Genomic DNA, 140,732 nt, shown 5'->3' on the forward strand with positions numbered 1-140,732 from the left:
AGTGATTGGTGATGGGAGGACAATTACCTAGGGTCTGAGTTGTGGATGATTGTGAAACCTGAGGTTTGAGTCCTGGATGGTGGGGTGGGTAGAGGCATGTGCCTTCATTTTAGTTGGCATGGGAACAGGGTCAGGACTTGGCAAATGTATGGCAGCAAAGGGGCTTGAGTTGTGGCAGCACAACCTGGTCTTTTGCACCCTTTTCTCTGTTTGAGCCCTGTATTTCTCCAGTCAGTCTCAGGTTATTTGCTACTTTGTGGCCAACGAGATAACTTAGGTGGCTCTATGTATGATTCTTCCCAAATAAACTTGAATTTGAATTTGTATGAATGCATAAACATTTACCTTGTCTTTGCTGATTTGAATGATCAACATTTTAGTGCTTGAGTGTGTTGAAATTCTCACCACAATTTGGATTTGTCAATAGCACCTTATTTGATGTATCACCATCACTCTTCCCCCAAAGTCTGAGAATATTTTATTAGGTTGATAACATATTTAAAATATTTCTCTTTGAATTAAGGCTGTTTTCATTATCTAGTGACCTTGCTTCCAAAAGACAATCTTAAAGTCTACGTAAAATATGCCAACTTTTATTTAGTTAGTATTTTCCTGATGTGAATTTCCTTTTTATTCTCTGCACGTCCTAGCACTCCAATTTTTTTAATCATTGCCTTCTATAAGAAAACTGTATGCTACATCATAATTATTTGTGTCCTTGCCTTAATCAGCCATTGTCTCCTTGTCCTTTGAAAGCAGGGGCAGTTTTTGTGATTGCTGTGTCCCTAGCAGTGCTGAGAAAGAATAGTTCTGTTTGGCTCTTTCTTTCACCCAGGTAATTGTCCCCAGGCTCCCCAATATTAGGAAGTAACATTATGCCATGTTCCCAACTGCTTAGCAAGGCCCTGGCACCCAGAATTATCTGCTGTTGGAGGGTTTTGGTGTCAGAGAATTGGTAAGGGAGACATAGGGCTCATCAGAGGTGAGGCTAAAGATCTAATTGCAAATAGAACTTGGTTACAGGTCAGAAAATCTCGTTGTTGCACTTATAAATAATTCATACTAAGGAAAATGTAAATTGAGGTACTTAAGAACTTTATAGTTTATAGGGTCTTCTTTCTGTTCTAAGGGACTAGTTTACATTTGGAACAGCTAGGAAGGTAATATTAGTTAAATAATTACTTTTATGTCAAGAATTGTCCGCATATAAGCCTTACCACACATATAATACTGATTCTGTTTTATAATTGTGGAAACTAAATTTCAGGAAATGGAGGAAGCCATTCCCAAGTTGCAAAGCTGGTAAATGGTAAAATAAGTGATGTTTAGCGCAAGGAAATCTCAATTATAAATTTTAAAAACAACCATTTACTAAGTGATTTTTAAGTTCCAGGCACTGATAAACTCCCTTTCCACGTTTCATTTAAGGTTCACAGTAAACCCATTAGGTAGGTATTACTATTATTGCATTCTAGTCTAAAAATTTTAAGCCCACAAAGATTAATTTGTGACACAGCTTTAAATGGCAAAACATTTATTATTATTTGTTTTAAGATATAAAAATGTCTGATGTACTCCCATGTGCAGATTACTGGATCACTCCCTTTGGTTTTGTGATGTGGGAATATAGCTGAAGAAAAGAATGCAATTATATGACCTCATAGTTATTGAAAAGAGTTTTTTCTCTTATGTACCAATAAATATGCTATCATTGGAGATGATATGTTACTGATATGTAACAGTAACATTTTTCTGCAGGTGTTGACTATAAAAATATCATTATGTGATAAAAATTTAATGAAAATAAGATGTTGTTTTGCTTTCTCAATTATATTTCTCAAAAAATTAAATAATATGTATGAAAAAGTACTTATAACAGTGAGACAAAAAACCATGTACCCACAGCCATGATTAGAGATACAAGAGTGTCACTGATACCTTTGAAAGCTCTCAGGTTATCCTTCCCCAAGCCACCCTCTTTATCAGAGCTCACAATTATGCTGAATTTGGTGTTTATCACTCTCTTCCTTTTCATTGTATTTTGTCTTTCCACATATGTTTATATTTCACACGACAGATTGCTTAGTTTTTGTGTTTTCTAATCATTATTTAGGTAGAATTAATAAGAGTTCTTTTGTGACTTGCTTTCTTTGCTCAACATTAAATGTGTAAAATTCATCTTTGTTGATTTGCTTCAAGTAATTTATTTTTACCAGTATGTGGTCCTCCAGTAGGGAATGTGGTACAATTGATCTGTTCTCTGTCCATGTACATTTGAGGTATTGCAGGCAATCCTGCTCTGGAAACATTTGTACGTGTCGTATGTTGCACATGTGCAAGAATTTCTCTTGCGTATATTAACTAGTGGTGGAATTGTTGGGTTATGAAGTATGTGTATCTTTACTTTTACTAGGGAATAGTTTTTAAAGTGGTTGTCTTCATTTACACTCATACCATCGTGGTAGGAGAGTTCCTTTCATTCCACAATTGCTTAAGAAATTGAGTGCTTTTCATATATTAACCTTTGTTTTCATCTCCTGTGAAATGGCTGTGCATGGCTTTGGACTAAGTTTTCATCAAGTTGTATTTTTCTATTAATGTATAGGAGGATTTTATATATTCTATGTCCCATTATTTTTGTTGGTTATTTGTGTTGCTAAAAGGCTTTGATTTGTAGCTGCTCTCGTCACAGTTATGTAACATTCTTAATAATGACTAAATGGGTTGTATCAGTTCTTACTGGTACTATTCATGTTCTGGGATCTATTTAAGAAATTCTTTACTACCTTGACCTTGTAAAGAAGTCTTCTATCTTTATTTCTAATAATTTTAACATTTCTTCTTTCTTTTGTTTTTTAAATTTTATTTTAGGTTCAGGGGTACATGTGCAGATGTGTTATATAGGTAAGTGGCATGTCATGGGGGTTTGATATATAGGCTACTTTGTCATCCAGGTAATAAGCATAGTACCCAATAGTAGTTTTTTGATCCTCACCCTCCTCCCATCCCCCACCCTCAAGTAGGCCCCAGTGCCTGTTGTTCCCTTCTTTGTGTCCATATGTACTCAATGTTTAGCTCCCACTTATAAGTAAGAACACATGCAGTATTTTCTTTTCAGTTCCTGTGTTAGTTTGCTTAGAATACTGGCCTCCAGCTTCATCAATGTTGCTGCAAAGGACATTATCTCATTCTTTTCTATGGCTATGTAGTATTCCATGGTGTATATGTACCACATTTTCTTTATCCAGTCTACTGTTGATGGGCATTTAGGTTGATTCCACGTTTTTGCTATTGCAAATAGTGCTGCAATGAACATACACGTGCATATGTGTTTATGGTAGAACGATTTATATTCCTTTGGGTATGTACCCAATAATGGGATTGCTGGGTTGAATAGTAATTTTGCTTTGAGTTCTTTGAGAAATTGCCAAACTGCTTTTTTTACAGTGGTAGAACTAATTTACATTCCCCCCAGAAGTGTGTAAGCATTCCCTTTTCTCCACAACTTGGATCTACTATTTTTTGACTTCAAGACAACATTTAAACCTAATTCTGACTTAAAAGCCCAAGACTTTGCACCCTTAAATATATCTCAAGCTTCACACATCCGTACATCATTCAGTTGCCAAGTATTTTTCATCATAACCTAACTTCACTGAAGTAAAAAACTTACTTATTTTTCCTGCCATGTTGTATCCCTCACCTTCACAAATGCACCTATAACCTAAGCTGCTGCCAGCAAATAGAAATAAAAGCCTGTTACTTAGTTTTTTGAGTATGCTGGTTTTTTTTTCTGTATCATAAACAATGTAGGATAATGGGATCTGAAGTTAGGGACCTTGACTCAAATCCTCTTTCTAAATCATACTCCTTTTGTGTTCTCAGAAAAGCTAACCACTTTGAGCTTCAATTTTTATGACTATGACAAAAGACATATGTACCCTGAGGGCTTTCAGGACAAGTGAGATGATACAGGTAAGACCTCTAATACTTAGGAGGTATTCAGCCAGTGAGAGGCAATACTGTATAACGTAGTGGTTCTCAAAGTGTGGTCTGGGATTTCCTGGGGTCCTTGAGACCTTCGTAGGTGCTCTATAAGTTCAAAACTATTTTTATAATAATACTAAGACCTTATTTCTCTTTTCACAAGTTTATAGTGGTATACTCCATAGGCTACAGAACACGAGATATCATAACAGATTGAATGCAAAAGCTGTTAAGAGAATCCAGAGGAAAATAGTCCCTTCCAAACTTTGGTTGGCATGGGAATTAAGACCTTGGATTCTGGAACCAGCTGCCTGTTGATATTATGGCTCTGCCATTGCAAACTTTATGACCTTGAGCAAATTACTTACCCCCTCTGTGCTTCAGTTTCCTTTTCTGTAAAATGGGTATAATAATACAACTCACCTCCTAGGACTTTTGTGAGATTAAATGAGTAACACCTATATAATACTTAGAATGATGCCTGGAATATAGTAGTGGTTCCACCAATATTTGCCCTCATTATTTTTACTATTGTTACTGTTCTAGTTGATCAGCTCTTTAACATCAGTGATCTTGCAGCATTAATGTAGAATTTGTGGGCCAAACCATTCCACCAACCAACTCATCTTTCCACACACCATTGGAATAGGAGCCACTGGGTGGAGTCTCAGTGAAATCAACAGGAGATGTCATCAACCAGAGAAGTTAGATGACTGGGTCACCCCAGGCCTTGGGCTTTGGTTCCTATCTTTGCAACACCACATTGCTGTCCTTTAGTTGAAATAATGCATGACTAACAGAGGTGACAACACCAAGGTGACCATTTGATTTGGGGAGAGGGGCAGATGGCATTGCCAAGAGGCAGAATGTACTTTATCAGTCAAAATGTCCCCAGAACCCCCTCACTTGAGCCACTCCCCTTTGCTTCAACGAGTTCCCAGCATTAAGATTCTATGTGTCCTTTGGCTTTCCCTTACAAGCAGAAGTCATTGCTAAATAATATTTTAACACATCTTTATTCCCACAGTGCTAGTCAACAACATTGTTCACAATCACAATCCTCTGAATGGCACCCCAAAATTGAGAAGGGCAGAGAAATGAATAATTCAATAATGCTGAAAGTCATCAGTGTAATCAAAATTCCCTGTAATAGAAGAAGAAGAAAAAAAATGAAGAGTCATGATGTTGGCACAGTAATGGTTTTCCTGATTATAATGACGTAGTGATGCCCAGATAATAAAAGCTTCCCCACATATCTCAAGTGTATCTGATGCTTAGGAATCAAATCAGTGAAGGATTATGAGAGTAAAAATCTATTTAAGCATAGGATAGCATAGCATAGAATAGGATAGCATAGCATAGAATAGGATAGCATAGCACAGAATAGGATAGCATAGCATAGAATAGGATAGCATAGCATAGAATAGGATAGCATAGCATAGAATAGGATAGCATAGCACAGAATAGGATAGCATAGCATAGCATAGCATAGCATAGCATAGCATAGCATAGCATAGCATAGCATACGATAGCATAGCATAGCATAGCACAGCATAGGATAGCATAGTGTTGCATAGCATAGCATAGCATAGCATAGGATAGCATTGGATAGTATAGCGTAGGATAGCATAGCATAGCATAGCACAGCATAGGATAGCATAGCATTGCATAGCATAGCATAGGATAGCATAGGATAGCATAGCATAGCATAGGATAGCATAGCATAGCATAGCATGGGATAGCATAGCATAGCATAGCATAGCATAGCATAGCATAGCATAGCATAGCATAGGATAGCATAGCATAGCATAGCATAGCATAGCATAGCATAGCATAGCATAGGATAGCATAGCATAGCATAGCATAGCATAGCATAGCATAGCATAGGATAGCATAGCATAGCATAGCATAGCATAGCATAGGATAGCATAGCATAGCATAGCATAGCATAGCATAGCATAGCATAGCATAGCATAGCATAGCATAGGATAGCATAGCATAGCATAGGATAGCATAGCATAGCATAGCATAGCATAGCATAGCATAGCATAGGATAGCATAGCATAGCATAGCATAGCATAGCATAGCATAGCATAGCATAGCATAGCATAGGATAGCATAGCATAGCATAGCATAGCATAGCATAGGATAGCATAGCATAGCATAGCATAGCATAGCATAGCATAGCATAGCATAGGATAGCATAGCATAGCATAGGATAGCATAGCATAGCATAGCATAGCATAGCATAGCATAGGATAGCATAGCATAGCATAGCATAGCATAGCATAGCATAGGATAGCATAGCATAGCATAGCATAGCATAGCATAGGATAGCATAGCATAGCATAGCATAGCATAGCATAGCATAGCATAGCATAGGATAGCATAGGATAGCATAGGATAGCTAGCATAGCATAGCATAGCATAGCATAGCATAGGATAGCATAGCATAGCATAGCATAGCATAGCATAGCATAGCATAGGATAGCATAGCATAGCATAGCATAGCATAGCATAGGATAGCATAGCATGGCATAGCATAGCATAGCACAGTATAGCATAGCATAGCATAGCATAGCATAGCATAGCATAGCATAGCATAGCATAGCATAGCATGGGATAGCATAGCATAGCATAGCATAGCATAGCATAGCATAGCATAGCATGGGATAGCATAGCATAGCATGGGATAGCATAGCATAGCATAGGATAGCATAGCATAGCATAGCATAGCATAGCATAGCATAGCATAGCATAGCATAGCATAGGATAGCATAGGATAGCATAGGATAGCTAGCATAGCATAGGATAGCATAGCATAGCATAGCATAGCATAGCATAGCATAGCATAGCATAGCATAGCATAGGATAGCATAGGATAGCATAGGATAGCTAGCATAGCATAGGATAGCATAGCATAGCATAGCATAGCATAGCATAGCATAGCATAGCATAGCATAGGATAGCATAGGCTAGCATAGGATAGCATAGCATATCATAGGAGAGCATAGCATAGCATAGCATGGGATAGCATAGCATAGGATAGCATAGCATAGCATAGGATAGCATAGGATAGCTAGCATAGCATAGGATAGCTAGCATAGCATAGGATAGCTAGCGTAGCATAGGATAGGATAGCATAGCATAGGATAGGATAGCATAGCATAGGATAGCTAGCATAGCATAGGATAGCATAGCATAGCATAGGATAGCTAGCGTAGCATAGGATAGCATAGCATAGCATAGGATAGGATAGCATAGCATAACAGCATAGCATAGCATAGCATAGCATAGCATAGCATAGCATAGCATAGCATAGCACAGCATGGGATAGCATAGCATAGCATAGCATAGCATATTATCTTTTTAGAGAAAGGCATATAAAATAATACATTTTTGATTTATATATGTAGGAAATAGTTCATTTTATAAATGCATAAAATGCAAAGAAATGCATATATAAAAGGTGGTCTAATGAAGGGGAAAGAAAGAAGGTGAAGAAACAGGAAAAAGAATTAAAAATATAAAAGAAAAAGAGGGAAAAAAGAAAACTATTGGCTCAATAAAAGAGAAAGCGAAAGAGACATAAGAAGCATAGGCTAGTAGTTCCACCGTTTTTTTGGTTTCTTTTTTGTCTTTTTTTTTTTTTTTTTTTTTGAGACGGAGTTTCACTCTTATCAGCCAGGCTGGAGTACAATGGCAGGATGTTGGCTCACTGCAACCTCCAACTCCCAGGTTCAAGCGATTCTCCTGCCTCAGCCTCCCGAGTAGCTGGGATTACAGGTGCCCACCACCAAACCCGGCTAGTTTTTGTATTTTTAGTAGAGACGGGGTTTCACCATGTTGGCAGCGCTGAACTCCTGACCTCAGGTGATCCGCCCACCTCGGCCTCCCAAAGTGCTGGGATTACAGGCATGAGCCACCATGGTCCAGCCCCACCTGTGTTTTTTTCAATCACGGTGAAAGACCTTCAAAATATTTTGTATTTTGGCAACTATGAGCACAAATAGAGATACACATCTTGTCAGTAGCCCAGAGGCTGCACACCTGCACTTACCAGTTAAAGTTTGCAGTCTTCTGAGAGCTTTACTTTATACTTAGGTTGTAAAGGTTAATATGGCTAACATCCTCTCCTAAAGCCTTATTTGTCTACTATATTTTAACTATAGATTGAACAGCTATTTTAGAGCCACATGGTTTTTAATGGCTACATAATATTTCATGGTGTAGTTTGTCATCATTCGTTTATTCTTTTGTGACAGGAACTGATTGATTTCCTCTTTTTTTTCTGTGTTTTTTTGTTTGTTTGTTTTACCCCTCTGAACAATGCTGCAATAGCATTGTTGTACATATACCCTTACATATAAGTGGTTCAATTGCTGTAGAGATAGACATCTGGGTTAAAAGGTCTGTTTATCATTCAGGTAGGTAAATGTTGTATCCTTGCTTCCCAAAATGGCAGTGACATTGCACACTTCTACTCCCGATATACAAGAACGTTGTTTTCACCAGTGATAAGTACCAGCCATAAATTATAACTCATTAATTTTTGCCAGTCTAGTGATGTAAATATTAGTTCATTGTTAAATTAATTGACATTTCCCTATTAGTGAATTGGAGCATTATTGTATGTTTGGCCATTATAGTTTCCTTTTTGTAAATTCCTTCCTCATATTCTTTATCTTTTAAAAAGAAAATTTTTTCTTGACTTCTTGTCAGTTATATGCACTCTGTATATAAACACATGAAAATGTTGCTGTTATCTGCTTTAAAACTATATTTTCCATTTTTAACTATATCAAAGTTTATATATAAAGAAGTGTATTTTGGCCGGTTGCGCCAGCTCATGCCTGTAATCCTAGCACTTTGGGAGGCCGAGGCTGGTGGATTGCCTGAGCTCAGGAGTTTGAGACCAGCCTGGGCAACATGGTGAAACCCCATCTTTACTAAAATACAAAAAATTAGCTGGGCATGGCAGCATGAGCCTGTAATCTCAGCTACTTGGGAGGCTGAGACAGGAGAATCACTTGAACCTGGGAGATGGAGGTTGCAGTAAGCCGAGATCACGTCACTGCACTCCAGCCTGGGCAACAGAGTGAGACTTCATCTCAAAAAAAAAAAAAAAAAAAAGAAGAAATGTCTTTTATCTCTTTTTCTTTCCACATCAAGATATATCACATTTTTATCACCCCAGTAGGTTCTCTTGTGTCCCTTCCCAATCAGTCCTCCCACCCTATTGAGAGTCAGCCACCCTTCTGATTTCTAGCATCATGTGTTAAATTTGCCTGTTTATTTTTCATCTGAAATTGTTTGCCGCAGTATAATAAATTGAAATTCATTCATGCTCCGCTGTGTGTCAGTAGGTTGTTCTTTTATATTGCTGAGAATGATTCTATTATTTGAATAATTACCTTTTTTTTTAGCCATTTTGTTGTTGATAGAAATTTGAATTCCTTATCAGTTTAACTATAATGAGTAGGACTGCTATAAACATTTTTGTATATATCATGAGACATAAAGTAGGTGAATGATTAGCTTTTTTAAAAACCACCAAATGGTTTTCCGAGGTGGTTGAACCATTTTCCATTTCCCATTTCCACCAAAAGGGTATGAGAGTTCCAGTTGCTTCACATTCCTTCCAACACCCGGTATTGGCGGTCCTTTTAATTAAAATGATTCTGGTGTGTGTGGAGTAGTGTCTTATTGTGATTTTAATTTGTATTTATCTGATGATTAATAATGTTGAGCACGTTCTCACATGCTCACTAGCCATTTATCTATCTTTCTTTGTGAAGTACTTGCTCAAGTCTTACTCTTTTTTTGGCCTTTTATTATTGATTTTCAGGAGTGCTTAATATATTCTGGATGTGGGTCTTTTGTGAGAGAGAGAGATATATATAGAGAGAGGAAATTTTCTCCCTTTCTGTGCTTTCTAGTCCATTTTATTTTATTTTTCCCCTATGGTTAGTCCCTTTTATGTTTTATCTAAGAAAACTTTGTCTACTCCCACGGTCGTGAAGATATTCTCTTAAGTTCCCTGCAGCCCACCCCCTCAAGCTTTATAGTTTAGGATTTCACATATTTCACATTTAGGTGTATCTCTGATTGATGTTTGAATGTGAAATCAATTGTGTACTTCTGGTATCCACTGACTTGGCCACGGTATATTATCATATATTATGCTGAATTTGATTTTTTAAATATTTTATTTCATATTTCTTCACAAAGTTTACAAGATAGACTTACCCACAATTTTTAAATATTTTATAATGTCCTTATCATGTTTTCATGTCAAATTTGTGACAGCCTCACACGAATACTTGTGAGTTGGGAAGTGAACTGAAAGTATTCAGTTTGGTGTTGTTTCTTTTCTAAATGTTTGGAAGAATTAGTCTGCTCCTGCAAGGCTTTGCTTTTTCTTTTATGAGAGAAAGTTTTAAGTTATGTATTTGATTTTTATTAGATATAAGACCAATCAGATATATACATTTTTTCCTGTGTTAGTCATGGCAGGTGGTTTTGCATAGTTTTGGCAGGTAGGTTTTATAAGGAATTTGTCAATTTCATCTAACGCATCAAATAATTTTTATGTTAAGAATTTCCTCATATATTCTTGGCTATTGTATTTATAGTGATACACCTTCATTTCTGATAATGATAGTTTGTGTTTTCTCTTTTTTCTTTTTAAATATCTAGGGGTTTACCAATTTTACTAGTTTTTCAAACATCCATATTTTAGCTTTATTTTATCTTATCTATTGTTTGTGTTGTATTTCATTAGTTTTTATCTCTATTCTTTGTTATGTCTCTTATAGATAGAATACTGTATCTCAATTCTTTCATTTTCTTTAAATTTAATTTTTTAATCTAATTTCTTTGTATGAATATTTAGATAATTTATTTTTTAGTCTATTTTATTTCCCGATACTTGCCTTTGAGGTCATAAAGTTTCCTCTAAGCACACTTTAGTTGTAATCGATTTATATAAATATTTCTATTATTTTGTTTTTAATATTTTTATGTGTATTGTAAATTCTTTGAGCCTTGTATAACTTAGAATTTCAAAACAGTTTTGGGGATTTTTTTTTTTGCCTTTTTTAAATTGACATTTAATTCAATTCCATTGTTTTCAGAGAATATACCGTGTATGATTTTAATCCTTTGAATTTTGTTGAGGCTTGTAGGCTCAGCACATGGCTAATTGTTGTGCAGCGCACCAGCATGGCACATGTATACATATGTAACTAACCTGCACATTGCACACATGTACCCTAAAACCTAAAGTATAATAATAATAAATAAATAAATAAATAAAAGAAAATGCTCTAAGTGAAATCTCTCAATTTTGTCAGTTGTTTTTATTTCACTTTCATTGTGTTTTTGTTGTTGTTGTTTTTGAGACGGAGTCTTGCTCTGTTGCCCAGGCTGGAGTGCAGTGGTGCAGTCCCGGCTCACTTCAACCTCCGCCTCCCAGGTTCAAGTGATTCTCCTGCCTTAGCTTCCCAAGTAGCTGGGATTAAAGCTGCCCACCACCACGCCCTGCTAATTTTTGTATTTTTAGTAGAGACGGTGTTTCACCATGTTGGCCAGCCTGGTCTCAAACTCCTGACCTCAAGTGATCCGCCCCCCTTGGCCTCCCAAAGTCCTGGGATTACAGGCCTGAGCCACCGCGCCTGGCTATTTCACTTTCATTTTTGAAGAACATTTTCACCAGGCCTAGAATTCTGGGTTGGCATTATTTTGTTTGAGCACTTTAAAGATGTAATTCTATTGTCTTTTCACTTCTGTCAGTTAGTTAGATAGGAGGAATAAGTTCAAGAGATCTGTTGTACAGCGGGGTGCCCATAGTTAATGACAGTATATTGTATTCTTTTTTTATTATTATTTTACTTTAAGTTCTGGGGTACATGTGCAGGACGTGCAGGTTACACAGGTATACATGTGCCATGGTGGTTTGCTGCACTTATCAACCTGTCATCTAGGTTTTAAGCCCCACATGCATTAGGTATTTGTTCTAATACTCTCCCTCCCCTTGTCCCACTAACCCCCAACAGGCCCTGGTGTGTGATATTCCCTTTCCTTTGTCCATGTCTTCTCATTGTTCAACTCTCACTTATGAGTGAGAATGTGAGGTGTTTGGTTTTCTGTTCCTGTGTTAGTTTGCTGAGAATGATGGCTATTGTATTCTTAAAAGTGCAAAGATAGTGAATGTTAAGTGTTCTCACTGCAAAAGTGATAACTATGGGAGGTAATGCCTTTGTCAATTAGCTAGATTTAAACATTCCACAATGCATATATATACTTCAAAATATGTTATACATGATAAATACATATGATTTTATCTGTCAATTAAAAATGTCAGTTGACAGTATTATAATTGTAGTTATTTGGTGTAGTGTTTGTTCTATATATGACATTTAGGTCAATTTTATCAATTGTATTCAAAATTCTATAATTTTATGGTCTGTCTACATATTCTTTCAGTTGCTGAGAAATGTGTGCTAAAATTTCTCATGATGATTTTAGCTTTCTGTACTCATTCAACTGAGTTAGTTTGCCTTTCGGCTTTGAGTTGTTATTAGGAGCATTCAGACCTAGAAATGTAATATTTCTCTTGTGGATCGACCCTTTTATTATAGAAAGCCCCCTATTATACGTTTAGCAATGCTTCTTGCCTTAAATCTATTTGTTTGTTACTAGTGTAGCTGTTTCTTGTAAACAGAATGCAGTTGTGTTTTGTTTTTTAAACTCTTATTTACTGGGACCATCTTTTTTAAAAATTTTAAATTTTTTGATTTTCTATTTTTATGGGTACATAATAGTTTTACACAGAAAATCTTCTAGTTCACTTTCTTTTATTTTATATTCCCTGAGGTATTTTAAAGTTTATCATTTATTTCTTAAAACATGATAAATATTGTGGTTTTAAAATCTCTTCTAATACACTTAGTATCAGAAATTTTTGGGTGATATTGTTTTTGCTATATTCTGTTTCTATTAGTTGTTATTTGCATTGTCTTATTTCTTTTTATGCCTCTTTTGAGTGCTTACTGTTAATTTTCAATGGAAAATTTGATGGGAATTTATTAAGATTAATGAATGTTTTTCTCCTAGATAGACTTCGGTTTTGCTTCTGCCGGGTACCGGGGCACCACATACCAAGACCAAATTCAGGTAAAGCATTCTTGCCTCATCCAGTTTATGCCTAGCAAAGGTCAGTGGGGATTGGGGCATGCAAGGAGGTTGTCAAGGGGTTTGGCCTGTGGCCACACTTCTCAAATACTTTTTCTTTTTAAACTTTGTTCAGCGACTCTTTTGCTATTTTGGGGCAGAGTACTTTGTATATCTTTTTGCCCTTACCTGAAGAGCGTAGTAGCCTATCAAAGACCTAGTTTAATATGGAGAAAATCTCTCTTAAGTCTTTATACCTTGAGTGGACGTGAAACCTTGACTTCTTTCTCTTTCAGTCCACATGGGGCAGGGATTGGATTCCAAATAAGCATCACTGGCAAATGATGCTTATGGTCTGAAGGCATAAGTGGCTTTCATGCTCTTCAGAATTCCACTTGTAAATTTCAAGTTGCAGGCTTTCATCTAAAAATTGATCTAGTAGTTCCGGCTGACCTTTCAGCTTTTTAATGCCTTTAAGATTGTTTTGTTTTTTAATAAAAGAAACTTCTGTTTTCAGAGAAGAGTTGATCCACATAGCCATACTTAACCATTACCAAAATCAGTCTCCCTATTTTCTGCTCTTCAGTTCTGCTTTCTGTGGACCTGGGGCATTCAACTGTTAAGTATTTCTTAGGCTCTGCCATAGGAAATATCTTCTAATATGACCCCCACTTTGCCTTAGATGGTGGGTTTTCAATTTCCTCAGCAATTTTTGTGTGTGTTTGATAACTCTCTTTTTCTCTCCATGTGGATCAAACCTTTTACATTCTTTTACACTAATCTTAGTGGTATTTTGGAAGCAGCTAAAATAAATGCCCCTTTTCAATCTTTTCATGTTTTGTCAGAAGTTCAGCCTGTTAAAACCAAATCAAGAACTGTAAAAACACGCCACTGTGATTCTAATGTACATATAGGGCTATAAACTACAGCTATACTGCTGTACCTTTATTTTTTTAGATTTATATTTGTATCATACTGATTTTTGTATATGTTTTATCTCTTGTGCTCCTGTGAATTCCTAAAGGTGGGAGTTATAATGTGTTTATTTTTCTCTTCCACAATGCCTGGTGTAATGTCTATCAAATATTATGGATTTCATAAATGTTTGTCAGTAAAAGAAAATACATGTGTATCCACAACATGATCTGAATGGTGCTGATTGAGTGCTAATAAATATTTTCTATTAAGCCCTTTACTCATCACTCTATAAATGCAACATACTTACCAAGAACAGGACAGTAACAGCCTTACACTGACTATTTTGGTGAGAATAACCACAAATGTAGTTTTGATCTAGGATGAAACCAAATGTGAGGAGAATGATTCCAGCTATTGCTCCCAGGGCACTAAGAAAATTCATTATTCGGCTCAATATTATCTGAAATAGAATAAGAACATAACAATGTGACTGGGGTCCAGCCTGTACTACAAACAAAGCAATGAATGTGGAGAATGGGGAGCAGGATTTTAGTGGCAGCATCTTAATGCCACGAGGCAGCTCTGTGATCCTATGCGAATCGCTTCACATTTTTGGGCTTCAGGCCTTCATCTACACAATGAGAGGATCTTGTGAACTTTCAGTAACCTTTCCATTCCCCATATTCTATGCCTAAGTTAACTCTCATTCAGTTGGGAGGAAGGGTGTGCCTGTAAAAATTGCATTTTGATTCTCTGGTAAAAGTCATGGTCTATTTACATTTTTGTTTTAAGACTCCCATGTTTAAATAAATGCTGCACTTCTCTGCCATTTTTAATTTCTCCCTAAAATGACAAACTAAGGATTTTCAGTCCTTTGCTAAAATCTTTTTTTGGCATAGTAATATCTTATGTCTTCAATTCTTTGAGTAAAGTAAAAATATTCTACTTATAATTTATCTATAACTTTACATTCAGTAGCACTGTATTCTTTATTTTGAGATCCTGTTTATGGCTTAGTTGGATTGTCTACAGTTTGCCTTTCATATGAGTCAAAATAGTGCCTGTCAAAGTGCCTGGTATGCCATAGATACCCAGAAAACAAAAAAGAATGAATAAGTAACTGGAATATTGAAATAATTCCACCGTTAATTGGCTGGGAATTTGGACAAGCTATTTAACGATTGTAAGCCTCAGTGTCTTCATACATAAAATAAGGGCTAAACTAGATGACCTAGAGAAACTCTCCTCTGGCATAGTGGGTTATAATTCTAGGAAAACAGGAAGCAAATGCTGTTTACTGGTATCAGTACTTGATAGTTTGTGGAATTATGGTGACCTAATGATTTTACAAATTTGTTTCAAGGCCAGGATAAATTATTTGAAAGTTATATATTTTTAATAAAGTGGAAATAGTGAAAATGTAACTCATTACTTTTTTTTTTTTTTTTTTTTTTTTTTTTTTTGAGATGGAGTCTTGTTCCGTTGCCCAGGCTGGAGTGCAGTGGCCTGATCTCGGCTCATTGCAACCTCCACCTCCCAGGTACAAGCAATTCTCCTGCCTCAGCCTCCTGAGTAGCTGGGACTACAGGTGCACACCACCACACCTGGCTAATTTTGTATTTTTAGTAGAGATGGAGATTCACCATGTTGGCCAGGCTGGTCTTGAATTCCTGACCTCATGATCCACCCGCCTTGGCCTCCCAAAATGCTGGGATTACAGGTATGAGCCACCATGACTGGCTACAAAATATATTTTTAATAAAGTAGGTATATAACTCACCAGAGTTTCTGTGGTTTTTCTTTTCAGTGCAATTAGGAAGGCTCCAGAATTAATGAACTGTTAAGAGGAATAAATATGTTAATGATGACCATGTTTAGCTGATGTTGAGTTCTTACAGAATAGACCTCTGTGCATTTCTTTTTTTTTTTTTTTATGTTTTTCTTCCTCTTTATTTTCAAGGGGAAGTAACGTTGCAATTGCTCACCCTATGGAAACTGGAATTGCTTCCTTTGGGTTACAGACACACCCTTATCTCTACAGGTCCAGCTGTGTGTCTCTGTCCTTTACTCCATTTTACTCAGCTATGTAATGTGGCATCAGTGCCGGTCAAAAACGGAGCATTTTTTCTTCCTTACTTCTTTCTTTCTCTTTTTCCTGTCTCCCTATCATCTTTCCCTGTCCTCCCACTTTCCTTTCCATGCTCCCTTTCCCCCTTCTCTTTCTCTGTCTCTGCTTCTACTTTCATTTTATTTCTTTTTTTTTTATTTATTATACTTTAAGTTTTAGGGTACATGTGCACAATGTGCAGGTTAGTTACATATGTATACATGTGCCATGCTGGTGTGCTGCACCCATTAACTCGCCATTTAGCATTAGGTATATCTCCTAATGCTATCCCTCCCCCCTCCCCCAACCCCACAACAGTCCCCAGAGTGTGATGTTCCCCTTCCTGTGTCCATGTGTTTTCATTGTTCAATTCCCATCTATGAGTGAGAACATGTGGTGTTTGGTTTTTTGTCCTTGCGATAGTTTACTAAGAATGATGATTTCCAATTTCATCCATGTCCCTACAAAGGACATGAACTCATCATTTTTTATGGCTGCATAGTATTCCATGGTGTATATGTGCCACATTTTCTTAATCCAGTCTATCATTGTTGGACATTTTGGTTGGTTCCAAGTCTTTGCTATTGTGAATAGTGCCACAATAAACATATGCGTGCGTGTGTCTTTATAGCAGCATGATTTATAGTCCTTTGGGTATATACCCAGTTCAACCATTGTGGAAGTCAGTGTGGCGATTCCTCAGGGATCTAGAACTAGAAATACCTTTTGACTCTATGCATTTCTTTTACAGGCCCGCCTTCTAAGTTCGCACACTCCTCAGGGCAGTGAGAAGGGTGAGTTGCTTTATATGACTTTCCACAAATGGAATAGTGGACAAAACACTGATCTGGAAATCTCCTTTAGCCCTAACTATTTATTTGAACATGAACTTTCTTTTTTTAACCATACAGGGCTTTGGTTTACTCATCCATGTTCTTTTTATAGCTATTGTGGACTCAGCTTTGATCTCATGACAAAGGGATGTCAAGTCAGTTTATAATCATTAAGATTGGATTCCATCTTACTGCAATCCAATGTGTTCTCTTGGATGGGAACATAAGGTGGGGTTGCAGTGAATGTGCTGGTAGTTCTTAAAAATCTCCAAGATTTTTCTTGGAAGTGGGTCACACGTGGTAGCATTTTTGTCTAGTGGAAATTTCTAATCTGATTACAGCACATCCATGTTTAAATTTCCAGCCCCTTCATGGGTATTTTCCAGCCTCATCTCTCCACCTTCACTCCCTGTGCTGAACTCTTATAGTTCACATAATAGAAAATGCTCTCCCATACCTTCAGCCTTTGCTCATATTTCTCTCTTGGCATGCAACAAGACATCCCTAATCCTTACACTTGGGTATCCCAACTCCCATCTTCTGTGTGTGTGTCCTCACCTGATTAACCATTCACCCTTTAAAACTTGGTCAAGCTGGAAATGTCTCTGGGCGTTGTCCCCTCTGTTTTGTTGATGCCTTTCCTATGGAGGCAGCCCCTGTGTTTATTCTCTCTCATCACACCCTGTGTTAATTGTCTGACTCCTCACTCAGCTGAGACCTTGGGCTCAGGCACTGCTTTCTTTTCCCTGAAGCCATTGCTCTGCCCATTCTCTGGCACTAAATTAGGTCCTAAGTTAATGTTTATTGATTGTGACTACATTGGGTTTAATAAACACCTCTCTGCAGCTCAAAAGTTATATCTGAGAAACACTTCCCACTTCACTTCTGTAAAGAATAAATTCCTCCTTCATCTCTGCTTACATAAGCATTTCCTGCACCTCTGTGATAACATTTATCACACTGCCTTGAAGTGATCTCTTTACATGTTTTCTTGCTAGACTGAGAGGTCTTTGGGGGAGAGGCTCATTGCCTTTCTCTGTGTATCTGGCTTATAATAAATAGTAACTAATTTCAAATGAATGAATAGCCAAATAAACAACTGCAAGCCTCAAAAGAAATATTCCCAAAGGAACTTCAAGACCTAATGATGGAATATCAGTGACTGTGATGAACTAATGGGGAAATAATTTCAACAAGGTTAGTTTTTTGCACTTTTGAAAGCATGTCATACAACTGGATCTAGCTTATTTCATTGCGAAGAATTCCCTAACATCCTGGTTGGCATGGCTTCAAATTGAACTTGATTGACTATACTCACCAAAACAGAGCCCCAGAATGGATATCCTGAAAGAAATATAAAGGGAAACCTTGGATATGGTTTTAACAAGGTGAAAAGGAAGATAACTCCAAAAGAAAAGGTCATAATTCCAAACAGGATCTGGATAGTCTGCAAATAGAGGAAAAAGTCATGGTGAGGAAAAGCAAAGTGATAGTTTCCCTTCTGTTTAGAAGATCTTCTTTTGGTCAAAAGGATTTGTCAATTACTCTCTTTGGTAATTAGGGGAAGAATAATAGAAGTCCCTTTATGATGCTCCTGGGTACTTTCTTAATTCCTCTATCTGGTATTTGGTGATAGGTAAAATGATCTAAATCAGTGCTCCTGAAAATGTGGTCCATGGATTGGCAACATCAGGATCACTTGGGAGCTAGAAATGCGAGCTATCAGACCCTATCCCATACTTACTGAACAGTCTCCAGGTGAGGCTGGGAAACCTGTATCTTCATAAGTTCTTCAGCTCTTTAGCCCATAAATGTGAATGTTTGAGAAACACTGAATTCTAAATGAGTATACCAGGCTGGCCTCAAGCAGAATTGGACTGTGAGGAGCCCCACCTGGAGATGGCCAATTCTCTGAGCCTGTTGAGGTATTGTCACACTCTCAGGCCCAGAAGACTCCCCATCTCTTCGGGGTTTTTTTTTTTTCTCTCCATCTCTGAGCCACTCATGTGATGCACTGTGACACCAAGCAGTGGTTTGACAAGTGCTGGGGAAGACTAATGAGGACAATATACAAAAATGGAAGATATACAATATACAAAAACGTGTGAGTCTATGTGCTCTGCTCTCTTCTTCTCAGTCCACCTTCTCAGTCTGAGTAATCTCATTTACTGCCATAGCAACTATCACTTTTTAAGTAGGTGAGTCCTAAATGATAGCATTTTTTGTCAAGTCCAGACCCACATGATTCATTCTTGTCAAACATCCTCTCTCAAATGTCCCACCAACACTCTATATTCACATTGTCTTAAAGAAGAATTGGAATAGGCTCCTACCTTCAAACATGTGCCAACAGATAATTTCCCTAGCCTTTCCCCTGCCTCAGTAGAATATACATAGGGGCAAGTCTTACTTACCCCTAAGATTTTCATTTTTGTAGCAAATAATTTTTGCAAGGGGCTTTGAGTTGAAAAGGTCGTGGTTGAAAGTTCTGTGGACTCATATTCTGAAGCAGTGATTTCTGGAGGAAATACCAGAAACACCGGACTGTGTGCGGTGCTTGAATCCATGATGGTGTCGGTGATAATTTGAAAGGAGATGATTTAGTTGGTACTTCAGTCTAGACCATGTTCTTTGCTTGTGCTGAGGCTGCCTGGAGCACTGGAATTTTTTGCTTTGTCTTGGAATTATAGGACCATAGAGTCATAGAGTCATAGAATCTCAGGACTGCTCAAGATCCCAAGATGGCTATAAGTAAAATGCCTGGGACTAGGGATCGGAGAACCGGACAAGTAGTCCTGGTTTAGTTAGGAGTTTACTGTGACTTTTGGCAAGTCACATCCCCCTCTCCTGGTTTCTGATTCCTCATATATACATTGACCAAATTGGACTAGATGATCTGCATATAAAGACATTTTAGGGACCGCGCATGGTGGCTCACGCCTGTAATCCCAGCACTTTGGGAGGCTGAGGCGGGCGGATCACCTGAGGTCAGGAGTTAGAGACCAGCCTGGCCAACATGGTGAAACCCCATCTCTACTAAAAATATAAAAAATTAGCTGGGTGTGGTGGCACATGCCTGTAGTCCCAGCTACTCGGGAGGCTGAGGCATGAGAATCGCTTGAACCCAGGAGGCAGAGGTTTCCTTGAGCTGAAATTGCACCACTGCACTCCAGCCTGGGCAACAGAGCAAGACTCTGTCTCAAAAAAAAGGACATTTTAGTTACCAAATGGCAACTAGATGCACATTTATTCCAGTTCCATATCTTCAGACACAGGTAGAACGCAAAATCTCTCAGGCCACGGAACAAATTAACCACTTCTTGAAGTATAGATAACATCCATTTTTCCTGTCACTTTGTGGTTTTGCCACCTGATTTAAGTAGCTTTAGCTGTGTAACAAATCCCTCAAAATGTAGTTACTTCCAGCAACCACCATTGGCTTTTGTTTACACATCTATGGGTCCTGTGTGTGGTCTGTCTCATCTGAGGCTGCTCAGCACTTCTCTGCCAGGCTCTCTCATGCAACTGTGGTCACCTGGTGGAGTGTCCAATTACATGAATTAGGATGGCCTGAGTCATGTCTCTGGAAATGGGCAGACTCTTGGTTCTCTTCCAATTCACAAATACTTTTCAAACCTCTGCTGAGTCATGTGTGCTAATGTCATATTGGCCAATCAAATTTCATAGACAACCCAGATTCGAGGGGTAAGAAAATAGGCCCCCTAATGTCTTCATGGGAGGATCTGTACTTTCATCTTGAAAGGACAAGAATGAAGGGAAGGGAACCATTTGTGTCTATTTTTAACTGTACCTTGTCATTTTCTGGTGTTTCCTGTTGAGATCAGGTCTTCCTTAATTGAACCTCATGATGTGACAGCCTCTAGCCACTTGCCACTTGCCAGTTAGAATATTTTAAAAGGCCACCCCCCCTCACAATTTCTTTTCTCTGAACGTATCCATCTCTTGTTCAATTTTCTATGGACGTTGAATCATAATGGTGATTATCCTTCATGAACATCATCTGATGTTGTGTTAGCATTCCCTAAGCTAAGCACACTATGTTGCAACATAGTTTTATAAAACACCATTTCACCCTAATTACTCGGGTTTTAACTTTGCTCTATACCTTCCCCAGTTTTTGTTTTTTCTCCCTCTAAGCATGATGACTAGCACAGTGTTATAATAGCTATCTGACAAATGGCAGAAATATAACTTTAATTTTTTATTATTCTTTATTTTTTATTATTATTTATTTTTTATTATTCTTTAATTCATGCAATCTGGCGATGCAATGGAAGACTTACTCTTTGGAGAAGAGAAACCTAGAATGAACCCCAAGCCCTTTTATTTACTATTTATGGGGTCTAGGCTAAGTTATCTATTAATTTACATATTTATTAAAACATTACATTTCTTTTATGAGAATAAAAATTGTTATTCAGTTATGTTTAGTGAATTTTAAAGTACCTGGAGTGTAATAGATGCTAAGTAAATTGTAGTAGTAATAAAAATAAGAGTAATAAGTATTATTTCTCTTATTATTGCCATTTTTAGCATGGTGAGCAGATACTTTGTCTTGCTTTATGTTTGCACTCTTTCCAAAGTTCATTTTTTGTTGATTCTTTATAGGTTAAATGTATTTCTATGAGCTTAGCTATAATACTGGAAATGTCACACTGAATCAGTGCAGACGTTATTTTATTTTATTTTTTGAGACGGAGTCTTGCTCTGTTGCCCAGGCTGGAGTGCAGTGGCATGATCTCGGGTCACTGAAAGTTCTGCCTCCTGGGTTCATGCCATTCCCCTGCCTCAGCCTCCTGAGTAGCTGGGATTACAGGCGCCCGCCACCATGCCTGGCTAATTTTTTTGTATTTTTAGTAGAGACAGGGTTTCACCGTGTTAGCCAGGTTGGTCTCGATCTCCTGACCTTGTGATCCGCCTGCCTCAGCCTCCCAAAGTTGCTGGGATTACAGGCGTGAGCCACCGCGCCCGGCCCCAGTACAGACGTTATTTTACAATTTCTCCATTTCAGGGTGGCTGTGGAACTCCATGGCCTCCTGCTAATAAATGCCCTAGGCCTCTTTATACATTGATGACATGTATCTGTTCACTACTTCAAAAATCTTCCATATCCTCAGATTTCTTCTTATTTTCCAATCTGCCGAAACCTACTCTTTTAATGCAAATTACTCTAGTCTTAAGGTGGTTTATGGAATAATATATAATATGTTTGTATTCATTAATGTTCTGAAATTCAGCCTTAATTTCAAGCTTCTCATTGCTAAGTATTCCAGAGAAGTTATGATGATCTGAGGAATCCAAGTTCTGTGAACCATAGTCAATGGGATTAGGCCTTTCCTCACGGTCTCTCATCTGATTCCCTTGCTGGAAATTTCCAAGAAAAACACTGTGTATTCTTTCTCTCATTCTTCTGTTACTGCAGCTGAAAGTCAATTTTCTTTGTTTTTAAGTTTCTCTTATTTTTCTCTGTTGTTAAAGCCCTCCTTTAAAAAGATCCATATCCATACTCTGGAGAGAACAACTCTGGGAGCAGAATTAGAGCAGTCAACTGTTGTGGCCAGATGTCACCCGCTTAGGAGTCCCCAAATCCTCTAGTTTTCTTTTGTTTTTAAAATTTATAAATAATAATAGTGTCTTTAAATCTTATTCCATGAATGATGGTAAAACCCAGTGTCACTCTGAATGTCTCCAGACATTTCTTGGAAGGAGCAAGTGAATACGAGGGAAGGGGAGCCACTGGGGCTTCTATCGTGTGGAGTGGTCTCAAGCTCTGATTTTCTGCATCTATTGAATTCTTAGTTTTCTCTGCAAGTCTGGGCTTCTGTAAGTGATGACTGTTTTTCTCACTGCACTGTCCTGCTGGTTTTCATCCTAATTCTTCACTCCTCTAAGGTAGTACTAGCACAATCTTGCATATATAGCATACTTTAAAAATAATATTAGAAGATCATTCTACAGAACCTACAAAGGCAGCACCAGGGATTTCCTACTGTATCTTCTGACATAAACACTCTAATTACTAATTTCGGACTTACACATAGGTATTAGGTATTCCCTTTGTGACTACCTAGGAATTTTATGTTTAAAGAACAAAAAGATTCTTTGTTTCATTGTAGTCAGATGGGATTTTTATGCCTTCACTCCCTTTCCCAATTTGCAAGAAGAAAAGGTGTATATTATTCTGCTTAGGGTACTACGGTAAATTACCATGACTGCTTCATTTAAACAGCACAAATTTATTTCTCATACTTTTGGAGGCTGGGAATTCCAAGATCAAAGTGTCAGCTATTTTGGTTCCTTATGAGAGCTCTCTTCTTGGCTTGCAGATGACTGCATTATTTCTGTCCTCACATCGTCTTTCCTCTGTGCGTACACAGGCATGTGAGCACACACACACAAGGACACACACACAGAAAAAGAGCAGGAGACAGAGGCCTGGTGTCTTTTCATATAAGGGCACTAATCCCATCATGAGGGATTCACTCTCATATCCTCATCTAAACCCAACAGCTTCAAAAGCCCATCTCCAAATATCACACTGTGAGCTAGAGCTTCAACAAATGAATTTAGAGTGGGACACAGTTCACTCAATAGCAGGGAGATAATTTGTATAATTCAGAGTAAAGAGAGATATGTTGGTGGCATAAATTAGATCAAGTTTATGCCATAAGAAGTAATACCGACTAGTAAGAGAATTAGTTTTATAGATGTTTTATTATGGACCAAAATTGAGCATCTACTCTGTGACAGGTATTTTAAACACTATACATTCTTTAATCATCCAATCTTCTTGACAACCCTGTGCTGAGTACTACTCCTATTCATATTTTATAGGTGAGGAAACTTAGGCACGGAAATTTTAAGAAACTTTCCCAAAGTATCCCAGCTAGTAATGGTGCTGGGTCAAAATTATGATCCAGTTGCTTTACCTTTAGATTCCATGTACTCAATTTGATACTTCAGAGCTTTGCCTCGAGAACTAAAGCTTTCTCCAGTGATGCATAAAACTTTATGCATCTGGTCTCTGACCAGAAACTCCACATTTGAATCCTAGAGTAGGTCACAGAAGTAAAAAAAATCACAGGGACCACAGGGAAAGAAAGGTGTATGTGTGTATGTGTTAGTGGGGGAAGCAGAGTAAGAGATGAGAATTTCCAAATGTCCAAAGAGTACCTTGTGAACTGATGGAGGATATTATGGCTGAAAAGGAGATCTGCACTTTCCTCAGGACTCTTTGTATCTGTGTGGTTCACTAACAGTAACAGCCTTTTAGAAATGTGATGAACCTACATGCCTTTCTAGGTATGATAACCACAAGTGAGAGGTTGCAAAAATATAGATTATTATTCTCCGGAGAAGATCTCTGGATCCACGTTTTAAAATAATACATTTTTGTTCCTGCTAATGCTATATCTCAGTGAGTACTTGCTTGGTATACATTTGCATCCCAGCAACTCCTCTGATCTGTGCAGGTGATTTCAACTAAGGCTCATTCCAGATTGTGGCCCCAAGACTGTGAGTATAAACAAAATACGATGGTTAACTTTATGTGTCAACTTGACCAGGTCATAGACTGCCCAAATTTTTAATTAAAACATTATTTTGGCTGTGTCTGTGAGGGTGTGTATGGATAAGATTAATATTTGAATCAGACCTATGGTGTGGGTGTGGGCTAGTTGATTATGGTGTTCCTAGAGGTAAAATAGACAGAAATCCTTTTAAATTACTCCTTCAGCTATATAAGCAGAAAAGTTCTAGGTCATGTGAATGAAAGCCTAACCTGAATCATAAAAATAGGGACTCATAGCCCCTCAATCAATTCCCAGACCTGAGCCAGTTTACAGGACCTGCAATAAAATTTACAAACCCAGAAAGAACTCCTTGAATGAAAGGGGAGACCAGGTCTCCTTCACAAAGGACCTGGTGCATTACCAAGAATTTGTACTGTTAATCTTTCTTACAGCCTTCCTCAAAGGGACCTGCAGCCTTTTTCCAGGGTACTGAGCATTGGGGAAAAGGAAATAACCAGACCTCTCAGGGACCACTAGACACTGACTCTGAATTGATACTAATTCCAGGAGACCCAAAACATCACTGTGGCTTACCACTCAGAGTAAGAGCTTTTGGAGGTCTGATGATCCATGGAGTTTTATCTCTGGTTAATCTCACAATGGGTGCAGTGGGCTCCCAAACCCATCCTGCGGTTATTCCCCCAATTCCAGAATGCATAATTAAAATAAATATACTCAGTAGGTGGTAGAATCTCCATATTATTTTCTTACTCTGTGGAGTAAGGACCTTTATGGTGGGGAATACCAAGTAGAAGCCTCTAGTACTGCCTCTGCCTAGGAAAATAGTAAAGCAAAAGCATCACCACATTCCTGATGGTACTGCAGAAATTAATAAATCCATCAGTAACTTAAAAGATGCAGGGTTGGTGACTCCCAACACCTTCCTGGAGGGGCTACAGAGATTAATGACGCCATCAGTAACTTGAAAGTTGCAGGGGTGGTGATTCCCACCACATTCCTATTCAATTTGTATGTTTGGCATGTGCAGAAGACAGATGGATCTTGGAAGATGACAGTGGATTACCAATTGGAGGTGACTCCAATTGCAACTGCCTTACCAAATGTGGTTTCATTACTTGAGGAAATTAACACATCCTCTAGTACCCAGTATAATGTTATTGATCTGATAAATGCTTTTTCTGGATAGCTATTAGTAAAGACCACCAGGAACAGTTTGCTTTCAGACGACAAGGCCAGCTATACACATTCACTGTCGTACCTCGGGGTTATATCAACTTTCTATCTCTATGTCATAATTTAGTTCACAGGGATCTTAATTGCCCTTTCCTTCCACAAGATATCACACTGGTCCATTAGACTGATGACATTATGCTGATTGGACCTGGCGAATAAGACGTAATAACTACTCTAGATTTATTCATAAGATATTTACATGCCAGAGTGTGGAAAATAAATCTGATAAAACCTCAGGGTCTTGTACCTCAGTGAAATTTCTAGGGATCAAGTGGTGTGGGGAATACTGAGAATCTCTTCCAGCATGAGGATAAGTTGTCGCATCTGGCTTCCACAATCAATAGAAGGCACAGCATCTAATGAGTTTCTTTGGATTTTGGAGGCAACATATTCCTCACTTGGGTGTGTTGCTCTGGCCAATTTGCCAGGTGACTTACAAAGCTGCTACTTTTGAGTAGGATCAGAAGAAAAGCTTCACAACAGGCCTCAGCTTCCGTGTAAGCTGACTTCTGTTTGGACCATACCATCAACAGATCCAATGGTGCTTGAAGTGTCAATGGCAGATAGGGATGCTATGTAGAGCCTCTGGTAGGGTAGGCTCCTATAGGTTTATTGCTGAATTTTGGAGCAAAGCCCTTCCATCTTCTTCAGATAACTGAAAGGGGTTACTGTGCTGGAAGGGGTAATTGTTTCTGACGACTAAGGGGAAATTAGACCACTATTCCACAATGGAGATAAGGGAACAGTGTGCTTGGAATATAGGAGATCCCTTCATGCATCTCTTAGTATTACCATGACCTGTGATTAAGGTCAATTAAGAAAACTGCAACAACTCAATCCAGGCAGGACCACTAATTGTCCAGGCTTTTCAGGAATGAAGGTTTGGGTCATTCTACCAGATAAAGAACCATGGCTAGCTGAGGTGCTTGCTGAAGGCAGAGGGACTAAAGAATGGGTAGTAGAGTAAGGTAGTTATAAATACCAGTTATGTCCACATATCCAGTTATAGAAACTACACACACACACACCCACACACACACACACACAATCTGTTCTCTCTCATTCTCTAATCATGTAACATAAGGCATGTTTATATTATAGTATTAAGTATTGTTAACTTTACATCATACAATTTAAATCATAGAAGTTGCTAGACAGTAAGGAGAAGAGTAAACATCATTCACAGACTTTACCCCTTCTTCTAAGAAAAGGTTGGTACATTTCCAGTTGTATACATGAGAGTTGTAACATATTATGAAGAATTATGACCTTTTAGTCTTTATTTGGAGATTAAGTATGGCTTAAGGAGATGCATATGAGTGTCAGGTTGACAAGGGATGGCCTTTTGTTGGTTAAATTATGCATCATCTTGATTGAACAATAGGTGCCAAGGCTTTTGATTAAACTTTATTCTGAGTGTGTCTATGAGGACGTGTCTGGATGAGGTTTTTACGTTGGTAGACTGAATAAAGCAGATTGCCCTCCCCAATATGAGTGGGCCTCATTTAATCTCTCATTCTTCTGTTACTGCAGCTGAAAGTCAATTTTCTTTGTTTTTAAGTTTCTCTTATTTTTCTCTGTTGTTAAAGCCCTGCTTTAAAAAGATCCATATCCATACTCTGGAGAGAACAACTCTTGGAGCAGAGTTACAGCAGTCAACTGTTGTGGCCAGAAGTCACCTACTTAGGAGTATTTAGATCCTCTAGTTTTCTTTTTTGTTTGTTTGTTTTTTAAATTATAAATAATAATAGTGTCTTTAAATCTTATTCCATGAATGGTGGTAAAACCCAGTGTCACTCTCAGTGTCTCCAATGAGGGCCTAAATAAAACCAAAGCCTGAGCATGAGAGAATTTTCTTTCTCTGCCTGTCTTTGAGCTGGGACACTGATCTTCTCCTATCTTCAGACTAACACTTGAACTGGAATTTAAACTCTTGATTCTGAGGCCTTCGGACTTAGACTGGAACCATACCATCAGCTCTCCTGTGTCTCCAGCTTTCAGATCTTGGGACTTCTCAGCCTTATAATCATGTGAGCCAATTCCTCATCTATCTGTCTGCCTATCTATCTATCTATCTATCTATCTATCTATCTATCTATCTGCTCTATATCTATCATCTATATATCTATCTGTATCTGTCTGTCTATCTGTCTAATCCTCTTGGTTCTGTTTTTCTGGAGAACCCTGACTAATACACCACACTAGAAAGAACTGACTATGCCCCTTACTCTTGCTCCAACCTGTGCCTCTTCCTCTGTTTTGTTGATGGTAATGATGTCTCAGCCAGCTAATCGTTTAAGCTAGAGCAGATGGTTTATTCTTCATTTTCCTCAATTCTACACCTCTAGTTCCTGTCCCATCCTGACAATTTAACTCTTGAATTATCATTTTAGTCTCTACTCTTGTATACATCCCTAGATCACTTAGTACCTCTTTCTTCACTATTTCAAGAGTTTCCTAATTGACTCCCTGCCTCCATCTTTCTTTCTCCAGTTCATCCTCCACACTGCAGCCACAGTAATCTCTTTAAAACACCAATTCAGTTAGTTCCTGCTTTAAAAGTCAAACATGTTTCTAAGAAATTAGGAAAACATTAATTTTTAAAATTGTGTGTATTTTTCCACGTGACTATTTATGGGAGTCCATAATCTTTCCTGATTGTGGTTATCTTCAATGAGAAAAGGAACTTTGCACAGAAATTTAAGGTTATTAATCAATTTATCCTAAAACAGGTTATCTTGGATTATTCGAGTAAGTCCAGTATAATAAAAGGACTCCTTAAAACCAGATGCAGGAGAGGGAGTCAGATTTGGGTTTGGGAAGACTTGACACACTGTTACCCAGTTGAAGATGGAAGGGACCACATGAGAAGGAATGCAGGAGCAGTTCCCAGCTGACAGCCAGCAAGGAAATGGGAACCTCAGTCCTGCAGCCATGAGGACTGGATTCTTCCAACAATGGATAAACTTTGAAGAGGAGCCCAACCCCAGAACCACTGCCCTGGCCAGTCCTCTGATTTTAGTCATGTGATATTCTGAACAAATAATTTAACCAAACTTTCCTGGGCTTCTGAACTGAGAGATAATAAGTTTGTTGTTTTAAGCAGCTACCTTTGTGGTAATTTGTTATGCAGCAATAGGTAACTAACACAACGAGATACGAGTAAGAGTCCTGCCATTTTGAGCAAGATTTGACTTTTTTTATGACTTCAAGACTCTATTACTCAGCTTAGACTACCTTCTAGCTAAACGGCTCCATGCATTCCTTGCCCTAATAAGGGTTTTTCTTTCAGATCACAATCCAGTTGAATATTGAAACTGGAAGTAATCTACACCGTGATTTATGGACCAGGCTCCATTCTCTAGAGACTCAGGATCTTGTGGATCCTAGATTCTTTGCATCTGGCCAGTGCATGAGGGAAAAAAATACTGTAGAAATAATGTTGGTGATTTTAGGGGTCAAACTTTACATTCCATTGGCAATAGTTACCATCTCACCTACCTAGATGCAAGGCGGCTGGGAAGTGTAATTTAGCTGTAGGATATTGATTCTAGTAAATGAAAGTGCAATTGCAAGCAGCCAGCTTATTTTTTTTCTACAGTTCTTGGGAACTGAGTGTATAAGGTAGTAGTATCTCAAATCAACTTTTCCCAATTTTACTGCAAATAAGCCTGACATATTCTAGGAAAGACATATTATATTTGGAATAAGACAGTTTTTAATAAAAAAAATTAGGTTGCCTTTAAGCAAATCATAAATTTTCTAGTTTCCCACAGCCTTTTGCATTTTGTCTTTTAAACAGATACTTCAAACATTATTTTTCCTTATGGGTCTTAAACACATTTGATTTTGTCAACTTCAGACCCAAACTCATTGATAGGACAGTATTAGGTGTGTCAGCAAGGGAAAATGCCTTCGAGAAACAGAGAGAAAAGAGAGACTTCTGCAGATTAGAAAGGTTAACTATGGGTTCTGGGGGCTTTGGGAGCTTCTGACTTGCCCCTTAGCATCTCCCTCAGTGGGATGGAAAGACATCAGAAGAAGTGGTTTTTTACTTCTTCCATTCTCACATTGTAAGTCTAACCCATAGGCATTGTATTCTTGCAATTTTGGAAAAATTCCCGTGTTCCAAATGTAGCATAGAAGCAAGAAGTTCACAGGACACATAGGGTATATTTGAACTTGGCCTATAAGTTTCTCAGTGGTAACTGGTGTGGACTAGTCACTGATGATGGAAATTGCCTCTCCAGTGACTTGGCACTATTTAAGATTCCAGGATCCTTGTACATTTCTGCAGAAATGTGTATGTGTGTATGTTGGGTAGATATAGGGATGAATTGGCAAGAGTAACTGTGTGGGCTGGATTCTCAAAGAATTTGATACAAAATTGTATCAAATTTGATACGAGAGAGAGTGATACTCTCTCTCTCTCTCTCTCTCTCTATATATATATACTTCCTAAACACACAAGTTTGTAGACTGAAAGTTAAACTCTTTACATAAGAGTGTCTTATGTAAAGATACTTTGTATCTTTGTATCTTTTGATACAAAAGAGAAAGTGATACACACTCTCTCTCTCTCTCTCTCTCTCTCTATATATATATATATATATATATATATTTCCTAAACACCCAAGTTTGTAGACTGAAAGTTAAACTCTTTACATAAGCACTGTAGAAACATGTGCTAATCTAGCTAAAGCAAAAGGTAGAAATTATTAGTATTATTGAGAGTAAGTTAAATACCAGGTGGTGGTCATTCAGGAACTAAAGGCTAACTCAGATAAGACTCTAGCAACGTCAAGCAATCATATGAAGCTCAGGAAGCTAATATTTTACTACAAAGGCACAGGCAGCAAGGAACATATAGCCAGTCATAGGGAGCTCTGTATCTTATTATATGACTACATATAACTTCTCCGTTCACCTCTAAGCAGAGACTCCAAGCTCCCATTTATGCCCTTAAAAATGTTTTATTGAATGTATTCTTGAATCAAGTCTTTGTGCTGAAATTCTGTAGAAGACACAAACATGACACAGTCTGGATTATTCACAAGAAGGTGAGAGAACTGTAATAGTGCATTGTCATTACAAAAAATGAATAAAGTTGGGGAGAGATCCCTAGAAATACCTATTATTTGAATTTTTGAAATAGGAAGTGCAAAACACAGAAGTTAATGGGGGTGATAAAAATTGAAAGAAAAGGGATCGTTAACCTTTCCAAATGTATCAAAGAGATAAAGGGAAAGAGGATTGAAAAAAACATGATTAGGCTTGGAAGATCGAGGTAACTGATAGCTTTTGATAACACAATTGATGACAGAGGATGAAATTATGTATCATAAGGGTTGAGAAATTAGAATCAGTAAATGCAGGCATAAAGAAGGGAGCTGAAGCTTCACTCAATACAATACAGTACGTCATATTTTCTGTTATGACATCTGCATCTCTGTTCTTCCTTAATTTCTACTTTCCTATCTCTAGATATCTCTTAATCCCTCCCACTCCATCGTCACATTCTGTATTCATTGCCACATTCTACCTCATTAATAATTGAGCAAACTCAGTCCATATATCCTCAACATAAATATGAGGAGGGAGAGTAAATAAGAGGATTGGAAACAGCAAGACAGGGAAATGGGATAAATTTTTGTTCCTTGCTGACTCTTTTGGTTCTTGAACCCTTAGAGAGCCTTCATAGACTTCCCTGTGGTTGATTTTCCGAACTCCTATAATGCCAAAAGGGGGAGACGAAAAATACTAGCATCATACCAAAGTAGGGCCATTAAATATTAAGTTATAAAATGAAATCGTGATTATAAACTGAAGCACTAATTTTGATGACAAGGAGTATACATGTGAATTATTTCTTCACATACATAAAGTGATGATACAGTGTTAACATTTGGTTTGTTGTCATTTTATTTTAAGTAAGAACAAATTGTTTGAGTGCTCAGCATGCCCTTCATTTTTTTGTAAGTTAATGAGGTGGCAACCACAGTTGAGAACACAGATTGGAGGAGGCAATATTGTTTTTTCCCAATTTAATTCCATTAATGGGGGCAGTGTGGTATTGGGTAGATTCTGCATGTTAGTCAGAGTCTTCAGATTGCTGTTGATCTTTTGGATCACATGAAGTAGAAGTTAAATTCACATCTTCTTTATATGAATTTGAGGAAGCTGAAGTGTTTGGTTGCACATCTTGTTCTGAATCTAGATTGGACAAATAGGCTAAACATGTGTCTTGTACTGAGCTTTGGCCAGAAGAAGAATCTGCCTTCACGTCTTCTGATTGCAGGTCCCCTGAGGTTTGCCCTATACATTTCATGTCCCCTGGTTTGATGTCTCTAGTGTACATATCTCCTTTTTGTGTAACTCTGGATTGAAGGTCTTGTTGGTCTCTATCTTGAGCGTCTTGACATTCTAGGTTATGTCGGGCTGTTGTGTGCTGGGTTTGGACTTCTTGGTATAGAGCTTTCTGCTTTAGGGCTTCTTTCTCTAATAGATCCTGTGTTTGCCAGTGCTTCATTTCAAATTGCCATTCTCGTGCTTTATAATCTTTGTTTCTCCAGCCCTGAGTTATCCAGTCAGGGGATTCTTGGCCAAAAGATTGACAGTCCTGGGTTGTCCAGCCTGGAGATTGCCTTTGTGGGAATCGCCAGAATTGGTATTGCTGTATTTGGGATTCTGAATCTTGGCATAACAGTTTTGGCACTTTCTCCACCTGAGCTTGCTGTCCTTCAGCTTGAACATTTTGGAATTGTCCTTTCGGGGATTTCTTCTCTTGGGCCGGCTGGTCTTCAGTTTGCTGATCCTGGGTTTGCTTCTTTGAGTTTTGCTCCTTATCAGTCTGCTGGTCTTTAACTTGTCCATCTTTAAATTGTCCTTCTGGGTATTGTTCCCCTTTGGCTTGCTGATCTTCAGCTTGCTGATCTGGGAGTTGCTCTTTAGTTTGATTAAGTTGAGCTTGCTTATCTATGGAGTGCCTCTTTGGGGATAGCCAGTCTTTGATTTGCTGGTCTAAGGATTTCCGCTTTGGAGATTGCCAGCCTTTGCTTTGCTGATCTAAGGAATGCCTCTTTGAGGATTTCTGGCCTTTGGCTTGCATGTCTAAAGAATGTCTCCTTAAGTATTGCAAGGCTTTGGTTTGCTGGTTTAAGGAATGCCGTCTTGAGGATTTTCTTCTATGGAGTTCCTCCTCAGATTTCCATTCTTTGGTCTCTTCCATAACTTCTGATCTAATATCTTGATATGACATTTGTAAAATTTGCTGGTTTTGAGGTTCAGTGTTTTCTGGTTGAAGATCTGGGGGCTGCTGAAGTAGGTGTTGTATTTCAGGGAACTGCACAATATGGGATGTTGAGGCTTCAGGTAATATGGCATGCGCTGACAGAGCTTGGGATAGCATATCTTGGGAAGGTGTGTCTTGAGGTGGCATGGCGTGGGATGGTGTGTCTTGAGATAGCATATCTAGGGATTGCATGTCTTGGGATGTCATGTCATGAAGCAGCATATCCTGAGATAATGTGTCTTGGGATAGTATGCCTTGAGGGGGCAGGTCATTAGCTGTCAGATTAGAAGACTGTTTGACATGGGATGATGTAGACTTAGATGGCATAGATTGTTCTGACAGGCCTTCTACTGGTAGAGCTTGGGATGGCAAGTCTTCAGGTGATATATCTTCGAGTTTTAGTGCAGAGTGGGATGGAAAAACTTGGAGTGACACAGCTTGATCCTGTAGAAGCTCGGTTTGCATTTGGGAAGGTTGTACAATAGCAGATTGTAGATCTTCATCTTTCATTTGTTTAAATGTAGAGTCTAGCTGAATGGACATATTTTCTGAGGTCTTTTTCTCTAGTGTGGGAGGCAAAGGTTCAATTTCTTCCTCTGAAAATTTGGGAGATGGAAGGATACTTTGCTTTTGTTCATCTGGCACAAATTCCCTACCTTTATTACCTGGTTGGGAGACTAAAGGACTTCTAGAGAGTCTTAACTTGAAGAAAGCATAGCCTCCGAAGAAAACAGAGTGTGCATTTGTTGTTGAATCATCAGTGGAAAACTCTTCTTGAAGCACAAATTGTAATTGATCATTTTCTTCTGGGGCAGGTTGTTCACTATTTTGAGTAACATCCGAAGGCAAGAAAAACAGAACCTGTAAAAGCAAGGATGAGGGTAATTAGTATGACAGAATCATGTCTGATTTTTTGTTTGTTTTCCAAGTTACTTTTCATTTCTGACTTAAGACAGTACATAGGAAATAACATCTAAATGAGAAGGCAGAAAACGAATGCCAGTCCTGCCTTTACCATCAACTTATTGGTATTATTTTAGAAAAGTCATCACCTTTTAGTTTTTCAAATATTGAACAGAGGAATTTGATTAAGATTGCCTCAAAAATTCCTCCCATACTTAATATTATAAAGCTTCTGAGACATTTTATATAATCTAGTCAATATTCATATATTCATGCTTAATCTATAATGGTTTATTGATCACCTAGATGAACTAAATGCTGGGAATCAAAGACAATTAGATGTGGGATTTTCCCTTAAGGTGCTCACAACTATCTGTACATCAACATATAAATAGATAATAGTAATACAGTTCAGCAAATGCAATTACATAAATAGGTACTTAGTGCTTTATGGAAACATAGAAGATGACCTAATTCTGAGACAACCTGGAAATGCTTTACAGAAGCGGCAATATTTAATCTATATCTTAACAGCTGAGTAGGAATTACTCAGGCATAGATGGTAAGATGAAATAAGACAGGAGTCAGAATCCAGGTAGAAGCAGCAGTGGAATAGTGGGTACAAAAACACAAGGTTGTGATATAGCATGGTGTGATGGCAGATGGTAAGCAGTTAGATATTACTGATATTATTAGATGGTGTGCTAGGCTAGGAAATTTGGACTTTCCTTTACAAATAAGAGGAAGCTATTGGAGTTTTTTAAACAGCTAAGTGACCGCATCTGATACAACCTGCAATGCTTCCCATTAGTTCTTATGTTATTATTATAATTTTTAGGAGGTTGTTACTGCAGCACAACCTGCTGCTTTTTGTTCTGACTCCATGAATTACACCTTTCTGAGATAATTCATAGAGTCAGAATAGACTACTTGTTCTATTTGATGAAGTGGATCAGAACTCAGTGATTAAATGAATTAATTATGCTTACCTCGTTGGCTAATAGCAGGCCTAGATTGAGAATCTACACATTCTCTTAGATAATACATTGCATTTCCCACTCTTCTAATTAGTTTTTCACACCTGTATTTTATCCCTATTGAAGGACTATTTATGTGAGTATAAACGGTACTTTGGAAGAGATTTCTATATTTCTAAGAATCCTCAAACTTTTGTTTCATGTGAATTTTAATTTATTTTTCCACTTACAAAGAGGTTTGGAAGAAAGAATTGTAGTTTCTCTGTTTATTAAAGCTCTTAAGTGCTATGATTTTAAATTTCCTCATCCATTAATGAGAACTCAGTGATTACCAGATGCTAGACAATGTTCCAAAGTCATCACAAAAAATTGGTATGACATCCCTATGAAGTTATTATGCTTCTTTTAGAATTGAGGGAATTGAGGTTCAGAGATGTTAAATAACCAGACTAGTATCATAGAGCTGTTTACCTGGGAAGGATTTAAAAATTGTAGTTGAATCTGAGGTCCTGTGCTTTCCTCTCTGATCTATGTTTCTTGTATTAATAACGTCACCTACTTCCTACTTCAGGGTGGCTATGACTAAAGACAATATGAAATAATACTTTCAAGCGCAGAAACTGGCACAGAGAAATTTCTCCGTAAATGTAGAGTTCACTTTCCCTTTCCTTTTCTTGAGATCAAGGTACATATTTTATTATTTTTGAATCCCCTGTTGTACTTTGCACATTACTATGCCATTAGTGGATTAAAGATCTGTATTCACTAAATTCAATTGAAGAGTTATTTAGTGTGAGTAACTTATTTTAGTATTGTTTCTAAAGGGCTTAAAACAGGGTTTGTACTCTCCTCTAGTTGTATAATATACAGATAATACAATAAAGATGAAAGCATGAGATGAAAAATGACAAAAGCCAATACCCATTCATGATTTTAAAAAATCTGCGTAACAGGGTAAATTTACTCTGTAAAAAACCTACAAAAAACATCATATTTAAGGGTAAAATATTGAACATTTTCACCCTAAGATCAAGAACAAGGAAAGATTGACTATTTTCGTCACTTATTTTAAACATTGTATTGGAGACTACGCAGTGTAATAGGGCAAGAAAAATGAGGCATAAAGTTTGGGAGTAAAAATGTTTTTATTAATACTTAAAATGGTTATCTACTAAGAAAATTCTAGAAACTCTATTAAAAAAAAGCTATGGGAACTAATAAGTTAGTTTAGAAAGGTCATAGTAGACCAGTATATGAAAATAAATTGCATTTCTATATGTAGGAATGAACATTTAAAAAATAAAATTAAAAATACCATGTACAATATCAAGAAAAAATGAAATAATTACAGATACATTTAACAAAGTATGCATAAGACTTATACATTGTAAATAATAAAATAATGCTGAGAGAAATGAAATGAGATGTAAGAAAATATAGACATGTTTCATGGACATGGTTCAGAAGACTACATATTACTAAGAAGTAAATTGTTTATAAATTATCTATAGGTTCAGTACAATTCCAACCAAAATCCCAGCAAGATTTTTGTAGGAATCAATAAACTAATTCTAAAACTTATATGGAAATTCATATGACCTAGAACAGCCAAAACAATTTTGAAAAAGAACGAAGTTGGAAGATTTACACTATCTGATTTCAAGAATTACTCTAACATAATTTTAGTGGGGCAGAAGAGAAATCTCCATAGAGAATTGAAAAACAATAGAGAAAATCAACGAACCCAAATGTTGATTCTTTTAAAAGATCAACAAAATTGATAAACCTTTACCTATACTGAAAAGCAAAAAGACAATAAAACAACTAAAACAAGACATAAAAGTGAAGACATTATTACTGACCTTATAGAGAGTAAAAGTATAAAGTATTGTAAAAGAATACTATAAAAACTTATATGCCAAGAAATCAGATACTGTATAAGAAATGGGCAAATTCCTTGCAACACACAAATTACCTAAAATGATTCAAGAAGAAATAGAAAATCTTGACAGATCCATAACAAGTAAAAAGATTCATAATCTAAAAGTTCCCAACAAAGGAAACTTCTGGATCAGATGGCTTCACCAGTGAATTCTACCAAAATTTAAAGAAAAAAAAAATTATTCTCAAACTCTTCTGAAAACTTGAAGAGAAGGGAAAATTGCCTAACTCATTCTATGAGGCCACCATTACCTTGATACCAAAAACAGATAATTATGCTACAAGAAAAGAAAATTACAGATTAATATCCTTTATAAGTGTAGATACAAAAATTTCCAACAAAATATTAGAAAAGGATTATTCATATGATGAAGTGAAATTTATAAGCAAAATACAAGGATGGTACAATAAGAAAATCAATAAATGTAATACATTACATTAATATAATGTTGGAAAACCCCCACACAATCATCTTCCTCAATATGTAAAGTTTATTTATAAAACACCCACAGCTAATATCATACTCAGTGGTGAAAGATTAAAAGCTTTCCCCCTAAGATCAGGAACTATATAAGAATGCTTTCTTTCACTGCTGCTATTAAATATTGTACTAAAAGTTCTTGCTAGAGCTATTAGAAAATAAAAAGAAATAAAATTCATCCAAATTAGAAAAGAAGAGATTAAGGCCATCTCTATTTCCAGATGACATGATCTTCCTATATAGAAAATCCTCCCAAATCCACAAGAAAGCTACTAGACCTAATACAGGATTTCAACAAGGTTCAAGATACAAGAGCAACCCACAAAAAATCATTGTTTTTTCTGTATAACAGCAATAAACAATATAAAAATAACATTTAAAAAGCAATTTCATTTATAATGCCACCTAAAATAATTACATACTTTAGAATAAATCTAACCAAAGGGGTGAAAGACCTCTATGCTAAAAAATACAAATCATTGCTGAAAGTAATTAGAGACCTAAATAAATGAAAAGACATCTTGTGTTCATGTATAAGAAGATTTAAAATTGTTAAGATATCAGTGCTGCTCAAAGCAATATACAGATTCAATACAATTTCTATCAAAATTCCAACAGTCTTTTTCTCATAAATGGAAAAATGGATCCTCAAGTTCATATGGAATTTTAAGAGGCCCTGAATAGCCAAAACAATAATGAAAAAGAATAATAAAGTTTGAGTGATTATACTTTCCAACTTTGAAATGTACTGTAAAGCTACACTAATTAAAACAATACAGGGCCGGGCGCAGTGGCTCACGCCTGTAATCCTAGCACTTTGGGAGGCCGAGGCGGGTGGATCACCTGACGTCAGGAGCTCAAGACCACCCTGGCCAATATGGTGAAACCTCGTCTCTACTAAAAATACAAAAATTAGCCTGGCATGATGGCATGCGCCTATAGTCCCAGCTACTTAGGAGGCCGAGGCAGAAGAATTGCTTGAACCTGGGAGGCAGAGTTTGCAGTGAGCTGAGATCTCACCACTGCACTCCAGCCTGGGTGACAGAGCAAGACTCCATCAAAACAAAAAACAAAACAAAACAAAACAAAAAAAACAAAAAAAAAATATGGTACCTGGCATAAGGGAAGATATATAGACCAATGGAATCATTCAGAAATAAATGCTCACTTATATCACATATATAGTAAATCAATTTTCAACATAGACACCAAGAATATTCAATGGGGAAAGGAATTTTTTCAACATATGATGCTGGCATAACTGAGCATCCACATGTGAAAGAATAGAGTTGGACCCTTACCTTATACCATATACAAACATTAACTCAAAATCAATCAGACACTAAGCCTAAGAGCTAAAACTATACATTTCATGGAAAAAAGTTGGAAGATATCTTCATGACAATTTGGCAATAATTTCATGGATGTGACAAGAAAGGCACAGAAAACAACAACAAAATAATAGATTAATTATACTTCACAAAGAACTTTTGTGCATCAAAAGTCGTCAAGAAAGTGCAAAGACAACCTACAGAATAGGAGAAAATATTTGCAAATCATGTATCTACTGAGGGACTAAGATCCAGAATATATAAAGAACTCTACAATTCAACAACAAAAAACAAACAGCCCAATTAAGAAACAGGCAAGACTATAACAGATATTTCTCTAAAGAAGATGTATACATGGATGCTCAACATCAAATCATTAGGTAAAAGCAAATCAAAAGTATGAGACACCACTTCACACCCATTAAGATGGCCATTATAAAGGCTGGGTGTGGTGACTCATGCCTTTAATCCCAGCAGTTTGGAAGGCCAAGGTGGAAGGATGGCTTAAAGGCAGGAGTTCAAGACCAGCCCTGACAGCATAGCAAGACCTTGTCTCTACAAAAATAAAAATAAAAATAAAAATTTATGTGGGTGTGGTGGCACATGCCTTTCATCCCAGGTACTCAGGAGACTGAAACAGGAGAATCACTTAAGCCCAGGAGTTTGAGACTGCAGTGAGCTATGATCTTGTGCCACTCTAGCCTAAGTGACATAGTCTTTGTACAAAAATTAAAGAAAGAAAGAAAAAGAAAGAAGGAAAGAAGGAAAGAAAGAAAAAAAGAAAGAAAGAAAGAAAGAAAGAAAAAAGATGGCCATGATAAAAACAAATATGATCCAGAAATCCCATTACAGGGTATATATTCAAAGGAAATGAAGACAGTTGGAGAAACATCTGTACTCCCATATTTATTGCAGTGCTATTCACAAGAGCCAAGATAAGGAATCAACCTAAATGCCTATCTACACATAAATGAAGAAAATGTAATATATATATATAAAATATACATTTTATATTATATATATAAAATATACATTTTATATTATATATATAAAATATACATTTTATATTATATATATATAAAATATACATTTTATATTATATATATATAAAATATACATTTTATATTATATATATAAAATATACATTTTATATTATATATATAATGTACACACACACACAAACAATAGAATACTATTCAGCCATAAAACAGAATGTAATTCTGTCATTTGTGGCAACATGAATTAACCTGGAGGACATTATATTAAGTGAAATAAGCCAGGCTGAGAAAGACAAACACTGCATGATCTCACACATATTTGGAATCTAAAAAAGTTGACTTCATAGAAGTGAAGACTAGAATTGTGGTTACCAGAGGCTAGGGAAGGTAGGGAGGATGGGAGGACCGGGAAAGATTGGTCAATGGGTATAAAATTCTAGATGGGAAGAGTAAGTTCTTACTTACTATAGATAGTAAGAATAAGTTCTATACATAGTAGTGTGACTGTAGCAAATTACAACGTAGTGTATATTTCCAGGTGACTAGAAGAGAAAATTTTGAATGTCATCACTACAAAGAAATGATGTTTAAAGTGATGAATGTGGTGATTACCATGATTTGATCATTAGAAAATGTAACATGCATTGAAGCATCACACTGTACCCCATAAATATGTACAATTATCATGTATCAATCATAAATTGAAAATTAAAAATAAATGGAAAATAATTACTCCCCCTTTTCCCCTGTTGGTTGGTATTGATGGAGATGTGGAGAAATTGAAATCCTTGTACACTGCTGGTGGAAATGTAAGATGGTGCAACCAATGTGAAAAACAATTTGGCATTTTCTCAAAACATTAAACGCAGAACTTCCATATGACCCAGCAATTTCGCTCTTAGGTATATATCCAAAAGAATTGAAAACAGGGACTTGAGCAGATATTTTTACACCAATGTTCGTAACAGCATTATTCACAATATGCAAAAGGCAGAAAGATCTGTGTCCATCAACAAATTAATGGCTAAGCAAAATATGGTATATACACAAAATGGAATTTTATTTAGTCAGAAGGAATGAAATTTTGATATATGCTACAACATGGATTAATCTTGAAAATATTATGCTTACTCAAATAAGCCAGTTAGAGAAGGACAAATATTGTAAGATTCCACTTATATGATGTCTCTAGAAAAGGCCAATTCATAATATAGAAAGTAGGATAGAGGGTACAAGGGGCAATCGGGAGGGGAATCGGGCAGTGATTGTTTAGTGGTACAGAGTTTGTGTTGGGGACGATGAAAAATTTTGGGGCATAGATAGTGGTGAGAGTTACTCAACATTATTAATGTATTCAATGATTTGAACAAATGGCTAAAATGATAAATATTATGTTATATATACTTCACCACAACACAAAAGAATTACTCTAAAGATTCAGAAATTAAGACAGTGTAGAATACGTGGAAGGATAGACATAGTGGCCAGAGGGACAAAATAAAGTATCCAAAAGAGACCTACAAATAAATAATAAGTAAACTGATTTTCAACAAAAATACCAAGGTGATGGAGGAAAGCATTGCATTTTCAACAAATGGCATAACAACTGGATATCTCCATGAGGGGGGATGTGCATTAACTTCTAACCTTACCCTACAACTGTACATGAAAGTTAAGTTAAAATAGACCATACATCTAAACACAAAAGCTAAAATTATAAAACTTCTGTAGGAAAAGATAGAAGAAAACCTTCATGATTTGGGGGTAGGGAAAACTTTGTTAAACAGAACACAAAAACTATAACCGTAAAAGCAACAATGATAAGCGGAACTTCATCAAATTTGTTTTTTTGAAAGAAGCTATTAAGAAAATGAAAAGGCAAGTCACAGAGTGAAAAAATATTTGTAAGGGATTTGTATTAAGAATTAATTAGGCTGCTATAAGGCCAATAAGAAGAAGGTAATCCAACAAAATTCAGCTAAATATTTGAACAGACATCTCAAAAGAAGATACACAAATGGATAATAAACATATAGCAAGAGTGTCATCATCATTAGTCATTAAGGAAATGTAAATTAAGACTACAATGAGGTGCCACTACATACCCACTAAAATAGCTAAATTATTAATAAAACTGACAGTTTCAAGTGTTAATGATGTTATGGAGCAACTGTCCCTCTCACACATTGTTGATGAGAATGAAAAGCAATACAGCCACTTTGACAAACTGTTTGGTATTTTCTTATAAAGTTAAACATCTGGTTACCATACGATCTCGCAATCAAATCCTAGATGCAGCACTCCAGGAGAAATGAAAATATGTCCACATAAACATGTGAACTCAAATATTCTTAGTAACTTATTGATAATAGTTCAGAACTTTAAACAATCTAAATACCCATCAAAAGGTAAATGGACTGGGTGCAGTGGTGCACACCTGTAATCCCAGAACTTTGGAAGGTCATGGTGGGTGTATCACTTGAGCCAAGGAGTTTGAGACCAGCCTGGGCAACATGGCAAAACCCTATTTCTACAAAAAAAAATACAAAAAAAATTTAGCTGGGGGTTGTGGCGCATGCTTGCAGTCCCAGCTATTTGGGAGGCAGAGGTGGAAGGGTTGCTTGAGTCCAGGAGATTGAGGCTGCAGTGAGCCGAGACAGTGCCACTGCATTCCAGCCTGGGTGATAGAGTGAGGTCTCAACTTAAAAAAAAAAAAAAAGGTAAATTGATAAACAAATTGTGGTGTACCCATACATAAAGGGAATGAATTCTTGATAGAGACAACAGCATGGATGACTCTCCAAAACATATTTCTGTATGGAAGAAGCCATATAAGCCGTATACAGAGAGTACTTACTTATGATTCCATGAATATGAAATTTTGGAAAGTCAAAACCAATCTAGATGATGAGAACATTGACTACAAAGGGGTTCCAGTGAACCTTCTGGGATGCTAGGAATGCACTATACCTTGATTGTGATGGTAGCTAAACATAGGTACATTTTGTTGTTTATAAATGATACTTCTATAAAGTTGATGTAAAAAAAAGAGAGAGCTAGAGAGAGAAATGAAAACTCCATAAATCACAAGGCCTGTACTGGTATTTGGGACTTAGTGAGCAGGCTCTGGAGACATATCACAGGGGTCAGAATCCTGATGTTATGTGATACTGGAGAGGTTAGTTTAGCCTCTTTGTGCCTTACTTCCTTCATATGTAAAATAAAGATGTTATAATAGTTTTGTTAAGATTAAGTTGGTGCTCAGTGATTATAACAGTGACTGACATAGTCAGAATTCAGTAAATATAATCTATAACAATTATTATAAATACTATGTAGTATCAGTATTAATAGTTTTTTTTCCTATTTCTTTTGTGGTGGTGGAACTGTGTCACACATCTTATGATCCAAGAATACACACCCTGGGTCACAGTAATTTGGGTTCCCATTAAGTCTCATATTACATATTTTTGGCAGGGACATAAGGAGCTATGTCTTAACAGAGATGATTGAGTATAAAGCAGATAGTACAAGAAAGGAAAGCATAGTTGTTTCAGATGGTGGGGTGAGCTTTAATCTTAAGCTTGCCCCTGTCTGACCTTCCTAAATTTAGATGTTTTATTTCAGCATCTGAGCATGCTGTTCTTCCTACTAATAAATCAGACATCATTGTGTGCAGTAGCCCAACAGGAACAGGAACCTGTTCTCTTAATAATATTAAGAGACATCAGAACACACCTCATCTGACTGTGTCCAGCACTTGCTTCTAAAGGATGCAATAGTCACAGAAATGCTGAGCTCTGCTATGCTGATGATCAGTAAGATTGACAAAATTCCCTGCAAATAATGAGGAGAAATAAATGGCATTTGAAATGAGAATTGTTATTTTAAATATATAAGCTGAGAATCCTTATACTCTATCACCAAGTGTGGGAAAACCGTATTTTGGATGGTTCTGTAGCCATCAGACATTGCACAATTTTCATCTTATGTCTTTCTGATAAGGCAGGGATAACAAACTCCAATGTCCATGGGAGCTGGGCAACCACTGTGAACTAAATAGGGAGAGAGTAGAGAGTAATAGTATTCATAGGAGGCATTCATTACTCAATTCCAGCCAATTGTTGTCATGTGGGAACATGGATACCATAATGCCTATTTTGTTTGTTTTTCCTTAAAGAGCCAGATAGAACATAAATGCAGGCTGGATGTAGCCCACAGATTGCCATTTTGCCCATTTTGCTTTAAGGTAGTGTTTATATTGAGAAGTAACATGGTACCTTATGGAGTCTCAAAAGTTTAAACTATGAAGACAGAAAGACCTGAGTTAAAGTGGGTCCAAAGTCGGCCGGGCGCGGTGGCTTACACCTGTAATCCCAGCATTTTGGGAGGCCAAGGCGGGAGGATTAACTGAGGTTGGGAGTTTGCGACCAGCCTGACCAACATGGAGAAACCCCGTCTCTACTAAAAATACAAAATTAGCTGGGCCTGGTGGTGCATGCCTGTAATCCCAGCTACTCAGGAGGCTGAGGCAGGAGAATTGCTTGAACCTAGGAGGCGGATGTTGTGGTGAGCTGAGATCGTGCCATCGCACTCCAGCCTGGGCAACAAGAGCAAAACTCCATCTCAAAAAAAAAAAAAGTGGGTCCAAGGTCCCACTTAACCTTGAACAAATAACTGTGTGTTTCTGAATCTTGGTTTCCATGCAATACACCCAAAATCTTAAATATTCAATATTTGTTGGTAAAACTGAAATGTATGAAGACCCTATTGTATGCAATTTACTGACTTTCTCCGTTGAACAAGATATACCTGGTCTTGGATTTTGCAGAACTTACATCATGGTAAGGGAGGCAGACAATAACAAGTAATTAGATAATTATTTACCTAACTAAATTGTGATAAATGCTGTGAAGAAGGATTGGGAGCTATGCGCTACTATAATGGGGGATCTATGCAGATATGAGCGTAGAGGTGAGGTCAGGAAGAACTTCCTTAAAGAAGTGGTATTTCAGTTGAGATTTAAGTATGAGGATGAGTTAATTGTATAACTGGCCTGGTGACCGTTCAAAGCCGGAAGAAGCTGGTCCTATGATCATCTTGGGGCCGTGGATACTTGACACATTAAGGGATTATAGGAAGTGGCTGGAGTGTGGAGGAGTGAGAAGGATGAAGTCCTAGAATAATGTTGGAAAGGTAGGTAGGATAGGTGTTACAGGGTTTGGTAAGCTGTTAAGATTTGGGTCTTAATCATCATACGTTTTACAGGAAGCCATTAAGTAATGGCTCAGATTTACATTTTTAAATGATTACTCTGGCCACAGTATAGACAATAGATTGGTCTTTAGGACAGGGGTCAGCCCAAGAGACATCTAAAGCCCACTGTTCTGGCTCTTTTAGCTTATGATGTTTGGGTTACAGCAAGAAATTGTTAAGTTATGTAAGTGAGAACTAGGAAGAGATTGTTCATGGTTCTGTATGCAGGTAACTAATCTTGCAATACCCATCCATGGAGAGCAGGAAATAGCAGAATTTCATATATCTGGAGATTTAACCCTTTCAGTATATACAAGTTCTTCCTTGTATATACCAACATAACAAACAGTAGTTGGCTCCTGTCCATTCAGCAATGGCCAAGAATTATAATGTTGTATCGTGTTCTTGGCCCAGTTAGGACAGAGTTTTATTGCTTATGTTGGTTTCTGGCTTTCTTTAGTAATCTATCATGAGTCTAATTTTGGAATTTATCTCAGAACGCATGAGAGAGTCTCTAGGACCATTTTCACTGAGTGATTGTGAGGATTAAATAGACTCTTGTATTCAGGAACTAACTTCTCATTTCTTATTTACTGAGGAAGACCATTTTCTGTGATTCCACTTTATTTCCCTTCTAACAGATTCAAATATTCTTCAAATTATAGAACCCATGCTTCAAGATGTATCTGGTAGGAATAAAATAAAACCCCAGGACTTGCTTAGGGAACTAGAGAGAAAGGCCTATTGGAGTCACTGACATGCTTAAAAATAATGTAATTGATTACTTGTTAGATAAATACTTTAAATTGCACAGACAATTACATTCCCTGGTAAAAGATCTCTCATCTGCTTTAATGAATAAAATTGCCACAATTATGTGAAATAATGTATGTCTTAAGCTTATAAAAATCCTTATCTTATTAAATGACTTCTAAATACCTTCCCCCACTGTATTTTGATCTTAGTGTTATCGAGCAAACTTTTAGATCATTTTGTTCATTAATGCTGAAACAGTAAATTTAATTCAATCTATGGCCATAATAATTGTATTAGCTAAACCTATTGACTATTTAACTGTGCAAGGTACTGTTTTAATTTAAGCAATCCTCACAACAACCCATGAGGTAAGCATTCTTATTATGTTCATTTTCCACTTGAGGAAAACCGAAGCTAAGAGAGAATACAATATTAGGCCAAGGTGACAAGCTTATGTGAACAGGATTCAAGTCCAGAAAATATCGCTCCTTAATCATTGTAACAGTAACCCCACAGTACCCTTCTCAACCGTCAGTTCAAATGCTGACACAACTTCATTTAATAAAATAAAAATCAATGAATCATTACATCATGGACACAGTTCAGATAAGATTTTAGAGATTCATCATGCAAAATAAGACCACTTACAATGAAAAGAGTTCTACCGAAAACACATATTTCTTCAAGGGATGGCGTCTGGCAGTACTTGTCTTGATGTCTGTAGCTAAGAATGGTGAAAGTAATCCCAGTTATCGCAGCCAAGGAACTGATAACATTCATGCCCATGACACCTTGACCCTGAAAGATAGTTTAAAAATGGTAAAATAAATAAAATCAAAACCAAAGCAAAAATATCTTGTAAGAAATTTTTAGTGCTTTTATCTTTCCAGGTACTTCTCAGGGAAGAGTTGTTCCATCAGGTCAGTATGATTGGAAGGCTTAACTAAATTCTAACTCATTAAAGTCAGAAGACAAACCAAGTTTTAGAATGGGCTAAGGATGCTCTATGGCTAATGCTAAAGAAAATGTTCATTTTGTCCCATTTTATCTCATTTTATCCCCACCATCTTTCATAATCTGGAAGCAGTACAGTGTGTTAGCAAATATCTTTGCTTGGAAATGAAACCTCATTTCAAGTCCAAGTTTCACTAGGACCTTAGGCAAGTAACCTAATCTCTTGGAATCTCAATTTCTGCCTTTAAAAATGTGAATGTGTCACCTGACTTTTAGGGTAGTATCCATTTATTCATTTATTTCATAAATAGTTAATGTGCACCAGATACATGTGAGTACTGCATTAGGCCCTGGATACACAAAAATGAACAAAAGAGGTGACATCCTGCAATCATGCAGTTTACAGTCATTCCCTGGGAGAATTCAAGCGATAATCAACAGAATCGTTAAATTTAAAGATGTTAACCTATTTGGACTGGAGTTTAAAGGTGTTCTTTCTTGAACTCAGTGTTCCAATAAAAATATTTCACATTGCCCCATCTAATTCCCTTTATTCATTCCTATTTTTTTGGGGGGGGGGTGCTGCGGGTGGGTGGGGTATGTATATCCGAGTTCCTTTACAGGAAGGGAGTCATCCGATTTGTTCCTTCCTACCCACTCCCAGGACTGATATCACTCTTTTAAAGGAAAAATAAAGAAAAGCTTCACATTTCCATTCATCAGGTATTTGTTGTACCTTTATTGATTGTGTTATGACTACTGTGGTGGAAAATATAATGATGCATTTACACAGCCAGTCCTTTCTGGAACAGTTTATGGCTTGGTGTGGCAAACCTCGGAAGCGTACTTGTGACTTAATGTTTACCTCAATCCCAGATTTTTATTGCAAATAGGCACTTTGGCAGAAAATGCACAGGAACATATAGATAGGCCATCTCTCTCTCGGTCTTTAGTCCCCTTGTTTTCTCAAGGCTCTATTTTGGCTCCCATAGGACATTTTATAGACTAAGGTCTCTAGATAATCAATCCCTCATGTGTATTGGGCTTTACAAAGAACATGCCCAGCCTAGTCTCTTCTGATTCTCTTTATGCTTTTGTGCTGTAAGAAGGACACTTGTTGTTATCCCCATTTTACAGATAAATGGAATTAAGGAAGTAAGTGATTGTGAGCAATCACTTTCACGGTTTGTGGAAGGGCTGTGATGAAAAGCCAGGTCTTCTGATGCCTGGTTCAGCATCCTGCCCCCATCATTCCTGCTCACCTCCATCTGCATAGCTCTCAGTGAGTCAGGAGTAGGTTTTCCTTACCCATAGTCTATTTCTCAGCTCTGGAAGGAAGTCAATACAAGGAGAACAGCATTTGGGGCTTCATCTGCATTGTCTGCATGTATTTCCATAAGCAGGGATGGAAACATTTATCCGCCCTCCCCTCAGAATGTCTCTATGCCTTGTAACTATCCCTAGAGGAAATTGGCAGAGGACCATAAGAACAGAGTTCAACTGACTTTCAGAGATGCCCACATCCCCAGGACCTTAAACAAGATCAGAGTGGTTAGAAAGGAGTATGAACATTTAAGCATCATCTTGCCTTTTATAAGTAATGTCTCATTAAACCCTCAAAATAAGCCTTAGAAGTAGGTACTTTTCCCTTCAGGTTAACACAGAAGTGAGTGATAGCCTTGGTTCAATCCTAGAACAATCCGGCATTGATGCCCAAACTGTTTCTTTCAGACCTTTGGCAGGATCTAAAGAAAAGCCTCGGTTGGTATTAGAGATAGGGCTAGGATTGGGAGGAAGAATTAGTGAGAGCTTAGGATTGGTTTTGGTTAGAGCAAGGTTTCTCAACCTTGGTACTATAAACATTTTTTGTTGGATAATTTTTGTGTAGGTGGGAGGCTGCCTTGTGCATTTTAGATGCTTAGAAATGTCCCTGGCCTCTACTCACTTGTTGCCAATAACACCAGTTGTAATGACCAAAAATGTCTTCAGATGTTGTCCAACATTTCTGGGTCCTGGAGGTGCAGGGCAGGGAATTACCCCTAATTACAAACAATGAATTACAGGGATGCAGAATGGTTTCCAATAAACTCTTTTAGTTTACTTGACCAGGGAAATGGGAACCAGTGTAAGAATGTCTGTTGGGCAAACAGTGGCACTGGCAAATAGGAATGATCTGAACTGCAACTTCGATGCACACAGATTTTCCTGAAAGGTAACTTTATTACTAGAGGCTTTATACATCAAGATGACATAAAACAAATAGAATATTTTAAATTTTATGTAGTTTAGGTGACTTACCAGAATTTTTGATTTCTTATCGGTTACTGTGAGGTATCCTGTAAGAATAAACTGTTAAGAAGACAAGAGACAAAAGTTAACAGGTGATGTGTTTGACCACCTTGCAGTATAATTTCCCTTGGATTCGCAAAATATCTGTTTGTGAATCTCCAAGACCATCCCGTTTTTCCACCTGAGCATCAGGGAGTAGGGAAGGTAGGCATAGGTAGGGTAGGAAGAAACTTTGTGCTGGATTTGCTCAGCACTGAACAAGCGCTCTCTGCCAGGGCCAACTGGGACAAGCAGGCTCCTCTAAGATCCAGAGGACACCACCCAGATGTTTGGTCCAGCTGGGCCTCCAAAAAAAGATTCCTGAGCTCTGGGCCTTGAAGAGAAGAGGAGGAACTGTGCCTGTTCTGAGCAGGTGAAGGGAGACTTTCTCAAGGAAGACCCCTCTAAAGGCTGATATGGGGACTGATATCTAGTGTAGTTATCAGAGTCCCTCATTTCCCATGAGCGTAGAGCCTAGTGCCACCTCAGGAAAATGAGAACTCTGTCACTTCATGTGGAGCCCCTTACTTTTTAATGTTCTAGGGATGGGAACCTTCTCTGTGGGAACTGGCCTTGGACCTTGGGGACATCTGGACCTTAGAGTCCAAGGATCTGCAGCTGACTTGTGGAGATCAGAAAGTTACCTTTGATACCTCCCTCCTCTTCACTCCCCACATTGGACTGCCAAGTCCTGTCACTTCTACCTCCAAGTCACTCTCAAGGCTCTCCATCTCTAGCTCCATTGCTGCCAAGCTAGTTCAGGGAAACTCTTTCCTCATCCGCGTGATTGCAGCCTCCTCTCATTGGATTCTCCTAGGTTTACTGTTATAATTGAATTAATTTCTCACTCGAAGAACACAATGATACTTCATCAAGTCTTCAAATGTCACTATCCTCTTTAAAAATGTTCAGTGGCCTTCCCATGCTTTCACATTGAAGTTCCATGTTCTTAACATGACTATAGGGGTTGGCACGACCTGGTTACACCCTACCTTTATAGCCTCATTTTATGCCATCACGATAGATTCACTGGTCTTCTTTTGGTTACTCTTTCCCACATCAAGCCCTTGGCTCATGCTTTATCTTTGCCAGGAATGCTTTCCTTCCATTTTGCCTAGTGAGTAGCTATGCAGAAAGCACTTCCCTGACCTCCGTGGTCAGGTGAGTCCTCTATTAAACCCTCACGTGGCATCTGGAACTCTTCTCTTAGAGCACTTAGCACAAATGTAGGAACAAATATTTGGAGTTACTTTTGACTTTTTTGTGTCTAGTCTCCCAGTTAGATGACAAACTGTCTAAATCTAAGAACAATTCACCACTTCTCTCAGAGAGGAGCTGTTTTCCAGTATTCTCAGTCTGAGCACCTAGAATGCTATTGAAGATGCGGTATGTGCTCAGTAAATATCTTTTAAGTGAAAAGTAGAGTTTTCAAAAGCAGCAGGCCAGAACCTCATTTTAATTCACACATGCAGATTACACAGAGTCATCACACTGGGACAATTCTGTTGTGAAATGAGAAAGTGAGGGGTTGATCTGTTTGATTTTCTACAGTATGGCATGTATAGTTTGAAAATCATGTTGAATATTACATTATTTGTATTGGGAAAATGAAACCACTGCTGGTTGTTTCTGAAATGCACATTATAGAAAAGGCATGGAATATTTCTGTTTATCAAAAGAGATGGTGGATTTTTAATAGTCAGAGATAGTGGCCTAATTTATTAATTATTTCACCTATTTGTTCATTGATTGATTGATTGATTCATTCATTCATTCATGCACGCTATGCCTCAAGCATGATTCTATGTTCTCAGAATATAACAACTAAAACAGACAGTAATACTGCTGTCTTCTCAGGCGTGTATGTTATAGTAGGAGAAGTTCTAGTGAGTCTGTCCTTAAATATTATGGCACAAAATCAGGAATCCAGGCTGTGGGGATTGGATAGAAATAGCACTGTACTAAGAATAATATTTATGACTATATGATTATCTAGATGAGTGCCACTCATAAAGTTGTCGCTGGGGCTAAGAAGGAGGATGAGCGATAATAATCTTAAAATTCTTTTTAAGTTTTCAGAGTCTGTGATTCCATGAGCGCTAGCTAGGCTAGATATGTTTAAGTTATTCTCTACTTTGAGCTCAGTTTCCTTATTTGCAAAGGAAAAAGTAGGATATTTGTGCATCTAGTTTCCCAGGTTGGTAGTGAGGAGCAAATGTCTTACTGTACACACAAGGGTTTTGGAAACTTTTAAGCACCTGAGAGTAGTTATTATGATGATGATGGTAGTGCAATGACCAAATGGAGTTGCTTCTTTTGCCATGAAGGGAACTGCCTTTTTTGGTCTCCTGGAGGGCCATATTTATGGAATTCATTACCCTAGGATGTGAAGCAGTTCAAATCTATCTTTATAGCAATTTCTCCAAAGCTACTAATCGACAGTACTCACAATAAGTGCTCCCCAAAATGGATATCCTGTGAGGACAACAAGGGGAAATCTTTGGGAGAAACGGATGTAATTAAGTGCAAATATAGTTCCAAAGCCCACAATGATTAGAGCAAGCAGGATCTGGGTAGCCTGTGAGGAAAGAAATGGGTACATGAGGTTACAAGTATCCAAGCCCCTGTGGGCTACCCCACGTCCCTCAGGGTGTGCCTCCATGGCACACCTTTCCCTCCATCCAAGTGCCTTCCTCTCTCATTTGTCAATCATTCTCAGATTGTTAAGGGACTCAGTTCAATATGTTTCCTTCCCACTTTGCTTGCCTGGATCCTTCAGGTTCAAATCCTTCACTTTTATTCTTTATTATTTTCTATCTTCCCTGGTGTTACCAATTAATCTTATATCAGACAGATTTGAGTACATGTCTGACTACCCCCAGATTATAAGGTTCTTGAGCACAGGGACTATAAACTATTCACCTTTACATTTTTTTTTTCTTCTGTCTCACCAGTATCCTATTATTATCCTAACAGCCCCCACCCCCACATTTTCCAGCACTCAGCATAGGCTTTTGGAATTGGGGCTCATCCCAGTTGTCTAAAAGTTTAAAAAGTTTGATGACATAGAGTGGAGAACCTGGGATGAGCTTGCATTTCACCTCCCCTTCATCCATGGACCCAACTAGGGATTAGAATAGCCCAGTGGGCCTATCAGCTTGTAGAAGTCTGCAGGGAAAAGAATAACAGCAGTGGTTCTCAGGGCGCAACTTCTCTAGCAGTCTAGATATTGTCCCCAGGCCACATCTCTGGGCTATGGCACCCCAAGTAATGATTTTTGCTATTGTACAAAGGATGGAGGCTGTGCATACAGCTCTCCCCTGGGTGCATTTGTGATGAAAAACATTTTGCATGCCTTATCATTTGGTTCACTGTGGAGCTTTGAATATGGGTTTTGAAGCACTCCCAATTCCTTTAAGAGCATGAAGGGGAAGTCAAACCTCTCCACTTATGGTTTCTTAGCTTCAAGGGAGGTGCCACCACACCCTGAAGTCACTTCCTTAATGAGATATTTTAAAAAGTTATACTAGTTTCTTGCTTCCCCCTCTGCTGGGATTCAAAGATCAGTACTAATTTCTCATGTAAGGTGAAGGGGGAAAAGTAGAATTAACTCCCTCACTGAAAATAATTGCATATCTCTGCAGACATACATGAATAAATAAACTTCTTTTCTCCCCTTCTGGAAGACCTATTGATTGGAGAGGACTTACCCCCAAGACTCTTGGCTCTCCCTTCAGAAAATCCAGCAGAGAGCTATGAGGTCTGTAGGGAAATGCAGTCAATACAGTTTCGTTTGGTTTTATAGTGATGACGTGAGTTGCCCTTCTGTCCTGGGATGTTGACTCCATGATTCAATGGCAGAACTCTAGTAAGAGAAAGAGTGAGCAAACATTGCTGCCCAAATCATGGTCTACCTCTCCACCAGAGTCACATGGAGCCCTTAGAGATGAGCCCTTAGTGATGACTCTACTCAGTAGTAGAACCTCAGAATCATAGTTGAGTCACAGAGTTTTAGAATTCTAGAGCATGCCCAGCCCCCCATCTTCCTGGTGAAAAGTACTGTATCCAGAAGACTTATTCTCGTCTCAATTTGCTTACAAACATATGGTAAACAAAGAATAGATGGTATATACAAAACAAGTCCTTACACATATGTTCATGAGTTATAAAGGAACTAAAACTTATGGAATATTCCTTATGTTCTGGGAACTGTGTAGAAGTTGTTGACATGCACTAACATTTATTCTTTTAACAGTTCTACAATGCTGAAACTGAGGAACAGCAAGGTTATGTCACCCAAAGACATACGGGACAGGGGAAGGGGCAAACTCAAGTTGACCTGTCTCCAAAATCTATGTTTTTTAAACTCAGCCACGCTTCTGCCCTCCTTCGAAAGGAGTTTCTCACTTTTACTTGATGAATTTTCTAACTTACTGTTTAATCATATTTCTCTGTATTATAAAAATCAGTAGATAACTTTGAATTTCGATTTTTTTTCCATCTTTATTGAGGTATATTTGACAAATAAAAATTATATATATTTAGGGTGTACTACATGTTTTGATATACATATACATTCCAAAATGATTACCACAATCCAGCTAATTAACATATCCATCACCTCACATAGTTATCTTTTTTCTTTTTTTGTAGTGAGAACATTTAAGAACATTTAACAATTCTTTGCATTTTCAAATTAAACAAAAAAAATCAGTAGTAAAGATGCTATAGGACCAGATGGAGTTGCCCCTTTATAATAGAGAATATTTTAGCTTTCATAAAGTTAAGCAAAACTAATGATAGTCAAATCTTTCCTGGTTTGAACTACACAAATACTAATTAAAACAACAGAAACTGCCTTTAGAAATTTTGCTTCCCATATTGATCCTTTATATTCCTAAATTTATTACAATTTTAACTATGAGATCATGAAGGTAAATTGTTTCATAAAACTAAAACCAATGTATACACATAATAACTGGAGTGTTTCCTGGTTGGTAGCGACCATGGATAGCAGAGTATCTCAAAATTAGCACTGATGGCATTTGGACTCAATAATTCTTTGTTGTAGAAAGTTATAAGATATATATTTTTTAAACTATGCTACTCTTCATTTATTTAGGAAACCTCATATGCATAGAGAATGCAAAGTTAAACTGCAGCCACACTGGAATTTCCATAATTGCCCAAGAAATCGAGTTTAATATAGAGGCTCACACAGAACATATTACACAAAGAACAGACAAGATAATTGCAGCAATGACTGGGAAGAAAGAATACGCCCATGTGGTACAAAGTGCAGGGGTGATGATCTGAATTACAAAACTGTGCTATAGATCAAAATAGAGCTAATACCCAAACAAACAAATAGACATTATTCTTTTCAGCATGAGCAACATTTAGCTCCAAGCTAGAAGCAGAAAACATGCCAGTCAGAGATTATCTGTAACTTGTTAAGACTAAGATGTCTTCATTGACTCCTACCCTGAAATGACAGAAGAGAACATAGTTTATGTGCCAATGACTAAATATTCTTTTTTATTTTATTTTATTTTATTCATTTATTTAAAATAAATGAATTAAAAGACTATATATAGTCTATTTTTATTTTTATTTATTTATTTTATTTATTTTGAGATGGAGTTTTGTTCTTGTAGGCCAGGCTGGGGTGCAATGGTGCAGTCTCCGCTCACTGCAACCTCCCCCTCCCAGGTTCAAGTGATTCTTCTGCCTCAGCCTCCCAAGTAGCTGGAACTACAGGTGTGCACCCCCATGCCAGGCTAATTTTTCGTATTTTTAGTAGAGGTGGAGTTTCACCTTATTGGCCAGGCTGGTCTCAAACTCCTGACCTCAGGTGATCCGCCCACCTTGGCCTCCCAAAGTGCTGGGATTACAGGCGTGAGCCACCGCGCCCGGCCAAGAAGGCCGTTTTTAAACAGTAGAATGAGCACCACTGGTTGGTGCCACAGGATTGCAGAGATTTGGGTTTACATGGTAAGATTCATGGGAGGCAGGGACATGCTTGCTGTGTGTTCAGAGGTAATCCTGAGCACTTGAGAAGATCTCTTTGCTGCCTTCCACCTAATGGCTCATGAAAAAGGGCCCAGTAGATCTGTTTCTCAGAGAGTGTCCAGGGCAGAGTAGTTTAATCATACATAGTCTTTAATTTTTAATTAAAGTTTTCTTACAATCCCTAATATGTAATATTTAAGCAATATGAGTGTGAAAATAATACAGAAACAGCCTGCAGAGTCACGCAACTTACCAAATTCACACTAGCATGAGTGCACATTTTCCCTTCTGTGTATCACCTTCTGCTCAGTTTACCCAAAGCAGTTTATAAAGTTTATGACCATTTTGGAAGACTGGCTGATAACATTTTACTGACTTGTGCTTTGAGGAAATTATTTTCAAGAGAAGTTAAATAACGACTCATAGTAAACAAATACAAAACAAAAGTTTTTTTTTTTAAGTTTATTTCACAGTATCTAAAATGGCAGAGACTTCAGGAAAGTCTAATCACACTTGACCATGAGTGTTGGGTTGCTTTTCCTTCCTCTGAGGCCAAGAGTTACTTATATCCAAGACCGTGAAGAACTCTTTTTGACTTGTTGGATGTGATCTTGTGACTGGGTCAAGGAAAGTGAACTCTAGAAAATACATAATTGGTTAGAATTTTTAAACTTTGATTTCGGAGATTAAAAAAAAACCTCATAATACCTTTTCCCCAAGTTTTGTGTAGTACTAGTTCTTCCAACTTTGCCATAATATGTAATTGCAGCAATATTAATTAAAAATAATGCCATTCTCCAGTCTGCAATTATTTTACTATTTTAAATAGGATCATAGTTAAATCATAATTCATCCAAATTCTACAAACATTTCTTTTGTTGTTGTAGCCTTTAGGGGAAATGAAAATATTTTAAAATTGTAACATCAAGAGCTAAGGGGATGTAAGGAAGGGCACAGGGAAGCATAAACAAGACAGAGACATTCTAGTAAAGTCTCATCACATTAACAAGGAAACTTGGCTAGGGAGACTCTCTCGGGAGGCAGGTGGCTGTGTTCCTGATAAGTGAGAGGATACGCGTTCTCATTCTCAGCCCAATAGTCTGTGTCATTCATTTTCTATGTAATTTTATCCAAGCCTTGGTTCTTTCATGAGTGGTTGGGCTATGTGATTTCTAAAGCCAACTAGCTTCATATTAAGCAATTCTCTAACTGGTCTGCTTCCCAGCAGACACCAGCTGATCCCAGATGACCAGAGTGTCCTCCAGAAGGAGCCCATTTATATAAACTCTTTTTTTTTTTTGAGACTGAGTCTCACTCTGTCACCCAGGCTGCAGTGCAGTGGTGTGATCTCAGCTCACTGCAACCTCCACCTCCTGGGTTCAAGCAATTCTTCTGCCTCAGCCTCCCAACTAGCTGGGACTACAGACACGTGCCACTGCACCCGCCTAGTTTTTTGTATTTTTAGTAGAGACGGGGTTTCACTGTTAAACCCATTTTTTTTAATTATAAAAGTGGCCTTCCACATGCACCTCATGAACAATAATTGATTCTTGTTTTTGCCACTTTTTGAGCCTGGATTATTGTAGCCTAGACCTGAGACACAGCAGGTATCACGTGACATGTTAGCATACTCACCCCAGGGTTGTTGGAGTAGAGCTGTTTCCACCAAAAGACAGAACTGTATGCAGCTAATAAGAGCTCCAGCACAGTGAAGACGAGCATCACCACTAGGACACCCTGCAAATCAGGACATGAATGGCTGGTACCCAACACAAGCTAGCCCTTGTGCCTGACTAAGAGGAGACAGGGCGATGAGGCTCCAGCAATGCAGAGAAAAGGAGACAGGGAAAATTGCTTAATCCTCTTTTCTGCTTTCTCTTTCAGATTTCTTAATAGATGAAGGGAAATAAGCAGCAACTGCATCATCTCAGAACTTTGGTATCCCACCTAATGATAGATGAGAGTAATCTGCCACTTATCTCTGGTTGCTTTTATTATTTTCTTTTTGACTATGGTGTTTTTATTGTCATGATGATATTTCTAGGTGTGTATTTGATTCTGTGTATCCTGCAGTGGTCTCAGTGCATTCCTTCAATCTGAAATCTCATGTTTTTATTAAATTCTAAAAAAATTCTAGTTATTTACTTTTGCATACACTCTCTCTTTTATAATCTCTTACTGGGACTCCTATTAGATATGTATCTCCACTTCCCTGCATCCATCATGCCTTTTAGGCTTTCATCCATCTTTTCCAAACACACATAATGTGTTGTGTTCTGTGTGATTTAATCAAATCTAAATTCCATTTTGCTCTTTGTTTCCTTGAATATATTGAATATGCTGTTTAACTGATTTGCTCAGTTTTTAATTTCAAAGACAATTTTCATTTCCAATTATGTGATTTCATTTTTTTCTCAAATGCGCAATCTTTTTTTTCCTTTACTGTCCTTTTTTTTTTCCGTTTTGATTTCTATTACTTTTTTTTTTTTTTTTTTTAGACAGGGTCTCATTCTGTCACCCAGTCTGGAGTGCAATGGTGTGATCTCAGCTCACTGCAACCTCTGCCTCCCCAGTTCAAGCGATTCCCCTGCCTCAGCCTCCCAAGTAGCTAGGATTACAGGCATGTACCACCCTCCCTGGCAAATTTTTCTTTTATTAGTAGAGACGGCATTTCACCATGTTGGCCAGGCTGGTCTCAAACTCCTGGCCTTAGGTGATCCACCCACCTCAGCCTCTCAATGTGCTGGAATTACGGGTGTGAGCCACCGCACCTGGCCTGGTTTCTATTACTTTTTAAACATCTTTAATGATTTAAAATGTATTTTCATAATAGCCTTGTTCAAATTATTATGTTATATCCAATTCTTGAGCTTCTGACTTTCATGTTTCCCCATTTGCTGCCGCTACTCATTTTTTTGTGCTGTTGTTGTGTTTCTCATAATATTTTGGTTATTAGATAACTTCAGTGTGTACATGGCGGTAGTGGTAGGGTTCTTTGATAGGGAGGCATCTTATAAGTTGGGTTTATGGACATCTCCTTAGATAGTAGTTTTAGATTTGATTCTGCTAGAACCTTAGAAGTTTCACATATCTTGTAGCAGTTGTTAACTTAATCCCTTTATTTGAGGTTCCCCTATTTTATATGTAATTATGAATTCAGATGGCACACTTGCACAAAGCTTAGTGAGCTGATGGAAGATTTTCTTGAAACTTCTTAGGATGTTGGGCAGAATTTTCTTTATATTATTTTCACAAATTGAGTAAATATTCAGTCTCAGCTTTCAACATTTTTGCAGGGTACTCCATATGAGCTTTATGGCCCTGCCCAATGCCAAATCTTGTCATGGATGTTAAAACTGTGTGATCCTAGCCTCTAACACCAATATTCCTATCCAGACTTCCTTGGTTTTTTGGCCTCAGCTCTTGTTTGATGATTTGGCTTTAGGATCCTTCTTAGCTTCTGGAACCTAAGACATCTTTCTTCCTTGATTTGTTTTTCCTTCTGCCCTTCCTTCCTTTCTTCTTCTAATCTTGGCTATATATTTTTTAATTTTTAAAATTTCATTACTTTTGTTCAGGTAATTGCTGTGTTAATTAACAACGAGTAGGCCTTTGGAGTCTGCTTAGTCTGCTATGTTGCAACTTCTCTGATATCGGAGGAAGTTCTTTTGGACTCCAGTTGTCTCAGAATGGGAGGCAGTTTAAGGTAATGAAATTCATTTTGTTTAAATTAAACCCCCAATATGCCTCTCCCACCCGCATTGCTTTACCAGATGTCTGTCCTGCACCAGGATGACGCTATCTACTGGGTTTCCTCCAGACGGGTCTCTGTGCTCTTCCACTTCCTCAAGCTCCTGAACCAAAAGGGTTGCTTTTGACAATCTCTGGGTCACATGAGCAGACCCACAGGAGTGCAAAAGCTTGCACACATTTTCTGAGATTTGTGAGATAGATGGATCCAAGGGAATGAAAGATACTACCTTGGGTTCCCTGTGCTCCTACTAGGAGGATTCATAGAGGAAGAAGTCTTTCTTCTTAAAAGGCCACTGGTTTATGGTTTTAACACCATGATACTATATTTATAGGATTGAATAAGCAAGGCTTGTCACCACAAACAGGTAGTGATCATCAAGTTTGGGAGAAAGGTGCCAAGAAAATGCTGCCCAGAGAGGTTGACATTTTTTCTAGAAGTCAAATGCGTGATAGGCTGTCTCCCTTCCCACCACTCTCTGTCAGCCCTGTTAGACCAAAGTACAAAATAACTATGTATTTGGACTTAAGGTTCAAGTTTTGTGCCTAACATAATGTAGCATACAGGCTCGCATTTGAAGATTAACTTAAAACACCGTACAGCCTCTGCTAGTCCTCAATTCACTGATGATCAGAAGACAAGCATCTTTAAGGGGTAGGGGCATCCAACCCCTGGAAAAGAACCCAAAAGAGATAATCCCAAATTAAAATATAATTCAAATGAAGACTATTTCTGCCTGTGATGAGTAGGAAGAATATTTCTGCCTGTGATGAGTACAACAAAGGTTGTACTTTAAGAGTTAAACCCATTAAGGTTGGAATGTTTGTGATAAGAAAGACCAGTGGAGGGATAGACTCCCTACTGTCCTTCTTGATTTCCTCTTTTGACTTTCTATAGTACATCCTCCACACCATGCAGTCGGCAGGCAGATCTCTTCCAACCACAAGTTTTTGTTTATTTCTCTCTGTCTCCAGACATTCGGACCGACCAAACAGAGACTGCCAGAAAAGCAGAGATTATGCAAAGGAGAGACACAGAGATTTCACATGACAGGATATTCAATCTGAAACTACTCACTGTTAAACTGACGCTGGTCAGGAGACAATCTTTGATTTCATATATTGGATAATAGTACTCTGAATAAGGCAATGAGGATAGATAATCCGTTTCTGAGCCACAATGTTGAGAGGCAGTCCTCAGGGCTACCATGCTGTCAGCAAGGAGGAAGAGGCCTGCCCCTGCAGTAACAGAACTCACTGCATTTGAGGTCAAGCTGCTCAGGTCCTGGAAGAGAAACTCTGCATTGGGTTCTCATCACAGAATCAGCACGTGACACTATTAGTCCTCTGTCCATTGTACTGCAATGGTGCTTCCTTGGGTCTGTTTCCTTCCTGTTTCCTTGTGTGGGCACAAAGTGTGTTTTATTCATCTTTGTATCTCTTGTCACTATTTAGTTAATCATGTGATATAATTAGTAAATGCTTATTGAATAAGAAAATGCATGGATAATTCCTCCTTAGGGAGAGGGGTTCTGGCCCCTTGACTCTCTATAGCACTTAAGATAGAGACAGTGCTGCTCAGGTCACTGCCAACATCTCCCGTGACTTCCTCAATAGCCTTGGAATCATTCTGTTACCTTAAGGGCTTCTAGAATATGGACTTTGGTCCCCTCTGGTAAACTGAATCCATGACTTTGATTTACATAAAAGAGCAGCTTCAGAGAAAAGGTGGAGGCAAACTGGAAAAGTTGGAAAACCTATCTATAGGTCTATGGGAACATAAAATAGACTTTCAATTGACAAGCAATTGATCTTGAATTGACAATCAATATTTGTTCAATATGACAAGCGTATGCCTTCAATTTTCCTAAGTGACAGATCATGAGGCAGAGGCACATGGGCTCAGACCCTGTGGTTCTCTCTCCACCCATTCACAAACAGAAATATTTTCGGACTGTAGCCACTTTTCCCACAAACCTTGGAGGGAGAAAGGGAGGAAGCAGCTATAAAACCTTTGCTTCTCTCCATAGCAACATTTCTCTCTTCCCTGCCACACACCCACAGAGGTGATTTAGGGAAAAACCACATCCTGACTCAAGAACATACAGGGCCTGGCTAGGCACAGATGAGGACACATGGATGGTGCATGAGGCTGGTATATGCTCCTGATGATTGAAGCTGCAGTCTAGAACCCAGGATTATGGAAGAGGGTTTTGAAGAGTTCACAGCATTCATTGGTTGGAGTCATAGTTCTGGACTTAGAATCTGAAAACCTGTCCTCCTATCCTAGCTCTGTCACTGACCCATCTGTCACTGACCCATCTGTCACTGATCAATCTGTGTGCTTGAACAAGTCCTTCTTACTCTGGGCTTCAGTTATCTCTTCTATAAAGTGTGGAAGATGAATCTTCTGATCTCAGAAGTGGCTTCCCAAATGCACTGAATACACAGAAAGGGAAATCTATGCTTGGACTTGACAACAATGTGGGCTCCACAAGTGGGACAAAGAAAAACATGTAGGCTCCATTGCTCATATGGTAACTTTGGGCAAAGATACTGCCCACTGGGACCACTTTTCCTTCAAAGACTCAGCACATGAATTCATGTAGCTACAGAGCTGGAGTAGAAAAGGGCAGGACAACCATCCTTCCCAACATATATTGTCTTCCACTGATGCTTAAACAGAGAGGAGCATGTGCTGGAAACCTTGCACAGAGCCTGGCACATTAGTGTCTTTGCTAGTGAATCATCATGCTAGGGGAGAATCCTTTCTCCTAAAATGTAGAAGAGGAGTTGGGAAATGGTGTGGTGAATGTGGTTCTCATAGGCCTGATCCACCTGTAGGTAGGTATTCCAACTTCTTCAGTTTGCTTTTGTCTTTTCTCTGAAGCTGCTCCTTCAAGTAAGAAGACATACATTGGGTTTCTAGGGAGGGACCAAAGGTCATATTCTAGATGCACTTAGGGCAATATAATAATTCTAAAGTTGTTGAGGAAACCAGGGGTATGTTGGCAGTGGCATGAGTGATATTGTCTTTGAGTTTGATGCTGCAATCAGTGCTGACATTGCAGACATCCCCCTCACCCCTACTCCATCACCCTCATTTTCTCCCACCTTACTTTAAACTGATTTTTTTCTCGAACATCCAATTATCGAGCATGAGTCTTTGGATGGAAATAGTCTCCTCCGGCCTGGAAAAAGATGGCAACAGCCTCTTCTGACAGAGGAATGAATGCCTCCCCACTTGATATTTGACTGAATGAGGTTTATTTCAGTTGCTTAAATAGTAGAAATTTGAAAATATATCATGGACTTCTTTCAACTTGTTACCATGGTCACAGAGTAGGGTAAACCAGTTATCCTGGTTTGCCTGGGGAGTAAGGGGTTTCCCAGGATATAGGCTTTCTGGGCTAAAACTGAGACAGTCCTGGGAAAACCAAGACAATTAGTCACCCTGACGCTGAAGGGCTAGAATTTGTGTGAAGTCCCAACTCTATGAATGGGGACATTTGGCATCAAAAAGAACCCCAGGAAGCAGGTTTTATAGAAAAAAAGGATCTGTAGGCTCTCTGTGGGATGGGTGGCTACCTTATTCAAGGTCAAGGTTACAAGCTGTAAAGAGTCCATGGTACATTTAAAAATGTACACTTTTTAAATAACTGAGGTAAACCTCCTCCAAGCTTGGACTATAATCCAGGAGCAACATTGTGTAGACGAAAGAGCACTGGTCTAGAAGGCAAGAAATTTGGGCTCTACTCTTGGTTCTACCAATAGGACAGCCAGGAAAACCTGGGCTTCCTAGCCTGTTCTAAGCTTTTTCTCCCTAAATTGTAAAATAGGGATTTTTAAACTAGAAGAATTAACTCTGACATTCCTTCAATTCCAACCAGCTGAGATTTGATGGTCCTTATACTTACAAAGGGCTTAGTTGATTGTTTTCCAGAGATAATTGAGAGGGATCCAGTAATGCCAAACTGCTCAGAAAAGAGAGAAATGATCAGTTCAGTTGTCTTGTGGAAATGTGGCCACCATGTCGCTGTCAATCACTCAATCAAAAAGTGATGTTGGAAAACTTTTAGGGAGAGAACACTGCAGAAATTGTGTGGATCTATATTGCTAGATAGGCCTAATTCCCACCTGATATAAGAATGTCTATATTGACTTTGATTGACATGCAGATGCACAGAGGGGTTGGATTTGTTTTAGTGGAAATCACTAGGAACTGAGGAGGCCTGGAGAAAAGGTGTACATGGGAAGGAGAAGAGTGTTACTAAATTACAGGGTTGAAAGAGAGGAGGTTGAGATGGACTAATGACTTGAATGGACAGAGAGATTGGAACAGCCAACAGAAGCACTCAGGAAAGAGGCTCTGATGGGACAAGGTGCAGAAACACATGGACTGGAAGTGATTGGTGTATGTTGCTTGAGTCAGAATGGGAGTTGAGGAAAGCGGGAAGAGCAGGCTCAGACATGAAGTCTTTATCATAAAGCCCCAGAAATCAGTATTTAATCTCAGTGGTATTAAAGATCCAGCTGGCAGAGGAAGGGTATTCTGAGAAGCTGAAAAGTTGCTTAAGTGTGTGGCTTGGATATTGAATAATCACAGGCAAAGAGGGTCCAGCATGAGCTAACGCTAGCTTCTCTAAGGAGTTGTGGGTCCCACAACCACTGGTTATAGGAGAAGTCAAGGACAAATTGTGCTCTGGGGCAGGAGCAGGGCCTCCTTACATGACTGCACAGTTTGTGTTCACACAGGGACTGTATCCACACAGAAGTGGTACCTTAGTATAGTTCATCTGCCCAGAATATTTGCTTTTTATCCTTTGTACAAAATACTACATGGAGAAGAAATAACCCTTTGTGGGAAGTGTGAGTCTGCCCTGGCCACTCTCTGAAAAACGGATCTACTGGGCCCTTTTTCATGAGCCATTAGGTGGAAGGCAGCAGAGAGAGTTTCTCAAGTGCTCAGGGTTACCTCTGGACACACAGCAAGCATGTCCCTGCCTCCCATGAATCTTACCCTTGTGAATCCAAATCTCTGCAAACCTGTGGCATCAACCAGTGGTGCTCGTTTTATTGTTTAAAAATGGCCTTCTCACTCTCTACCTGAAAAGTTAATTATTCTTACAATGGAGGGAATCCAGTGGCCTCATCAAAGCCTCAAAGAGGGATATGGAAAAGCATCCACTTTTCTAGGGGTATGCTGTAATGCCAGGTAAGAAATTCTGTGCTGGTATACCCATTGTATTACCATTCCCTCTTGCCCCCTGCTCTTCAGGAAGACAGATTAAGTCTCTCTGCTGCTCTTCTTGAATAGGGGAAATGTGATGTGGGGCAATGATAGAAGGAAAGTCGAGGCCTTGCCTTCTTTTGCCTCCTGGCCTCTTGGAGTCTGAGTCACTCCACGACTATGCACCTGGTTAGCATTTATAAAGCATGTCCCCTCTTAGAGTCCCCATTCTACTCACACACAGAGCTCCTATAAATGGGTACCCAGACATCAAAGTGGTGGAAATTGCTGGATTGAAGTGGGAGGGGTAGGGAGCAAGAACCAAGATGGCCCCCAGACTTGAAATCATCAGGCAACACAGGATCTGGACAGTCTACAAGAGAGAAGACAGGAAATCTAGACTGCACTTCAAACAGATAAAAGTGATTATTTGAATGCACATTGTAAAGTATAAAGAGTATAAAATACATTATAATTTGTTATATTAAAGAGGAAAAATGTTACAAGGAGCCAATCAATATGCTTCTAGAGGAAGTCATGTATAGCTAACCCCTTCTTTTCTGATAGGATTATTAAACTAGCAAATCGGAAAGTGATTATACACACATTTTAACTTTTTTTGAAAAAGATACTTGACAGTTTTTAAATTTATTTTCTTGAAAACTAGATAAAAAAGTTGTCCAGTGAGGTGGAAATAGAGAGCAAACTTTTCACAGGAGTGTTAATGAAGAGCTTTTTCAGTTGAAATTAGATAGAGCAGGTCATCTCTTCTGCTATAATTCATCTTATTTTGTTCATCATTGGATTTTAATAATAATTATTTCACAAGTGAAAGAACTGAAGTTTAGCTGTTAGCTTGCTCTAAAGCCCATGCTTTTGCTTATAGTTTAATGCACGTGCAATTGAAAGATGATGCAAACATAGGAGAAATAAAAAAAGAAGTCAACCATTCATATCATCAACAGTTATTGAATACCACAACAGGTATGTTGTGTGCCAGGCACGAGGGAATGAAGCAAATGAAAATCACTACCATTGGAGAGCTTATATGTGTACTATGTCTTGTCTGTAAAGGTACAGAAAAGTTCCATGCAAGGCAGAATAGAGTTAAGAGCAAAGTAGTAGGAGATGAGGCTTGTGAAGTGCTGGAGGCATGGTGCAAACTATGTAGGGATTTTTAGGCTATGTTTTACCAACTTTGCTTTTCATTTTGAGCAAAAAAGGAATCCCACTGGATAATTTTGAGCCAGCAGAATACATGATCTAGCTTTCATTTTTAAAAGATTACCCTATCTGCTGTACTAAGAATAGATTGTAAAGAAACAGGGCAGGGAAATCCATCTAAATAGGTAGCGAATAGGACCTGGGTATTATAAGAGGGTATTCAAAACCACATGGAGATTAAAGTTCTGGATATGAGGGATGATGATCTGGGACACTTGGATGTCTTATAGTTACTCATATGAACGGGGAAAAATGGGTCGTGAGATTAGTCTTGATCGTCTTATCTCAAAATATTTGAAAAATTAGCTCAAAGTTAATTTAATCATATTGAGTAAAATCCATATGATTAAATAGAAAATTTTTACTGTACTAACAACAAAATAAGAAAGACTAATTTGTGGCTGGGCATGGTGGCTCATGCCCGTAATCCCAGCACTTTGGGAGGCCAAGGCGGACGGATCACGAGGTCAGGAGTTCAAGACCAGCCTGGCCAATATGGTGAAACCCCATCTCTACTAAGAATACAAAAATTAGCAGGGCGTGGTGGCACGCACCCGTAGTCCCAGCTACTCGGGAGGCTGAGGCAGGAGAATCACTTGAACCCAGGAGGCTGAGGTTGCAGTGAGCTGAGATCGTGCCACTGCACTCCGCACTGGGTGACAGAGGGAGATTCTGTCTCAAAATAAATAAATATATAAATAAATAAAGTAAGAAAGACTAACTTGTTAATTGTGAAGCATGCTAGTGAAAAAGATCTAGTGGTTTTAGTTTCTAGAAACTGCTGCAGAGCATATAGTCTTCCCTTAAAGCTCCATTTCATGTCTTCATTAGCCTGGAGTCAGCCAGAAAAGAGTGAAAGAGTTTCCCAGACCCACTGTAGATCTGTAGTCTAGATACATTTACAAAGTATTTTCTCGATATTCCCCTTATAATGAGGTGGACTTACCCCAAGAACAGTGGTTTCTGTTGGCAGCCCGTTCTGCAGGTAATCTTCATTTTGGTACATGTGTCCAGGTTTCTCTCTTTGAGGGATGGTGATGCCCTTTGGTGTAAAGCTGTCAGAAACCCCCGTGGTTTGGGATTGTAATAGCATGATGCTGATGATGCTGGAAGAGACATCAAACTCAATTACTTCCCAAGGTTTGACTTACAGACATAAGCTTCCCAGGGACCATACTTTGTAGGAACTTAAGAAGGTATTTGCCATTATTCCAAGGCTGGTTGTCCTTTAGAAACAAAACATGGGGATCAGTGGAGCATTGGAAAGCGGGCATGCTGGGCACAGTTCATCCATTATGGTCAAGAAGCATGTCACTGGGAGAGTACTGTACACATTTTCAGGGGTCCCACAATTGAGAGGTGAGCAAATCACATAGAACTTGCTTTGTAGCCCTGAATGTGTCCATCTCCCTCTCCCTCCAATGACCTCTGCTTCCAGCTTCCCTTCCCTATCTCTTGTGTCTCTGCTTCACTTGTGCTACCTTCTCACACCACATCTTCCAGGATTACACTTTTATGCTACACCGGCACTGATCAGTCTTCTACTCCAGTCTTCATTTTATCTTCATAAAAATGTTGAGGATGAATGCTGCTCCACTTTCCTTTCCTATAGCGAGATGGCCTGTCCCATCCAGAATCTTCCTCCTTGCTTATATTGGCTTTGTAATTAGTAATGTAAACATTTACTTAACTCCTGCTGATTTCCAAGCATTAGACCATTGCGCTCTAATCCTTGTAACAACCCTGTAACTTACATGTTATTAAATCAATTTTATACATTAGAAACCTGGGGCTAATAAGCTCAAGTGACTTTCATTGAATGAAATAGTCATATGAAGTACTTAGCCTGGCACTTAGAATGTGTTCAATATTTGGTAGCAAATATTAACAGCCTGTGTTTACATGACTGGATTGAGACTTATCTGGCCCAGAGGCTTGTGATATTTTTTTCTCTATGCCATGTTAATTCTCCTCCTCTTCCTCTTCCTTCCTTTCTTCCTTCCTAACATTTCCAGTTGCCTTGTAGATTCCAGGAGCAAGTTGTCTGCCACCACCAACTCAGCAGCATTGCTGGGCCTCTGTGGTGTCAGCAACAAGGCTCAGAACCTGAAATGTTGCCCAGATTTGTTTTCAGCTCAGCATTCTCCCTACTGAAGGCCAGAGTTTAGTTAAAGGCTTGTGATCCTTGAAAGGTGCCACAGCTCTGCTGCCTGACATTTTGCCTCAATGTGTTGGTGCTTTAGGAATGGTTCTGGCCTCTCTTGGGTGGAGTGAATAACATGTAAAAATTGGAAATGACACCTAGAATCTCTTCCTAGTGAGGGAGATGGAAAAGTGCACTGGGATGGGAGTCCAATGCCTAGGCATCTAGTTGCCCATCTGAGCATATATCTTGGAGTCCAGTCCTATGTTCAGATCCCATACCCACCAATTACTGCTAAACTCACCCTGGGCAAGGTATTTTCACCACTTCATAGGTTTGTGATACAGGTTAGATAAGATGACACATATAGTGGACTCAACATAGGGGGAGGCATGTGATAAACTCCCAAGACATATCAGTTTTATCTAATATTCATTGGAAGCCCAGTTCTGATATTGATGAGCTGGCCGTGGACAGGATACTTTCCCTCATTCATCCCCAGTTTCCTTGTCTGTAAAATAGGGATAATGACACTATCCTGAAGGACTCTTGTGAGGATTTGAATGACATATGTGAGTGCCATTTGTTGTAACTCTCTGAGTTTTATCGGGTGTTCCATAATAGTCGATCCATGTTTGGACCTCCGTTTTATTTCTACTCCTAGATCTGTGCCTTAGTCTAATTTCTTATGCTCTCCGGGCATGAAGTACTTTATCTGAAGAATTATTAAACCTAAAGTTCTCTTTGTTTAAGGAGATAATTTTCATTTCTTGGAATTTTGAAATCTGGGTAGAAGTGTGGGTGAGGTTACATATCCTATGAGGGGAATAATGTTGAAGGTGAATCCCTGCAGTGGAGCCAGGGTGAGCCTTCCAGCACATCTTTAAAGCCAGAGAGGGAGAAAAAGTCTCAGGGTTAGAGAAATTCTAGGTTTCAGAATCAAACAGTATACTGTTCATGATAAAATGATAATCATTGCTAACATTGATTGGACAAGTACTATGAATGTGGCATTCTATTAAGAGCTTTGTGACAGTCTCATTTCATCTGCACTCTCAGAGATGGGTGCTGAACTTTGAAGATAAGAAAAATGAGGCTTGGAGAGGTGAAATAGCTTGCGCAAGATTGCTTATCTAGCAGGTAGTGGAGGCAAGATTTGGGCACAGGCCATCTAACACCAGAGCTCTTCTATATCCCTGTAGGTTTGTGCTTGCCCGGCTAGCTACAACTGATTCTCATCCTCTCTATTCTTCCTCCCCTATTGTTGAAGCATTGGCTGCCACTCATCAGTTCTATATCCTCCCCCAGGGACATTGCTGATCTTAGGGAATATAGGTTGAAGATTTCTATTTCCCAACTTGCTTTCATGTTATAGAAACTTGGCTTTTACCTTGCTCTGTGTGGCTCAATAGCCCAAATATACCAACTAGACTCCTTCCTACTAGTCTTCGTCACCAGGCTCCTAAGTTCTGGGTTCCTTTCTTTATTTTTCGCATCTCATACCCAAGGACTGCAGAAAATGCTTGATTCTCAGCCTGAAGCTAGGACTCGAAAGTTTAATCGATACTTTCAGGCTATAGCCTATCTGATACCGTGAACATTTATTTTCCTTTGTTATTTCTTAACTGTTCTGTTTGAAAGAGTGCATAAAGTACCACCATTACAAGGGAATACAGTTTGAAGAAGAAAACAAATTAGCTCCTTAACTTTCAACTGCCACCCGATCACTCTTGTTTCCTATGCACATATTCTTTACATTCTCTCTTCCCATCTGTCACTTTGTCTCTCTCCTCTTTATATATTCACAGACATTCTCAATTCTACGGAAATAGTCATTCTATTCGTGCCATTTTATAACTGTCCTTTTTGCACTCAACATTATTCTATAGACATCTTTGACTGATGAATAGAAATAATAAAAATCCTAAATTTGAAAGCAAATGATAGATTCTGATACATGGCACAACATGGATGAACCTTGAAGACAATATGGCAAGTGAACTAATCCAGTCACAAAAGGACAAATATTGTATGATTCTACTTACATGAGGCACCTAGAAGAGTCAAATTCACAGAAAGTAGAATGGTGGTTGCCAGGGGCGGGGGGGAGAGGGGAATGGAAAGCTATTGTTTAATGGGCACGGAGTTCCAGTTTGGGAAGACAAGAAAGTTCTGGAGTTGGGTGGTGGTGATGGTTGCACAATGGTGTGAATCTGCTTAATGCCACTGAACTGTACACCTAAAAATGGTTAAGGCTGGGTGCAGCGGGTCATGCCTGTAATCCTAGCACTTTGGGAGGCCGAGGCGGGCAGATCACCTGAGGTCAGGAATTCAAGACCAGCGTGGCCAACGTGGTGAAAGCCCGTCTCTACTAAAAAAGTACAAAAATTAGCCGGGCATGATGGTGAGTGCCTGTAATCTCAGCTACTCAGGAGGCTGAGATGGGAGAATCGCTTGAACCTGGAAGACGGTGGTTGCAGTGAGCCAAGATCACGCCACTGCACTCTAGCCTGGGTGGCTGAGAGAAACTCTTTCTTAATTAAAAAACAAACAAACAAACAAAAAAACAACAACAAAAAACACATGGTTAAAAGGCTACAATTATTTTAAGTATATTTTACTATGACCAAAAAGCCAAATGATATATTTAAATAAATGGAGGTCTCTAGATTCATTTAACCAATCACATATTCATGACTATTTAGGTGGTTTCTATTTTTTCTTTTTGCCACTGTGAACAATGCAATAATGAACATCTTTGCACTTTTGTGATGCCTCCTGCATTTAATTATCTCAGAGTGATGTATGGAAGTGGATTTATTACATTTAAATCTATGACACTTAAATTTTGATACACGTTGCTACTTTTAGGAGGAATCCTATATAACCAAGATTCTTTATGTTTCACAAAAGTCTCCAGACTGATGCTATCATCTCCAAACACCAGAGTCTGAGAGGATGCTTTGTCCTTCCACATTCGCCTTGTGGAGATAGACTGGGGGGACCCACACCTTTCAAGACAGCTCTAAAATCTGTGCTTTGAAGATAAATCATGACATGGAGGTCAATAGCTCTGCCCAGCAATTTTCCATATTACAGAATTAGAGTCGGACCATGAGGATCTAATGCAAGATTCAGTCTAATTGCACAGTATTTGTTGAGAGTAGACTCTGTGTAAGACTGAGTGACACACCAGGAGAATGCAGAACATTGAGGAAAATCACCTCAATGAGGGAAGCCTAAGAATGGTTTTACCCAATTTTCTTATTTGACAAGTGAGTAAACTGAGACCCAAAAAGGGGACTGAGCTGATGCTCCAGCTCACACAGGTGGTCAGAATCAGAGACGGGATGATAATCCAATTCCCTGGCTGTCTTTTCAAAAGCACACAATCTTCCCCAAAAGTCATGATCTAAACCAAGGTGCCTACCTGTTCTCACACCCTGGTCCTGTGTGCTGTGGCTGGGGGTCAGCTCACCTCTGGGGAGCGCTCAGCTGGAACCTCCCACTGGCTGTTCCTGCCAGAATGATCTTGGTGCTCTGCTCTCCAGCCTCTGAGACTTCATGTCCCTTTCTTAGAGCAGTATTTATGATTACACAGGATGTGAATTTTGCTGTAGTTACAGACAGCTGATATATAAAAAGTGCCTCTGCTTCCTCTTTCTAAATTCTGAGGTCTGGAAAAATGACACAAGATAGAAGTGACACATGAGAAAAAGACCTTTGTGCAGACTAGTGATTTGTACGGTCCCAGTTAAAATTCATTTTCCCTACTCCTACATAGAATTATGTAAGTCATCTAGTTTTGCTTAGCCTGAGTTTTCTTGTCTATTAAATGGCGGATAGATAATAATAACTCCACTCTGTGGATGTTGGGAGAATTAAAGAAAAAAGATGCAAAGAGTTTACAAAAAGTAGACACTGAATAAATATTGATAATAGTAATGTTAATTTTGAATTTTGGAGAATCTATTCTCTCACTTTCCAGGCTCTTGGTAAGCTGAAAGCAACCTGTGGAAAATTCTGTGTCTTCTTGTTACTTCTTTTGGGTGTTTCCATTCTCCATCTTTGGCCTCATGCTCAGGGAAGTCCAGGCACATCTTGGGAAAGATGCCAGTGGATTGGCGTTAGAGGCAGAGTCATCAGGCTCCACACAAGCTCATATTTGGGGAAGTATTTGTTGTTGAGGGGACACTGTTGCCACTTTCACATCCCTTTTAAGGCTTCTTGTAGACTAGCCATTGTTCAGAAGTGTAGGGTTTAAGATGGCTCTGGGATGTGCAGCAGCTGGCGGCACAACATGCTCCATATACAGTCTCCATTTCCTGAAGGGTGGCAAGGCTGTCCCCTAAGAGAGGAGCAAACCTAAGCCTGGGAGATTTAAATAACTCCTAAACTACTTGGAGGGTATTTTAGTCCAGTCCTTCTCCAAATGAGGTGATATTGCCGAAGGAATCTGCCCCCTGTCACATGTCTGTGGAAGAGGCAGGAATCTAATTCACATCTCTTGGCACTGAGGTCTGGGCTTGCTTCATGGCAAGAGTCTGCCATTTGGTCAACATCTTTTTTTTTTTTGAGATGGAGTTTTTTGCTCTTGTTGCTCAGGCTGGAGTGCAATGGTGCAATCTCAGCTCACTGTAACCTCCACCTCCCAGGTTCAAGTGATTCTCCTGCCTCAGCCTCCCCAGTAGCTGGGACTACAGGTGCCCATCACCATGCCTGTCTAATTTTTGTATTTTTACTAGAGACAGGATTTCACCATGTTGGTCAGGCTGGTCTCGAACTCCTGATCTCAGGTGATCCACCTGCCTTGGCCTTCCAAAGTACTGGGGTTACAGGTGTGAGCCACCGTGCCCAGCTTAGTCAACATCTTCATATCCACAACCAGCACTCTTTGCTTAAGAAAACTTCCAGGATCCAGACCTTCCTCTGGGTCTATGAACTGTTTTGACCAAATTGTCAAAGAACCTTGGTCATTTGGGCTTCTTTCACATTTCTTTTGAGCCTCAGAAGGAATTCGTGAGAAAATCAGTTAAATATCCAGTTCATTTTCTCATAAACAAAATTTGAAAAAAGATTTTTCAGAATTGTTGTGAGGATTAAGTCAAATAACATAAAAGTCCCCACCATAGAGCCTGACATAAATGAACCATTAAGAAAATCTGGTATTTCTTGTCCAACATCTTCTCCCATCCCCTTTAGAGAAAAGTGTATTTTATCTCTAGATTGATCTCTGATCTCTAAGTGTAATCTGTGTTTACTCTAAATTCATGCTCTTGTCCATTGATGGAAATCTCCTCAGCCCTTTGCAAACAGTCCTGGTGCTCTAGACAGGCAAGTGACTCACAGTCCTAGTGCCTACTTCAAGGATACGCTCTCCCCGCCATCTCCACCCCAAGCAGACCATGAAGCTAGTAAAATGGAAATGCATCTTATATGTTGGAGGACTCTAACAGCCTTGGACAGACTAACTGTATTTTTTTTCTCTAGCAGTGGAGATGACGGGCTAGGGCTATGGCACAAGGTCTGGTTATCCAGAGAGAGATTCCTTGGAGCAGCATTCACAGACCCCCTTGATGTTTGACTTGGTTATTGGCTCCACTCACAGAATTTTCTCCGTTTCTTAGAATCTCCTATCACGCCAGCGGAATGAAAGTGAAAGGATTTTTCCCCCCAACTTCAGCATTTTACAGGTGGGGAAACTGAAGGCCAGGGGTTGCTTAGGGAATTAGTAGTGACTGGGCTGTGGCTGATTCACGCAGTTTCTATGTCTCTATTATTTCAGTGTTTTCTTTATGCCTTTGCAGTTCTTTAATACACAGGTAATGACTCTTTCTAGCAAGTATTCTCTGCTAAAATAACAGGAGGTTTCTGTCTTTTGGCTGATAACCTGAATTACAGAGAGGTTAAGTAACTTACCCTGTCACACACCCTAGAAAATAGTGAAGTCTAGATTTGAATCCAGGTAATCTTAATTCAGGGACTGTGCTCTGTGCTCGTTTTTTTTTTTTTTTTTTTTTTTTTAGAGTCTTGCTCCGTTGCTCAGGCTGGAGTGCAGTGGTGCAATCTCGGCTCACTGCAAGCTCCGCCTCCCGGGGTCACGCCATTCTCCTGCCTCAGCCTCCCGAGTAGCTGGGACTACAGGCGCCCGCCGCCACACCTGTTTAATCTTTTGTATTTTTAGTAGAGACGGGTTTTCACCGTGTTAGCCAGGATGGTCTCAATCTCCTGACCTCGTGATCCGCCCGCCTCAGCCTCCCAAAGTGCTGGGATTACAGGCATGAGCCACTGTGCCTGGCCGGGACTGTGCTCTTAACTGCTATATTATTACTTCCAGGAACTTGCTTTACTGGTCATCTGGACTTGAACAGTAAATCCCCAAACCTGGTGTGAGACCCTACCTTCCAAGTGAAATACAAACAAATGGTTATTTCCTGGTGCTCTTGATATCAGAGTAAAACAGAATTGCTGGGACTCACCGTTCAGTGATGATGAATAGGGCAAAAGAATGCAATTATCTCAGATGGGGATGAGGCTGAGCATCTCTAGCTTTGTATAACTGGAGGCTACACATGACAATGGGCATGATGGGATGACTAAGCATGGGGGAGTCTCTTTCTACACCATCCTCAGCAGCTCTGCCAGGTTTCTGCCTCTCTTGGTCTCTACCTCTGCTGATCTCGCCGTGCACAGAGCAGGCCTTGCGTGGTACTTCACAGAAAATCTCCTTACTGAAAAGGTGTAGGGCACAACATTCCTTTAAAAAATTCCACATGAAAAATATTCCTCACTTTTCATTGAAATACCATAGTTTGAGCACTTCTTCTGTGCCAGGCTGTGTTCTAGGTGCTTGGATTGCATCAATGGACAGAACAGACAAAACCACCTTCCTCTGTGGGGTTTTCATTCTCCTAGAATGTTAAAATAGAACAGTGAGGAAGCAGGCTACATAGTCCTAGTAATAAGCCTAGTAATGAGGTGAATAGACCAATGGAACAGAACTGATGTTAAGAATAGCATTTTACTCAGGATTAAGAAACTCACTCAAAACCGCTCAACTACATGGAAACTGAACAACCTGCTCCTGAATGACTACTGCATACATAAAGAAATGAAGGCAGAAATAAAGATGTTCTTTGAAACCAATGAGAACAAAGACACAACATACCAGAGTCTCTGGGACACATTTAAAGTAGTGTGTAGAGGGAAATTTATAGCACTAAATGCCCACAAGAGAAAGCAGGAAAGATCTAAAATTGACACCCTAACATCACAATTAAAAGAACTAGAGAAGCAAGAGCAAACACATTCAAAAGCTAGCAGAAGGCAAGAAATAACTAAGATCAGAGCAGAACTGAAGGAGATAGAGACACAAAAAACTCTTAAAAAAATCAATGAATCCAGGACCTGGTTTTTTGAAAAGATCAACAAAATTGGTAGACTGCTAGCAAGACTAATAAAGAAGAAAAGAGAGAAGAATCAAACAGACGCAATAAAAAATGATAAAGGGGATATCACCACCGATCCCACAGAAATACAAACTACCATCAGAGAATACTATAAACACCTCTACACAAATAAACTAGAAAATCTAGAAGAAATGGATAAATTCCTGGACACATACACCCTCCCAAGACTAAACCAGGAAGAAGTTGAATCCCTGAATAGACCAGTATCAGGCTCTGAAATTGAGGCAATAATTAATAGCCTACCAACCAAATGGCTCTCATGGGGTGAATAAGCTTTAACTTATTGAAACGAGGGGAGTTTTCCCTTATCCCCCTTGCAGGGTGCGTGATGGGGGTGTGGCTCACTTCTTTGGTGCCCCGCAGCTCAAACCCCTAAGGGAAGCATGCAGATGGGCAGGTTATGGGGAGTGTGGGCTCCAACTCCATGGCAGCATCTAGGGTTGAGTGTTTACAGCTCCTGAAGCCCAAATGGGTGTGTGTTACAATGTGCTCTTTCAGCTTAGCCGTCCGCAGGCACCTTGCTTTAATCAGCTCAGTTAGACCCTCTGCCTTATCGCAAGGACAGAGGGCTTTCTGTATCCCAGGGTTCTTGCCCAAGTGTACCAGAAAAATCAGATCATATGTGGGCTTGGAGAGTGAGTGCAAGGTTTTATTGAGTGGTGATAGTAGTTATCAGCAGATGGACAGGGAGCCAGAATGGAGATGAAGTGGTAAGGTGGTCTTCCCCTGGAGTAGGGCTGCTCAGCAGCCTGGCTCTCCTCCAACCACCCTCAGCTGAATTTCCTTTGGCATCTGCTTTGTTCTGCCATCGATGGTCTGCCAGCATCTGTTGGTGTGTTCTGCCAGTGTGTTCCTCTTGATATCCAGCCACTTGTGTGTGTATACCCACTAGGGTATCAGGGTTTTTATAGGCACAGGAGGAGGGGCACGGCTGGCTTGGAAATGCAACATTTACTATGAAAACAGGAGTGCCTGTCCTCACCTAGGTTCGTGGGCAAAGGCCGAGGGTGGAACCTCACCAGGGACCCCGCCCTTCTCTACTCAGCACTTCCCTGCCCCTCTCCCATATCAATATGTTGATGAATTTATTTAAAAAATTGTTCTCTAGCCTAGTGTGAGAATCCTGAAACTGTTCTGAATATCAGTCTGAAGACGCAAATGATAGACAGTTAATGCTTGTAAGGCCCATAGCTATGGAAACGTGGTTGACCCTAATCATGAATTTTGCACGTTCATTCTCGAAAGCCCACCTGAGAATGGTGACAGTGGCACATAAGAGATAAAAGGAGGAAAAGAACAATAAAAAGGGCAAAGACAAAGATACCTATTATGTATTTAGGGGCTCAGAAAACAATACCCCAAAACAATACCTCAGAAGCAAAAGTTTTTCTCTGACTTCCTTTCCTGTCTCTCAGTCCTATCTTCCTTTGAGGCTAGCTGTAGAAACAAGAATCCCTCCCCAAGGTGGGTCATAAAAACCAGACACCCCTCTTGCCACAGCCAGCCATAAAACCTAAAAGTGTTACTCTAACTCTCCTTCCACTCTATCTGTGTAAAACTGGTCATAAAGAAATCATCTGAGCTATCTTGTTTGACTGTAGGTCATAAGATGCCCATTCCAGAGATGGTCCTGTCCTAAAACCAAAATGAAGGAATGCAGCACAGAGAGGCCAAGAAAAACCTAAACAGACGGGTCTTGCTCGGTTTCCAACTCAGCCTATTAGCATTAGATTATATCCAGTCATATTTCTACAGGGCTGTCCTTACTTCGTTGAACCTAAGCATACAAATGGATAATTTCTCCTATATTTTTTGGGTCTTCATTCTGAAGGCCCTCATGTCTATGTGTTGAATAATTTGTATGCCTTTTCTCAATTAATCTGCCTTTTGCAAGTTGACTTTTCAGGAAAACTTCAGAGGGCAAAGGGGAAGCTATACCCTTGGCGCCTGCAATATTCTTTTTTTTTTTTTTTTTTTGAGACGGAGTCTCACTCTGTCGCCAGGCTGGAGTGCAGTGGTACGATCTTGCCTCCTCGGCTCACTGCAACCTCTGCCTCCCGAGTTCAAGTGATTCTCCTGCTCCAGCCTCCTGAACTGGGACTACAGGTGCGTGCCACTACGCTCAGCTAATTTTTTTGTATTTTTAGTAGAGACAGGGTTTCACCATGTTGGCCAGAATGGTCTCGATCTCTTGACCTCGTGATACACCTGCCTCAGCCTCCCAAAGTGCTGGGATTACAGGCGTGAGCTACCGTGCCTGGCCCTTGGCCCCTGCAGTATTCTTGCTATTCTTGTAAAGACTCTTGGAAGCTCCAGTATATTCGCATCCCATCTCTTAGTGATAGTCATTCAATTCCTCAAACATAGAAATATTTACAGGCAACTGTGATTCTTTAGTCTGTAATAAACTTGGAGAGAGGTCAGATAACTGTCTTTTAAACTGGGGTTTAGAAGACACTGGGATTGTGTGTAACCACAACAGGTGCCTTGCTAATCCTCTCTAGTACAGTCTCCCAAAGGTGTCTTTATCTCCAATATGACATCCTGTCTATTTTATAGGTTTGCATTTTATATCTATAAAGTTTGCTTCATCCTATGCCCTCCTTTGCACTACCACTGATCTAAGCCTATTAAAATTGCAATTATTTCTATCTCCCAACAGCAGATGATCTGCACTACTGCCCAGTAATTTCTCGAAATCAGAAGGACTTAATTCCACTTTCCTGATCCTCAGAAATCGATTATATTCTTCAAGTTCCCATCCCATTTCTGTCACATATGTCCATAAGATAATCCCATTTGTAGCATCTGTAAGACCTAAGACTGATTGAATTTAACAAAACAATTTGTTCCAATAATTTGCTGTAATTAGGAGAGCTAAGTGAATTTCATGAGTTCTCTTTCTTTTTTTAAAAAAATTGAATACTATTAACACTTTCTGTTAAAAAGGGCTTAGTATAAAAGGGTTTCTTAAAACTGGCCTGGGACCAATATGTGTTTGTTTTTTATTTCTCCAGATCACGCTTTACTTCCTCAGTGAAAATGCCATAGTTCCTTTTTTTGTTCACATTTTCCCTTTTTTCCCCTAAAAGTTTCTGATGCCTATTGTTATAAATGTTAACAAATTCTTAGAAATATCTAGAAATCAAACAAAGCTCCATTAAATCTAAGAGACTTCACAATCATGTTATTTTCTGTCCCAAGGTAGACAAAAATGCATTTTCCCTTTGTTTATTCCACCAGGGGTAACTCAGAAAAAAAATACCTTATTAAATTATAGGTTCTATATCCTTAATTCTTTATAGCTCTGCTCACTATCCACAGCACAGAAGAGCTTCTCTTACTCACATATCTTCCTGGTAGGTATGTGAGTCATTCCTGTGACATTATGTGGATTCTCCATGTCAAGGAGGGTCTGTTTATTTTGAACTGGCAGTTCTGGAAGTATGTACACATGACAAAGTCACATCTGATTACCGTATGTTATTGTATGTGCAGTGAAAAACTAGGAAGCCAATATTTAGTTAATGGCTAAAGAATCTACCTGGGCTAAAGTGACTACTAGAGACCTGGGTAGACACACAGAGATGAGCAGAACCCCCATGCCCCCCAAAACCACATAAAATACACAAATATATATGCAAACAAAACAATCCCCACAAACAAAACCCAACACAAATAATACTCTGCTGACAAAATTGCTGGGTGAGTCATTATTTACACAGCTGTTAATTGTACAAGCTAGAAACTGAATCCGGTTCTCCATACTTTAAACTCATATTGTGCCAATCACGAAGGCTTCACAAAAACAAACTGAGATGTTCCTAGTCCTGGCAAAGGTAATATTTCCTAGGTAAACCTTTGGCTTCCCCGATAATTGGATTTGAAGGTAATTGTCTACATCTGTGTTCCACTGTTGTCCAGCATCACCATAAGACCTGTTGATGCAGTTACAAATTAAAGCATTTATGAGACCTTGAGAATCCAAGCTGATGAAATGCTCTCACGCTGGCCTTCATGAAATAGCTCATGTTTGCAATGCTGATACATATTCCATTATTAACTAATCTTGCTTCCCTGAGGTATTAATAATTCTACTGAGTATTGACAATAAATGGTAGAGAACAGGTACTGTGGACCCCTGTAGGCAACACAGCATATAAGAAACAATGTTGGTCTTGGACTTATAGACTCTAAGTCTGAATCATAAATCTGGGTGAGTCACTGTGGCTTTCTGTAGATTAATTTCTTCACCCATTAAATATAGAAATCAATAAAACCAGGAGATTTTTAAGGTAATCCCAGCTATAACATTAAACAAATGGTGCATTCTAAATGGTGGGGAAAGGTGACTGAGGTAACTATTAGTGAAAACAATTTTAACTTTACTTTTAATATTAGAATAACTTGAAGTTTATTTGCTCATTTGTACAATTATATTCTTTCTAAAAATACCTATATTAGTATATCAATTTGAGATTGCATTCCTTAATGCCAAAGCTTCACCAGTTAGAAAAGCAGGCTTTTTCAAGAAGTCTAGGGAAACTGCCTAGAGCTAATTAACAAGACCTACGATATTGTAACCACTCAGTGGGTTCTCTCTGCCCGCTTCCTGGACAGAGCCAATTTATCAAGACAGAGGAATTGCCATAGAGAGAGTTTAATTCATGCACAGCTGGCTCTATGGGAGACCCTCTAGACTTTTATTATTACTCAAATCAGTCTCCCCAAAGACTCAGGGATTAGGTTTTTTAAGGATAATTTGGTGAGTAAGGGGCCAGTGAGTTGGGAGGTCAAAGATAAAATCACAGGGCATCAAAGCTGCCCTCTTGCACTTAGTCAGTTTCTGAGTGGGGGCCACAGGACCCAGATGAACCAGTTTATTAATGTGGGTGGTACCAGCTGATCCATCAATTGCAGGGTCTGCAAAATATCTGAAGCACTGATCTTAGGTTTTACAATAGTGATGTTATCCCCAGGAGCAACTGGGGAGGGTGAGAACTTCGCAGCCTCCAGCTATGTGACTCCTAGACCATAATTTCTAATTGTGTGGCTAATTGGTTACTCCTACAAAGGCAGTCTAGACCCCAGGCAGAACGGGATCTTGTTTTGGGAAAGAGATATTGTCTTTGTTTCAAACTATAAGTTCCTCCCAAAGTTAGTTTGGCCTAGGCCCAGGAATGAACAAGGATGGCTTGGAGGTTAGAAGCAAGGTGAAGTTGGTTAGGTCAGATCTCTTTCACTGTAATAATGCTCTTAGCCATAATTTTGCAATGGCCATTTCAGTATCATCAGTGTTTTCGGATTCTCAGGTTTTTGTGCTCAGCTCTCCATAAGGTGAGCTTTCATCTCCATGGGAGCTGTATGATAACAAGTTGGATAATCCATTGTCAGCTTTCTATTTGCCTTTTCCTTTGAAAGAATATGAAGAACGAGAAGGAAAAGAAGGACGGTGGCGAGAGGAGAGCAGTAGAAGGAAGAGGAAGGGCTATGCCTAAATAAGAAATTAGCCCATTCCCCCAAATTCCAGCAAAATTCTTCTTAGGTCTCATTAGCAAGAACTATGTCACACTGCCATTTTTATATACAAAGAAGGCTGGGAAATACCATCTCTTAATTGTGCAGAGTCTTACTTCTGAATAATCACTCTTTTATAAGAAAAATGGGGAGATCAAATAATAAGAAGACAAATTATGTTGACTATTATATTAGTCTCTTTTCACACTGCTTTAAAGAAATACCTGAGACTGTGTAATTTATAAAGGAAAGAGGTTTAATTGACCCATAGTTCCGCGTGGCTGGGGAAGCCTCAGGAAACTTACAACACAATCATGGTAGAAGGCAAAGGGGAAGCAAGGGCCTTCTTCACATGGTGGCAGGAGACAGTGTGTGAGAGCGCAGGAAAAACTACCACTTAGAAAACCATCAGATCTTATGAGAATTCACTCATGATCACAAGAATGAGCATAGGGGAAACTGTCCCCATAACCTAATCACCTCCCACCAGGTCTCTCCCTAAACACCTGGGGATTACAATTCAAGATGAGATTTGGGTGGGGACACCAAGCCTAACCATATCAACTATCGACATTGAATTTGCAAGATAATTTCTATTGGAGTATGTGCGTTTATCTTGGTGAACAGGATTCCTTGCATATTTCAGATAACTCAATTGTGAACTTACTCAAAGATTTATCTGAAAATATTTGTTCTTAGAGCTCCCAAGATGGTGGTGGGCTGCTCCCAAGATGGCAGCAAGCCTTTTGTTCTCTGGCCTGGGGTTCTTGGCCTCACGGATTCCAAGGAATGGAACCTTGGGCCATGTTGTGAGTGTTATAGCTCTATTAGAAGCCGTGGGTGACGGAAGAGAACTGTGGAACCTGGTGACTAGTGTTCAGCCTGATTAGGATGAACCTGGGCACTTAGCCATGCAGGAACAATAGCGAGCCTTTAGGGGCAATGGGCGTCTCGCTGGATCAGGAGCTCAGGGGACACGGTGCCAGATCCGGAGAGGTGGAAGTCAGTGGCGGGTCTGCGACGGCGGCAAACTGCAGTGGTGGACTGGAGCGATAGCTCTGCTCGAGCCAGAACAAACACGGACCAGAAGAGCATGCAGTTGCAAGATTTAATAGAGTGAAAACAGAGATCCCTTACAAGGGAGGGTACCCAAAGGGGGTTGCCGCTCCCTGCTGGAATGCCTGGGTTTATATCCCGATCATTGTCCCTCCCACTGTGCTCTCAGGCAATATATGATTTGACTATTTCTTTACCTCCTGCTTTTAGCCTAATTTGTATTTTAGTGAGCCCTCTTTACTACCTGATTGGTCGGGTGTGAGCTGAGCTACAAGCCCTGTGTTTAAAGGTGGGGACAGCCACCTTCTCCGGCTAGGCTTAGGAATTCTTCTTAGTTGGCCTAGGAAATCCAGCTAGTCCTGTCTCTCAAAATGATACCTTTATGATTTGAACAAATTTCTTCCTATTTTCTTAAACCAGATGGTAGCAGAGAATGAGAATGAAACAATTTTGCCATCTTTTTGTTGATATTACTAAAACACATTTGGAGACATTTTATTTTTCATTTTTACACATACGCTCCTATATCATATAAAATTTTAGTGGCATTTAGAAAACAAAATGTATTGCTCAGGTTTTTTCTTTAATTTTGGTTAGCAACTAATTTTGAGTATAAAAGGAAAATATTTTTAGAAAACAAATCAAAACTGAATGTTTTTTCTCACTGCAGCTGATTCAGTTGACCGGAACTGGTAAGTGATTATAAACAACAGGACTTGTTTTAAACAACTCACTTTCCCAGCCTAAAGACTGAAGACTGCTAGTCTTCAGTCTTCAATTTGCATAACTATTATGAAACCTCTTTCTATTCAGTTTGAAAAAAACCCCTGAATTTCCCCCACCTGGTGAATACTTAATGAATTTCCCCACAGGGAAAGAGCCACAGGGCTCTTTCCTTACTGGGCACATACACAAACACATAAACTCAGCTTTTCAATTTATATTTTATTTATAAGCTCTAGTGATCTTTAATTTGTTCTTTCACAAGTGTAAGATCTTGTCAGAAAATGGGATTCAGATTTTACCAACCTCTGACCCAATACACATGTGATTTGAGATTCTTTTTAATTGATACATGATCTTTGTACATATTTATGGGGTATATATAATATTTTGTTACATGCATAGAATGTGTAATGATCAAGTCAGGGTATTTAGATTATTAATGTTGGTTAAAATTTTAAAAAATTATTTTATTGATATAAAATGACTTCCTCTTTAAGTGGTGTTCAGATAAAATATTTTCATCACTGAATCCAATATGAAACTGCCTTTGCAAAATTATGACTGGGACAGTGAAAGACATTTAACTTAACTGACTCCATTTTGCTTCTAACCTCCAAGCTGTCCTTGTTCATTCCTAGGAGTAGGCTGAACTAACTTTGGGAGAAACTTAGTTTCTAGTTTACAGTTTAAACAAAAACGGTAACAGCTCTTTCCCAAAGCAGACCTCTTTCTTGCCTGGGGACTAGACTGCTTTTGTAGGACTAACATTAGACACAAGATTAGAAACTATGATTTAGGAGTCATGCAGCTGGAGGCTACAAGATTCTGACCCTCCCTAAACTGCTCCTAAGATCAGTGCTTGAGATATTTTGCAGACCCTGATGGATGAGCTGGCACCACCCAGATCAATAAACTGGCTCATCTGATCTTGTGGCCCCCACCTAGGAACTGACTCAGCACAAAAAAGCAGTTTCAGGGTGGGTGAGGTGGCTCACGTTTATAATCCCAGCACTTTGGGAGGCCGAGGTGGGTAGATCACCTGAGGTCAGGAGTTCCAGACCAGCCTGGTGATTCTCCTGCCTCAGCCTTCTGAGTAGCTGGGATTACAGGTGCCCACCACCATGCCCAGCTAATTTTTTTTATTTTTAGTAAAGACAGGGTTTCACCAGGTTGGCCAGGCTGGTCACCAACTCCTGACTCAGGTGATCTGTCTGCCACGGCCTCCCAAAGTGCTGGGATTACAGGCATGAGCCACTGTGCCCGGCCCCACAACTGTTCTTTCTAAGCATCCTCAGTAGGGCTAGCTCTCCCGTGCTTCTTGTTTGAAATTTAAGATGTTACTACTGTCAGCTAATTAAGAGTTCCTCAGTCACTTTAGTAATTAAAATATAGATTTATGCAAAAATCAAAATCCAACTGTCATTCATATTAAAATGCCTTCTTTCCCTCAGTTTGGCCTGCTTTAGGCAGGGCACCTGACATGTAAAGTGGGGGCCAGTGCTATTTCTTCTCTAACTCTTCACCCTGAGGATTGCTAAGAGGGATTCCTGATCCTCACAGAGTCAGGGGCAGGAATGAGGAGAGAGGAACAGAAAAAGTCTTTCTCGATTGGCCCTTTCCCAACTTGATGTCAGTGCTATGCAGGCTGGTGGGTGTTGAATGCATCTGTGGTTCCATCACTGGGATTCCTTGGCTGGGCTTCCCCTCAGTATCCTCATGGACTTAGCTGGCAGCTGACGATTCATCCTATGTCCTGTCCCTGGATGTCCATCGGAAAATCTCCAGCCTCATTCTCTTCAAGGTCTCCTTGCTCCCTCCTGATTTCTTTTCAGAGCAAGCTCTAAGACCATCCATGTAGAATCTCTTTCACACAGCGTACAGGTGGAAGTGCAGACCACGCCCACGCAACCTACTCCTCTTGCTTAATTGTTACCATGAGAGCCACTCTAGGGTGGCTAGATGATTCCTGCCTCTTGATCTTCATGCCTTTTTTGTGGTTATTTCCCTGTAAATATAGGCAGGATCTGTGACTTGCTTTGAATAACCAGAATCCTGCAAAGGTGACAGGATGTATGTGATTTTGGGTATGTGATTACATGATCACGTCACAGAAGACTGTAAACTCTGTCTTACTGGTGTCTCATTCTCGCCATTGCTGGCCTTGAGAAACCAATTTGTCATGTTGCAGTCTTGATATGGTAAGAGAGTATAGGCAGCCCTTAGGAATTGAGAGGGGTCTCTAGCCAATATCCTACAAAGACCTCGAGCCAAAACCTGGCAAGAAATGAGACCATTTATCCTACAACTGCAAGGAACTGAATTCTAGCAATAACATTGTAAGCTTGGAAGAGGATCCTTCTCTAGTCAAACCTCGTTTGAGACCTCACCCCTGCCAATACCTTAATTGGAACCTGGTGAGACCTTGAAGCAAAGAACTCAGTTAAGTCATGCCCAGAGTCCTGACCTGTGAGATAACAGGTGTGCTGTGTTAAACCTCTACGTTTGGGTGATTTGTTATATAGCAATAGATAAAAACACTGGCCATAGAGTAGACAGTCCTGGTCTTAGCATTCTTTGGTTTCTCCTCGTGTGTTGGACTCAAGTTTCTCATTTTCCCTAAACTGCAGAGGATCTACAACATGATCCCCATGCGGTCCCATTCCAGCCTCTCTCTCTGAGCTGGAGATGAGGGGGAGGTTCCTCCTTCCTTCTCCTATAGTGACAGGAAGGAGGAAACCACACAAAACATCATCCTTCTAACGAAATTCTCCAGTACAGTTTCCAAACAACATTCTGTTTCTAATGAAATACTCTTCCTTCAGTCTTACTCAATTTCTTACTCTTTTACTCAGTCTTTAAAGTTTTATAATCTGGTTGAGAAAACCATGTTTGGCTCTTTTCTGTTAATTTCTACTTGGGTGAATGGGGTTTTATTGTGTAATTTAGGAGCGATTGTCATCTCTATGGCAAAATAAGAACAGGGGTGGTGGGCGTGGTCTCTTCAGGTGCAGGCAATGAAGACAAGCATGGTCTGTAGAAAATTTTACAACAATAAGAAACTGCCATATGCTTTTTAGCATCCATTTGTAGACAATTCTAAACAGTATTGGTAACAGAATACTACTCTCAGGAGCAACAACAACAAAAAAGATCTAAATTCTACCTGAATAATTACCTGCTCTGGGGGCTGACTCCTCCTTCTGTCCTGCCCCTTGGCACAATTCTGTGTCATCTCTTGTTTTTGGGCCGCAGATGAAACTGAACAGAATGCCTCTCCTGTCTATGCTCTGTTATATATCTAGAGGGACAATTTAGCCTCTAGCTTTACACTGCCACATAGGGCTGAATTATACAGAAAAAGTAGTTCCTCAGGACGCTTTGCTGCCATCTTCTGGGCAATTGTGAAAAGTACACAAAAAGTGGTTGGAGCCTCAGATTTGCATAGCTTTCCCCCAGCACAGACTTATGTGAGGGTGTTTTGTGTGTGTGCATGTGTTTGCGTAAATGCATGTGTCCCCAGCTATAAGAAAGCATATGGACCATTTAGCACTATCGAAGATATGAAGAATTGAGAAGCATAATTCCCTCCACATCTTACCGTTTTCTTTGGTCTAGCAAGAGTGGTACCAGGAAGCCACTCAAGTGGTCTTGAGGATTCTAGGTGTGCCTGTGGGCAAGTGTTGGAGGGAGGAAGTGAGGAGGGTGTCTGGCTATGGAAGGGTAGTCTAGCTCTATCATCTAGCTCTGATGTCTGGCTGTGGAAGGGTAGTCTAGCTCTATCATCTAGCTCTGATGTCTGGCTGTGGAAGGGTAGTCTAGCTCTATCATCTAGCTCTGATGTCTGGCTATGGAAGGGTAGTCTAGCTCTATCATCTAGCTCTGATGTCTGGCTGTGGAAGGGTAGTCTAGCTCTATCATCTAGCTCTGATGTCTGGCTGTGGAAGGGTAGTCTAGCTCTATCATCTAGCTCTGATGTCTGGCTGTGGAAGGGTAGTCTAGCTCTATCATCTAGCTCTGATGTCTGGCTGTAGAAGGGTAGTCTAGCTCTATCATCTAGCTCTGATGTCTGGCTGTGGAAGGGTAGTCTAGCTCTATCATCTAGCTCTGATGTCTGGCTATGGAAGGGTAGTCTAGCTCTATCATCTAGCTCTGATGTCTGGCTGTGGAAGGGTAGTCTAGCTCTATCATCTAGCTCTGATGTCTGGCTATGGAAGGGTAGTCTAGCTCTATCATCTAGCTCTATCATCTAGCTCTATCATCTAGGGAAGCGAGGCAGGGAAAGATGGAAGGAAAGGAAGCTCATAAGTCTTGATGAGATTACATTGTCAGGCTTTGTTCTAAGTGCTGGATGTATATATTTTCTCATCCTGTCACCATGGGGTACTATTATGTTTAACTATCTTCATTCTGAAAACAGAGAGGAAGACCCCAAAAAGTTAAGGAAGTTGCTCAAAATATTTTTGTGTGTGTTTGAAGAAGTAAATAGGCTTCTGGGCAGAGTGCTCTTACGTCTGGTCTGCTGGGTTGGATATCAGTGACCTTTCTGAGCCTACGCTGACCCTGAGTTTCAGGATCTGTAAGTGGCCCTAAGCTCCAAGACTAGACTTGCCCACACCAACCAGCAGCCTCTCTACCTTGGCTTTTGAAGCTGCGGCAGAAACAAAAGCAGATGGGCAATTGTTATTTTCAGTGAGTGAACGTGGGGGCTTCCGTTGCTTCTGCCCTTAAAAATAAAAATAAATCTTCCAAGCCAGCTGCGACTCTGCCACCCTACTTACCCTGAAGACTGCAGTAGAATGTCAGCAACAGGTCATTGCCGGAACCTGAAACGTAGGTCTTTGTTTCCAAAGTTTGGGAAACACTCATAGTGTCTGAACATGGGGTGAGAAGGGAAAGGAAAACTGGGTTGTTTATAACTGTTGAGAAAGAAAAATGTGCTATGTTTTCATGAGGTTTCTCTTCAATTGCTCTCCATTTGTTTGAGAGGAAATCTACTGCTTGGTTAATATGAAGTATCTCTTAGGCAGAAAGTTTTCCTTCCCATCGTTCTGGAGGGTATAGTTCCTTTGCACTTTATGACTCACACATGACATTTTGTCCTGAAAAGAGTACTCACTGTTGTCTGAGGGGGCTACAGTGAAACACACAAAAAAGGAGGAAGGCAGAAGATCAAACAAAGAAAAACAACTATATATATTTGCCATTCAGGGACTTTTATAAATTGCAGAGCTGTATAAAAATGGTACATTAAATAATAATAAAATAACTTTGAGGTTCATAGGAGACTTATATTTTCTTCTTTTTATTTTCTGTATTCCTTCTGAAAGAATCAGATATATAGAAAGGTGAGATGAGAAATGATTCAGAATAATTTATAATGTTTATATGCTAATTCCAAAACTTTATACACATAGATAAAAATGCAGAAAATAATAAAACAGACATCTACATATTTCCCCCAGTGATTCAAGTGATATTATCATTTTATGTGATTATTTAGATTCACTTTTTTCCTCTCTACAGAAATAAAATGCTACAGGTAGCCCCAAAGCTCTCCCTGTCTCCTCCTCCTCCCCCTGCCTCCTTCCCCAGAGGTATCCACAGTTAGGAGGGAACTTCCTCTGTCTCCAGCCTCACATTTCCTTCCAGCAGAACTTCCTATAGAGAAACATACCTGTTTCTTTCCTCTCCTTAACCTGGTTCTCTTCAGGGAAAGAGGAATGCTGCACAAAGTTGCAGAGTTTGGAAGGCGGGCTTGCGCTTGTGTGGCTCAGCCCATCTGTGTTTCTTCATTTGTTTTGGAGACAGTCTGCCTACTAGAAACCACTATTATCTGCTCTTCCCTTCCCTTGCTAGGGTTTGGAGGTGCCTCCTCTTATGGGGGAGGCCTGGGGTGACCCAGCTCTGCCAGTGACTTGTTGGACACATCAATTGAATTTCATTTGGCCTTGAAGTGAAGGAATCCTTTTCCTTCAGCATATCAGGAATAAAGTGGTATTTTGGTTTTTCACCTGAGCATTTGCTGTATCTTATTTTGCAAGTCACTGCAAACATGGGACTAGAAGAAAGGGGTATTATTTATATTCCTAGTCCCTTAGTTCCCCTAAAGACATATGTTCAAAGACTAGGAACTTTGAAAAATAAATTAAAACAGGCATTTGAGGAGATTGATGCATCTGACAGCACCAGGAGGTAGACAATCCTAGGCAGACAGAGGCAGGAGTCCAGTGAACACCACCTCTAACCCAAAGAGAGTTTAAAGCCTGAAAGCCAAGCCACAAGTCTCAGATAAATCTGAGGGTGGATTGAGAACCTCTCTTCCCATTTGGCATGCTTTTCTCTGATTGGTCCCCACCCTTCACCACCCTTCCCCTATTTTACATGTACCTACACTTCTATAATTGGCCTTTTACATTGTCATGCCCACTTTTGAGTGGTGTCTTTGTTTTAGCCTTTTTTGCATACTCACAAACTAATCAGCCTGCACGCCTCCATTCTGAGCCCATAAAAGCCTGGGACTCAGCCACATGGGAACTGCCCACCTCTGGGTGAGAGAGACCACCTGACTTTGGGTGGGGGACCATCCTTGTAACCCCCTCTCTGCTGAGAGCTGTTTTGTCACTTAATACAATTCTTCTCCGCCCTCCTCACCCTTCAATTGTCAACATAACCTCATTCTTCTTGAACATGGGACAATAACTCAGGACACACTGAATGTGAGTACAAAAAAAGCTGTAACACTGTGGCCCTCTCCCCTTTGCCAGTGGAGGGAAGCCACCCCATGCAACAGGAAGTAGCAACAGGACCGAGCTAGCCCCGGAGCCACAGGCAGGATTAGGGCAATGGGACTGACAGAGCTGTTAACATGCCACTGTTCACTGGGCTGCAGATGGCAGAACTAAAAAAGCTATTAGAATGCGGCAACATCCCCTCTGGGGCTTCAGGGATATGGGCATCCCTGCCTGGGTACCACCGCGTTCCTCTTGTCTGAATGGCAGAGTCCACTGCGGGAGTTGCTTGTGACATGCCTGGTCCAGCTGCAAGCCCTACACAGAGCCCACTCCTGTGCCGGTGCTTGAAATAGCTGGCCCAACCCCACACTTGCTCACTCACACACCCCCTCCCACCAGAGGCTTAACGCACAGTTGCAGTGGCCATGGCATCTGCGCTGGAGTGCAAGACAGGTGTAGCCTGTCAGGCTGAATAGATAGGGCATCTCCTTCAGTAAGCCTGGGCCCAAGCAAGACCTGGGCAGGGGTATCACTGGCTGGAGGTCTTCAACTGGCAAAGAGGCCAAGAAAAATCCTGTGTCACATCTGTGGTAGCTTTGATTGGGTGGTTTCAAGTCAACAATCAAGTCCAGTGTTGGTTCTGCATTGGTTACACGGTAGTATGTCACTTACGGGGGGGGTCATGGGACACTTGGAGATGAAGTGGATAAGCCTTGTTTGAACAATGGATGGTTTTGGAACAGTAAGCATCTTGAAGAATCAATGTAAGGGGTATGTTAGGAAGACAAAAATGTCCAGGCCAGAAAGCAAACAAACAAACAAACAAAAAAACCCAACAGAATATACTGTAATCAATGAACCACATCAACTTTACATCAACAGATATGGAAATGGATCCATTTAAGAAGCAGATGAATTGTTAGCAGCTTAGCCAAGCCTTCCAAAATGTGGGAATGCTTTAAAAGGATGCAGAATTCTAGGGTCATATATAAATCCTGCGGAAATAAATGCTCTAGAGAAAAGAAATATTTCTGTTTCTCTGAAGTACTACAGCATTTTTGTATGAAGCTCCACACTCAGTCCTGACAGTTCAAAGTCCGAGGAGATGCTCAGTTCTAGAAGAGAGCACAGTGGCAGAGTGACTAGCTGTCCTGAGCCTCCAAGGGCTACTGGCTCCCTAGGCCCTCAGCAGCTTTGGTTCAGCCTTTCTCTCAGAGGTGTTCTTTGGCTGAAATTACAGTGAGGACAAGGGGAAAATTGTGCCTGTAAGGTTTGCTTTAGAAGCCTAAGTGAGTCCATTGAAAGAAACAGTGGCCATAGCTACTGTGGCAAAGGACTTTTGTCACTAGAGACAGATCTCACTTGATGCAACATGAGGATGCCAGGAACACAGAGACCGGAGAGGAAAACAACATCAGGAGGTTTTGAGCAAGACCAATGGGACAGAAGTGCCTCAAGAGTGACTTTGACACCTGGGACCACCACTAAATATCCAAACTCGCAAAAGTACCACAATGTAAACCAAAAATAAAATTCTAAGGCCCCATCTATCTGAATGGACTTCCTCCTCAGCCAGGGCTCTTTTAAAATGTAACCTGAAAGACTGGTTCAGGCCATGATGGGAAGTGAGGTTGAGACATGCCTCTTTATACCTCTCCAGCATTAACATCAACACAGAATTTAAGTCTGTTAAGAAACATTTTACAGCCATGGCTGGGAGTGGTGGCTCACGACTGCAATCCCAGTACTTTGGGAGGCCAAGGCATGTGGATCACTTTAGGTCAGGAGTTGGAGACCAGCCTGGCCAACGTGGTGAAACCCTGTCTCTATTAAAAATTAGCGAGGTGTGATGGCATGCACCTGTAGTTGCAGCAACTCGGGAGGCTGAGGCAGGAGAATCGCTTTAACCCAGGATGTGGACGTTGCAGTGAGCCCAGATTGTGCCACTGCATTTCAGCCTGGGTGACAGAGGGAGACTCCATCTCAAACAGAAAAAAAAGAAAGAAAGAAACATTTTACTGCCAATTCTCTCTGAAGCCTGCTACCTGAAGGCTTCATCTGCATGATAAAACTTTGGTCTCCATAGCCTCTTATGTCAACCCAGACATTCCTTTCTGTTGATTCCAGGTCTTTAAATAAATGTGACCAATTATCAACCAGAAAATGTTTAAATTTACCTATAGCCCGGAAGCTGCCCCACCACTCACTTCCTGCTTCAAATTGTCCCACCTTTGTGGACCAAACCAATATATATTTTAAATGTATAAGATTGATGTCTCATGCCTCCCTAAAATGTATAAAAGCAAGCTGCACCCCAACAGCCTTGAGCACATGTTCTCAGGACCTCCTGAGGGCTGTGTCATGGGCCATGGTCACTCATATTTGGCTCAGAATAAATGTCTTCAAATATTTTACAGAGTTTGACACTTTTTATCAACAATAATGTCTCTAAGCCTCTAAAGCTCTGAGAGGGAACATAATACGCACACGTGGATTTCTCCATCCTCCAATGAAAGCAGCATGAAAAGGTGCCTGAATTCAGCATCAACTGATTTTAAGACACATCATTGATTCTGGAAATCTGGAGTTGATTGTCATCCTTGAGGCTGAAAATCAAGGTTTCTTGTTCTCCATCTACCCTCCTTCTTTTAGATACTCCTGAGTTACTGCTTTGGTGTTTGGAAATAATATCATAGGTCTAGATTAAGTATGAGTTCTAGAAATGTAATTTTCCCTGGGCTAATTGTTTAAGGGGCTTGATTTTGGTTTCAACTTCTCTATTTTGCAAATGTGAAACGGGTACTAAGAAAAGTTGGAACAATGCCAATTAAAAAAAAAAACCCCAACCCCATACAGAATCTGAAGGAAACATCTCTGAATGAAATGTAGCAAGACAGAAAAATGGGGCAGAATAATTTTGGGACTGTTTGCTTAACTCCCAAAGTAAAGGAATTTAAGTTTTTATTTTATTTCTTCCTGGGAACCTGGTATTGAACGAGAATTTACACCAAACTGTGTATGTATACAAATTGTGTGTGTATATGGTTGATAATGTAAAATTGGGGAGTTCATCTTATTTTGTGAATTCACCATGTGCCATTTTAGTGAACTCTGTTGGACAACATGGTTTAGCAGAATACAGAGTGAAAAACAAAAGAGAAATTAAACAATTTGAAATAAACCTTTATACTAGAAAAGTTTCAGATTTACAGAAGAGTTGTGAAGATGGCAGAGAGTTCTCCTGTGCCCTGCACTCAGTTTCTCCAATTATGAACATCTTACATTAGTATGATACACCATTAATCAACCAACATTGATAATTGACGTTCATACTGTCCTATTCAGATTTCCTTAAATTTTGATCTAATGTCCTTTTTCTGTTCCAGGATCCCATCCAAGGTGCAGCATTCCAGTTAGGTGTCCATCTCCTTAGGCCCCTCTAGACTGTGACTGTTTTTCATACTTTCCTTATGTTTTATAATGTTGAGAGTTTTGAGGAGTACTGGTGATGTGTTTTGTAGAAACTCCCTCAATTGGAATTTATCTGATATTTTTCTCATGATTAGACTGGTGTTTGGGTTTTGTGGAAGGAGATCACAGACATAAAGAGCCAGTATCATCACATCTCATCAACAGCCCACACTATCAAACATGACTTACCACTGTTACTCTTAGTCACTTGGTTGAGGTGGTGTATGTCAGGCTTCTTCACTGTAAATTTACTCTTTTTATTCCCCTTTACATTCTGTATTCTTCGAAAGGAAGTCACTATTCACAGCCCAGACTTAAGGGGTGGGTAGTTATGTTTATGAATCCAAAGCCCAATGGCATGTGTGTTCTTTTGCCATAGGCTCCACTCAGTGAACTGAGAGGTTGCTGAGACCTGTGATTCAAACAGCAAATGGAGTCAATGGGGTCCAGGAGAAGGGTGGGGTGGGTGGCCTTTTGGAGGTCCTCCTGAGTGTCCTGTTGGTCGGGGTCCAACTCCATAGTAGTGGCCTTTATTGTAAGCCAGTAGATGAATACTTTCAGGATATCTACATGGGGTATTTGGGATTGCTGCCAGTAGCCAAATAGGTCTACAAATTGCTGCTTTTTTGTGTGTTTTTTTTGAGGGAGTGGGGAGGGAAAAAAAAAAAGGTCAAAATCTTGACAATCATCTTTGCAATGAGAGGCTTTGCTCCTTTCTGAATTATGCCCAGGAGTTTTATTAGTTTCATTTGGGTATCATTAGGTCCTTGTATCTTGTCTGTGTTAAAGGCCTAGCTGTGTTGCTGCATGTGGATCAACAGGGTGTCTAGTCCTTGTTGGGCAGTGCCTCTGTCTGAGTCCACCAAGGTACCATCAATATAGCAGAAGGACAGAGCTCTCTTCAGGGGTGGGTCTGTCTGTAAACCATAGCCCATCTCTGCATGGCAGATAGTTGGGAGCTTAGGTGGCCTTGCCTGTGAGTGTGTTCTGCTGTACTGGTGGTGGCTGTTCTCATGTCACTGTGAGGGACGGGGTCTACAGTGATGTGACCACGTGGTGCCCCTCTCCCTCACTAAGTTCTACAGGATTGCCTTCTTTATCATGCTTACCTCTGAAGTCTGCAGTGAAATATTATTAAAACACCCATACATTCTCAGTATAATTACACCTTGGTAATGATATATGTTACACTGTGGGATTATATTTCCTTGTGTTTTAAATATGATTTTTCAGAGATTGAAAAATATCTGAAAATTTTTCCATTTCTTATTGCTCTGGTTTGGTTTAGATCAAGATCTTTTAGAGTAAATTTGTGAGCATTCCCTTTTTAAAAAAACTGAATATTTTGAATCATATTTCAATTGTTTTTTTTAGTATCACATAACTCACTTCTCAGGGCATAGTGTTTTATTTATTTAGTCATTTATTTAATTTTATATGTATATTTTAAATGTCTTCTAATTATTAATATATTTAATATTTATTTTAAATAGTAAGTATTCTGTATTCAACTTTATTTTGATTACTAATATATCAAATTTTAAATGTTTCATGGTATATTTTTCTTTCTACTCACCATGCTTTAATTTTTTTAATTTTTGTAATTTCTTTTATTCTATTAGACTGACAAAATTTTGTTTAATTTCCTTCTTATTCCTTGATGGAAGACCCAAGAATTGCCCTATGGATTAAACAATTATAGACGATTGGCATCTAGGCCCTCAAATTTGTACCAAATATTAACTGGGCTCCTAGAAGCTGCAATTTTTTAGTTCTCATGCTGGATGTGGTTGTAGAGAACAATGGACCTAGGCAATCTTCCTGGAGAACAGACCTGGAGGTGGCTCAATTGTCTGGCCAAGAAACACATGTTATTATTGAGACAGAGTTCCCTGTTTAGACAGAGCTCCCTTCATATTCCAATGCAGTGTTAAGTGCTTGAGGTCTTTGGCTTGATGTCCTCTTGGGAAAAGCTGAGTGCCTATCATGTAGCTGTGATCATTGTTGGAAGTATGGCTCAGAAGAAAGTGTCTTTGGGCATAGGGCAGACAAAGGAGTGACCTGTAGCATATGCTTGTTGCCTGCCCAGAATCCATCTTCCGTTTTCCTCTTTCCAACAGTCTGTGAATTCCGACTGGGGATCCATGTAGCTCTGAGGATTGACTCTGCCCTTGCCTCCACTGTGCTCTGGCTCTAGGCTAAGTCAATCAGTGCTTTTCACCCCCACTTTCCATTGCAATGATTGATCTCAGCCAATGACTCAGAGTTGAACCTAAATATGGAAAACCAGAGAATCAGGACTATAGCTGCCTACCATGCCCTGATTATTTTCCTTGGCCCAAGTGAACACCTTCTAGCTTTTCATTCATTAGAAGAGAAAGAGTGTTTTTTGTTTGTTTGCCTGGCAGCCTGAGAAGTAATAAACTGAGTCAGCTTCTGAAAGCCTTGGAGAGTAACAATGACCTCCAGGTTGCTATCCCTCATGGACCCTTAGGAGGGTCGTGGAATATTCTGCCTATTAGCCATCACCCAGGACTTTCCTTTAAGAAGAAAAGCCAAGGGATTGGAGGTGCATGGCCTAGGTGTAGCACATACTAGGAGGCAGAAGGTGTACTTTAGATCCATGATCCAGATGTTGCCCAAACCCTCTTGGTATGGAATATGAGAGCTAAGCAGACCTACTGTCTGTAATGGCTCAAACCACTCAATACCCCACTCTGCCTATTGGAGAGTCTAATAGGGTAAGTCATCCCTTTGAGCCTCAGCTTTTTCATCTGCTAAATGTAGAGATGATTACTTATGTTTGAAAGGTGTTTGTAAGGATAATTGAGAATATTAAAAGCTTATCATAAGTTGATTCTCAAGATAATATTAAAGTGCTTTAATTTCAAAAAGTGCTTTTTGTGCCATCCTAACTTTTTTCCACTTTTTTATCCACCCCCACCCCATTCTCTGCACTCTGGGTGAATTGAAAGAAATCTTTTAGACTTTGTCTAATTGTTCTTCACTCCTATTCTTCTCCTGAGTATAGAAGCAGACCTCAATTCTGTCCATTCATTTCGAGGCTCTTGGCCACCATTTTAAAACCAAATCAAATAAAAATCCCAGGCATCCCATGGCCATGTTTATGCCTTTAGGGCAAACCACCTGCTGTTCTGAAGTCTCAGATGACAGGCTTCCTGGAGATACCATGGGCAATCCCCCAGGTTACTGGGCATGTTGGCCACATTTTGAATCAGTTTCTCTTCATAGAGTACCTAGCTGTTGCATGGGGCTGGAAGAGGTGTTGGAGCAAATGAGGATTTCTCGCCAGGGTTACACCCTGGTGTTATCTGAAGACTTCTGGACTGACCCCAGCCTCTGACTGCTTGATCCGGCATCAGCAACAGGATATCCAATTTTCTATTGCAAATTTCCTCCCTTTCGATCTGCGACTGCCATGTCTCTTTCCTCTGTATGCAATGCTGCACAGATTTTTATGGTGCAGGCAAATAGTCTTGTTAGGAAAGATCAGCAAATGCCATATAAACTGGGAATATAGCTCAAGGGAATGCCATTTTTGTGATTCTCTAGGAGCAGAAGGTCTCCCTGAAATGAGCAGTACTCTTTCTACCCTTCATCTGGCAAGCACATGGTATTTCTAGGTCAACAGCATCACCCAGTGGAATAAGAATCCTCTCCATGGGGCACATTGTCAGTGCTTTGCTGAAACACTCTAGCTTTTCAAATTTCCTCCCTTTCTGCGCCCCTCCACAAGAGACCAGACTTTATGCCCCTTCTGTGAACGGAAAAAAACTCTACCTTTAACCATTAGGAGAAAAATGTCCTCCAATTTTAGTTCTGAGACTGTCCCGTTAGCAGGAAGACCGCCATTTTGTTCCTAGGTTTTTTAAAGAAACCTCTTCTGCCTTCGGTTAGAATGCTACTTAAATGGTAAGGGGATTTTATGTCCAGAAGTTAATCTGAATCACTGTCTAAGGGTAAACACTTTAGCATGGGCCATAATAGCAAAATATAGAGTTCAATCTGGTACACCCCTTCTATTAAAGGAGCCTTGCCCAAATGCAACTATTACATAGCCCTTCCCAAGATACATCTTTTGGGGAGCCATGCAGATCATACAAGTCTAGGGAGTCAAAGGGGAATCACAAGCGGAGAACTAGGGCTGCATGGGTATGCATGACTACGCCCACTCCTTAGTTCCTCCAGTTTCATGGCTGGGGTGGGAGTTTATGCCTGCAACCACAGGCACACATTTAACAAGGTGCTGGGACCCCAGGAAGCAAGGAGAGAAAACAGTAGGGTGGATGCCCTCACTGTCTTCCCCTCCACCCTGTGTCATACCAAAAGGAATGAGACTAAAGATATGCCTTTTTTTTTTTTCTCAGTTCTCTTTCTAGATGCATAACAGATTGTCTTTGGCCTGAATTTCCTCTTGAGTCATTCTAGAGCATTGGGACTCCTCTGACCCTGAGACTTTGAAGAAAAAGCATCTCATATTCCATTGTACAAGGGAGTGGCCTTCTTACCATCTTGGGGATGAACAGACTTGGCCCATTGCGGTGGAGCCTTGATTTTAATATTATCCAATAATTAGATCTTTCCTACAGATGGGAGGGCAAATGATCCAAGATCCCCTATGTACAGGCTTTCTTTGCCCTGCAAGATAACCCAGACTTGCAAGCATTGCACAATCAACCTAGCTCTTTTAGCAGCCATGTCAGGCAATCCCATAGAAAATGATTCCCCAAAACTAAAGCATATTCCAGGGGGACAATCTGAGACAGCTACTGAGTGTCTCAACCCTTCTAGTCTCCCTTATCTGGGACCCCCACTAACCATGCCACCAGCTCCTCCAGTGGCACCATCTCTAAAACTACCCACTTTCCCTGCTTCACTCTTACCCCTACAAGAAATGCCTGATGAAAGTTATGCTATTAGGATTCACATTTCCTTCTCATTTCAGGACCTTCGGCAAATAAAGGGATACTTAGGCCAATTTTCTGATGACCCCAATAGGTATATAGAAGCTTTCTAAACTTTAACTCAGGTGTTTGACCTCACGTGGAGGGATGTTATGCTGCTTCCAAGCCAAACCCTCACCGCAGCTGAAAAGCAGGCAGCTCTGCAGCTAGTAGAGAAATTTGGAGATGAACAACATGTTTTTTATAGTAGACCGAAAAGGAAAAAAGGAGACAGAGAAGGTGAAGGAATAATGGAAACACCATTCCAAATAGGAAGGGAAGCAGTTCTTTTTGCCAACCCTGATTGGAACTCCAGTAGCTCTGCAGATAAATGGTAAAGGAAACACTTTTTAACGTGCATATTAGAGGGCCTACAAAGAACTAGGGCCGAACCTTTTAATTATTCTAAACTTTCCATGATAGACCAAAAGCCAGATGAGAATCCTGCAGCCTTTATGGAAAGGCTGAGAGATACACTAATAAAACACATTTCCTATCCCCTTATTCAGTCAAGGGATGGCTCATCCTAAAGAACAAGTTTATTACACAGGCAGCTCCCAACATTAGGAGGAAACTGCAGAAGCAGGTGATAGGACCAGATAGCACCTTGGAGAACCTCCTGAGTATGGCCACTTTGGTCTTTCATAATAGGGACCAGGAGGAGGCCCAAGAGAAAGAAAGGAAACACAAGAGAAGGACAGAGGCTCCAGCAGCTGTTTTGCAGGCTTGCAAAGCCCAGGATCCCTCAGGTGCATCTGCTAGATGCTATTGATGTGGCAAGTCAGGGCACTTTAAGAAGGAGTGCCAGGCAGCAAGAAGTCACCTTGACCCTGTCCAGCCTGTAGCATGGACCACTGGAGATCAGACTGCCCCCAGAGACAGAGGTCACCAGTTTCAGAACCAGTCTCACAGATGGTCCAACAGGACTGATGGTTCCCAGGGCTCAAACCTCCAGCTCCAGTGGCTGAAACTGCCATGTACAGCACAGAAGCCCCAGGTGATTCTGGAAATTAAAGGAAGGAAGGTAGACCTCCTTCTGGACACCAGAGCCAGTCTCTCTTTTCTCCTCTCTAATCCCCTCTTCCCATAGCATGAACGTGAGGGGCATCTCAGGAAATATTCTAATCTTTTTCTCAACCCCTTAGTTGCAGTTGGGGGGACCTATTATTTACACATGCCTCCAAGCCATTGCCACAGTGGCCCTACTGGTCCCAGAAGCCACCAAATTAACCCTGGGAAATGATTTACACCCCACATAGTGTGGCAGGATTACTGTCCTCTAGGGGGAGCCTTTGGCTAACAGCCAGCCAGCTCCTTAACAGGCTCTGTTGTTAGAGATTTCCACAATTGAGTTAAACACTTGTTCTCACCTAAACACAGCCACGTTCCTTCCAGAGGAAGCTGGGGAACCTGAATATGACTGTGAACAAGTTATAATACAAACCTATGCAGCCAGAGAGTATCTCAGGGAAACTCTCCTAGAAAATCCAGACTAGACCCTCTTCACAGATAGGAGCTGTGAAGCTCCACAGGCAGGATATGCAGTAGCCACTCTAAATGACGTCTTTGAAAGTGTGTCTCTCTCTCCAGCCACAAGCAGTCAATTAGCTGAACTGATAGCTCTTACAAGAGCACTTGAATTAAGCAAAATAAAGGTAGGTAACATTTACACTCCAAGTATACTTTCTTAGTTCTCCATGCTCATGGTGCCATTTGGAAGGAAAGACACTTTCTTACTGCTAATGGATCTCCTATAAAATACCACCAGGGGCGGGGCACGGTGGCTCAAGCCTGTAATCCCAGCACTTTGGGAAGCCGAGGCGGGTGGATCACGAGGTCAAGAGATCGAGAACATTCTGGCTAACACAGTGAAACCCCGTCTCTACTAAAAATACAAAAAATTAGCCCGGCGTGGTGGCACACGCCTGTAGTCCCAGCTACTTGGTAGGCTGAGGCAGGAGAATGGCGTGAACCCGGGAGGCGGAGCTTGCAGTGAGCCGAGATCGTGCCACTGCAACCAGCCTGGGCCTCAGAGTGAGACTCCATCTCAAAAAAAAAAAAAAAAAAAAACAGAAAAACAAAACAAACAAACAAAGAAAAACCACCAGGAAATTAGCAGGTTATTATCCTCAGTTCTCCTTCCATGAAAGATAACAGTGCTGCATTGTAAGGGACATCAAAAGGGAAAAGATGAAGTAGCTGAAGGAAATAGGTTAGCTGATCAGGCAGCTAAGTCAGCAGCAAGAAAGCCTCTAGACATCTACGGACTTCAAGCCCCCCTAATCTGGGAAGGTTCCATAGAGAAATTAAACCTCAGCACTTCCCTACAGAAATAGAATGGGCCACTTCTCGAGTGTATACTTTCCAGCCTTCAGGATGGCTACAGTCAGGATGGCAAACTCCACTTGCCAGTCTCCAGCCAATGGAAAGTCCTTAAAATCCTCCATCAAGCTTTTCACTTGGGAAAGGATAAAACTCATCAATGTGTCCAGAGATTGTTTTCAGGAGACAACTTACCAAAAACAGCCAAACAGTTTGTTAATGCTTGTGAAGTCTGTCTTAAAAATAATCCCCTGAACAGGTGGCTCCTTCCTCCTCAAACCCAAAGAATAGGAAGCTATCCAGGGGAGGACTGGCAGACAGACTTCACCCACATGCCAAAGATGAAGGGCATCCAATATCTCCTGGAAGGGATAGATACTTTCACCAACTGGGTAGAAGCATTTTCATGCCATACAGAAAAGGCCTCTGAGGTAATGAAGTGTTAGTTAATGAAATAACTCCCCGCTGTGGTCTACTTAAATACCTCCAAGGTGACAATGGCAGACAAAGTGAGCCCTTTTAAGATGCTGTATGGATGGTCTTTCCTTACCAATGATTTTCTATTAAATTAAGGAATCTCTGAGTTGGTTGAGCATGTAACCTCTCTGGCTCACTTCCAGCAGGAATTAACACAGTTAGCAAAAGCCCAACTCCAAGAAATAGGATCACCTTTATTTAACACAGGAGATTTGGTATTGGTGAAAGCTCTGCCTTCTCTCTCTCTTCTGACCCCAAGCTTAGAAGGGCCCTACACTGTTCTTTCAACCCCCTCAGCAGTAAAAGTTACAGGTATTAATTCCTGGATACCTCACACTCCAGTCAAAGCCTGGAAAGCTGAGGGAGCAACCTCTGACAGCCCAGAGGAACGTCCTGGATATCAGTGACAAAAAATAGGAGATCTTAAGCTGAAAATCATAAAAGATAAGTAAGTAAGTAAGGGCTACCCGTCTTACTCAGTCCCACCTTTACCTCACCAGATAGTTTTTGTCATTTCAACATTTCCTCTTGAGATTCGCAGCCAGATATTAGAACTTCTTTTTAACACATATTTGCAGGGAGATTTTAATTATACATGGGATTACATTTGTAACTTCATAGAACCCCAAGGAGAAATTCTACATCTTGGCGAGTAAAAGTTTTAGACGTAAATTACCTACTACACCACCTTTCCGGGAATTGTTATATGCACTCTACTATTTGCAATGCAACTATACATTGTGGCACCTGCAATATGGAATTCCGATTGGAAAATTCTAATTGTTGTAATATTCTGCCTAATTATCATCTTTATAATAGAATTAATAATTGCTGGACACTTATGCAAAGAAAAAGTTCCTTTTATATTAACGCGTCTAGTAAAGTAAGCGACACCTGGTGGAGGCAAGCTGGTATTACAATCCATTAAAGTGGCTAACAGGTTATCAAACTCCACTGGCATGGTTATGGCCTATGGTACCCCCACTAATAATGGTAATTTTAATACTCATATTCAAACCCTATATTCGAAACCTTCTTGTAAAATTTATCTCTTTTGGCCTAGAAGCAATCAAACTTTAAATGGTGCTGCAGGCAGAACCACACACGGACATGCCTTTCTTCTGAGGACCGTTAGATTGAACTCAGGAGGATCCCTAGCTGCTGTCCCCACTAGATGCCCCTTTTCAGCAGGAAGTAGTCAGAAAGAGTCATTGTCCAACACCCTCTAACAGCAGTTAGGGTTACTACTCCTGAGGGAAGAAATAATACAGGAGCTAAAAAGAAATTATTTAAGTAGCTAGTGAGGGTAAGGGAGTTCTCAGTAAGATTTTCTTTTTATTAAAAAGCAGCCCCCAAATCATTTCTTGTCTAGCAAAAGAAGCCTGAAAAATCAAGCTGCAAGAATAGATAAGCAAGCTGGAAGCTTGCAAAGGTGAATGCCAGCAGTTGTGCCAATAGAAAAGGGATACCTGGAAGCCAGATATATTAAACATGGAGGTTCCCTCTTCCCTTTTCTTTGTCACCATGTGTGCAGCAAAAAAGCAGGCCAATATGGTGCCGGCCGGGTGGAGACCCCATCTGCATAATAAAAGATTAGGGTGGGATGGCCAGCACTTCCTATGCTGTGTAAATGGCACACCTGGTCCAACCTATCTACTACACCTGATGTAAATCAGACATGACCTCCTCAGACTCATCTATAAAACCAACCTCATCTTGCCCCAAACCCAGAAATCCATTCGGGATCCCTTCCTCTGCATGAGGAAGCACTCTTCTTTCTTTTAGCCATTAAACTTCTGCTCTTAAACTCACTCCTTGTGTGTCCATGTCTTCAATTTTCTTGGCATGAGACAATGAACTTCTGATATTATCCCAGACAAATGACAATGCTTCACTGGTCCTCTCCTGTGGCAGAAGGTGGCACCATGTGATTAATCGTGGGGAGGTGGATTTTCAAAGGAAGGACATTCTCTTTTCTATCTTTCTCTCCCTCTCTCTCTCTCTCTCTCTCTCACACACACACACACACACACACACACTTGTTTATCTTCTACATTCTTTTAGGCAGAAGATGATATTCTTTATTCTGTGCTCAAATAACAGTTAGTGAAATCCCTAACTTCATTGTCATCTCTGTTTTCCTTATTTGACTATAAATATCTTGAAGCCAAATCATGTATCTTATTCACTTTGGTAGCCCTGGCATTAAGCATAGTGTCTAGTATCCAATAAGTATCAATAAAAGTTGAATGTCCACAATAGGCAAATAAATAAAAGAAATGGTGTGTGTCAGTGGGGGGTGCAAAGGACAGGGAGAAGACATAATGAAACAGATTTGAAGATAAAGCTAAAATCAAAGAAACTGACAGTTCCGTTTGAGACTGGAAAAAAAGAGCAGAGAAACTCTCTGAGTATCAGGATATCTGAGACAGTGAGTATGAAGTATGACCCCTGCTACAGAGGGTCAGAGCAAGGGAAATATGACAAAATCTTTCAAAGAAATGGAGCTCCTGTAAAATTGAAATACTTTTTTACACGTGTGTGTGTGTGTGTGTGTGTGTGCCTGTGTGTGTGCATGAGCGAGGTGAGGCTTATGTTTGTTATACTCAAACAATTGGTCTTTCTTATTTTGAAATAAGGAAGTAAGTATGAACTGGTTGTCTCTTCATAACAGATAAGTATTCCTGGTTAGTATTTGTTCACTCATTAGTTTTGTTTGAATATTGGTGATGAGAAAATTGAGTTAAAATTTGGGTTGTGTCTGTCATTGTTGATTTATTCTGTGTTTAAAGGAAAAAACAACAAAATAAGTATTAAAGTATGCACTCAAAGATTTTATTTTGAAGCCGGCTACTTTCATACACTCAGAGACTTCATTATGGGGTTTGCCTTTATGCACTAATGAGTAAAATACATGGGATAAATTAGTAGCAGCTGTGATAAAAGAGGCCTTGCACCACAGCAAATCAGTTAACTCCTGTTGACAATTGAGGAGTATAAGAAAAAGCTGTATCCTTTGCTTCACTGTGATCCATTGAATCATCATTCTGCTTAGTTTTCTGGGAAATGTCTAAGACTATTTGGCTAGTCTAGTAAATGGTAATTTACAGCCCTGTGCTTTTGCTGAAGTCAATATCAGGCAAACCAAGAGATCCCCAATGAACACATATCATAAATGACAACGAAATAATTTTTTAAAACAAATATGCATTACTTTAAATGCTTACATTTAGGAAACTCAAGTTTGCTTTTTTATAATGGTTAGGTTTTCCATATTATCATAAAAATCAACTTTCCAATTAATATTTCTCCCTTTTTTCCCAAGAAGTCAATAGTTCTTCATATCCAGCGTCATGAGTCATCTTTGAGGACATGAGTAACTGTGAGGCAGGAAAAGCACACTCTAGAAGAAACAAAGTATGTTAGGTCTTCAGACTTTACTCAGGTTCAAGATACATGTAGATATGCCATTTTTTCCAACTGTATACATAGAATTCTTAGCTAATCCAAGGCAAGTAGAGCAGATCACTAGGTTCTTCAAATAATTACAATTTATCAGTCTAGTATTCCTTCTATTCTCTATAATAAAATTCTGGATAAATCAAGGCTTTTAAATTCAGTTAAATAAAGCAATAAGTCCATAGGGATGGTATCCCTTGGAATTTGATTCAACAATACATTTTTAATGTATCTTTTAAAAGGAAAAAGAATTTTAAAATCACCAGGAGGAAAAGCAGAGCATAAGACATTCACTGGATCCAGTCACATGTGTAAAGGCCCTTTACCAAGTCAATACTATTAAAGAGACTAGTGGTTGTGGCAGAAATTGTTTCTGCTTAGAAGGGAGGCAAGCCAGGTTCTAGTGTCCTCAGCACAGGTACAAACTCATAGCATAATGCCAGGCAAGTCATTTAACTTCCCAGAGTCTCATTCCCTTCAATGACAAAATGGGAAGATTGAACCAGTTGATTTCTCATTTTAACTATTTTCATATCCAGCGAACTCTCAGCTTGTCATCTACTCAATTACCATCTGCTTTTCTTCTCGGTCTTCCATCACCATTTAAATGACCTCCCATGTATATCTCATCACTGGCTGATTGTTCCTTCTGCCACTCTTGGTGACATACTCAACACAGTGCAGAGATAAGATACACTAGGCAAGATTAAGCAAGGCTGGCCAGCACACTCACCCAGGGAAGTCAGTCTGTTTCCACCGCAGCACAGCAGTGAGCACAGCTAGGCAGAACTCCAACACAGTAGAAACCAGCATCAGAGACACAGTTCCCTGAAAGTCAAGAAATAAAATATTGGTGATGCTTGAGTCAGCCGAAGCTGTCATGCCCAGTTTAGAGGTGACCATAGAGATGAAGACCACCTCAACCATTAGAGAATGAAGTAAGGACACAATCAGGAAAACAAAACTGTGCCTCCTCACAATTGTCTTAATTCAACTCCTTCACTCATTCAGTTTATTGAGAGGAGAAGGGAAGATGAGTAGTAACTCAATCAACTAATCCACTTCATACACTTGTTTCTCACTTCTTTGAGACGTAGATAGCTCTGATGACATTGTTCACTCAGTAAGAGAGCAGAGTGGTGTAATAGCTCCCAGGACTGAGAATCAGCAGCTCCATTATAGTCTCACCTTTACTGCTGAGTAGCTGTGTAAGCCTGGACAAGTCTCTCTCTTTCTCTAGCTCCTGTTTCCTCACGTATCAAACATGCATACTAACATTTATTTCTCAGAGATTTGTGAGGATCAAGGAGGTTTTGGCTGTGTAAGCCCTTTGTAAAATTCAGTATTGACATCCCTGTCTATGTATCTGAACCTGTTTGGATGTTTTTTATTTTTGTTGTTGTTTATTTTTTATTTTTGCTGTTTTTGGTGGTTTTCAGACTTGGAAAAAAATAGTGAAGGTAGTAAACTGTTGCTAATCACCAACACCAACTCACAAGGATGAGTTCTACCATTTCTGTCCTGAGACATTCTTTGTGCAGAACTGGTCATCTGATAATAAAGGGAGATAATTTGATCACATGAACTTTTGTTTTGTGGTATTTACACACAGTTAAACAGAAGACACACGTTGTGTCCATTACCTAGAAATTGTTCCAGCAAGCAAGCTCAACAGAATCTCTCTTATTTCCAATGTAAAATCATCCCATCATGAATTTATACTTTATCACTACCAAATTTCTCCCAAATTTCTCTCCAGAATTTTTCCCAGGGTGGAATTTGTACGAATTACTGTCAGCCTCATTTGCATGCACTTTTTCCTCATTATACCATTATCTTGGAAGCAAGGCCCAGTTTATAATGGGTGCTGTACAAGCATGACTTTGACCAGACCTTTCTATCCATCCATCTTCCAGGTGAGTTCTTGGCTGATCTCATTTTTATGATTGCAGGACAATAAATATTCTGCAACTTCTTTACTCATATGTTGCCTGTTTTCCTCTCAATGCGTTGCTGACCATGCACATACCCCTTAATCTTTCAACTTCAGACATATTATTTCTGTTAGCCAAACTTCATTGTTTTTCTTCTTCCAAAGAGAGAGAATTCTCCTGCAATAATTCTCAGTTACACTCTCCATCTCCCTATATTTCTTATCTCCTGATTTAAGATATCACACTTCTTTCAGCTATAACAAAAAGCAATAATAATGTTACCGTTTCACCTGATTAGTATTATTCATTATTGTAATCATTAGAAGGAGAAACCCTTACCATCTAACCCCAAAATTCCTATTCTCTGTTTCTTCGTCTTTAGTCTGATGTCTTTTTAGACCAAATTGACCCCCTACCACACACACATACCACGTTTCCTTGTTGGCATTTTCTGATCAACCGGGTCTTTCTGCTCTGTTGGCCAATCTGAATTCACCACTCTATGTACCAGCATTCTCAGTTTGACAAACTCATAATTTATGCCTCCAAAATTAGATTAGTTGAGTAATTAAGAAACTCTACAAACCGTAAGTTTTAGTTTTTCATCATCAACCTCATCTGACATTTTCAATTCCACTCTGTTAGTATGTAATCCCCTTAATCTCATCCATGCAGCCCCCCTTTGATTTACATAACCTTGGTCTTCCTCCAGATGCCCCAACCAGAATTAACAGAGAGATTTTCAAAGGATGGAATAATAAGAAATCAAGGCTTTCAGAAACCTCATAAAATTAGAACATCCCATCTGCAAAATACTTACAGCCAGACTGGCTTTGGCTCTATGGCAGTCCATGGTGTAAGGTGAATGATAATCATAAGAAAGAAGAAGTCTGACTGGTATATCCTTTTCGTCCAACTTACACTGCAATGAGGCAGGATTTAATGCAGCCGGGTTGACAGACAGGAGAATGAAACCCACCAGGGCAGACAGAGCACTCAGAATGCTTCCAGCCAGGCTGCTATGCACCTGAAAGAGACATGCTGGCTAAGAATCATTCCCAATGGGCCGCGAATCTCTCTTATCCCTTTTTGCCATTACATTGCAAGTTATTCCCTTATCTGTCTCACTCAGGAAGTCTGGGAAGGATCATTTCTTGCTGTATGCCTCTCCAGTGTCCAGTCAAAAACTCAGAATCTGCAACATAAAACTTGGCTGAATGAATGAACATATGAACTGGTTCCCCTTAAACAGGACCTCAGTGGTGTGGCAGAGAATGTTACTCTCCTAAATTCTTTCCCTGGGACAGATAGCAGGGCCTCCACGAGGCTTGCCTGGAAAATTACTATGAGCGTGACCACAAGCAAAGGTGGCAATGTACCAGATGAAGTTTCTCTCTTGGTCAACTCAGAAACCTCTCGTGCAAGCATCAACCACACAGAAAAGGTGGATGGTGTATTAGCATGGTGCAAAAGTAATTTTGGGTTTTGCCACTACTTTCAGTGGCAAAACCACAATTACCTTTGCACCAACCTAATAGCTCACTCTTGCGTGCCCATTGCCTCTCTCAAAAGCACACCTCTCAAAGATGAGTGAGGGGGTGCTTCTGAGTCTCAGGCAGGCCCTGGAACCTGGGCAGGCATATGACTGGCCACATTGAGCTCAGCATGGGGTGGCTGTGGGCAGAGGTCTAGGTGCAGGCCCAAGGACGGTGTAATGTGTGGGAGGCAGCGGGAGGTACAGAATAAAGGCCTGGACTGGATGTCAGAAAATTGAGGTCACAATATAGACTTGACCCAGCTTGTTCCCTTGGGTACTCAGTTCCTTGGTTTTATTTCCCACTCTGGTTCTCATTTCTACATTTATGAAGTGAAGGGAATAAATAAACTGACCTCAGAAGTGACTTCCTTTACTCCAACTCACACAGAAAAGAGAACTGAGCTCACAGCATTCTGAAAGCTATTGTTACAGGTAGGTAGGCTCCAGGGCACACCCCACAGCCGTACAGTAGAGTGTTATTTAATCCCACATGGACACTTCTTCTTTTAGGAACTCACCAGTTGATACTCTGGGACCCCAATTTCCCAATATAATGACTGAAATGTATACTCATGGGCCTCCTAGTAGCCAGTAGTAGTCTTGATGCCTAGAGTCTATATTTCTTAGAATAAGCTAGATTTGTCTTGAGATGGCACTCTTCTTCAGTCTCAAAAAGGGCTGGTACAATGTGTGACAAGAGTAGAACTCACTAAAGCCTCGATGTCTCTGGTGAGTCTGAGCCCACCCCGAGACCACATCCTGCATCCGTGAGCTTCCTGCATGTTCACTGTGGGATTGTTCCCTGGAGTAAGAGGCCCACATATTTCCTCCTAAAAGTTTGAAAGCACTACCCTTGTACTAGGCTACTCAGTATGGTTGCCAGTAGCCACATGGGCTACTTATATTTGAAGTAAAATTAAGTAAAATTTAAAATTCAGTTGCAGTATCCATATTTCACATCATCAATAGCCATGTGTGACTGCCATATTTTAACAGTGCAGCTGTTGTGGATTTCCATCATCATAGAAAGTTACATTTCATTTCTATCATAGACAGTTACATTGCACAGCACAGATCTAGTGTTGGATTGTAACTGTGGGTTCCAAATAATAATCTCTAAATACCAACGAGGGAAAGAAAGAACTGGCATTTTTCTGGGCACTCTCTCTGACTTCCTTGCTGGCTTTGGGAGATTTTTGTAGCCAGAGCTTCCAAATTGAGTTTCTGTGCAACTAAATTTATGACATTCTCTTACATAATCTCCAACATCAATCCTTTGAGGGATATAGGATTGAGTGAAGACTTAATGAAACTTTACAGACAACAAACACTTCTTGCTATAATCCAGCTTTTCTCTCCCTGCCATGTCCAACTCTGGTTTTTGCTGGAATAAGGGATAAAGGCAGGTAAACCATTTTTTTTTCTTAGCCAATACAAATGACCAAGGACAACTTTTAGGCTGCAAGAATTTATACCCAAACAAAATAAAAGTATTATCTTTCTAGAGAGATAGATGAAAGAATGAGAGATAATACCATACATAAACAGCACGTTGACTCATTTTTTTTAAGGGTTGTAACACCTGGGCTTAAACAGTGAACCTCAACAAATAGACCTCTTTATAACACTGTCAGCTCCCTTGCCATTGAAAACCTAAATTTGAAGACCAGTTATCACCAAAAGAGCATCATAAATAAGCACAATTTTTCTGTGATAGATTCTTGGACACTGGTTGAAGGGATATTATAATTCTCTGAATACAGACTTTGATGTAGGGTACAATAATTGGAGAAACGTGCTCTGAACAAGGATATGGAGCATCCAGGCCTGGCTCCTAACTCTAACAACTCTAGAACTGAGTTTTCAACTTTTCAAAGTAGAGAGACTGGCCTTAATGGGTTGTAAGTTTCATTTTGATCCATTGAGTTGTGGGTTATAGTTCTCATACTCACCAAAAGCTTGGTTAACCTTTTCTCTGTGATAATTGATAGAAAGCCAGAGATGACAAACTAAAATAAAAGAGAAAATGGTCAGGTCAGTTTCCACGTAAAGAGTAACTGTGATGTCACTATCATGATGTTTGTAGAAAACTCTCATGGGAAAAGCCTTGGGGAGCAAATGATCAATGAAGTAATATCCATTTAAAACATAGATTTATCCCGTTTGCCCATATAGTGTTCAGATAGCAACAGAAAAAAAAGATAGCAGAAATATATCCAAATAAACAACATGAGGACCTTAAAAGCCAGGAAATACTATTCGTTTTCTTAATGAAATGAGAAAATTTTGGTGTAAGATGTTCTTTAGAGAAGGACATGAAAACAATGGTATGGAAAGAGAAAAGTATTGGAATCATATGGTTTTTGTCCATCATTATATTGATGTGATGCATCACATTTGATTATATGTGTTGAACCATCCTTGTATCCCTGAAATAAATCTCACTTGATCATGGTGAATGATCCTTTTAATATGTGGTTGAATTCAGTTTGCTAGTATCTTGTTGAAGTTTTTTGCATCAATGTTCATTAGGGATATTAACCTGTAGATTTATTGTAATGTTTTTGTCTGGCTTTGATAGCAGGATAATGCTGGCCTCATAACATGAGTTTGAAAGTATTCCCTCCTCTTCCATTTTTTGGAAGGGCAGAAAAGTGTTGTTACTAGATTTTCTTTAAAAGAAAATAAAAGATGGGAAAAGCTGAGACATGCATCTTACATTGCTGGCTCCCCAGGCTAAGGTAAAATGGTCAATGAGAACAGAAGGAAAGACAAGAATGGATGGCAGAAAACTTTCAAGGGTGTGTTTACAAAATGAAAGAAATGTTTTTCATCCTCTAGAGTATTCATGACCTACAGATTTATAGCCATTAAGGAACAGAAAATTCTTTGACAGTTAGAAGAAAGGGGGACAAATACCAAAGAAAAACTGTGATTCCTGTAACGCAGGCATTTAGTTATTTGTCTGTATAAACAAATGCCAAGTCTGTAAACATATGGACTAGATGTCCCTTCAAAGGTGGACTGTACTTAGTGACTTGCTTTTAAAGAATAGATTATAGAAACAGGAGAGAAAGAAGTAGTAACTTTACAGAGGAGAAAGACGAAGTAACTGTAGTACTTAGTAGTAGTAACTTTACAGAGGAGTAAGTTAGTGGTAGTAACTTTACAGAGGAGAAACCTTTACAGAGGAGAAACCAACAGTGGTCTGTTGACTGTCTTTCCTCCCACAACCTTCCTTTCTTTTCCATTTTGGATTCAGTAAGCTCCAAACATACTACCCCAAACACATGATTGAGGTAAATTGTGTCAGTGACAGTATGTTGGTAGCATCACCCTTGATATGACTTGATGAAAATGGTGCTTTACCTCTGTTATCATCAGCCAAAAATTCACCCAGGTCTAAACATCAGAAAAATATCAGACAAACCCCAATTTAGGAACATTCTATAAAAATCTCAGCCAGTACTACTTCAAACTGCTGAAGTCCTCAAGGAAAAGGAAAATCTGAGAAAGTCTAGAGGAGCCTGAGACATAATGACCAAATGTAATGTAGTGTAATGTAGTAGCCTCGCATGGATCTTGACACAGAAAAATGTCATTTGGGGAAAACCAGTGAGATCCAAAATCAAATGAAACTTTAGTTAATAAAAGAAGAAAAATGGACACAATAGACAATCGGTGAACTCCTTGATGCATCAAATAAACAAATGTGAAGCAAGAGCTAATAATAGGTACTGAGGTGCAGGAAGCTGAAGGAAAAAAACATCTATAAAAGAGAAGCTTAATTATGAGAAAGCTAAATCTAAGAGAAAGCGGTTCTTTGAGAAAAGGACTACTAAGTCCTTTTGAAACACCAGAGCTGCAGCTATTTCAGAGGAATTTCCAGTCCATCACTGGGACATAGACATCTGCTCAGCCTTCCCTGGCAATCCATCAATGCAGTGGTTTCTCTGTGAGTGTATGATGTTTTCCATTGATGCTCATTTTTTAAATATTTTTCCCAACCTTATGCTAATTCATGGGTGTTTCGCCTAAACCTGGAAAGAAGTCACTAGCTTCATCCTAGCTCAAGATGATAAGGTAAAAAATAAGATGATCTTCAAAAGAAATGTGTATTTGAGTCTGATAAGAAACTGAACTAAAATCAGGAACCCCCTGCCATCCCACCCCACTCAATCCTCCCTGAACTACACACACAAGAGAAAAAGTTTCACCATTGACTCATTGCTGCTGGCAGATCAAACATAGCAAGGTGGCAGGTGCAGAGTTTAAGCTATTGGCATCTCCCTCCCCTCTTTGCCCCATGCTTCCCTCCTCAGAAACTACTCACCAACAAGGGTCCTATGAATGGGTAAGCAGACTTCAACAGCGTAGAAATCACTTGGGTAAAATTTGGAGAGAAGGAAGCAGATGCCAAAATGATTCCCAAGCTCAATACCTTCACACCACACAAGATCTGGATAATCTGTGGGAAGAGAAAGGAAGATTGAGGATTAAAACCAGCATTTGTAAAGACAGGGCCAGGCTGGGCACGGTGGCTCATGCCTGTAATCCCAGCACTTTGGGAGGCCAAGGTGGGTGGATCTCCTGGGGCCGGAAGTTTGAGACCAGCCTGGCCAACATGGTGAAACCCCATCTCTACTAAAAATACAAAAATCAGCCAGATGTGGTGATGTGCACCTGTAATCTCAGCTACTCTGGAGGTTGAGACGGGAGAATCGCTTGAACCCGGGAGACGGAGGTTGCAGTGAGCTGAGATTGCGGCATTGCACTCCAGCCTGGGTGACAGAGCAAGACTCCATGTCAAAAACAAACAAATAAACAAAAAAAACAAACAAAAAAACAGGGCCTTTTTGCCTCTCCCATGGTGCTAATGCATTATCACCTTCTGCAAGATCCCAGTGAGGATACAAACCCTGTGGAAACTCTGGAGTGAGAAATATGAAAAGATATCCTGGAGGGTGTGCGGCTCTGCCACAGAAACCACAGTCTCGGGTGTCTGGCAGGTGCTCAGGAATGCTTCTGCATTTCTGCCTCTCAGGCCCTGGTCTGGCTCATGGCCTCTGCTTCCAGCTCACAGTGGCTGCTGGGATCTGCTTTCCCATCTCTCAGGACCTCTGAGTCCATGACTAGTAACTCTCTTTCTACCTCTCTGAGAACATGGGGCACCTGGAAGCCCTCACTTTCTCTGGAGGATTGGTGTTGCAGAAGTCCCTCTCCTCATCTCCCAGATTCCAGTGGACACAGCTTGGCCCTCTCTGTTCAGCTCCTTGGAAACTGCAGCCCACAATCCTATAGCTAAGGTTCTGGAAGCTCATTTTATTCACTTTTATTTTAAGTTCAAGGGTACAAGTGCAGGTTTGTTACATAGGTAAACTTGTGTCATAGGGGTTTGCTGTACAGATTATTTCATCACCCAGGTATTAAATCTAGTATCCATTAGTTATTTTTCCTGATCCTTTCCCTTCTCCCACCCTCCACCCTCCGAAAGGCCCCAGTGTGCATTGTTCCCTTCTACGTGTCCATGTGTTCTCATCATTTAGAGGCCATCACCCTTAGCAAACTAACACAGGGACAGAAACCAAATACTGCGTGTTCTCATGTATAACCGAAGCTCTGTCTTAGGAGGTAGTTTTCCTTCCTGACATCCACCTCAGAGATTCACAGCTCTATTATCATTTACTGAGAAGTTTTCTAGACCTTGTGTCACCTGAGCCTCATAGAAACCCACATGATTATACATGAGGCAAGGAGACCAGTCCCATCAGGTCCTGAAATCCAGTCAAACAGAGTGCCTCACCTCAGATCACATAAGTGCAGAGGCAAGTCTAGAAACCAAAACTCTGTGTTCCCCTCCCAATCCAAGATAAATCCCTTCTTTCTCTCCTCCCTTCATGCAATACAGCTTCTTTAATAAACTCTGGATGAGAGGAGAAACAGACAAACAAAAGGTGAATATCATTTCCATTCTCAAAAAGGTAAGGAGAAAAGAGGGAGAGGAAGTATATTTTTTCTGTAATTTGCAGTAAGGGAAAAATTCCTTGCAAAGAATCAGTGTGGATTATTAAGCATGTGGTTGTGAAATATAGAAAAATGTATATACAATATGTAATCATTTACCACCATTACTTTTGTAAAAGAAAATATAGAGAAGTACTGTATTGCAAAAATACCAAGACAACGACAGAAAATCAACTCCTTATATTCAGAATAAGGGAAAAAACATTTCTAAGACAACCTCTTGTGGAAAAGTTCTGGGACAGTTTTCTCCAAGTGGCTTCTACCCCAATGTCCCTCCAGCAAAACTTAAGGGTCTCCACACTCACAATGGATGATGACCAGTCCCAAAACATACATCATCTCTTCTCACTTCCCCTAACCCCTCTCAAACATGTTCTGAATTAGATTTACCCCAATAACTTTGACTTTTGCCTGTAGACGTTTCTTCAGGCTATCCTGCCGCTGGTTGGTGGGTTCAGGTTTCTCTGCTTGGGAGAAGTTGATGACATTTGATGGGAGCACTATGATGGTCTCATTGGGAACAGGTTGTGATGCCATAATGGTGTTGCCAACTATGGAAGAAAAAATAGATTTAGCTCTTAAAAAGTACAGAGCTCCCAGGTTCTGTCTGCAAAACTGGTAAGTCGGTTTCTGTCAATTAGTCCAGACTTGGCCTGTCTGTTAGAGAAAGAAACTGATAGTATGGAGCAGTGAAAACCATGCAACCTTGGTTTCATGAGGATTTTTCCACAATGTTTGGCACAGTCCATTATAGATAATAAACACATCACATGGTGGCAGCAGCATGAATCTTGAAAGGTCCCAATATCCAGAGGCAAAGGGTCATACAAAATTTGCAATATGCAGCAATGTCCCTTTGCCCAGTCCTACTGAAAACAACTGTATTGCCATATATTTGATGAATTTTTTAGACAAATGCACTCTGATCATTTATTTTTTGTCTGTTAGCATTCATCTTAGATATGTTTATCATATTTTACTAGACCTGCTCTTAGTTCTTATCATGCAGTGGTTTCAATCCTTACAACAGCTCTGCATGTTAGTAAGTTAGTAAAAACATGTAATAAATAGGAACATTCAAAATAAAGTTTAAGTTATGAACGCAAATATATACACACTGCATATATGCATGGCATAGAGTTAATGCTGAAGAAATATTTGCAGTTATCCTTATTGTTCAACCCTGTTCACACAGCTGGGAAGCTGTAAAGCCAGTCTTGGATCTCAGCTTTCCTTGAGTCTGAAGCCTCCACATAAATCTCTAGATCATTCCACCTCTTCCTACTTTCTCACTTGGCAATGCCAGCCTGTGTCTGAGTTTACTTAGGCTGGAGAAGCAGCTACATGCAGTGGTATGATAACGTCTTGGAGTCATAACACATAGGCTGTGTCCTGGATCCTCCACCTGTTAGCATAAAGACCAAATTGGCTGTGGTATTTGTTGCTGAGCTCAGCTTGGATCTGTTTTCACTGCACCATTCTCAGTTCACAGACTGCCCAGTTTGGAAATGGCCTAAGGACATTTGAAGAGACCAAGAGCTCTGCTCCCGTTAATTACACAATCTTAGGTAAGTGACTCGCCAAGATCGTGCAGTTAGAATACAGAAGAAACAGGGTTAAAACCAGATACTCCTTCCATTTTCCCACTCTATTTCCAAAGTGCTCTCGTGTCTCTTAACTGCTGTCAATGAGTTTCAAGTCAAATTACTCCCTCTAATGACGCCACGGCAAGGGAATGGTGAGATGAGAAAAGACTTTCAGCATTACCTACCTGTGGCCATTCGTTCCAACTGAGTCCTCAGAAGCTCCCAGGAGGGAGCTAGAGTCTGTCTGCGTTCTCAGATAGTCCCATCAATGATTTCTACACATCTTCCTCTTCTGAAAGTCATCAGCCCTTTCTTATTCCAGTGTTTGCAGCCATACAGGATGTGATACTTACAGGTTGTAAATTTGTGAAATATGTCTGCACTTCCTTTTCTATACACTTCTAGCAACTTCAGGAAAATCCTGAAAAGAACCAACTTATGACTGTGAGAGTTCAGGCGTCACAGAGCTTTATGTGTGAATTGCCACTTTGAGACTTACAAGTTCCCTGTTGTTAGTCCAGTCTGTTCTTGGAGCCTCATTTGTCTAATCTGTTAAATAGAGGAGCAATACCAACACTGGAGAATTGTCATAAACATGGGCAAAAATGCTTATAAAAAGCCTATGCTGCTTTGAAGCTTTCAGTAATATGTAACTACTAATAGTAATATTGCTAGTAATCATAATATAGATAAATAACAATATTCCATCATATATAAGTAATCACATAATCACAGCAATAATGATGATGTTGCTTGCAATTAACATTCAGTAATATATAGTTAATAATAGTAATACAGAACATAGAAAAAGCTTTCTTAAAAAATTTGTTTTAGTTTTTGTTGTTGTTTTGTTTTCTTTTTCTTTTTCTTTTTCTAGTTCCCCAAGCTCTTGGCAGGCTGAAACAGCCTTTCAACACTCATTGCCCAATTGCTGCCTGCCCTAAAGTCATCTTCTTCCTCTGGCTACTTTTTTTCTCTAGCAACATCTTTGCCCTCTGGAAAGGTTGGGCCACTCTAGGGAAGTAGTGAAACTTGAGAAGGAACAAATGGGAAAGATTCAGCAGGACCTAAACAAATTCAACAAACTCACATGTAGGCTAGTTTTGTGAGGAGAGAGCCACAGTGCCACTTCAAACCCTTGGCTGGGCATTCTTTGGAAGCTGACTTTAAAGTATTGGGTAAGGAAACCAGAGCCAGCCAGGGTGACTGCACAGCCCCACGCTGCAAGCTTCCTTCCTCCTTTCCTTGGGGGAGCTGCCAGAATGAACCCAGAAACACAACCTGAACCATGACCGTCAGCTCAGAGGGCCATGGGTTCTGCACTTAATTCCACACATTAACTCTTCTGTTGAAGAAAAGACTTCAGAAGCACCATTTAGAAGGCTGGATTAGTTCTCAGGGTCTTAATGACACAGACATTACAAAATGTAATTGGCTTGTCTTGAGTTCTAACAATGAGTCTGAGAAGGGGAATGGACTCACCCAGAAAGCCTTGGAGAGAAGCAGAATCACCTCCAACCTCACTCACCTGAGCTCCTGGTGCTCCCTTCCCCTTTTGCAGAGTGCCGTCTGTGTTTCCAGTGGGTGCCCTGCATCTTTGTCACCCTCACAGCAGCTGTGAAACAGTGGAATGCAGCTCTCCTCCTGAGCTTTGATTACAAAGGAGCCCGATCTCTTCAGGAGCAATCACACCCCCTTTCCCTTCAGGGTAATGTGCTAATAAACCAGTTAAAGTTGCCTACCCAAGCAAAGACTCCCTCTCCAGTCTGTGCTATTTAATTTAAAATCATTTCTGAGTTTTAAGGATTATGTGAGAAAACACATGTAAGGTGCTTAGCACAGAACCCTACAGAATGATGGCCTAAAAGTGGTCTGTTGACTGTCTTTCCTCCCCTAACCTTTTTTTTTTTTTTTCTATTTTGGCTTCAATAAGCTCCAAACAAGACTCCTCTCTCTTGTCTTTCAGCTTACATTCATTCCGCCTTTTGCATTCCCAGTTTTTTCCAGAGTCTGAATTCTACCAACCTAACTAGAAGGGAGAATTATATATCAATAACACATTCTGATTAATAGTCTAGGACAAGTTTCTCAAATAAGCTACTAATGCCATTTTGGATGGGGTAATTCTCTATGGCAGGTGACTATCCTGGGCACTGTAGGATGCTTGGTAGACTCCTTGGCCTATGCCAGCACAACCCCACCCTATGTGTAACAACAAAAAACATCATCAGATATTGTCAAATATCTCTTGATGGAGGGAGAACAAAATCCCCTCACATCCGTGTTGAGAACCACTGACCTAGGAGCAAAAGGGTTTTGCGTCTTCTGTGTAAAGGCAGGTATGCAAGAAACAAAGCAACATTCTCTTTAAATCCATTTTTCATTTTTATTTTTAAAATTTTCAGTTGTCGTATAAAACATGTATAATTCATGATCTTAACCACTTTTTAGTGTTCAGATCAGTAGTATTGTGTTCACATTGCTGTGTAATAAATCTCTAGAATTTTTTCATCTTGCAAAACTGAAATTCTGTACCCATTGAACAACTACCCCTCTCCTTCTTGTTCCTAGTCCCTGGTAACCACCATCCCACTTTCTGTCCCATATTCATTCTATGTCTACTTTGGATACTTCATATGAGAGTGATACAGGTCCGATGACTGGAGGAACACCAGTGTCCTCGTTCTCGTGCTGTTTGGATAAATGACATGGAGACACGGGGACTGGTTTTAGGGAGCGGATAATTTAATAGGCAAGAAAGAAGAAAGAAAGAAGAAAACAGCTCCCCCATACAGAAACAGAGGGAGGGGGGCTCCGAACAAAGAGAAACCCGGTGTGTAGTGGAAAAGTAGATGGTTATATTGGAGGCTAGAAGAGGTGGTGTCTGATTTGCATAGGGCCCAGGGGATTGGTTTGACCAGGGGTGTCATTCATGTAGCCCACGAAAAACGTTGCCCTTTCACCTTAGCCCTTTAATATGCAAATGTGGGTCACCATGATGTCCTGAACACATGTGAGTAATCTGGAGGTGGCCATCACACTGGCACATGTGGTGACAAGGAGAAGAGGGTGGGAATCGCCATGATGGCCATTTTAGATGGACCTAGTTTCTAATTGCCAGCATTTGGACATCAAAGCTTGCCAGCCTGGCTATTTAAGTTGCCTTTTCTGTTAGAAAAGAAATGGCTCCAGGGGTTGCTTCTTATTACAGGAAAATTTCCACTGAGAAACTATACTTTTCTAGCTGCCTAGGAATTATTTCTTAATAACTTCGTTATTAAGAGGAATCATAGAATATTTGTCTTTTTGTGATGGCTTATTTTACTTAGCATGAAATTGAAACCGCCTTTGCAAAATTATGACTGAGACAGTGAAAGAGATCTAACTTAACTGACTCCATCTTGCTTCTAACCTCCAAGCTGTCCTTGTTCATTCCTGGGCGTAGGCTGAACTAACTTTGGGAGAAACTTAGTTTATAGTTTAAACAAAGATGATCAACAGCAGACCTCCTTCTTGGCTGGGGACTAGATTGCCTTTGTAGGACTAACATGAGACCCAAGATTAGAAATTATGGTTTAGGAGTCATGCAGCTGGAGGCTACAAGATTCTGACCCTCTCTAAACTGCTCCTAAGATCAGTGCTTGAGATATTTTGCAGACCCTGCACTTGATGGATTAGCTGGCACCACCAGATCAATAAACTGGCTTATCTGATCTTCTGGCCCCCACCCAGGAACTGATTCAGTGCAAGAAGACAGCTCCGACTCCCTATGATTTCATCTCTGACCAATCAGCACCCCTGGCTCACTGGATTTGCCCCACCCACCAAGTTATCCTTAAAAACTCTGCTCCCCAAATGCTCCAGGAGACTGATTTGAGTAATAATAAAAACTCCAGTCTCCCGCGCAGCCGGCTCTGCGTGAATTACTCTTTCTCTATTGCAATTCCTCTGTCTTGATAAAGCAGTTCTGTCTAGGCAGTGGGCAAGGTGGACCCCTTGGGCTGTTACAAGATCCCCAGGTTTCATCCATGTTGTAGCACATGATAGGATTTCCTCTTTTGTAAGGTGGACTAATGTTTCATTGTATGTATATACTACATTTTCTTTATTCATCCATTGGCCCACATTTGGGTTCCTTCTACCTCTTAGCTGTTATGAATAATGCTGCAATAAATATGGGTGTGTAAATATCTATAAGAGATCATGTAAATCATAGATATTTATTTCTTTAAAGTTAGTTTTTGGAGATTTATTGCGTTCCTTTGGTTGGGCCATGTTTTCCTGTTTCTCTGTATGCCTAGTGGTCTCCTATTAAGATGTGGGCATTTGAAAAATACACCCAACTTCCTCCAGTCATTACAGACTGGCTTCATACATTGGAAGACCTTTATTGGTTAGCATAGCTAGAGACTCTACGGGCCCTTCAAGCTTTTTGTGGGCTTGTGTGTGTAATTTCCCAGTTAAAGAGGTTTGCTTGTTTCTTGTCTGGAGCCTATAACCTCTTTCTCACCCTGGTGTCCGCCTGCAGTACTACAATCTCCCTAGTGCTGAAACAGGGTGCTTGCCTTTGTTCTCAGAGGCCCCCAACATGGCATCCAAACTCTGCACTCTGAGTCATGTAAGACAGAAACCAGTGCCTTGGGCAACCCCGCTGGAAACCCAGAATGCTGGACTCATGGCCCACTCTTCTTGCTTCCCTAAGGGAGAAGCTGGGACTTCAGTGTTTTCTCCAGATCAAGTCTCACTGTATCAGGGTGAGAGAGGCTAGGACGAGTAAAATGCCACGTCTTTTTCTGCTCATTTTGATGCATCTTTTCCTGGCTCTGCACTCACCTGAAGTGCTCCCAAGTTCCTGTGGCAGAGCTCAAAAACAGATATTTATGTTTGACAACAAAGGAGTTGGAGATAAATTTTGGTGTTTCTCTGACAATATATACAACTCTCTGTGCACATTCTCCATAAGATATCTCTTGTTCCTGCAGGTCCATGGGCAAAACCGTCTCCCTGGCATTTCTAGTTCTAGGGATCCCTCCTTAGAGAATAAGAAGGCCTTAACTCTTTGGAGCCAAAACAACTATCTGAGTTTTTGTTTCTCGGCTAGCCCTGTTTCGCAGGTCCCATCTGCATCTCAGCTTTCATTTCCCACTCTCCAACCCTCTCCTTCAGGACCAGGGGAATCTTCTATTCCCTAAGGACATCTGTCCTTCTCTTATTTATCGTGTTTCCCCCTCCATTCCATGATACCTCTCATACCCTGTACTCTAGGAACTCTTCTCCTTTGATATGTCTTTCTGAAGCATGTATCATGAACTTTTTAGTGAGATATTGTTCTTTGGATTGCTGGAAAACAAAAGCTAGAAGCTAGTAAGCAAAATCTCCTTTTCCTTCCTCCATTACTATATTCCTCTAACTTCTCCACTTATCTCTCCCTTTGCGTATATTATCTTAAGAAAAGTACTAAGAAAATCTTAAATGCTTGGGATAGGAAAGAAAAAATATTCATGTGTTTGCAAGACTTTTAATCTTTCTTATAATCTCCATTGGATACATTAGTATTGGGCAACAGGAAGTCCTCAGTTGAAAACACAGCCTGGCAACTATTCCAGCATTCAAGGGATCAAGAGAAGGAAGGGCTAATGTTCAGCATAAGCTATTTCACAAAAGTGACTGTGATTTCTCATATGTAAGTGAGAAGTTTCTTCCTATAATGAAGGAAAAGAGGGAAGTGTGAAGGAAAGAAAGGAAGAAACATTGTCCTCAAAGTGACAATTAAGCAAAGTGAAGCATGTGGGCTCTTTGTGAGGAGGAGGAATCAACAGCTAGAAAGAGTCATCTGGTTCTGACTGATCTCTGCAGGCATGTGGGTATTTTAACAAGATACAATCTTACTTGTTATATACATAGTAGCCTCGGATCAATTGCTTTCTCTTTGTGTCTCACATATATTATTTGGTATATTTGTTTTACGGTTTATATCTGAACACGTCTTGAAATATCTCTGTCCAAATTATGACTTTGGGTCAACTAATAAAGAGATAGCAGTTTTATGGTTTTGACAAGGTTGATGGTTCTCTGAATCAGTTAATATTTGCACTTGGCACCTCAGCTACATGGGAAAACATTGACTTAAACCATGCCATGTCATACTGACATAAGATCAAATAAGAGAAGGACAGATGTCCTTAGGGAATAGAAGATTCCCCTGGTCATGAAGGAGAGGGTTGGAGAGTGGGAAATGAAAGCTGAGATGAAGATGGGACCTGGGAAACAGGACTAGATGAGAAGCAAAAACTCAGATAGTTGTTTTGGGTCCAAAGAGTTAAGGCCTTCTTATTCTCTAACTTCCTCATGAATAATGAGCATTGGAACATAATTAGGATCAATTTATCTAAGAGTTTGCTACAATTATGTGTTCCCAGGAAATGCAAAACTTTTATACCTTGATATCCGAGTTTCCGTCTTTCAGTTGTAACTTGAGTAATAAAGTAGACTAATACATTTAGGCTGAGAATAGAGGATGAGATGACAAATTTAATGGATACTAACACCATTCGGTGAAAATATTTTTTGAAGCATAATATTCACTTTGTCTTAAAAGCATAAGCCTACTGATTCCTTTTTAGTTATGAAGTTAAAAATATACCTTTAAAATGAAAATAGCCTGTGAATACCACCTGTCTTTGTCTGTTCAGACTGTTTTATCGAAAATACCATAATCTAGGTGGCTGAAAAAACAAACATTTATTTCTCACGATTTTAGAGGCCAGGGCATCTGACGTCAAATTGCTGGCATATCCTCAAGTGTGATGAAGGCCAACTTTCTGGTTCAAGGATGTCTGTCTTCTTGCTGTGTCCTCTCATGGTCGAAAGGAGCAAGAGAGCTCTGTGGGGTCTCTTTTATAAGAGCACCAATCCCATTCATGAGGACTCCACCTTTGTTACCTTATTGCCTTCCAAAGGCCCCGCTTTTTAATACCATCACTTTAGGGGTTGGAATTTTAACATATGAATTTTGGGAAGACATAAACATTCAATTGATACCACTACCTGAATCAACTGATTAAAGTAATCACCACCAAAATTGAAATAAACTGTTACTATGTTCATCCTTGTGTGATGCGATGAAAAGTTGGCAAGTCTCATCATCTATGTTGTGTTTTTATTAAAATTGTTAACTTGAACTCATGGAAAACAAGAAGAAATGTCCAAGATATGGGGCATTATATAAAACAAATGCTCCAGACTAAAAAAACAAAAACAAAAGTCAGTGTCATAAAAGACTAAAATAAATGCAAAATCAAACAAAAAATGGTGAGAAACTGCTCTATGAGTAGATTATGAAAGACTTAAAGAACAAGAGAACCAAATGTATGAGTGAACCATCATTTATGTGTTTATTTATATATAAACACATAAGCCCCTCCATTATCCTCATATTTTTATAAATATAATTAGGGAATAATGGAGGAAACTGTAATAAGAACTATATATTGGATTATTATATTAAGAAGTTTTGGGATGTAATAATTGTATTAAAGCTATATAGTAGAATATTATTCTTAGGAGACATGTCTTAAGTATTTAGACATTAAGTATCAGGCTATCAAGCACTTACATTTTGTAAAATAAATTTCATTGTACATATTTAAAGTATACAACATGATATTATGAGATACATATAGAGAATAAAATGGTTACTACTGGCTTCAAACTATATTACAAGGCTACAGTAACCAAAACAGCATGGTACTAGTACCAAAAAAGATATATAGATCAATGGAACAGAACAGAGTCCTCAGAAATAACACCACACATCTACAGCCATTTGATCTTTGACAAACCTGACAAAGACAAGCAATCGGGAAAGGGTTCCATATTTAATAAATGACATTGGGAAAACTGGCTAGCCATATGCAGAAAACTAAAACTGGACCACTTCCTTACAGCTTATTCAAAAATTAACTCAAGATGGATTAAAGATTTAAACGTAAGACCTAAAACCATAAAAACCCTAGAAGAAAACCTAGGCAATACCATTCAGGACATAGCCATAGGCAAAGACTTCATGAATAAAACCAAAAGCAATTGCAACAAAAGCCAAAATTGGCCGGGCGTGGTGGCTCATGCCTGTAATCCCAGCACTTGGGGAGGCCGAGGTGGGCAGATCACGAGGTCAGATCGAGACCATCCTGGCTAACACGGTGAAACCCCGTCTCTACTAAAAATACAAAAGAAATTAGCTGGGCGTGGTGGCGGGCGTCTGTAGTCCCAGCTACTCGGGAGGCTGAGGCAGGAGAATGGTGTGAACCTGGGAGGCGGAGCTTGCAGTGAGCCAAGATCGCACCACTGCACTCCAGCCTGGGCAAAAGAGCGAGACTCCGTATCAAAGAAAAAAAAAAAGCCAAAATTAACAAATGGGATCTAATTAAACAAAAGAGCTTCTACACAGCAAAAGAAACTATCATCAGAGTGAACAGGCAACCTACAGAATGGGAGAAAATTTTTGCAATCTATCCATCTGACAAAGGGCTAATATCCAGAATCTACAAGAAACTTAAACAAACTTAGAAGAAAAAAAAAACAACCCCATCAAAAAGCGGGCAAAGGAGGCCGGGCGCGGTGGCTCACGCCTGTAATCCCAGCACTTTGGGAGGCCAAGACAGATGGATCATGAGGTCAGGAGATCAAGACCAGCCTGGCTAACATGGTGAAACCCCGTCTCTACTAAAAATACAACGAATTAGCCAGGCGTGGTGGTATGCACCTGTAGTCTCAGCTACTCAGGAGGCTGAGGCAGGAGAATCACTTGAACCCAGCAGGCAGAGGTTGCAGTGAGCCGAGATTGCGCCACAGCACTCCAGCCGGGGTGACTGAACGATACTCTATCTCAATAAAAAAAAAAAAAAAAAAGTGGGTGAAGGATATGAACAGACAGTTCTCATAAGAAGAAATTTATGTGGCTAACAAACATAGGAAAAAAAGCTCATCATCACTGGTCATTAGAGAAGTGCAAATCAAAACCACAATAGATACCATCTCATGCCAATTAGAATAGTGATCATTAAAAAGTCAGGAAACAACAGGTGCTGGAGAGGATGTGGAGAAATAGGAACACTTTTACACTGTTGGTGGGAGTGTAAATTAATTCAACCATTGTGGAAGACAGTGTGGTGATTCCTCAAGGACCTAGAACTAGAAATACCATTTGACCCAGCAATCTCATTACTGGGTATATACCAAAAGGATTATAAATCATTCTACTATATAGACACATACACACATATGTTTATTGCAGCACTATTCACAACAGCAAAGACTTCAACCAACCCAAATGCCCATCAATGATAGACTGGATAAAGAAAATGTGGCACATATACACTATGGAATACTATGCAGCCGTAAAAAAGAATGAGTTCATGTCCTTTTCAGGGACATGGATAAAGCTGGAAACCGTCATTCTCAGCAAACTAACACAGGAACAGAAAACCAAACACTGCATGTTCTCACTCATAAGTGGGAGTTGAACAATGAGAATATATGGGCACAGGGAGGAGAACATCACACACCAGGGCCTGTTGGGGGGTTCGGGGGCAAGGGGAGGGATAGCATTAGGAGAAATACCTAATGTAGACGACAGGTTGATGGGTGCAGCAAACCACCATGGCACGTGTATACCTGTGTAACAAACCTGCACGTTCTGCAGATGTATCCCAGAACTTAAAGTATAATAATAAAAATTTAAAAATTAACATATCTATTATTTCAAATAGTCACTCATTTGTATTTCTATGTGTGGCAAGAGCAGCTAAAATCTGGTCATTTAGCAAAAATGCCAAATACAATACCTTGTTATTAACTATAGTCTTTGTACTATATATTAGAACTCTAGATTTGCTCATCCTACTTATCTTTCACTTTGTATCTTTTGACCTGCTGCTCTCCCCTACCACTTTTCTCCCTCTCTCCCTTCTTCTACCCCTGGTAACCACAGTTTCACTTTCTGTCTCTGTGAATTCTATATTGTTAGTTGTTTTGTTGTTATTTTAGATTCCACATATAAATGAGATTGTGCAATATGTCTCTGTGTCTGGGTAAGTTTACTTAGCATAAGTTTCTCCAGTTTCTTCCATGTTGTGGCAAATGGCAAGATCTCCTTTTTTAAGTCTGAATTATATGAGTGTGTGTGTGTGTGTGTGTGTGTGTGTGTATCTCACAGTTTATCCATTCATCTGTCAATAAAAACTTAGCACTTGGCACCTGTAATGGGAGTGGGAGCCACAAAGATCTTCCAAATATCACTGGGATCACCCCTCCACTGTTCTAGTGAATAGTATCTGGCTTCTACCTACACATATATATTTCTTATTTAAACAGTAGCTTGGCCATACCTTTAATTTTCTTTCTTGAACAGCTTTTTATCTTCACATGGCCAGGCTGATAATTTTCTAAATCTTTAGATTTCACTTACTTTTTGATTATACATTTTTTCTTTTAATTCATTTCTCTCTTCCTGTATTTTATTATAAGCAGTCAATTCCCTGAACACTTCACTTAGATATTTATTTCACCAAACATCCTAGTTCATTGCCTTTAAGTTCTGCCTTACACAAAACCCTGGGACATAAACACAATTCGGCCACATTCTTTGCCACTTGATAACAAGGATGGCGTTTGATCCACTTTTTTTTTTTTTTTTTTTTGAGATGGAGTCTCACTTTGTCACCCAGGCTGGAGTGCAGTGGTGCGATCTTGGCTCATGGCAACTTCCGCCTCCCAGGTTCAAGCAATTCTACAGCCTCAGACTCCCAAGTAGCTGGGATTACAGGTGTGCACCACCATGACCGGCTAATTTTTGTATTTTTGGTAGAGACGGGGTTTCACCATGTCGGCCAAGCTGGTCTTGAACTCCTGACCTCAAGTGATCTGCCCACCTTGGCCTCCCAAAGTGAATGGGATTACAGGCATTGAACCACTGCACCTGGCCCCCTCCAGTTTTTAATAAAGTAATTCTCATTTTCATCTGACACCACATCAGAATGGCACTCACTGCCCACATTTTAATCAATATTGTAATTACAACCACTTAAATAATCTCTAAGACTGAGGTTCTGTCTACAGCTCTCTTCTTCTTAGTCCTTATCAGAATCGTCTGTTAGAGACTAGCCTCTACCCATTACCCAGTTCCAATGCCACTTCCACATTTTTAGGTATTCGATACAGCAGTACTCCAGTTATTGGTACCAATTTCTTTCTTAGTCCATTTGTGCTGCTATAACAGAATACCACAAACTGGGTAATTATAAAAAATAGAAAATTATTTCTCACAGTTTTGGAACTGAGAAGTCCATGATCAAGGTGCCACAGGTTCAGCATCTAGTTAGGGTCACATTGCTTGCTTCCAAGATGGTATCTTGTTGCTGCATCTTCCAGATAGGACAAACTGTGTCCTCACATGGTGGAATGAATGGAAGAGTGAAATAGTCCAAATGTCTTGTGAAGCCTCTTTTATAAGGACCTTAATTCCATCCATGAGGGAGGACTCATCATGACCTAATTTCCTCCTAAAGGCCCAAACTATTGCATTTGAGATTAAGTTTCAACATGCATTTTGGAGAGGACACAAACATTCAAGCATTCAAACCATAGAAACCATATATATTTGGGTTTATTTCTGGGTTGTCTATTTTTGTCCCACTGGTTTATATGTCTGCTTTTATGCCAGTATTATACTGTTTTGATTACTGTAACTTTATAATATACTTTTAAATAAAGAAGCGTAATGCTTCCAACCTTGTTCTTGTTTCTCAGAATTACTTTGGCTATTCAGGGTCTTCTGTGATTACACATGGATTTTAGCATTTCGTTTTATATTTCTGTGAAGATGGATTGTGTTGAATCCTTATACTGCTTTTAGTAGCATTGATAAGTATAGGAGGCAGGGAAATTCTGTGCAGAAGAAGGCAGGCCCCCAGCAAGGGCCCCACCCTCAAGCCAAAAAGCCTGATAACTCAACCCAAAGTGAGAACATACATCCCTGTTTTCCTGCTTGAATGTCGCCTTTTCCGAAACCACCCATATCCGGCCCCACACTCCATCCTATGCTCATAAACACCCCAGGCTCAGCCAGCAGAGAGAGGAGAGCAGCTGGATGTTGAAGACTATGGTTGTATGGCAGACAGAAGCAGCTTGACATCAGAGGGACAGCTTGATGGTGTAGCACCTAGTCCTCAGCCAGACTCCAGGGGAAGATTACCTTCCCGCTCCATCCCCTTTACGTATCCCCTTCCCACTGAAAGCCACTTTCACCAGCACTAAAATCTCTTGCATTTACCATCTTCATTTCGTTCATGCAACCTCATTCCTGCTGGATGCTGAACAAGAACTTGGGTGCCATGAGTGTAGGTGCAAAAGGCTGTCACACTGACCCTCCACTGAGCTATTAACACTTAAGCTATCCTTGCATGGCAAAGCTAAAATGGGCAGTATAACACTTCGTCTGGGTCTTCAGAGATCACGGTCACCCTCTCCCTAGATGCCGCCATGGGACTGGTATGGAATTTGCTCTTGCCAGCACCCAAAAGTGCTCGCCCTGAGTCCTGCACCTGCTCACCTGCGCTCCGCCTCCAGCAAAGGGTGGAGCAGCAAGTGAGTTAAATTTGCCTCGCTGGCACTCGTGCACTGCAGTTCCCACCTGTGTAGGTGTCAGGGAAACTTCAGCATAGACATTTTAACAATGTTTCTTCTAATGTGTGTACACAGGATATCTGCCCATTTGTTTGTGTCTTCAATTTCTTTCATCAATGTTTTATAGTTTTTACTATACAGATCTTTCAATTCCTTGGTTGAAATTATTCCTATATATTTTTGATGCTAATATAAATAGGATTGTTTTCTTTATTTCTTTTCAGCTAAGTTTTTAATTGTGTGCAAACATTTAGCTAATTTTTGTTTGTTGATTTCGTATCCTGCAACTTTAGTCAATTAATTTATTATTTCTAACAGTGCTAGTGGGTGGAGGGTGGTTTTTGAGGTTTTCTACATATAGGATCATGCCATAGGCAAATAGAAATAATTTTACTTCTTTTCTGATTTGGATAGCTTTTAATTTTTCTCTTTTCTGATTACATTGACTAGAACTTCTAATACAATATTGAATAGAAATGGTGAAAGGGGGTATGCTTGCCCCGAACTAAATATTGGAGAAAAATATTTCAGTTTTTCTATATTAATTATAATGATAGCTGTGGGTTTTTATAAATAGTCTTTACTATATTGAGGAACTTTCTTTTTATACATAAACTGTTGAGTGTTTTTTAACAAAAAAGAATGTTGAACTTTGTCAAATGCTTTTTCAGTATCTGTTGTAATGATCATGTGGTTTTATCTTTCATTCTGTTAATGTGATGTATCACACTGATTGATTTGCATACATTAAACCAGCTTTGCATGCCAGGGATAAATCCTACTTGGTCATGATACATAACATTTTTGATGTGTTGTTGAATTTAGTTTTCTAATATTTTGAGGATTTCTGCATCAATATTCTTCAGATATACTGGTCTCAACTTTCATTTTTTATGGTGTTTTTGTCTAGTTTGGAATAGTTTAAGAAGTATTAACTCTTTTTTTATTTTTTTATTTATTTATTTTTTTAGAATTTAGCAATAAAGCCATCTGGTCCTGAGATTTTCTTTGTTGAGAAATTTTAAATTACTACTTCCATCTCTTTATTTGTTATCAGTCTGCACAGTCTTTCTATTTCTTCCTCATTCTATCTTGGTAGATCGTGTGTTCTAAAGATTTATCAATTTCCACTAGATTATCTCATTGTTGGCCTGTAATTATTCATTATAGTCCCTTATCCTTTTTATTTCTGAGGCATCTGTTGTAATGTCTCTACCTTCATTTCTGATTTTATTTGAGTCTTCTCTCTTTTTTTATTAGTTCTGCTAAAGATTTGTCAGTTGTGTTTATTTTTTAAAAATCAAATCCTAGTTTACTAATTTTTTCTTTGTATTTTTTAATCATCTCTTTATTTCTCATCTTTGTTTTCTCTTTTTTTTTCCTGCTAATGTTGTGTTCATTTTGACCTTCTTAAATCTGTTTTCCTGAGGCATAATGTTAGACTATTTATTTGGAATCTTTCTTTTTTTTTATTATTATTATACTTTAAGTTTTAGGGTACATGTGCACAATGTGCAGGTTAGTTACATATGTATACATGTGCCATGCTGGTGTGCTGCACCCATTAACTCATCATTTAGCATTAGGTATATCTCCTAATGCTATCCCTCCCCCCTCCCGCCACCCCACAACAGTCCCCAGAGTGTGATGTTCCCCTTCCTGTGTCCATGTGTTCTCATTGTTCAATTCCCATCTATGAGTGAGAACATACGGTGTTTGGTTTTTTGTCCTTGCTATAGTTTACTGAGAATGATGATTTCCAATTTCATCCATGTCCCTACAAAGGACATGAACTCATCATTTTTTATGGCTGCATAGTATTCCATGGTGTATATGTGCCACATTTTCTTAATCCAGTCTGTCATTGTTGGATATTTGGGTTGGTTCCAAGTCTTTGCTATTGTGAATAGTGCCACAATAAACATACGTGTGCATGTGTCTTTATAGCAGCATGATTTATAGTCCTTTGGGTATATATACCCAGTAATGGGATGGCTGGGTCAAATGGTATCTCTAGTTCTAGATCCCTGAGGAATCGCCACACTGACTTCCACAATGGTTGAACTAGTTTACAGTCCCAACAGTGTAAAAGTGTTCCTATTTCTCCACATCCTCTCCAGCACCTGTTGTTTCCTGACTTTTTAATGATTGCCATTCTAACTGGTGTGAGATGGTATCTCATTGTGGTTTTGATTTGCATTTCTCTGATGGCCAGTGATGATGAGCATTTTTTCATGTGTCTTTCGGCTTCATAAATGTCTTCTTTTGAGAAGTGTCTGTTCATATCCTTTACCCACTTTTTGATGGGGTTGTTTGTTTTCTTCTTGTAAATTTGTTTGAGTTCATTGTAGATTCTGGATATTAGCCCTTTGTCAGATGAGTAGGTTGTGAAAATTTTAAAGAGAGAGCCAAATCATGAGTGAACTCCCATTCACAATTGCTTCAAAGAGAATAAAATACCTAGGAATACAACTTACAAGGGACGTGAAGGACCTCTTCAAGGAGAACTACAAACCACTGCTCAATGAAATAAAAGAGGATACAAACAAATGGAAGAACATTCCATGCTCATGGGTAGGAAGAATCAATATCATGAAAATGGCCATACTACCCAAGGTAATTTATAGATTCAATGCCATCCCCATCAAGCTACCAATGACTTTCTTCACAGAATTGGAAAAAACTACTTTAAAGTTCATATGGAACGAAAAAAGAGCTTGCATCACCAAGTCAATCCCAAGCCAAAAGAACAAAGCTGGAGGCATCATGCTACCTGACTTCAAACTATACTACAAGGCTACAGTAACCAAAACAGCATGGTACTGGTACCAAAACAGAGATAAAGATCAATGGAACAGAACAGAGCCCTCAGAAATAACGCCACATATCTGCAACTATCTGATCTTTGATAAACCTGAGAAAAACAAGTAATGGGGAAAGGATTCCCTATTTAATAAATGGTGCTGGGAAAACTGGCTAGCCATATGTAGAAAGCTGAAACTGGATCCCTTCCTTACACCTTATACAAAAATTAATTCAAGATGGATTAAAGACTTAAACGTTAGACCTAAAACCATAAAAACTCTAGAAGAAAACCTAGGCATTACCATTCAGGACACAGGCATGGTCAAGGACTTCATGACTAAAACACCAAAAGCAATGGCAACAAAAGCCAAAATGGACAAATCGGATCTAATTAAACTAAAGAGCTTCTGCACAGCAAAAGAAACTACCATCAGAGTGAACAGGCAACCTACAAAATGGGAATCTTTGTTTTTTAAATACTGGCATTTATTGCTATAAAGTTTCCTCTTAGAACTGCTTTCTTTTTTTTTTGCATTCCATGGGTTTTAGTTGTGTTTTCATTGCCATTAATCTCAAGATATTTTTAAATTTCTCTTTTAATTTCTTTTTTGGTTATTCAGGGGCATGTTGTTTAATTTCTACATATTTGTGAATTTGTGGAGGAGGAATATTCCTCCAGTTATTGGTTTCTAGTTAAGTATCAGTATAGTCAGAAATTATACTTGATAGAATTTCAATCTTTTTAATGATTAACACTTATTTTGTGGCCTAACATATAATCTATCTTAGTGAATGTTTCATATGCACCAGAAAAGAATGAATAGTCCATTTCTTTAGGATTAAATGTTCTATATATGTCCATTAGGTCCATTTGGTGGACAATTCAAGTTCAGAATTTCCTGATTAATTTTCTGTCTGGTTAATCTATCTATTTTTAAGGTATTGAAGGTGACTATTTTATTGTATTGCTATCTATTTCTCCCTTCATGTCCATTAATATGTGCTTTATATATTTAGTTGCTCCAAAGTTTGGTGCATATATATTTATAATTGTTATGTCCTCCTGATTAATTGAACTCTTTATCACTAAATAATAACATTCTTTGTCTTGTGACAATTTTTGACATAAAGTCTATTTTATCTGATAAAAGCATAATCACCTCTGACCTCCTTTGGTTTCTATTTGCATAAAATATCTTTTTCCATTCCTCCACTTTTAGCCTTGTGTGTCTTTAAAGCTAAAGTAGGTCTCTTGCCAGAAACACATACTTGGATCTTGTTTCTTATTGATTCAGCCACTCTGACTTTTAATTGAAAAATTTACTTCACTTACATTCAAGGATATTAGTGATAAACAAAGACTTGTGATTGTCATATTGCTAATTGTTTTCTGGTTCTTTTGCAGATCCAATTTTCTTTTCTTCCTCTGTTGTCTGCCTTTGTTATTTGGTTATTTTCTTTAGTACTAAGGTTTGATTCTTTTTTGTTTCTTTCTGTTTTTTATTATGCTTTAAGTTCTGGGATACATGTGCAGAACGTGCAGATTTGTTACATAGGTATACACATGCCATGGTGGTTTGCTGCACCCTTCAACTCGTCATCTACATTAGGTATTTCTCATAATGCTATCCTTCCCCTAGCCCCCCACCCCCAGACAGGCCCTGGTGTGTGATGTTCCGAACATGTAGTGTTTGGTTTTCTGCTCCTGTGTTAGTTTCCTGAGAATGATGGTTTCCAGCTTTATTGTCCCTGCATAGGATATGAACTAATCCTTTTTTATGGCTGCATAGTATTCCATGGTGTGTATGTGTCACATTTTCTTTATCCAGTCTATCATTGATGGTCATTTGGGTTGGTTCCAAGTCTTTGCTATTGTGAATAGTGCTGCAATAAACATATGTGTGCATGTGTCTTTATAGTAGAATAATTCATAATCCTTTGGGTATATATCCAGTAATGGAATTCATGGGTCAAATGGTATTTCTGGTTCTAGATTCTTGAGGAATCATCACATTGTCTTTCACAATGGTTTTCTCTGTATCATTTGTACATTTTCAATAGCTTTGTGTTTTATAGTTACCATAATCTTACATAAAACATCTTAAAGCTGGAATACTTTATTTTAAGCTATGATATAGTTTTGGTGTGTTCCCACCCAAATCTCATCTTGAATTGTAGCTCCCATAATTCCCATGTTTTGTGGGAGGGACCTGGTGAGAGATAATTGAATCATTGGGGCAGTTTCTCTTATACTATTCTCATGGTAGTAAATAAGTCTCACAAGATCTGATGGTTTTATAAGGGGTTTCCCCTTTCACTTGGCTCTCATTCTTTCTTGCCTGATACCATGTAAGGCATGATTTTCACCTTCCACCATGATTGTGAGGCTTCCACAGCTAGTTCTCCCAGCATTTATTTATTAAACAGGGAATCATTTCCCCATTGCTTGTTTTTGTCAAGTTTGTCAAAGATCAGATGGTTGTAGATGTGAGGTCTTATTTCTGAGTTCTCCATTCTGTTCCATTCATCTGTGTTCCTGTTTTCATATCAGTATCATGCGTTTTTGGTTACTGAAGCCTTGTAGTATAGTTTGAAGTCAAGTAGCGTGATGCCTCCAGCTGTGTTCTTTTTGCTTAGGATTGTCTTGGCCATACAGGGTCTTTTTTATTCCAGATGAATTTTAAAATAGTTTTTTCTAAATATGTGAAAAATGTCAATGGTAATTTGATGGAAATAGCATTGACTCTATAAATTACTTCGGGTAGTATGGTAATTTTCATGATATTGATTCTTCCTATCCATGAGCATGGAATGTTTTTCCATTTGTTTGGCTTCTCACAGATTTTCTTGAGCAGTGGCTTGTAGTTCTCCCTGAAGAGGTCCTTTACTTCCCTTGTTAGCTGTATTCCTAGGTACTTTATTCCCTTTGTAGCAATTGTAAATGGGAGTTCATTCATGATTTGGCTCTCTGCCTGTCTATTGTTGTTGTATAGGAATGCTGGTGATTTTTGCCATTGATTTTGCATCCTGAGACTTTGCTGAAGTTGCTTATCAGCTTAAGAAGCTTCTGGATGACCCATTTCTTATACCTCATACAAATATTAACTCAAGAAGAATTAAAGACTTAAATATAAAACTGAAAACTACAAAAACCCTCAAAGAAAATCTAGGCAATACCATTCAGGACATAGGCATGGGCAAAGATATCATGACTAAAATGTCAAAAGCAATTGCAACAAAAGCAAAAATTGACAAATAGGATCTAATTAAACTAAAGACTTTCTGCACAGCAGAAGAAACTATCATCAGAGTGAACAGACAACCTACAGAATGGGAGATAATTTTTGCAACTATCTATCTGACAAAGATCTAATATCCAGTGTCTATAAGGAACTTACACAAATTTACAAGAAAAAAAACGAAACAACCCCATTAAAAAGTGGACAAAGGGCACAAACAGACACTTCTCAAAAGAAGACATTTATGCAGGCAACAAATGTATGAAAAAAAGCTAAACTTCACTGATCATTAGAGAAATGCAAATCAAAGCCACAGTGAGATACCATCTCACACCAGTCAGAATGGTGATTATTAAAAAGTCAAGAAACAACAGATGCTGGCAATGCTGCAGAGAGATAGGAATGCTTTTACACTGTTGGTAGGAATGTAAATTAGTTCAATCATTTTGAAAGACAGTGTGATGATTTCTTATAGACCTAGAACAAGAAATGCCATTTGACCCAGTAAACACCCAAAAGAATGTAAATCATTCTATTTTAAAGACACATACAAGCTTATGCTCATTGCAGCACTATTCACAATAACAAAGACATGTAATCAACCCAAATACCCATCAATGATAGACTGGATAAAGGCAATGTGGTACATATACACCATAGAATACAATGCAGCCATAAAAAGAATGAGATCATGTCCTTTGCAGGATATGAATAGAGCTGGAAGCCATTATCCTTAGCAAACTAATGAAGGAACAGAAAACCAAACACTGCAGCATGTTCTCACTCATAAGTGGGAACTGAACAGTAAGAAAATACGGACCCAGGGAGGGGAACAACACACACTGGGGTCCACTGGTGGGCATAGGGGGGTGAGGGAAAGGAGAACATCAGGAAAAATAGCTAATGCATGTGGGGCTTAATACTTAGTTGATGGGTTGATGGGTGCAGCAAACCACCATGTCACACATTTACCTATGTGACAAACCTGCACATGTACCCTGGGACCAAAAAAAAAAAAAAAAAAAAAGATTGCCATGTTGGGTAAAATATTCTTTGCTGGCAAGTCTTGGCTTTTCTTCAATTTCTTTTTATATAGCATCCCATTCTCCCCTACCCTACAACTTTCTACTAAAAAATCCTCTGATAGCATAATAGAAATCCCCTTGTATTTAAAAATCTCACTTTTTTCTTGTTACTTTCAAAATTCTCTTTGATATTGACTTTTGACAATTTGATTATAATGTGAGAACTTATAAGATTTAAACCTTATTGGTCATCTTTGAGCTTCATGGATCTGGATATGTATGTCTCTTCCAAAGGCTATAAAGTTTTCAGCAGTATTTCATTAAGTATGCTTTTTTATCCTTTCTCTGTTTTATCTCCTTTTGGAACTTTCATAATGCAAAAATTTATTTGATTAATAGTGTCTCATTGGTCCTGTAGGTTTTCTTCACTTTTTTTCACTGCTTTTTCCTTTTTTCCCCTTTGCCTGGGTAATTTTAAATGACCTCCTTTTAAGTTACTGGATTCTTTTTTCTGTTTGATCTAATCTCCTTTCAAGTTCTATTGTATTTTTTATTTTACTCATTGAATTCTTCAGCTTCATGATTTCTGTTTAATTATTTTCAATGATTTCTATTTCTGAATCTCATTCATATAATATTTTTTTCTGATTTTGTTGAATTGCCTATATATATTCTCTTGTATCTTACTGAGTTTTCTTAGATTGCTAATTTGAATTTCTTTTCAGGCAATTTGTATATTTCCATTTCATTGAGGCCAGTTGCTTGAGAATTATTGTATTTCTTTGGTGGTTTTATATTTTCTTGCCTTTTCACATTTCTTGGATGCTGGTGGTCATGTCGATACATCTGATGGAGCAATCACCCCTTTCAAACTTTACAGATTCGATTTTATAGGGAGAGACTCACTTGCAAATGCATCCAAGACTGCCAGTTGGGCAGGATGTGGTGGCTCTGGTTCCAGTTGTGCACAGGGGTGCAGGCATCATGCAGCTTCTTCATCTGTGATCCATGTCAGTGATGACTGTAGGTGTCAAAGTGGCCTAAGCTTCAGGAGTTGGTGGCAGCTATGGTGACAGCATTGGTTATTTGGGTCCTCAGTGACAGGGCTTTTGGTGTCCTCTTTTACTCATTTTCCTCACACTAGAGAATCTTAGCTGAGGGGATCTCTTTCAGTATTCGGTCTAACACAGCCCACAGGTGGCCACACAGTGTTGGGGTATGAGGTACAGCCTCTTAGAGTGGCTTTGGAGCCAGGGTCCTGGATCCATAGTCTATGAAAGTACTTCCACATAAGTCTTGGGGCACTGGTTCACTCTCCAGGTCATGGTGAATGTAGATTACCCACAAAGCTGAGGTCTGTGACTCTGGAGTACCCCAGCAGCTCAGGCCCAAGAGCCAGGGATGGAGCTATGACTGTGACTTTTGGGGGTAGAGTGAAGTATCACCATACTTCTGGAGAATGATGGGTGGTCCAGAGGCTCAGGTCCTGGATAACAGGAGGATGTATCTGCAATTCAGGTCCTGGAGTCAACAATGTGCAATACCAACTCAGACCTCATGGGATGAGGCACCATTTAATTATGACTCTGTACTCTGGGTTGATGGAACATGGCAGTAGCCCAGGCTCAGTGAAGGGAAGTGCAGTGGCAGCAAAGATACAAGAATGGTGAGATGCAACTGTGGCTTGGGCCCTGGTAGGCAGAGAGTAGTGCAGCAATGGCTGCATTCCCCAGGAGGCAGCATACCTCAGCAGCTCAAATTCCAAGTGGCTAGTTCCAGGGAGGCAGAGAACTGTAGATATTTGGCCGTTTGTGTGGGGTGGCAGAGCTCAGTGAAGGTTCTGGTTTTCTAGGAGGTGAGGCACTCCGCATCAGCTTAGGCCTTGCAGGCATGGCTGCTTGAAATGACCAATACTCTATTTCTTCTGAAAGGAGGGCGTTGCATTAGCTCAGGTGTCAGGAGGCATGACTGTTTGGCTAGGTCAAGATGGTAGTAACCTAGAAGTGGGACACTGCATTAGCTCAGGCCCTGAGAGGTGGGACTGCTTGACTCAACCAAGATTTTATTTCCCATAGAAGCCACTGTTTCAGCTCAAGTACCCCCTGTGGCTATTTGGCTTGGCTAAAATGTTGTGTTTCCAGGACACAAAATGTAGCCATCTGGATTTCTGTGCTCTATAGGATTTTTGCTATTGTTTTGCTTTACTCCTGGGCTCTTGTTTGGTTTTTTTTTTTTTTTTTTTTCAAAATGTAGTCGTTTTTTCATTGTTTCGGTTAATGGTGGGGATGAGCACTAAGAACTTCTTTTGGTCATCTTTCTGGTGTCGCTGCACTTACTTTCAAAATGTCAGGCATATATGCATGCGGGCTATGTGTGTGTGTGTTTGTGTGTGTGTGTATGTTCAGCAAAACAAAATATTATCTACATATGATAATGTCCATCTAATAAACACCACTAGAGACAAACGTAGTCGAACACAATAGATTTATTGACCTGTTTTCATAAGTGATAATGCACCCTAGGAGAACCAAGAGGCATCTAATCAACCAAAAGAGGAGATGAAGTTATTTCATGATTTGGGAGAAGGGTGGAGTTTGGGTAACATTAAATTTATAGTGTTTTATTGGCTCAAAGAAAAGCAGAGCTATCTATAAAGGGCTTAACAGCAAGCCTCATACAGAGTCGTGTTTCCTTGGAACTACAAAGTAAAGAAAAAACTGTGTAATGTTGAATTTTGAAATCTATCATGTAGAGCTCTGCATTGGAAGTTTCTCTTTTTCCTTCCTTCTTTCTCTTCTCTTCTCTTTTCTTTCTCTTTCTTTCTTTCTTTTTTCTCTTGAAATGAAAACTTGAATGCTGGCATAATGTTTTATTTTCCCCTGCATAGATAGCATGGCAAAAATGATTAATGCATAGATAAATCTCTATATATACTACACATAAATAAATGTCTTCATATATAATCTATTTACATAAGAATGTGGAAAACCTTTTTTTAAATTAATTTTCATTGTGTTAGCCTGGGCTCACTAAAAAACAGAGCCTGAGATAGGGATTTAGTGCCAGTGTTTTTGTTGGAAGAACACATAAAGTACATAAATCATAAATGTCCAGCTCAATAAATTATCAAAAAATAAAGACATGTGTGTTCTTACCTCCCAATTAAAAATTAGAAAATAGTTTGTATGAAGAAGGTACAGAGCCCTTTTGCTCCTTTCCAGCCAGTACACCCCCAAGAGTAATCACTGTCTCTGTTTGTAATGCCCATGATTAGTTTTGTTGGTTTTGGCATTTTAATTAATGGAATCATATGGCATGTATTTTCGTGTGTGTTTGACTTCTTTTCGGTATTATTGTATTATATTGCTGGGCAACACACAACCAAAAAACTCAGGGATTAAATTAAATCTGTATTATTCCTCTCAAGTTTGTAGGTCAGTGAGGTTTCATTATGGTGAAAAGAGGCTAACAATAAGGAAAAAAATAGAGTTTAGGGACTATACCAACTTTTCATTTTCACTTTTAACTCAAAACTCACATTGAATGTGCTAAAACTGCCTCCTAAATGGCAACTCTAGAATGAAACTAGAATGTCAGCTCCATGAGGTCACAGATAGCCCAATTAGTTCACTCTATACTTCCAATAGTGCCTGAAATATAGTAGATGTCAGCTCAATCACCCTCTGTCTGGGTTCACTAGAAAACAGAATCTGAGACAGGGATTTAGCGCCAATGTTTTAGTTGGAAGAGCACATAAAGGGCATAAATCATAAATGTACAGCTCAATGAATTATCAAAAAGTAAAGACATGTGTATTCCTATTTCCTAATTAAAAATTGGAAAATAGCAAGTACTAAGAAGGTATACAGCCCCTTTGCTCCCTTCCAGCCACTATACCCCAAAAGTAATTACCATCTCACCCTCTAATACCTGTGATTAGTTTCATTGGCATGATCTTTTAATTAATGAAATCATATGGCATGCATTTTTTGTAAGTTTGACTTCTCTTCTGTTTTGTGTTATTTTGCTAGGTAACACACAACCAAAAAACTCAGAGATTAAATTAAATCTGTATATTTCCTCTTAAGTTTGCAAGTCAGTGAGGTTCCAGTATGATGACAAGAGGCTAACTATAAAAAAATTAAAGTTTAGAAACTATGCCAAGTTTTCATTTTCACTTTTAACTGAGAACTCACATTGAATGTGCTAAAACTGCCTCCTAAAGGATAACTGTGGAACAAAACTAGAATGTCAGCTCCATGAGGTCATAGACAGTTCAGTTAGTTCACTCTGTATTCCCAGTAGTACCTGGAATGTAGTAGATGCTCAATAAATATTTGTTGAATGAAGATATTGTGAGATAGAGTTAATTTACAGAGGTACTTAAGAGCTCTGTCTTCATCCTGGGGATGCCTGAATGTACAAATTTTGGCTCTTGGTCAAGATAAGACCACTGGAATTTATAACGTGCAGTTTAGAATAATTTTAAACTCTCTTGGCAAGCCCCAAGATCAGTTTCTTTGCTAATGACTTGCAACTAGCCTAATGAGTTTGACAAGCTTGACTACTACTTAGTGGGATATAGAGAGTTTCTTGCATAGATCTGGGCAGTTCAAGTCAGAAATTGGCATGGTTCATGTGTCTGGTTAGGTCTATGGGGAGCTTGGACTATCTGGAATGTCTTGTACTGCTTGGAATATCTCCAGTGCTTGCCCTCTCTCTCTTGCTGCATTGTACTTTCTGCCTTTAGATAAAAGCCTTATGTGAGTACCTTCTGTGGTATTTGTTAAGTCCTTTCAAATATCTGCCTGTGGAAAATAATAGACTCTGATTTGGGCAATACAATTGGGAATAGAGAATATATCAGATTTACAAAGACTTCGAACTGATTTTCTTCTTAAATATCTTTTATATAGAAAAACAAAAAGTGAAATATAAGCTCTCCATTTTCTAGGTCAGCTAAAACAAATTTATGTATATGACACATTTCTAAGAAAAATTTGCAGAATTTGCAGGCTAATTTCTGTTCCAAAATAAATTAAATCAAAATATTGAAATAATACAACCAAATACTAAATAACTAAATTTTCTAATCCAGATTCTGGGAAAGATAATCTTTGTCAGCAAAACAAATAAAGACTCTTATGTTACATGCAGATGTTGCCAGAGTTTTATAATGTACGAGAAAAAGTATATGCATATATGGATATGAAATATATATAAATTTATATGTAATATACAAGTTCTTTATGTATTTAAATATATTTTCAAATAATATACACATTTATATATATTCCATATGCATGTGTGTTTGTGTATATATATTTGCATATATGTCATTTAGGCCATTTAGCAACCCTGTTATGGGCACAGTTTCTATGGCTTCAGAGTTGGAGGTAAAATGGGAATGCTTTCATTATTCTCTAAATATGGGAGAGAATACTAAGTAGAAAAAAAACAACTTAAGACAAAAGAATCAGTTACTGGAAGTAATTGACAAGGGTTGAAGCATTTTGCTGCTGGCTTAAGGGGAAAAGAACCTGCCTAGATGATAGCTGGCTTCTACAGCACTGTGAGGTTCCTGAGCCCCACCCAGACTGTGACTCTCCTCCTTTTGATGCCCAGCCCCTCCTGGCCAAGCTGAAAGCATGCATTCAAGAGATGGGAGCAAGTTACAGGCTATATCTGGTTAAGCTGTACCTGGAGTCTGAGAAGGATTAAAACAAGCGGTCTTGACCTTTTATTAAAAGAAAAATACCACCTTTTGCTGAAATTGATGATAAAAAGATCCAGAGGGGAAACCACAAAGAACTTTCTGAACTGCTTCCTCTGCTGGAAAGAGTGTACTTATTGAAGACGAATTTTTTTTTTAAAATCTAGTGTTATCAGTCTCACACAGTTACTCAAAAGTACTTAAGTTCCTGGGAATCACATGAGCAGTAGCAATCTCAAGAAACCTTAGTCAGTAAAAAAACAAATTGCTGATGTTGAGGAGATTCGAACAGGAAAACAAATGCATCATCAGCTTTGTTCAAACCATATCTCAAATTTAGTTGTTTTTTGTTTTTCTATCCACCAGGCAATCAAAAGGAAGTTACTTTACACATCTTTTCTGTGTTTTCCTACAGTAAACTCAAAATTCAAACTGAGAGACATATTTTAATAAATTCAAAGATTTAAATATTTTCCCTGGAATTTGTATAGCTTTGTCTCATTATGTTTCCTGTATTTATGTTGTGTGAAAACAAAACTTTTGGGTGTATATTAAAACTGTCTGGATATTACTATATAAAACATTGGAAAATAACATAAATTAATTTAAATAA

The 140,732-nt window shown here is 39.4% G+C and overlaps 4 protein-coding genes and 1 long non-coding RNA gene across 11 annotated transcripts; 1 reads left to right on the top strand and 4 right to left on the bottom strand.

Moving 5' to 3' along the window:
* The first annotated feature begins 2,870 nt into the window (after positions 1-2,870).
* Positions 2,871-60,272, top strand: LOC134762145 (uncharacterized). Of its 2 annotated transcripts, XR_010141841.1 has the most exons (5): positions 2,871-2,904; positions 3,886-3,975; positions 13,105-13,164; positions 58,612-58,739; positions 59,759-60,272. It is a non-coding gene; the product is annotated as an uncharacterized LOC134762145 (long non-coding RNA). The 2 variants fall into 2 exon arrangements; XR_010141842.1 differs by lacking the exons at positions 58,612-58,739; positions 59,759-60,272 and adding an exon at positions 16,938-16,983.
* On the bottom strand, positions 4,985-19,723 carry MS4A5 (membrane spanning 4-domains A5). Its single transcript, XM_002821711.3, has 5 exons — positions 19,434-19,723; positions 18,338-18,466; positions 15,860-15,916; positions 14,387-14,539; positions 4,985-5,131 (listed from the first exon to the last, which is right to left on the bottom strand). The coding sequence occupies exons 1-5, from the start codon at positions 19,584-19,586 to the stop codon at positions 5,021-5,023; spliced, it is 603 nt and encodes a 200-aa protein (XP_002821757.1). The 5' UTR covers positions 19,587-19,723; the 3' UTR covers positions 4,985-5,020.
* MS4A14 (membrane spanning 4-domains A14) lies at positions 32,144-53,015 on the bottom strand. Its single transcript, XM_002821712.5, is given in 7 exon segments — positions 32,144-32,456; positions 32,458-33,957; positions 43,466-43,564; positions 46,388-46,537; positions 48,992-49,042; positions 51,471-51,599; positions 52,732-53,015. Coding segments are annotated over 7 exon segments (2,139 nt in total). The 5' UTR covers positions 52,870-53,015; the 3' UTR covers positions 32,144-32,384.
* On the bottom strand, positions 53,505-71,026 carry MS4A7 (membrane spanning 4-domains A7). 4 transcript variants are annotated; one of them, XM_002821713.3, is made up of 7 exons: positions 70,859-71,026; positions 66,184-66,343; positions 64,252-64,386; positions 62,701-62,757; positions 59,862-60,068; positions 56,669-56,770; positions 53,505-55,671 (listed from the first exon to the last, which is right to left on the bottom strand). In XM_002821713.3, exons 2-7 carry the CDS (start codon positions 66,328-66,330, stop codon positions 55,597-55,599), a joined length of 723 nt encoding a protein of 240 aa, XP_002821759.3. In that variant the 5' UTR covers positions 66,331-66,343; positions 70,859-71,026; the 3' UTR covers positions 53,505-55,596. The 4 variants fall into 4 exon arrangements, with proteins under 4 accessions (XP_002821759.3, XP_002821761.3, XP_002821760.3 ...); XM_002821715.3 differs by having other exon boundaries at positions 70,811-71,026; XM_002821714.3 differs by lacking the exon at positions 64,252-64,386.
* A 29,262-nt stretch (positions 71,027-100,288) lies between these two features.
* LOC100457122 (membrane-spanning 4-domains subfamily A member 6A) lies at positions 100,289-113,612 on the bottom strand. 3 transcript variants are annotated; one of them, XR_010141844.1, is made up of 8 exons: positions 113,458-113,604; positions 111,377-111,511; positions 108,996-109,052; positions 106,327-106,533; positions 104,306-104,400; positions 103,341-103,516; positions 101,926-102,018; positions 100,289-100,541 (listed from the first exon to the last, which is right to left on the bottom strand). XR_010141844.1 is itself a non-coding variant. In XM_063728422.1 (6 exons), the coding sequence occupies exons 1-6, from the start codon at positions 113,602-113,604 to the stop codon at positions 103,465-103,467; spliced, it is 693 nt and encodes a 230-aa protein (XP_063584492.1). In that variant the 5' UTR covers positions 113,605-113,612; the 3' UTR covers positions 102,740-103,464. The 3 variants fall into 3 exon arrangements, 1 of the variants encoding a protein (XP_063584492.1); XR_010141843.1 differs by lacking the exon at positions 100,289-100,541 and having other exon boundaries at positions 101,419-102,018; XM_063728422.1 differs by lacking the exons at positions 100,289-100,541; positions 101,926-102,018 and having other exon boundaries at positions 102,740-103,516; positions 113,458-113,612.
* Between the last annotated feature and the right edge of the window lie 27,120 nt (positions 113,613-140,732).

The sequence above is a fragment of the Pongo abelii genome, chromosome 9, assembly GCF_028885655.2.
Source record: "Pongo abelii isolate AG06213 chromosome 9, NHGRI_mPonAbe1-v2.0_pri, whole genome shotgun sequence".
Taxonomy (NCBI): Eukaryota; Metazoa; Chordata; class Mammalia; order Primates; family Hominidae; genus Pongo; species Pongo abelii.

What these genes read in the sequence shown, in the direction of transcription:
- LOC100457122 (XM_063728422.1), bottom strand. Translation starts at nt 113,604, where the DNA reads ATGGCATCACAACCTGTTCCCAATGAGACCATCATAGTGCTCCCATCA. An exon ending in CAAAAGTCAAAGTTATTGGG is followed by an intron (nt 111,512 to 113,457) that starts GTAAATCTAATT and finishes CTCTTCCCACAG; the next exon opens with ATTATCCAGATCTTGTGTGG. An exon ending in GAGCCAAAGCCAGTCTGGCT is followed by an intron (nt 104,401 to 106,326) that starts GTAAGTATTTTG and finishes CTTGACTTTCAG; the next exon opens with GGAACTGTGTCTCTGATGCT.
- MS4A5 (XM_002821711.3), bottom strand. Translation starts at nt 19,586, where the DNA reads ATGGATTCAAGCACCGCACACAGTCCGGTGTTTCTGGTATTTCCTCCA. An exon ending in GAAAAACCACAGAAACTCTG is followed by an intron (nt 14,540 to 15,859) that starts GTGAGTTATATA and finishes ATTCTATTTCAG; the next exon opens with ATAATATTGAGCCGAATAAT. An exon ending in CTGTTACTGTCCTGTTCTTG is followed by an intron (nt 5,132 to 14,386) that starts GTAAGTATGTTG and finishes CTTCTATTACAG; the next exon opens with GGAATTTTGATTACACTGAT.
- MS4A7 (XM_002821713.3), bottom strand. Translation starts at nt 66,330, where the DNA reads ATGCTATTACAATCCCAAACCACGGGGGTTTCTGACAGCTTTACACCA. An exon ending in CATTTATAGGAGCTCTGTGT is followed by an intron (nt 62,758 to 64,251) that starts GTGAGTAGAATG and finishes TTTTCTGAGCAG; the next exon opens with TTTGGCATTACTGGATCCCT. An exon ending in AACAATCAACTAAGCCCTTT is followed by an intron (nt 60,069 to 62,700) that starts GTAAGTATAAGG and finishes TTTCTCTTCCAG; the next exon opens with GACCTGAGCAGCTTGACCTC.